Genomic DNA, 121,896 nt, shown 5'->3' with positions numbered 1-121,896 from the left:
CTTTAGACCTGTGAGAGAAGAGGGGAGAGGTTGGGAACCGAAGAGATGGCTCAGTGGGTAGAGTACAGTGGGCAAGTGTGAGGACCTGGGTTCTGATCTCTAAAACCTGCATAAAAGCCAGATGTGATGAGGCACAACTGGAATCCCAGGGCTTCTACATTGTGATAAGTGGGGACAAGAAAATCCCCCAAAAGCTCCAAAGCCAGCTAGTCTGCCATATACAGTAGCAAGGAACAGAAGACCCGTGTCAAACAAGACCAAAGGCAATGAGCATTGCCCAAGGTCATCCTCTGACCTCCACACATGCACAGTGGCAAGAGCCTGAACACACACACACACACACACACACACACACACACACACACACACACACACACGTCGAAGGAACATGTAAAGCTCAGAAGAGATGTGTGTTTAGCACAAGAATACAAATTAAATCCCAAATCATCAGGAACTTTTATTTTACTTCATGTCAAGCAGAAAAAAAAAAAAAAACAAGCAATAAAATTAAAATATTATTCTACACTCATGAAACACGTTTACATCAATTATGCTGATTGATAGAAAACAGTCATTGAGGACTTGCCAACAATAAATAATATACTTAAAAACAGAATTTTCTATGTGCAATAGACAATTTCCTGAGGCTTTCCAGTTTGGGGAAGTCAGAAACATGAGTTTCTCAAAAGGATGCCCGACTGGTGCAAATTTCCTGTCAAGACAAGCAGCTGTGGCAGCTGGGAGCATCTTATATTGAAAGAGGGGAAACCGTCCATCTTTTTATGGGGGAGGGGTTGAGATGGGTTCTCACTATGTCCCCAGGCCAATCTCAGACTCAAGTCTTCCTGTCTCAGCCTCCAGCATGCTGTGATCACAGGCAGGCACCCCCATGCCCAGCTTTCAATCTTAGTTTAATCAATTTGTCCAAATTCCCAGGGACTCTACTGTACGGAGGAAAGGAACTTGTTTGTCCTCTACAGTGACACAGGCGTTTATGACATGCCCGATAAGAAGCCATGCTAATGGGTTTTGTCATAACTGAAGTGTTCCACTTTCTCAGGTGTGAATACGACATAAACGGTGCGTGATCTTCCTGCCGTGTGTGGGTAACAAAGGGAGAGAGCTAAATAGAGAATGCCTCTTTAAGTGTTCCAGAGCACAGCAAGGGATGTGTGTGCACGCACGTCAGTCACAGCTGTGTGTGTGCTACAGCACATGTGGAGGCCTTCCACCCTTATGTGAGCTGCAGCGGTGGAGCTCAGGACCTCGGGCTTGCACAAGCACCTTTACTCTCTGATCCAACTTGCCCGCCCTTCTTTAGCTTGAGCACGAGCATGGCAGCCTCACGAAGGGCTAGAAGAATAGACTAGCGCTGTAGAACAAACTTATCGGCTAGGTCTGGTTCTGTCTCTTCTCATTGGCTGTCAGAATCGTAAGGAAACTGATCTCACCCTGCTGTGTCTTATTTCCCCATCTGTAAAATGAGCAAGTCCGATCGGACGTGGCGAAGTCCTTCAGCCGAAAACAACGGCGATGTTAAATATCGCACCACTGAGAGAGGCCGTCGCTGTTTTCATGCCCCTACTTCTCACCGCCCAAGGAGCATCTTTGGCAGCCCTGCCTGCTCAAGCCGACACTCAGAATCCAGAGTGGCCTTGCTTTCCAGACAGGAAACAACACTCATAACCTTAGTAACTAACCAGGAAATAATTCTTCCTTCTGGGGCAGTATGTAAACTTCCGGAGGAAAAAAAAAGAACTCTGCAGATCTCTACTTGGCTAGGTTGAGTCAAATGTCTACTATAAATTGAAAATACCAAAAAATGTTCCACAAGGGTTCACATCGAAGTCTTCATGATTGACATGATTTGGTTACGGATTGTGCTGCTCTCGGGGCATCTTTTCATGTCACAGAAGCAGTAACTGGGGAAAGCTTTCTTTTCTGAAAGAAAATAGCAAAGACATTTCATCTGAATGACCTGTTCATGCCAACTTAGGAGTGTGTTTGGTCAAGGAAACAAATGTTGAGGAGAGAGCTGCGGTCACCACAGAAGTTCTTCATGGTAATAACACCAGCACTGATATTTTTGATACACACATTTTTAATTCAAAAAATTATAATCTGTCTTTATTAAGCATGTTAGAATTAAAAACAGGAATAGCTGCCAGGCAGTGGTGGCGCACGCCTTTAATCCCAGCACTTGGGAGGCAAAGCCAGGCGGATCTCTGTGAGTTCGAGGCCAGTCTGGACTACCAAGTGAGTTCCAGGAAAGGCGCAAAGCTACACAGAGAAACCTTGTCTCGGGGAACAAAAACAAAACAGGAATAGCAGCTAAAATCAACAACTATTGAACAAGTCATTAATGCCTAAGGTCTCCTATGAAATTTCAACCCCTAAGGTACAGTTAAATAAATAAGTAGTGTAATACATGGCCTAACTGAATTAATTAAACTGGGTTCCTTTCCTTAAAATTCTCAGGAATTAAGGCTGTAGAGATGACCCCATGGGTAAGGGCACTTGTTGCTCTTCTAGAAGACCTAAATTCAATTCTCAGAACCTATCTCAGGCAGCTCATAGCAGCCTGAAACTCCAGCTTCAGCAGATCCAACACCCTCTCCTGGACCCTGCAGGAAAGTGCATGCAGGGAGAAAGGGGGCAGGGGCAGGGGCAGGGAGAACGAGCTTTTTAAATTCTCTGAAATTCAGCCAATTATATATGAACATGTTGAGCTCCTATTCATTAAGCTGATGCAGACATTAAAATTATACAGTTTGAGAGACTCTACTCATTAAATGTGTAGGCATTAGCATCTTGCATTCACACATCAGCTCCCTGGACCCTGGGGAACTAGAGTTCTATATCAAATGCTAGTCTTAAGCCTGTAGCATATATGCTTTATCCAGATAAGAGCAAGAAACAAAATAAAAATATGTATATTATATACATGTATAATATATAAATGTGTGTATTATATAACAGGTATATTTCATAAGCTCTTGGGACTGTCGATGCTTTGCCCCACAGCCATCATTTGCACCGTGGTCCAGACAGCAGATCTGCCTGATGAGTGATTCCCTTACCATGTCCCTGCTTTGTCTCTAATAGGGCTCTGAGAAAGAGGCAGTCTTCAGAAGAAGCAATTATGACAGGCTGTAAAGACTATTTATATTGTATTATATTATATTATATTATATTAATTATATTAATTATATTAATTATGTTATATTATATTATATTATATTATATTATATTATATTATATTATATTATATTATATTATATTATATTATATTATATTATATTATATTATATTATATTATATTATATTATTATATTATGTCTACCTAGCTAGAGAACAGAAAATTTTATGTCTTCAGTTTCTATTTCTTTTTATAGCACACTTACATCTTAAACATACTTACGAAGTAATTTAAGGTCTTCTATTTAATACGAATTGATACCAGCTAGTTATTTCTATTTAATTAAGACAACCTGGCTCCTGTCCTGTGTAGTTAGTTAGGGATAAGTCAGCAGGTAGGTGGCTTGGGGGCCTGACGCACAGTTTGAGATGCTCATCTCCTGGTGCTCTCTGGTGGGTAGAATGCAAGACTAACAAATCGCCAGAGAGCACTTCTGAAACCTGTCCTGCTTCATAACTGACAGCAAGTGTCATCAAGACCAGGAAGAGCAGAGGTGACACTTGTCTAGGTCGCTTCCTGCATCCATCCACCCGCTCTCCTGTTGAGAAACTAAGACAGACTGGAAATGGAAATAGTTACTTGGAAATAGATCCCTCCTTCTTCTTCGCTGCTGAAATCCCATACAGTTCCTTCGCAGGCTCACCCTGCCAGGCAAGCAGGACACTGTACAAGGAGTTTCATTTAGTATTGTTTTTGGCTTCCGAGGCACTTTTCACATTGTGAAAATGTGCCAACTGCCTGAACACCCAGAGAACCAGCCCCTGTGTGGTCCCCTTTGTAGCTCTGTCTGGTTAGCAGGGCTGAGTTCTCCTCCAAGAATCCTTGTGATGTGCTAGTTCAACTAATGACAACCTGTGGCCGGGTACAGGCTGACTCCCACGATCCTCCTGTGTTTGGTGAGTGTGATGGCGCTTACGTGGTTTCCACTGACCTCTCCTCTTTCAGGGAATAAGGAATTCATTAAGGAATGAGAGTCGTGTGTGTTTTGCTTCTGGGGATGCTGAAACGTGGGTGTATAAAAGCTGCAAGAAGAGCTAAGCGAATTCAGAGAGTCACAGACTAAAGAAAAGGGGAAATGTCCTCATTCCATCAAGTTTCCCGTCATCTTGAAGTGGTGGGCTCCAGAGGTGAGCCTGAAGGGACGGAGTCCACGCCCACCAGGATGCTGGCCCCAGGCCTCTCAGCAATGTTCAGAAAAAGATCCGAAGGCTTCAGAAATGCAAATCAACAGGATTAAAGGAAAGCTAAAGACTCTTACCACCACGGGTGCTACTGATAGAGCAAAGTGTAGTCCTCAACCAAGGAATAATCAGGGTCATCTGCAAAGAGAACACGGGACAGAATTAAGCTCATCGTTTTCCTTGATAAGATCTTAGCCCAGTGTTTTTCAACCTGTAGGTCACAACTCCTTTGTGGGGGGGTGTCAAACAATCCTTTTACAGGAGTCTCATATCAGTCAGATATACTTCATACCAGAATTTACATTACAATTCACAACAGTAGCAACATTACAGTTATGAAGTAGCAATAAAAATTTTTAATTTAATTTTAAAACATAACTTTATGGTTGGGGGTCATCACAACATGAGGAACTGTATTAAAGAGTCACAGCATTAGGAAGGTTGAGAACCACTTAATGACTCAGCCCTTCTCAAACTGAAGCAGTCCACTTCAAGATTCAGGCAACTGCCTTTTTGAAATGACTAAAAACATCAAAATACAAAATATGGGCACCAAAGCCCATAATTGATAGTCATGAGTACAACAAACAAGAGAACATTCTAGAAGCTATTTTTAGGACTTTGCTCTTTTTCATTCATGCCCACATTAGCATCCATGGTACAGTCATCATCAAGAATGGACAAAAATGAAGTCACTCATTATTAAATGGTAATTATAAGGCAACAAGAAGTAAAATAACTTATTATTTAAATACATGATTTTAATCACTATTTTTTAATTTTTTTTAGTATTTATTTATTGTGCATATCTGTGTACATGCTCAAGAGGTCAGCACACATACAGAAGTCCGAGGATAACTGGTGAGGGCCAGTTCTTTCCCTTCCACCAAGTGGGTTCTGGGTGTCCACCTTGATGGCAAGCACCTTTACCCTCTCAGCCATACTGTCGGCCCAAAATTTGTCTGTTTGTCATTAAACTTTTACTGAGATGCCAAATCAGCCTCAGTCAACTCTTCCCTCCGTCCCCACTGAAGACAGCTACTTAAACGGTTTCTGTCCAAAATGGTAAATTTTTAAGCACTGCTTATGCAGCTAGTACTATGCTAAGGGTTTGAGAGGACAGGAGAAGGCAAAATGCTTCTCTTCAAAAGTGTTGGAATTAACTAGAGAATATAACTGACAAAAATGTCACTCTGTGTGGCTCTCTCTGCAGTACTGCAGAGAAAAAAGGAGATCAGCAAAATCTGAAAACAATTCCTTTTTAGGCAGTGTGCGACATTTTAATTCAAGGCTACACAGTAAGACCCTACCTCAAAAAGAAAAGTCTTATAGTAAGATTCAAATACAGGCACAATCTCTTACTTAGGAACTCGATCCTATCAGACATGTCCAATCCACCATCCACGGGTCGCACGCAGCCCAGGATAGCTATGAATGTGGCCCAACACAAACTCAAAAACTTAACTAAAACACTTTTTTTTTTTTGGTAACTAAACTGCACTGTTCTCAAGTACAGAGTCTGTAGATGATGGAGCCATGTGATAATGTCAACAAGTCAGATATGCCTGGTTCTTATTCTCACATTCTAACTATTCAATCTTAAAGAAGATCTGCCCTAAAAATTCCAAGAGGCTTTTCCTGGCGACATACCTGGTAGACGTTTAGGAACTGGGAGAGGTCCTCTCCTATAAAAGATGAAAATCAAAGTCTTTCAGGTGAGTTCTTATTATTTTTATATCTTTCTCCTGCGTGCTGCAAACATACCACACTGGAATCAACTGGCTTCTAGCCTAGAGCGTCAAGAAGGCTCAGCTGAAGCCAATGATTGGCAGAAACCCAAAGTGCAGGCACGATTGAAGCCGACGGGGAGAACACACAATAACCAGGGGTGCGGAGTTCTGCCCGGGCCCACTGGCAGGACTGTCATCTTAGCGTTGGAACAAAATTTACTAATCTCCTGGTGCATCACAGAATCAGAAACACAAGCAGCTCTCCACTCTCTGTGAGAATCAAGTCAGCTCATTCATATTAACTGTTCTGAATGGTCCTTACTATGGACAGGATGCACTGATCTCTCTCCCACACACACACTCTCCACTTTTCCTAAAACTGGATGGAAAGCTCAGCGGATGAGAACTCACCCCCACCCCACCCCACTCCCACAGGGTTGGTGTGAAGTAAAAGTTTCTTTTCCCTCAAGATCCTTTATAGTAGAAGCAGCACATTTTCTGTGCAATGGGCTCAGTGGGAGCGGCTTTGCTGGCCACCGTGTCTCTGGTGCACCTCTGCTCAGGTCTAGTAGGAAAACAGCCAGATACAAAGAGTGACCCACTGGCTGGTGTGCTCCAATAGCTTTCTATATGAACACCAAAACCTGACTGTATAATTTCCACATCATTCAAGGGTATCCTTCTGTTTTCCAATTGTTTGAAAAGATAAGCCAGGGCTGGGGAGATGTGCTCGCCGCTCTTTTGGGAGACCCAAGGTCAGTTCCCAGTAACAACCACCTGTAACTCGAGCTCCAGGGAATCGGACGCCCTCTTGGCCTCCATGGGCATTCACAGACACACAGCATGCAATGACACAGACAGACACACATATGCATAGATAAAAATAAATTTTAAAAAAGTGTAAGTCCGGTGTAATGGCAACCCACAGATCCAGAGAGGCTACCTAGCAAGGGGGACCCTAGGATGACAGTGGCTTATAATAAGTTTTGGTTTTGCCCAATCACTGGGCAAGCTTTAGTGAAACATTTTACTATTAGAAGAAGAATTTGTACTGTATCAAGCTGATGAAAGAAAATGCTGACTGTACTTTCAGGAGGGGAGACTAAAATCTTTTTAGATTATAGATTAGCCTATAGAAAAATGTCTGCCATAAATCAAACAGTAAAGGGGAAGATGAATAGGAATCTCACTTACACAACTTAAGTAAAACATAGCTCTCTGAACAGATGAAGATAGGTTTCTTCTGTATCCCAGAATCTAATCAATATTTATATGTATAATTCAGCTATCATTTGGCTTAAAAGGGCTTATTGGGAAATGTTATCATTTTTACTATTTTCTACAGAGATAATATTTTACTGTTTAAAATAACCCCAGACTTTTGAATTATAACCTGTTTTTATGTTCAAGTTATCTGTGTATTATTTCTCCTGCAGTTGTACATAAAATGTTTTTACATTTAAAAAAAGGACAAATAGTATAGAATTGTATTACATGAAATATACAGAATATACAAATTCATAGAGACAGAAAGATTAGACGTTCTCTCAAGATAGAGAAGAAAGGAATATAGAGCAATGATTTCCTAAGTATAGAATCTCTGTTTTGTGTGATGGAAAAGCCCCACAAATGGACAGTTGTATCAGGACATAATATCATGAATTAATAAATCAATACAATTAATGTAATTAATGAATATCATAAATATAATTATTAAATGAATACTGTGAATGTAATCAATGAATACCACAAATGTAATTAATATCATGAGTGTAATTAAAAAAATAAATAAAGGAAAAAAATGTAAGTCCGGTGTAATGGCTCGTGACTGAAATCCTAGCCCTCAAAAGCTGGAGCAGGAAGATCTTTGTGAGTTTAAGGCTAGTCTGAGCTACAGAGTGAGATCCTGTCTCAAATACACACACACACACACACACACACACACACACACACACACACACACACACACACACTCACAGGGGGTGGGGGAGAAATCCTTCTTAAGTCATAGGCCCTGTGGAAACTAGTCAATCTTATCTGACTCATAAGGGGGACATAGTTTGCTTATTCCTGTTTTCTACCAGCCATAGAAAGGCACAGAATTCTTGAACAAGTAATAATAGTCATACTCAAGTGTGCTATAGCACCCCAGAAACTATAACTAATAAAAGCTATATAATTTTTCTAAAAATGCTATTTCAAAAAATTAAGTTTTCTTCTTACTAGGTAAATTACGCAAATTTGGTCAATTGAAAACAAAAGGTAATGTCTTAGATCATTAACAATATAAATATTTATTAAAATACTTTTCTTCCCATGAAAAGCAGCTGGTTATTACCTTGCTACATTGGGCCCTGTGGTCTTTCCCGGTGGGGCTGCATTCCGCTGAGGAGAGTAGAAATTCTCATACATGATGGGTGCTACAATTTTTAAGACATGAGACATCAGAAACAGGTAAAGGTTGGGGTTGGGTCACAGCTGGCAGAGCACTTGCCTAACACGCACAAAGCCCTGGGTTCGTCACCCAGGGCCACATAAGACAAGCCTGAGTGCACATGCCTGTCACCTCAGTGCCCAGGAGAGGGAGACAAAAAGATCTGAGTTCAATGTCATCCGAGGCTGCACAGTAAGATTAAGGTTGTCCTAGAATACATGAGACCCTGTCACACACACATTTAAAAAAAAAAAGGTGGAGAAACCCCGACTGCTCCCTAGAGCCTTTAGAGACTTTATCCCCCAGCTTAGCGCTAATGGAAGGTGATAGAACCTTTAAGAAGTATAACTCAGTAGGAACACAGCAAGTCAGGTCACTGGAGGCATGCCCTCGTCTCCTCCCCTTTCACATCCTGGCTGTAAGAGGAACAGTCCACTGGGCCACTCTCGATCATTGTGTGCTGCCTCGCTCCAGCCTCAAGAGCAATGGTATCAACTGGCTGGACTAAAGCCTTGAAAACTATAGCTAAAATAAACCTTCCTCTTATTGGCTGGTTTACAACAGGTATTTGCTACAGCAGCAGAAGCTGACTAATACAATATCTTACATCCTCTGTGACCTATGACAAGAAACACTAATCCTGTGGCTTAACTGTCCCTCCCACCATGCCACCCGGCTCACCTGGTGGGGTCTGTCCAGTTTTACGCTGGTTCACAAAATACTGGATGTCCTTCTCAATGCTGCACATTTCCAGACTCTTACGAACTTGTTCATACATCTGATAAACACGAGATAAAGCATTATATAGAAGTGTATTGATGATAATTACGGCACCACTCTATATGAAAGGAAAATTCTTGAGCAGCTGACTCTTTTGCAACTTTTGTTTTGAAAGTAGAAGACATTCCTAAGTCCAAGACTCACATAAGGGCAGCTTTCTAGTATATCTGTGCTATTGCCTTCTTTAAATAAATAAATAATTTTAAGATACAAGGAAGTATTTCTTTCAGGTCCAACCAAAACTCTGGTTATTTTTTTAAAAGTATTGATAGAATAAAGAAACTATATGCCAAGTCCAGTGATACAAGTCCCATGACCAAGTCTCAGTGCCACACGCAAATGCAAACACAAACTACTTCACTTGAGGATCAGTTCTTCCGTTCAATTCTATGGGTTCCCTGGACACCTGATCATTCTCTAAAGCCATGTCCCATCTGAGAGAGGGGCTATTTCTTAGCAAAGGCTGTGATAACCACATCTGGTTACTATTGCTGGGGACCCAGTTACTATTGCTGCACACAAATTAATTCGGGATAAGCACCATGAAGCAAACCTTCACCCTGGGGTGACCATCAACCTGCCATGGGTCAGTCTGCTAATACTTGGTGCAGGCAGTGATGGCATTTTATGCTGGAGCTGTCTTTGGGACTCACGTTCTTTGGTGACATCTCTGTCTTCCACACATTAAACTGTGTTTGGGTTTCCTTATCTGCTCTCCATCCCTAACTCTCGGTTTCTTAGAGAGTCATGACGGCAAAATGGACCAGAAGTCGGGCCGGTGACAGCAATGCTCAAGCCACTACCTCTCTGTCCCTCAAACGGAAGCAGGAAAGTGGGGAGAGGATAGACTAGTGAGCACCGAACTAGTGAGCACTGACGGTTCTTTCTACTCTGATGATTCTAACACGCAGGGCACAGTCCTCTGTTCATGCTTCGGACTTACTTCATCATTTGTGACACATTGCTGGGACAGCTGATTGACATGTAACCACAACGCGTTCCGGAAGAAGTTGATGCGCTCGCATTCTTGAGCCTCAAACACCTATAGAACGACAGTGACATGGACATGCATTTGTAAAGATGAGGGGTGGAGTTTAAAAACGAAAGCAGAAGAAAGTGCTTAGTGTACAGTATCAAATTGTAGAGAGTCATCAAATAAGATTTTTTTTTAAAAAAAATCACCAAAGTTGGTCTGGGGGTACAGCTCCGTGGACTGGTGCTTGCCTAGCATGTATAAAGCTCTGGGTTTGATCACCAGCATCACACAAAGGAAAAAGAAACCACAAAGGCCCACTGGACCTCACACCAAGGGCATCCCTGGTATCCATGAGCGAGGAGAAAGAGGTGTAGGCAGTAACCTTTAGGCTGAGACAGGCTGGAACTTGGAACTTGCAAACAACTTCAAAAAACGTAGCTGGTGCTGGAAACATATTTCAATGGTAGAACACATACAAATGTGAGGTCCTAGGCATGATACACACACACACACGTGCACACATCAGGAGAGACAGAGCCAGGGACAGAGCGAGAGAGTGCACCCGCAGCCAAAACGGAGGAGACAGTGCCAAATGGTGTAAAGAGGCCAGCTGGGCAGCCTAAGACCTTGACAGGGGAGGGAGCAGCTCCTTTCCAATTAAGGAAAGCTGTGCATCAGCGGTTCTAATTCTTGAATTCACAGAGACAGCCAGCTGCTGCCCTAAGTGTTTCTGACTCCAAAGGCCCGGGCTGGGCGGAGAGGCCTCAGATAATGCTGGTTCTGCCGGCCCAAGAACGCTGTTAAAAACCGGTATCAGAAAGCTGAGGAACTTTCCAGCTTGTGTCCTTCAAGTTTTCTCTTGAAAATTATGGAGTCCTGTGTATTCTCCTTAGAACCTAGCAAGTATAGGCCTGACTCTCAGAGTGATTAGTCTCAACCCACCACTAACTGATGCAGCTGCGTCATGCCTAAAGCTCTGGATTGAGCTGGACAGTGAGGTCAGGATTGGGGTGGGGCGGAAACAAAGATGAGCATTAGGAGGAAATTATTCCAGTCCCTTTGGTTCTTCACTTAAAGTCTCGATTTCTAACTCGCCCTTGTACTCTGAATGAAAGCAGATTCTCAGGTTCTAAGAGGAAGACGTGCTCCATCCCATGCTGCTTCCGGTCCCACACTGCTTCCGGTCCCACACTGCTTCGGGTCCCACACTGCTTCCCGTCCCACGCTGCTTCCGGCCCCAGGTACCTACCTCACAGGCCTTCACGTGCTCACTCTGCCAGTCTTCCCGGACCTTCTCTAGCATGTTGATATGCAGCATGTACGATTTATCTGCAATGGGCGGGGGTTTGATTTAGAAACTAGACAGGCTTATTGGATTGTAGCTGTTCCTCTTTAATGCCTGTTGATCCAACATATTCATAATAATGTGAACAGCCCCCAACCAATCCTCCCCATGTATCAGAGCATCCCGCCCCTCACCTGAATCCTCTACTGCGGTCTTTGAAGTTGCCAGTTTCACAAAAAGCTGTGAGGACCAAAACCAGAAAGTATTAGGAAAGCTGAACCAGGCTTCCACAGGCAAACATGGGTAAAAGTAATAACGATGGAGAAGTAAGGTCTGCTCCAAGTCCAACTTAGAAGCAGATCTTTCATCTTTACTCCTTCGTCTTCTCAGCATCGGAAAACAGCCATCCTATGTCTTCCTATAGACACATCTCTGTAGTGGGTACCTGTTCCACCTTGAGGTACCAGCCCCTAGGGCATGGCCTCAGGGCTAGCTTAAGGGGCACATAGGCCTTGCTCTCTTCTCTCCCTTATGGGCTTGGATGGTGTGGACTGACTCAGGTGGCAGAAGCCGCGTGGGACTGGCCATGAACCTTCCAGGACTCTGCGGTGATTTTGCCTCATCCCTTTTAGTGAGCTGTTCTCCCCAATTTATATCCTAATAAACTCTCTAATGCTCCTTAAGCAGACTTCCTTGGATTTATCGCTATATATCTCCCTGCCCTCAAGCTGTGGATAATATTATGTTCATATTATATATTATTTATTTATTTTATTTTATATTTTGTGTGTATGAGTGTTTTGCTTGAGTGTATGTCTGTGTACCACCTGCAGAGGCCAGAAGAGGGCGTTGTACACCCTAGGACTGGAGTTATAGATGGTTGTGAGCTGCCAAGTAGATTCTGAGAATTGAACTCAGGTCCCCTGGAAGAGCGGTCAGTGCTCTTAACTGCTGAGCCATTGCCCCAGCCATATTACTAAATATATTATTTTATTAATATTATTTCAGCCCATATGATTAAATGTCTCACCCACAAGAAGCATTCTGTCAACAAAGAATACAAGAGCTGAGTTTTGAAGACATTTTTAAAAAATACATCAAGACTCTTATTCCACCCACTGTTCTCCAATGGTGTGCTTCTCTGATGCTTTCCCCAACCTCAAAAATGTTACCAGGGCTTTTTTTTTTTTTCTGAAGATTAGAAGCTGAAGAAGTTATTGCCAGAGACTTGGGATACAAATCTTTTTTAAAAAATAATAAAGTAAGTTTTGTTTTGCAATCTTTAATTTTATTTTTTTGAGATGGGTTTCACTACATAGTCCAGTCTGGCATTAACCTCATGACCCTCCTGCTTCACCCTTCTGAGCACTAGAACACCAAGCCATGTGTATCATGCCCAACCCCTATAAACAGACATGAGTGCATCTCTGCCTCTTTAGGTTGTAGACCACACCACGCACCTTTTCCTGCTGCCTTGGGTTGGCCACATTGGCACTGCGGTGGACAGCCTGCTCCGCCTCATCCTTGTCCCGACATTTCTGCTCATAATTCTTCTTGGCCTTTGTTACAAACAGAGGGTGGAGACAGGTGAGCAGGGTATACGGTGTGAAAATCGGCTGACCCAGCCCTCCAGGCCAGGTCCAGGCCCAGCATAAGCTCTAGATGGTGCTGGAATCAACAGACAAGAGGTTCTCACTGCACTCTGAGAAGTCTCCCTAGTTCCAGCCTTTTCCCAAACTAGGCAAGAGTGGCCCCCAGCCCAAGGAAGTAATAACTGTCATTTGCTGGAACAAAGCTCCAGCTTTGTTTCAAGCTCCACATGAGCTCGAAAGACTAAGAAATGGGACTTAAAATGTATCTAGAGTCCCTGGCCGCTGCCACGCACCATGAGGGGCACAGCAGTGCCCCGTCTCTTCCACTCTAGCATAGTCATGCTTCGTAAAGACTTCAGCTCTACAGAGTTTAAAGTAGCCAACGGCCTATATCTTATACCACTCTTACTACCAGGATTATGGAATCATTTCACAAACTCTAATCATTGTTGAATCAAGGAAATTAGTTTGTTTCAGGTCTAGAAACAAAGCCTTAGCTTATTTAAGCAACACACACACACAAAAGCTATGAATCAAACAATTAGAGAATAAATCAATATGATAGTTATACTTGACTAAGAATGGAGGTGTTATTTCTTGGCTGGAGAGATGGCTCAGCCACCAAAGTACACAACCAAAAATACAACTCTTGGTTTATTTCTCTGCAGCTGCCTGTGAAACAGAGATCAAGTGCTGGAACTAGAGTGCAGAGGTTCAAATCCAGCCTCGCTTTTATCTATGTATCTTTTGTTTTTAATAAATTACTTTATGTCTCTGTGCCTTTGTTTCCCCATCTATAAAGCAAGGATTCTTATACATTTATCTCTAGAGGGATATGAAAACAAAATAAGATATAAACTGTACTTTTATAGCTTTTACACAAGGACATGCGAAATTGAATCCACAAAACCCATAAAATTCGATGTGTGATGATCCCCAAAGGATGGTGGAGAGGCGGTTTGGGTTTACTGTGACACATACTCCCCTATATTTCTCATAAGTAAGTTTCCATAATTCAACTACTGCTAGCCCTTCACAAGCTTTCCCTATATGCTGTATGTTATATACCTACCTGTATAGTATAGACCCCCTTGACCTGCCTGACCTTCCATAGTCAGGTCCCTTCCCTGCTGGAGTGGTAGCAGAGGAAGTGTAGTGGGAAATTAGAACTTCCCATGAGGACAGAGGGGAACCTGAACTCCTAACCCCAGATAGCAGTAATAAGGCAATTGCCCCAGCTCGTGTGGACGTACAGTCACAGGAAACCAGATGAAACATGGTTTAAATACCCTAAAGCTTTCTTGTAATACCCTAAATACCCAAATTGATGGAGTACCACCCAAACCAAGAGCTAGAAAAAAAAAACCATCGAACTGAATGGACAATGGCAATCAGCAGATGCCAGCATCAAGATGACAGATGTTAGAACTACCTGACAAAGACTGCAAAAGCATTCGGCAAACCACGACACACCGAAACAAACCAAAGCAAAACAGCATGGCAAAGATACAGAAAAGCTAAGCAAAGAAACAGAAGATAAAAGGAAATCTCGGAATGGAAAAGTAGTTTGAAAACAACAAAAGCTGCATGAAGAACCGAAGAGACAGAGGACTAAATCAACAGGAAGGATAAGTGTCGTCACCTCGTGTGACCAAGAGTGTATTTAGTATTTCCTCACCTCGGTGATCAAGAGGCGGCTTGTGGGAGGAAGGATTTACTTTAGTTCACAGTCCATCATGGCAGGGAAGGTATGGTGGAGTCCATGACAGCGGAAACCTGGGACTCCTCACTTCCGGGATTGGACCAGGAAGAAGAGAACGGGAAATGCTGGAGTTCACCTGGCCTTTTCCTTTTTCCCTTTTTAATTCAGACTCAGAGCCTAGGCTGGTGTCACCACATTCAGGGTGTGACTCTCATCCTTAATTAAGCCTCTAGGGAAAGAACCTCACAGAAAACCTCCCAGGTGAGCTTCATTAACGCCCCTGGTATTTTTAATCCAATCACATCAGCAAAAATCAAAATTAACCAACATTGAAGACAAAAAAACAGCTGAGAAAATTGAATAGAGCCCCGGGGACCTTTAGTACAAAAAGAAGCAAACCAATACCTCGTGGACTTGGAATACTCTCAGAGAAGACAGGCTAAAACTACATGTGAGGAAGTAACTGAGGCGACCCCAATTTTGGTAAAAGACATAACCTACAGGGGCTGGAGAGATGGCTAAGAGGTTAAGAGCACAGGCTGCTCTTCCAGAGTCCTGAGTTCAATTCCATGGTGGCTCACAACCATCTACAATGGGATCTGGTGCCCTCTTCCGGCATGCAGAACACTGTATACATAATAAATAAATAAATCTTTAAAAAAAAAAAAGATATAACCTACAGATTAAAACTAACTAAACTCCAAACAAGAGAATCCTAAGGGCACCCAAGGCATATCACGGAATGGCTACAACAAAGAAAATATCTTGAAGCAGTGGCAGTAATGACATTTTGTCTCAAAGAACAAACAACTGGTTTCTCTCTAGGAAGAACAAGAACCCAAAGGAAGAAACACAATAACTTCAAATGCTCCAAGGAAAGAACTGTCAACCGTAATCCCACAGTTGCTGATCAGTCAGTCAGCAAACGAGTGGATAAACAGAATGTAGACATGTACAACAGAGGAGCTTTCCTCAACTCTCAGGGAAGAATAAAACCATGTCATTGGCGGGAAACTGGGCGGGGCTGGAGAATTACAACAAGCAAAATAAGCCAGACTCAGACAAGCACGGTTTTCTCCCATGGAAGTCTCATGTCATGTGTATTTCACTGAAATAAACAAAGTAGAGAAAAGGGATTGTGGAGAGAGAGTTAAGGTTCTTACCGCCAAGGCTGCCAACCTGACCTGGATCCCTGAGACCCACACAACGGAAGGAGAGAATGAACTACCAAAAGCTGTTCTCTGACTTCCACAGGTGTGCCATGGTATGTGCTCTCCCACCCCCACCCTACATGCACACACATTTTTTTTTTAAGATTTATGGAGAAACGCTGGAGAGATGGCTCAGTGGTTAGGTGCACTGGTGCTCTTTCAGAGGACCTGGGTCTGATCCCCAGCACCTAAATAGCAGCTCACAGCCAACCACCTGTAACTCCAGCTTCTGGCCTCTCTGGCATGCTCATAGTGACATACATATGTATGGGAAAAATGCTCATACACAGCCAGCATGGTGGCTCACTCTTTTAATCCCAGCACTAGGGAGGAAGATCTCTGTAAGTTCGAGGCCAACCTAGTCTACAAATCGAGTTCCAGGACAGCCAAGGCAGTTACACAGAGAAACCCTGTCTTGAAAAGCAAAAACAAAAAACAGCCAGGCAGCGGTGGCGCATGCCTTTAACCCCAGCACTTGGGAGGCAGAGGCAGGTGGATCTCTGTGAGTTTGAGGCCAGCCTGGTCTACAGAGTGAGTTCCAGGACAGGCAACAAAACTACACAGAGAAACCCTGTCTCGAAAAACCAAACAAACAAACAAACAAGCTCATACACATAAAATAAAATAATTTAAACAAATATTTATGGAAAATTCAAAATGTTCTTTAATTTTATTTTTAAGGGCTGGAGAGATGGCTCAGTGGTTAAGAGTGCTGGCTGTTCTTCCTGAGGTCCTGAGTTCAATTCCCAGCAACCACATGGTGGCTCATAACCATCTATAATAGGGTCTGATGCCCTCTTCTGGCATGCAGACTTACATGCAGGCAGAGCACTCAGACCTCAAAAAAAAAAATTATTTTTAAGTATGAGCTGGAGTTACAGGTGGTTGCGAGCTGCTATGTAGGTCCAGGGAATGCATGCCATGGACATGGACAGAGGACAACCTATGGGAATCACTTCTCTCCTTCTTCCATGTGGGACCAGGGATCAAACTCAGGTGATCAGGCGTGGCAGGAGGCGCCTGACCCACTGAGCCCTTCTCTCCAGCCCTCAAAATAGTCTTAGATGAAAGAAAACTATGTATGACATGCGGGTGACAGGGAAGTTGAAGGAACAATTTGGGAAGAGGAAGAAATCTGACAGGGGGGCTTATAGGGGGTGAATGTGGTTTCTGCAGGATGTAAATATATGTGGTTCCCATTGGATAATAAATAAAGTTGTTTGGGCCTATGGCAATTAAGCTTATAGTCAAGCCAATTAAATCCAAGCAGAGATACAGAGAGAAGGAGGGCAGAGTCGGAAGAGATGTGTGTCAGTCAAAGGGGCAACAAGATGCCAGCAGACTGGGAATGCCACGGCCATGTGGCAACATATAGATTAGTAGGAATGGGTTAATTTAAGATGAAAGAGTTAGCTAGCCAGAAGCTGAAGCCATAGGCCATACAGTTTGTAATTAATATAAGCCTCAAAGTGATTATTTTGTAAGCGTCTGTGGGACCTCGGGCCGGGCAGGACTGAGAAACATTCTAGCTACAAAGTTCCTGGATATATTTAAATGAGAGCATCATTAGTGCCATGAATGTTCACTAATGAAAAGAAGAATGAAGAGAAGAGCAGTAGTAGAGTGGCCCCTGATGGGAGCTCAGGTGGGGGCACTGGTTACTTATAATTTCATGAGTTAGTTGAGGCTCACAGGATACAGAGTTTCAAAGATGAATGGTGATGGTGTTTGCACTACATTATAATATACTTAATATCACTGAGCTGGACATTCACAAATGGTTAAGATAGCCTTGATTCCCTGAACAAGGCCTGCCTAGGACTGGGCTCATTCCATCATGGAGTGGGGAGCAGTTCACAAGACCTCACCTTTTGAGGATCCATAAGCAGTTAGTGGTTGCTGCAGAGACAGACATGTTCTTCAGTGGTGTGGCCACTGCTCGGGTGCCCATGCTCCTGTGAATAACCCTTCACCCATGCTTCTGCAAACAACCCTAATAAGTGTTTTCAATAAAATGTTCACTGGAAGACATATTCTAAAGCTAAAAAGTTCTCTAAACAAAAGGAAACTATGCTAAAAGAAACCATGGAACATTATAAAAAGGAGGTAACATGGTTAGTGTGATGGTTAATCTCAACTGTCCATTTTATAAGATCCAGGCTTGCTGGGGAGATGGGCCTCTGGGCATGCCACTTGGGGATTATTTTCATCGGGTTAAGCGAGGCAGAAAGAGCCACCCACCCACTATGGGTGGCACCATTCCCTGGGTGGGTCTGGGATGCTATAGAAAGGAGAGAGCTCTGAGCACAGGCATTTGCTGCTCTTCCTCCTGACTGCACATGCTCTGTGACCAGCTATTCCAGGCTCCTCAGCTTTGACTTCCCTACCAGAATGGACTTATAAACTGACACAAAATAAACCTTCTTTTCCTTGGATTACCTTTGCCAAAGTGTTTTATCCTAGAGAGAATAGTAGAAACTATAACAGTGAGAGGGAAAAAGTCAAATACAAATTTTCAAAATTTTGAAATTTTCTCTTAAATTTCCTAAATTACTATATTAGTGGAAGCAAAATAATTAACGATAATATTTGCTTTGGTGCAGATCTTCATGCTTGATCCAAATTCACCAGTGGTCAGAGAGAACACTTAAATCATAGGTGCTCTGACCCCATCATCGGGTTAATCCATTGATGAGTTCGTTGATGGGCTATTGAAAGACAGTAGAAACTTAGGAGGTGGGGCCTGCTTAAAGGCGGTGGGTTCTCAGGGGCTGTATCTTGTCCCTAGACCCTTCCTCGTGGTCTCCTGCTTCCCAGGCAGCTCTGTTCTACCACCCAACCTGCACCATGATGCTCAGCCTCCCTTTAGGACCAAACAACCACACACAGAAGCCTCTGGAACTGTGAACCAAAACAAACCTTCCTGCCAAATTTTAAGTTGTTTTCTCTGACGTTTTTGCTGCAACACAAAGTGGGTTAACACCATCAACAGTCTGTGTATAGGTACAGGAAACAATCAAGACATGTAGATTTTCTTTAGAAGTCATTCACTTTAATGTGAGGAAACTTGCCCCAGATTTCTCCAAACGCACACACACACACACACACACACACACACACACACACACACACACACACACATGCATACACACACACACTTCCCGGCACTATTTCAGCACTCTACATCAACATTCCCTCCTGACCAAATGCTTTGATGCGGTTTCCTCCAAGAATCAGCGCAAGCAGAGGAATAGACTGCATGTGCTCTTCACAGAGTGATACTTTCAACACCATATTACAGTCACACACGCTACAGATGTAGCAGTGTGTATGTATCTAAAAGAAGATGTTGTATTGAGCACTAACAGACTCATGAAAAGCTAGGATGGAAACTGTAACAACTTCTTCCTAGCTTGCTAGGGATTGTTAATAAGTCACTTAAATGAAAGGGGGCTCTTATAATTTCCAGATATCTTAAAACACAAAAAGGTCATTCAGTAAAATGAACAACAATCAAGGTTCAGAATTGCTATGGGGTAGAAAGTTCAAATACAAGATAAATAGTATATGTATGTGTGTATTTGTATGTGTGTATATATGTACCTGTGTGTATGTATGTGTGTGTCTCCATGTGTCTCTATGTGTGTTTCTCTATGTGTACGTGTGTGTGCCTGTGTGTGTACACTTGTGTGAGTATGTGTGTGTGTGTGTGTGTGTGTGTGTGTACATTTGTGTGTGTGCATTTGTGTATCGCATGCTTTTGTATCACGTCCTAAAGTATTTCAGTGAGCTGGTTTTATTTTTCCAGGTGCCATGCTAACTATTTCAGCAAAGATGAACAAACACCTACTCACCCCCATCAGGGACCAACAGACCAAAGGTACCAAAAGACCACTCAAGTCCACCTTGGTGGACTAATGAGTTTGACTGTGGATATTTATAGGATCAAGGGTGAAGGGTCACGTAGAAGCATAGACAACTTATAGGTAGCTTCACCGCACAAGAGAAGTCTGCTCCTACCCAGAGCTGTTATCCACCCATGTCCTTGTTGAAGGCGTGGCCTTGGGAGGCCCCTTATCCTGCTTGTGACCACTATTTGCTGCCCTGTAGATCTCCCTCTCCTGCAGAACAGAATGTTACAGGGTCCAGTCTTGCTCGGGGTGTTGGTAGCCACAGATACTCTGACTTAGAAGGCAATAGCCACGCCATGCCCAGAGGACAGAGTTCTACACCAGCTCGCCAGCGAAAAGAGCACTGCTGCACCCACACTCTCCCATTTCAAGCATCCCCAGGCCTTCACAGGAAGGAAAGCCAAGTGTTTTCCTTAGCAGCGCACTGATAAATGACACCATTGAAACATCATTTGAGTAGGAGCATGTTCACGTGCAGAATTTCTGATAATGCCTCTATTACAAAAACAGCAGCAGCAAGTGTGACTTACATCCATGGTTTTCTTGAATTGAGAGTTCTTTTGTTTGTGGGCAGCATCCATTATAGTTTCTGTCTGTGGAGAGAATACAAACACTGTCAATAACTGTAAGTGACCACTAACAACAGCTTGTCTTGAGGACTAAGTGTTCAACGTGGGTTATCCGATTTAGTTTTCAGGTCACCCAGAAGCTAAATGAGTTATCACAAATGAGGACAGCACAGACAGAGACTAAACTCCTTGCTCAGGAAGTCACAACTGGTTAAACATGTTGCTTGTTATTTAGCCTGGGCACTCACACACCAGGTCCTGAAGGCTCAAAACATCACCAGGGACTCACTGATCACCATGGAGTGCTTTCTTTGGTGAATCGAGAATCAAAGGACTTTGGTTTCAAGGAGGAATTTTAAATTTTTGTTAAAAATACCATTTGTATTTTAAGAGCGACTTTATTCTGGAAGCTATGTCGGCACAGGCAAATGAGGAACTCCACTTCCACTTCTGTGGCCCATCGATGACATATGCTTTACAACAAGTTGCCAGGGAAAGAAGGATGTGTCTATAGCAGTGCTAACAGAAACTGCTCTAACCCAGCGAGGTAAACCGCGTAGTTCCCTTGAGCACAATGTCTCCATTGGAGTTGCGATGGTGGTACTTTTATTAGTCAAAACTATGCCGCTTATAATAAACACCTACCTCTTAGACACAATTTTTCTGGCTCCCATTAATCTAGCACTTCTGTGTGAAGCAGCTCCATGATCATAGCAGTATTTCTGTAAGTACTACATCTCCACTTTCGTGATGGCAATGAGCTTCATGAGCCCAAAGAAACAAAGTCAGTGTGGTGGGTTTGGATGAGGATGGCCCCCAGAGGCTCATATATTTGCTTGGTTTCTCATTGGTGGAACTGTTTGGGTAAGGATTAGGAAATGTGTGTGGCCTTGTTTGGAGGAGGCGTGTCACTGGGAGTGGCATTTGAACCCATGCCATTGCCAGCCAGCTTTCTCTCTGCCTCCTAGTTATTGTCTCAACACCAAGCACTCAGCTACTGCTCCAGGGCCATGCCTGTCGGCCTGTCGCCATGTTCCCTGCCATGAGGTCATGGATCACCCTCTACAACTGTAAACAACGATAAACTTTTTCTTCTATGAGTCGCTTAGTTCACCGTGTCTACACCGCAGCAGAAAAGCAACTAAGAGAGTCAGCAAATAAAGAAAGCTGAAACTTGCACCAATGAGCCTACTTATTTCTTACTGAAAGTGAAATTCAAATGCAGCTCCTACTGGATACATAAAGAATTTAAGTTTTTATGTATTACCATACAGAGAAGCATGGATAGATTTTCAGGATATGTGGATGAAATACTTATGGTGGTCTCACTTCAAGTGGGATAAATGAAATTCCCTCACAGGAGCGTCAAAGAACCCAGAATTTTCCTCCTAGCCTTCTCTAAAACAGAGATACCAGGAAGTAGCTGTTTGCCTGCTAATGAAGAAGATAAGGCAGACACAGTGACTGGGCTCCAACATGAGTCCCACACGGAAAGACACATGACAGATCCTGGCCACGGTTGCCAGAGAGTTGAAGCGCACATAAATGACTAGTTTTACTCCTTCAGTAATAACAGCTGATTTTCCTAGGCTACTTGACCAGCTCAATTAGCAGTGTTGGCTTTGCCATGGCCCTTTTAGTCCAAATATACACTTTGCTACTTATCCAGTTGATGGTTGCTACTAGTTTATAGTTGATAGCCAAGATGTCTCCTTATCTCCAAGTTCTGTGTAGCATCTACTTTAGGCCCTTCTCAGGTGCTGAGTGATTCACACTACCTCTTCACTTCCTGCCATTCCCCATCTGCCTTCACAGGGACACCAGCATTTGATAGTTGTCAAGATCCTAAAGAGCAGCCATTGACTCTAAGCAATCATGGGTAATTTCTGGACCCTGGGGTGACATGCAGTGCTCAAGCCCACTCAGGGAGTTAGTGGGGGCACATTGGGTCTATCTCTATCTGCTAAGTAGCTTTGACCTAAGTCTTCTTGTGTCCATGCTCACTCACAGGGTGACCCACTCAGGATGATCTCAGTGAGTTCAAATTCTCTTGCATGTGTTTTGGGGAGAGACGCTCTTTTAGCATTCAGGTTTTCTGCTCAGATGTGTTTTATTACTGGTAACACAAAGTATGCAAAAACTCAACCATCTCATCTATAGAGTGGAACAAAGAGAAGGAAGGGAAAAGGAGAAGAGATTGTGAAGGATCCAAGTAATTCTGGGGCAGATTACTGGGAATGAGATCCACACACCCTCCTCACCCTGCCTACCCCCAGGAATGCCAGGCTTGGTTCTCATTACCTCAGTAGTGGCCTCTAACAGTGGCTTTAGCATACAGATGTGCTGTGGAATAATCCTCCTGTACACTGAAAAGATTTGTCACTCGAATTGGTTTAATAAAACACTGATTGGCCAGTAACCAGAAAGGAAATATAGGCAGAGAGACAAAACTAAGAATGATGGGAAGTAGAAGGCCAGAGTCAGCAACCAGATGCAGAGGGAGCAGGAGATTAATGTGCCTTGCTAATAAAGAGCTCCGACATTAAAGGCTAGGCTCACAACGAAAAATATAAAATGTAAGAGCTAGTTAGTAATAAGCCTGAGCTATTGGCTGAGCATTTATATAATTTATATTAAGCCTCCGAGTCAATTATTTGGGAAGTGGCTTCTGGGTATTTGGGAATGGGTGGGACAGCAAACAGTTTATACAGGTGACTTCCTCCAGGAGGCTTCACCAGCTCCAGGTGAGGTTGTATGTCCCTACTAGGTGTTCAGATGAGACCTTCCTTTCCTTTCCTTTACTGTAGAGGACTCATCATATTTATCCTGATTCTATATCACATCGGACTGTCTGACTATGTTCTGTCATTAGTGGAAGGAGAATATATCCATCTTGGTGCTCATCCCCAAGAAAACACTACTTGCAGAGGTAAGCAGCTATAAACATCTGACCAGCCACCCTCCCACATTTCCCCTGCCCCAGTCTACTAAAGAAATCAATTATGGAACCAGTAAGATGTCTCAGTAGATAAGGACACTTGCTGCCAAGACTGATAACATGAATTCAATCCCTGGGACCAACACAGTGGGAGAAGAGAACCAGCTCTTACAAGTTGTCCTCTGATTTTCACATATACACCATGGCATGAACACATATACATGCACACGCTCACACACTCACACATGTAGAAAATAAAAATGTAATTTAAAATAAGAAAACAGGACTAGAGTGATGATTCATCAATTAAGAACACTTGTTGCTCCTGAAAAGGACCTGGGTTCAATTCTCAGTATCCACATGGTGGCTCATAACATCAGCAACCCTTGTTCAGGGGTATCTCTGACACCTCCTTCTAACCTCCACAGGCATCAGACATTCACATGATATGCACACATATGCAGACAAAACACTCATACATACAAGATAAAGTTTTGTTCATTTGTCTTTTGAGACAGGGTCTCACTATGTAGCCTTGGCTGTCCTGGATCTTACTATGTAGACCAGGCTGGCCTTGAACTCATAGAGATCTGCCTGCCTCTGCCTTCCAAGTGCTGGGATTAAAGTTTGTTAAATCTTAAAAAAAAAATTAAAGGCAGAAAACATTCTATTTAAGAATTAATTAGGCTTTTTTTTTAAGGTTTATTTATTTATTATGTATACAGTATGTATGACTGCAGGCCAGAAGAGGGCACCAGATCTCATTACAGATGGTTGTAAGCCACCATGTGGTTGATGGGAATTGAACTCAGGACCTCTGGAAGAGTAATCAGTGCTCTTACCCTCTGAGCCATCTCTCCAGCCCCCTATAGGCTTTTTTAAATAAATCAGTAACTTACATGTGGAGACACAGCTCAATACTGTGCTTGTACAGCACAACCAAGGTCCTGGGTTCACCCAGTTGTGTAACAGAAAAAGAAAGAGAAGAAAAACAAAAACAAGCAAGCAACTGGTCTTTTGATGAGTGTAAATAGCTCGATTTCCAAGAAGTGGAAGACCAGAGCATGCAGTGTGACAATTTTAAAAAGGGAAGTTAGCATTGACACATCTTTTTTTTTCCCCTAAAGCATGTTCTTTAAAAAAAAAAAATAGGTACTCAAAGTCACCCCAGAGTCCATTGTGAAACACATAACTACCACTTTCTAAATAAACTTCTGGCTTTTGGATGTTTTGAAAGTATCTCCTGCTGAGAAGGGAACTTGAATTGAGCATGTGCTGCTCTGCTGCTCCTCTGACCCTAAACCACTCACTGGGTGTGCATAATGTTAGCGGAAAAGTTTCAGAGCTAACAGCTCTCCCCGAAAGGGCCAGGGCTGCTAAAGACACCTGAGGATGTCAGAAAATGGCCCTTTTTAGTGGAGTCATAGATGCACAGCTCGGTTGACTAAGGTATTATGCTTCCTTTTATTTTTTTAACTATGCTACATGAGACACGATATCTCCTTAACTTTTTAATTATTCTTTTTTTTTGGAGACAAGGCCACATTAAGTAATTCCCACTGGCCTGGAACTCACTGTATAAGCCAGGCTTGGTCTTGAATTTGCAGAGATCTACCTGTCTCTGCCTCTGGGGTGTTAAAGGCATCTGCCACCTCACTCAGCTTACATTTTTTTAATTGTATGTCTGTGCCTGTCTGTGTGTGATCACATACATGTGAATACAGTGCCCATGAAGGCTGGAAGGACTGCATACTCCTGGAGCTGAGTTACAGGTGGTCATCAGCCATCTCACATGGTGCTGAGAACCGAACTCAGATCCTCTGCAAGGGCAGTACACACTCAACTGCGGAGCCACCTTTCCAACCTCCAAGTTCTTTTGCTGTCATTTCAGCTGGGTATGGTGGCGCACGCCTCTAATCCCAGCACTCAGGAAGCAGAAGCAAGTGGATCTCTGTGAGTTCCAGGCCAGTTGGCTCTATGTACTGAGTTCCAGGACAGCCAGGGTTATAGAGAGAGACCCTGCCTGAAGAAGTGGTGAGGGAGAGGGGGAGTGAGAAGAGAGAAGAGACAAGAAAATTGTCATTTCAGGGCTGGAGAGATAACTCAGCAGTTAAGAGAACCCAAGTTTGGTTCCCAGCACCCATGTCAGGTGGCTCAAACTCCTGTAACTCTAGTTCCAATGGATCCCGGGCCTCCATGGACACCCACACACACATACACAAATACACACACACACACACACACACATATTTAAAAATAAAAAAAATAACTCTTTGTGGAGGGGGAACATGGGAGGGACTGGAGGTGGGTAGCTAAGAGAGGCTAGACGGAGAGAGGGAGGTGATGCAATTTTATTTCAATTAAAAATAGATTGAAATAAAAGTAAGGGGCTGGAGAGATGGCTCAGTGGTCAAGAGCACTGGCTGCTCTCCCAGAAAACCAGGGTTCAAGTCCCAGAACCCACATGCAGCTCACAACTGTCTATAACTCCAGTTCCAGGGGATCCGACACCCTCACATAGGCATACATGTAGGCAAAACATCAGTGCTCATGAAAATAAATAAATTATTAGAAAAATGGATAAATAAAAGGTACTTTTAAAAAAAACCTGGTGTCAGGTACGGTGGTGCACACCTCTAATCCCAGCAATTGGGAGGCAGAGACAGGGGGATCTCTATGAGTTAGAGACCAGCCTAGAGATACAGAGTTACAGGGCTACATAGGGAGACCCTGTCTCAAAAACCAGAACAACCTGTAATTTCCTTAAAGAAGTGGCAGACTGGGCAATGTCAGACAAAAGAATCTGCCATCCAATGGGTTCAGTACGAACAATACTTCTGCTTGGAAAAGGGCTTTGGGATAGATAAACCTCAAGAATGACACACAAGCTTGAGAGAACAAGTGAAACCATTTGATACAGTGTTCTTTAACCATCAGCATCTGTCCTTCATGCTAAGAGACATTGATTGCACAGGAACCAGCTGAGAAATGGGAAGAGGCAGCAGTGTGCAAAAAGCAGCTCTTAGGCCAGGCACAGCAGCACACGTCTATGGTCCTAGTACTCAGAGGTGGAGGCAGAAGACTCAGCTATACATATGCTGAGCTGGAGGCCGGCCTGGGCTTCATAAGACCATGTCTCACACACACAAAGGGAAATGCAGCACATGAAATGATGGTGGATGTGAGACAAGGAGGTTTTTAAGATGCTGCAGGCAACTGGACACACCAGTGCCAACCCAGACTCCAACGTAAAACTGCAGGCAAAGTTGCTCCTCTTGAGAGGTTAGGATAGAATCAGCCTTAATACTGGCCATTGGTTGGATGCACAGACTATAGAAACAACATCAGATACCATCAAAAACTAGGATACAGGAAGGATTCCAAAGAGTCCTCCAGGAAGGATGACAGGTCCCCAAATGTCCACAGAGATCTGAATAGAAATCTTTGGTGTCAGCCTTCCAGTCTTGAAAGACATTCTTGAAGGGCTCTACTTGGCTAAAGCGTCAACTTACATATACAAGTTTTTCAGGAACAAAATAAAAAAGAACTAGAATTGTGCCTGCTTATTTCTTGATTCTTCTAAGTCCCCAAACACTGACTACATTTACCATAATAACTCTTACTCACTCCCATCACCTTTCATGTATGTGGAATAAACCCCGTCAAAGAAAAAGAGTCCTGTGGGTCCTGGAGAGACGGCTCAGCAGTTAACAGCACTGGCTACTCTTCCAGCAGACCTGGGTTCAGTTCCCAGCACCCACACAATGGTTCACAACAGTCTGTAACTCCGGTTTCAGGGACTCGATACCCTCTTCTGGCTCCACAGGCACCAGCACACATGTAGTGCACACACATGCATACAGGCAAACATGCATACACATAAAATGAAAATTAGTACATCTTTAAATAAAAAAGGGCCCCTCCAGAGCTGCTTTGAAAACAAAACAACTTGGATTTCCCAGGACCAGTTTCTCTAGTTATAAAATGGGATTATGCCATGGCATTATGAACTTCAAGGGAAGCGTGAGTCTTTCCCAGTTCTTCACCCTTCCCCTGTTGCCTGGCTTAGGAGGAGTGTGATCCGGAAGCTCACTAGCTAGGGTGTGCTAGATGCTGCTGATGGGAGTAAAGAGATCTCCAGCCACAGTCTTGTCTGACAAAAACAAGTCTGACAGGGGCAGCAGATCTGAAAAGAAGAGACATGCAGACAGAACCACTGAATCCTGTAAGAATTTTGCCCAGGTTCTTGGTGTCTAAAATCACAGGTTCATGCTTATATGGGAAGCATTTTACCATTCGAACTATTTCTCCAGCACTCTTGTAAGTTCTTTTAAAGAAAGACTGACCTGGGGTACAGGGTATATGTTTCTATATTGAGTCTCTACATGAAGACTCCAATATGTCATTTTTCAGGCCAGAAAATGGTTATGATTATATTAGGGGTGGGAACCAAGTTGTGCAGGGATTTTGTTGTTGTTGTTGTTGTTGTTGTTTTGGGTGTTGTTGTTGTTTTGGGTGTTATTGTTGTTTGAGACAGGGTCACACTATGTAGCTCTCGCTGTCTGGGAACTCACTATGTAGACCAGGCTGGCCTCTACCTCAGAGCTCCACCTGCCTCTGCCTCCTGAGTGCTGGGATTAAAAGTGTGCCACTATGCCCAGCACGTTGAGCAATTTAGTAACAGGCATGCCTGGGATTTCTCTGCAGAAGAAAGTGATACTGTAACATGCCTCTATGCCCAGCACATTGAGCAATTTAGTAACAGGCATGCCTGGGATTTCTCTGCAGAAGAAAGTGATACTGTAACACATCCACGAAACTAACCTTTTTCCGCTGCAGCTTTTGCTTTTCCCTGAATTCCTCCATCTTCCTGGCCTCTTCTCTCAGAGTATGCGCAAGCTGGATGTGACACTGGGCCACATTGTCTACTTCTGTAAAAAGAATGTGTTAATAAAACAAAGTCAAGGTCCATATGCGTCTAAATTCAAATATACACAATGATTCAAAACTAAACATCCAAATCTGGAGCAAGAAACAAAATTAAGAATAATTCTCTTGGTCACCAACACTTACTGAGGTCCTTCTTGTGCCCAACCAAGACCAAAGTTAAGTCGGGTTTTTTGTTTTCAGTTTTTTGGTCTTTTTTTTTTTGAGACAAGGTTTCTCTGTGTAGCCCTGGCTATCCTGAACTCTGTAGACCAGGCTGTCTTTAAACTCAGAGATTCACCTGCTTCTGTGTCTCAAGTGCTGTGATTAAAGGTGCTGGCCACCACTGCCCAGCTCAAAGCTAAGTCTTTAGCTTAGCCTCTAGCCACTGTTACTAACCCAGTTGTACACCCCAGGCTGGGGGGCGGGGAGGGCACAGTGAAGGTTACAGTCAACAACCTTATATCCTGAGAGGGATGTTAGCTTTGATTGTCAACTTGGCACAACCTTGTAAAGAAAGTCTCAATGAGGGTTGAGACCCTGTGGGCGTGTTGTCAAGTTCATTGATATGGGGGAGATCCAACCTACTGTGGGGCAGCACCATTCCCCAGTCAGGGGATCCTGAAAACTCAGTGGAAAAATCAGCTGAGCACAAGCAAACAAACCAGTGAGCATGCATGTAATAATAATCATCACTCTCTGGCCTTGCCCATGGGTGTGATGACTTCCCTCGAGTGATAGGCCGTGACTGGAACTATACGCTGAATATAAACTCTTTCTCCCTAATTTCTCTTGTCAATATTTTATCAGAGCAAGAGAAATAGAACTAGAGTGCTACTAAGATCATCAGAATTTCAAATTTGATTCTTGGGGCTGGAGAGATGGCTCAGAGGTTAATAACTGGCTGCTCTTCCAGAGGACTCGGGTTCAATTCCTAGCACCCACATGGCAGCTCACAATTGTCTATAACTCCAGTTCCGGGGGATCTGACACTCTCACACAGTCACACATGCAAGTTAAACACCAATGAATATAAGAAATAAAAAAGAATCATTAAGTTTGATTCTCTACCTCTTTTCATGATCTCTAGGTGCTTTCTATCTCTGGCCTCTCATGAGCATAAACATGTATCAAACATTTGTGCAATGTTTTGACCTCTGAAGGTTATTTGTCTTTATAATAGAAAGAAAAAAAACACTTGTATTTTGCTCAAATTAGGCTGGGTGTGGTTTGTGCACACCTTTAATCTTAGCACTTGGGAGGCAGAGGCAGAAGGGAGGCCAGCTTTATCTCCATAGTGAGTTCCAGGACTTCCAGGGCTACCTAGGGAGAAACTGTCTCAAATAATAATAATTATTATTATTATTATTATTATTATTATTATTATTATTATATGAAATATGCTGTTAAAACTAGAAAGGCTGACCTAAGAAACCTTTACTTTTTTTTAAATCTTGTGTGCAATATGTGCATTTTCCTGTGTGATTCAAGAACACATATGTCATGGTGCATGGTGCATTTTCCTGTATGAGTCAGGAACACACATGTCACAGTACATGTGTAGAGGTCAGAGGACACTTCTGAAGGGCAGCTCTCGCCTTCCACCTTCTTTGAGACAGGTTCTCCTTTCGGTTTTCCCACTCTGCACACCAAGCTAGTGAGTCTGAGAATTCTCCTGCTTCTGCCTGGGGTGACAGATGGGCACTACCGTGTCTGGTTTTAATGTGTGCTCCTGGGATGTGAACTCAGGTCCTGACACTTGCATGACAAGTACCCACTGAGCCAGTCCCCCAGCTCTTTAAGAAAACAATTTTAACTTGTTAATGGAACTCAGGATCCTCCTGTCTCTGCCTCCTGAGTGCTCCGATTACCAGCATGTGCAACCACGACAGAGACAATCGCACTGTTTTTTGAGGGAGATGGAAAACAAGTAAGAGTGAAAAAGTGGACTACTGGGGCGAGCCGAGCTATGCGGAAGCTCTTTGCTCCAGCACGCTTGGCTCCTCGGTGTATTGTAAATAAGGAACGTGGAAGGACACTGCATCTCCATGAGAAGCAGGTCCGTCACTGAACTCAAGAGAAAAGAAGACACTGTCAGTGGAGAAATTGAGAGGAGTATTTATTTATGTATCTTGTACACCTGTAGTGTGTAATACATATGAAACGTTGATTCATCTTGCTGCTTTTGTGACCCCTGCCCAAGGAAGACTGTGAAAACTGATCTCTCTCTGCCTTTAGTGGACCATAAAGAAATTCTTTTCATGTTTTGTTTTGTTTTGTTTTGTTTTTTGAGACAGGGTTTCTTTGTGTTCTTTATTTTGTCGGGTAGTGGGTCAAAGGACCCAGTTCCCTCCAGAGGAGTCTCACCCCATGTCCTGCAGGCAGACATGGTACTCCAGAGGCCAGAAAGTCTCTGAAGCTCCCAACTGGCTTTCCCACTCAGTCTGTTAACAAGCGTGCCTATCCAATGAGGTCTCCATAAAAATCAAAACAGACACAGCTTTGGGAGCTTCCTAATAGCTAAGCATGCGGTGATTACCGGGTGTTGCTCATCCCAACAGAACAGTGTGGCTGAAGCCTGCTGAACCCATTCCTGCACAGTGTGCTCAGAAAGGGCATAAAAGTTCCTCACACACACCCCACTTCTGCCCCCTCACCTTAACCCATTTCCTTTGCAATATCCTTCATTATAAACCAGCAAGGGTAATTCTTCCCCTAAGTTCTGGGAGCTATTGGGGTAAATGTATTGAACCAAATGGGGGTTGTGGGAACCTGATCTTCAGCCTGTTGGTGGGCACAGGTAGGAGCCTTGGGACAGGTAACTATATTGGGAACTGAGCCTTCGGAGTACAGGATCTGATTACCTCCAGGATGATAGTGTGACATCTGAGCAGGACTAGAGGACACTGGCTAGCTTCTATTGCGGAAGGGATTGCTTAGTTGTTGTGGGGGGAAATTCTCTCATGTGATGGGTCAGAAGTCTCCTGTGTTAGGACACAGTCATACTGTAGTATGACAGGAAGCAGATAACAGGGGTTCTGACGGAAGAGCACTCACCCAGCTACAGAAACACTTCAAGCATCAGTCATACACACTGTGCCCTTTGACACCCTTCACCTGGAAATCCCCTACAAGGAAGGACAGAAAGCCCCAGAAGCAGAAACCCTGAGGAACACTAAGCTGGGCAGGACTCCCTGAAGAGTAACGTGACAGGTCTCATCCCAGACCTCCCAGCTCCTGATTGTCTCCACGTTACTGTAACTAATAAAAATCTGCTGGTGTAATTCCAGGTCAGATTCACAACCAAACTAGGCCAACATCAATGAACATGCCAAAGTGGGTGAGAAAAGCCCATGATGCCTGACATACTCTGAACTAGAGAAAGATTGCTGGTGTCCATTAAAAGAGCAGGTCTGGGGAGGGGTAGGTGGGACCACGTGCCAGATTATAATAGGAGGAAAGAATGACCAGGTAATATATTTCTTTGAAGGCTGCCATAATTAAAATGTCTGGTAGAGCTGGGGCCATCCCATCAGGTAAAACCACTGGCCAAGCAAGTCTGACGACTTCAGTTAGATTCCTAGAACCATGAAAAAAGCCGGATGTGTGCCATACATCTAAGATCTAGTACTCCCAGAGAGATGGGAGGCACTGATTGGAGAAAGTCCCAGAATCTTGGGGGTCAGCTAGCCTGGAGTAGGCCGGCAGTGAAAACAAGAGAGATCCTGCTTCAACAAGGTTAAAGGTGAAGATCCCCCAAAGTGGTGCTCTGACCTCTACACTCACATACCCTTACACACACAAATACACACACTAAAAAATAAAGATTTCTTCTGCATAAAAATGATTTTTAAAATGTCTGAAAATTTAATGGCAAGACAGTTACAACATTGCCCCAGTGACTGAAGTCCGGCAGAATTATCTCTGGGAAGCGAAAAGCTACACAAAGATATATGAGAGGCTGGGTAAGTCTGTCAGAATCAAGTAAGGTACAGACAAGCACTCATGTAACGATATCTCTGAGTTAAAAACAACACAGGACAGAATGTTCTTGTGTGCTGTTATTCCTGTTTGGAACTTAAGAGCACACAGACTCTCAGGCCCTACTCCAAACTCCTGAGTCAGAACCTCAGATGAGCCCATGAATCTGTGCTAACCACACTATCCAAGTGACAGGTAGATGTGAAGAGTCTGGCTCATTTCTACTCTGCAGAGCTATTTCTCACCTTATGGTTGTGTTAAATCTTTTTACCCAATGTTAACTACTGTTCAAAATAGAACTAACCTTAGAAGAAAGAGACAGAGCCTACCAATGATTGCACTAGGGACTGGAGTGATGGCTGAGCAGTAAGAGTACTGGCTACTCTTCCAGAGGACCCATATTCAATTCCCAGCACCTACATGATATTGACAGCCACCGTAACTCCAGTTCAAGGGTTTCTGATGCCCTCTTCTGGCCTCTGTGGGCACCAGGCACACACATGGTACACAGGCATACATGCAGGCAAAACACCCATACATATAAAATAAAATAAAATTTTAAATAATTAACTTACGCTGCTTGAAGACCTCGAGGGCTCTCTTCAAGGTACTGAAAAACAAGCACACAATACAATTTCAACTCTGGAAATCATCTATCTAATTTTATCACAATGTTTTCACGTGCCTCTCTTTGCCACGTCTTCACCTGGGGACTCCAGATTCACGTTTACCCTTGAGCCTCAGAAAACAGTGAAAGACCAAAACCTCTTAAGACCGACCTCCTCAATCCCTGGCATAAACAGTTCTGCACTGTCTGCCCTGGGTACAGCAAAATGTAAAAACTCTGCATTTTATCTTCCCCAGTGATAATATAGGAATCTGATCCCTTTCTCATAAGAACATGTCATTTGAATATGAAAACGAAGCAAATAAAGAGAGAGCTCCAATCCTAGTGTGCACTTTCAGTGAGTGTCGGGGGGGGGGGGGGGGGGTGGTGTGCAAACTGAGACAGCATCTCACCTAGCCGGGCTTGCTATGCAGCTGAAGCCAGCCTTAAATTCCTAACTGTCCTGCCTCCACTTTCCAAGTGCTAGGATTACAGGCATTCCCCACCATGCCCCAGCTCAAACCCTGGTTCTCAACTGACTCCTTTTCAAGAAAGTCATCACATGCTTTTTTTTTTTTTTTTTCTGAGATTGAGTCTCTGTACCTCTGGCTGTCCTGGAACTCACCTTGTAGACCAGACTGACCTCGAACTCAGAGAGATCCACCTGCCTCTGATTCCCAAGTGCTGGGACTGAAGGCGTGGGTCACTACACTCAGCATATACTTACTGATCAGAAACTATAGGTCAAGCTTATTCCTTTTTTACAGCTTCCTTCTTTTAATTGCATCTTTACCATGTGCAACGTGATATTTTGAAATCTGTATGCATTGTGGAATGGCTCAATAAAGCAATTAGTATATCCATTACCTCACATCCTTACCACTGTTTTGGAGTGGTACACTTACAATCTACTTTCAATTCTTTTTAAGAATAATGCATTGCTATTAACTACAATCACAGTGCTGTATAATATTTCTCTTGAATTTATTTCTCCTAACTAAACCCTTAACTTTTTGTTTTGTTTTGTTTTGTTTTTCGAGACAGGCTCTCACTCTGTAGACCAGGCTGGCCTTGAACTCACAGAGATCCACCTGCCTCTGCCTCCCAAGTGCTGGGATTAAAGGTGTGTACCACCACCACCCAGCTCCTTAACATTTTTTTTCCTTTTCCGTTTTTATGTGTGTTGTACGTGTGTATGAACATGCATGTCTCCACATGTGTGGGCATGTATGTGAGCATACACACGTGTATGTAAGGGCTCAAGGTTGAAGTTGATACTAAGACTCATTCTCTATCAGTCTTCTACTCATTCTCTGAGGCAGGGTCTCTCAATCAAACCCAGAGCTCACTGATATGGCTAGCCATGCTATCTATCCAGTTAACTCTGGGGATCCCCTGACTCCACCTTCTAAGGTTGGAATTACAGGCTTCCACATCATCCAGCGTTGACATCAGTTCTGGGGAACTGAACTATGGCCATCACGCTTGTGCAGATAGTACTTCAACCACAGAGGCATCTCCCAGCTCTGAAATCGTCTTTTCCCTCTAGCCCAGAAGATTTCATTTTCCTATTTGATCCTTTTACAAAATTTCTAGGACATTTCTAAAAATCTCCCCACTTAAGCTTTTAATTCACTCTTTTATAAACATAGTCTGTATAATTGAGGGGGTTTTTTTAGATCTGTTCATCACTAAAAATCTATGTACATCTAATTCTGCAATCTATTGTATTGTTGAATTGTAGTCACAGTAACCTTTGTGTGTGTGTGTGTGCACATGCACATGTATGTGCCTGTGTATGTTCCTGTGTGTGTATGTGACTGTGTGTGTGTGTGTGTGTGTGTGTGTGTGTGTGTGTGTGTGTGTACGTGTGCATTATGAACTAAATGTTCAATTTCACTGTGTTTCTTCTGCAAGGGTCTGTACTGAAAAAATTGTGGTAACTTAGAACCACAAATTCTGTGTTCTGTTAAGATCTATGAAAAGACACAGACTTTTCACAATTGGAAAAAAGGAAAGAAATATTAATTCTTTTACTCTTATATACTGTGACTGCTACTCAATTGTACTTGCTGAAACAATGGGGCACTGGGCAGTGAGCCAGCCTAGGACTCAGAAAGACACTGACTGGTACCTACTTGATCTCGGACTGTCCACATGGCTTCTTCCTGGAGAGACTCAGCAGATCTTTGCCATATTTCTCTTCAATTGATGCCCTAGAGGGAACAGAAGAGAAGGTCATGGGTCCTGCATAGAGTTCTTAGCTAAGACACATAAGACAATGCCCCTGCAGGAAAGTTGTTCATTTATTGTAGAAGTTCAGATGTAAAGTCACTGTGTAAAATATAAGACTCAGTAATTTAAAATTAATTAATTAATTAATTAAAATAAAACTCAAAGCCAGGCATGGTGGTACACACCTATAGTCCCAGAGCCGGGAGGTAAAGCCAGGAAGGCCAGGAGTCAACATCAGCCTTAGCTACACAGAGATTGAGGCCAGTCTAGGATATATGAGACCTTGTTTCAAAAAACAAAAGGAAGGGGCTGGAGAGACAGCTCATGGCTAAGAGCACTTGTGGCTCTTCCAGAGGACCTGGGTTTAGTTCATAGCACACTCATCAGGCAGTTCAAAACCACTTGTAACTCCAAAGGATCAGACATTCACTTCTGGCCTCCTTGGCACCCATACTTAGACATGGCATACAGGCACATACACATAAATAAAAATAAGCCTTAAGAAAATATACACACACATGCATGCACACACACACACACACACCTCGATCACCAGAACCCAGGCCTTAAAGGCCAGGTATGTGAAACAAATGTGCAATTCCAGCCCCTGGAAGTGGGAGACAGGATTCCTGGGTGCACCGGCCAGGCAGCCTACCCTTCCCAGGAGGCCTCAGGACAGTGAGAGACACTGTCTCAAAGGAAAAGGAACATGGCAACAGCAGCATGGGGGTACACACCATTTAACCCCAGCACTCAGGAAACAGAAGCAGGCAGATCTCTGTTAATTCAAAGCTAGCATGATCTACACAGGCAAGTTTCAGCACAGCCAAGCTTACGCAGTGAGACTGTCTCCAAATAAATAAATAGATAAATAAATGGTGGATGGGGTCTGCTGTTGCTGGTCTCCACACACTCACATGGGCACAGGCACACATGCATACACTCCACAGACACACACACATACACATATTAAAAGAATCTCTACCAAATATGGGAAAAAATTAGAACTAGATGACAAAACAGAAAGTATGGTGTATAAAACGATTCCAGATCACACTAGAAATCAGAGAAATACAAAATTAAATGAATTTTGTAATAAAAATGAAATATTTTTAATCAGATTCCTGTTGTTTACATGTGTTTGTATATTATCGTATGTGTACAAGCATTTGAGCGCCTGCTGCAACCAAAGAGGATATCAGACCCTTCAAAGCTGAAGTCCCAGGCAGTCAGGAGCTTCCTGTGTGAACACAGGAAACCAAGTTCTGGCTGTCTACAGGAGCAACACACACTTTAACCACTGAACCATGTGGTGATATTTTATTTGTGCTTTAATAAATAGATCTTGCCTGGAGATCAGGGCACGGAGCTAGCCACTAGAGGCCAGGCAGTGGTGGCACACACCTTTAATCCCAGCACTTGGGAGGAGGAAACAGCAAGTGATATGGCTGGGCAGAGAGAGGAATATAGGGTGGGAGGAGACAGGAGCTCAGCCTCTTTTAGGCTGAAGATTTCGTAGAGGTAAGAACTAGTGGCTGGCTGCTCTGCTTCTCTGATCATTCCGCATTTACCCCAAATCTGACTCCAGGTTTTTATTATTAAGACCAATCAGGATTCATGCTACAGAGCCATCTCTCCTGCTCCAGACTGCTGGGGGATGTAAGCCAGTAGTGTGGTATTTACCTGGGAAGACTCTGGGCTTCATTGCCAGCACCAGAAAGTAACAGCTACTCACTCAGGTCAGCCCTTGGCCTTTTCATTCTGAGATAGAGTCATACTCTGTACCCCACGTCAACCTAAATCTTCATATTAACTTCCCAAAAACTATGACTATGGCCCTGAACCACCAGGCCCAGCTTTTATTATCCTAAAAAAATAAACAAAAAGAAAAGTTCCAGGGCTGGGGAGATGGCTCAGTGGCTAAGAGCACATACTGCTCTTCTTGAGGACCAGAGTTTGATTCCCTAGCACCCACATCAGGTGACTTACAACTACCTGTAACCCCAGCTCCAGGGGATCTCACACCCCTGACCTTTGTGGGCACTTACATCCATGTGTACATACTCCCCCCCACACACACATACATACACATAATTAAAATAATAAAAATAAATATTTAAATAAAAAGAGAAAAGCACAAAGAAAACAATAATAAGCTATTCAAATTACATCAACCAAAATTAATTCATTTGGGGACTGTGGTGGTACTATTAGGAGGTGTGGCTTTGTTGAAGGAAGTGTGTCACTGTGGGAGTGGGCTTTGAGGTCTTATATATGCTCAAGCTACTCCCAGTGAGACAGTCTACTTCTTGTTGCCTTCTGATCAAGATGTAGCCAGTACCATGTCTGTCTGCACACCACCATGCTCCCCGCCATGAAGATAATGGACTAAACTTCTAAAACTGTAAGCAAGCCCCAGTTAAATGTTTTCCTTATAAGAGTTGCCATGGTTCATGGTGTCTCTTCACAGCACTAGAAACCCTACCTAAGACAGGGTCTGAGAAGATGATTAGTGGGTAAAGCGCATCACACACAACACATAAAAAGCAGCACGTGGCCAGGTATGATGGTGCACACCTCTAATCCCCGCACTTGAGAGGCAGAGGCAGGAGGATCTCTATGAGCTCAAGGCCAGCCCGGTCTATATAGTGAGTTCCAGGCCAGCAAGGACTATACAGTGAGACCTTGTATGAGGTGGACGGTAGAACACAGTGGCACACATCCATAATTATATCCCTGGGGTGTATGGAGTTTCCTGGCCAACCAGCCTACTGAAGCTGATGAGTTCCAGGTTCAGAAAGAGACCTTGTCTCAAAAAGTAAGGTAAAGGGTCAGTAAAATGGCTCGGTGAGTAAAGGTGCTTGCTGCCAACCCTGACAAAAATGAGTATAACCCCCAAAACCCACATGGTTGAAGGAAATAATTGATTCTCCTTCTGACCTCCAACCACAGACACACACACACACACACACACACACACACACACACACACACACGAACAACAACAAATAAAATAAAAAATGCTGAAAAACAAGTAAGGAAGGCATGGACAGCAATCTGTGATCTGCACAATATACATTCACACACAGAGACATGCAGCCACACATATGTGCATGCACACACATGAACATGTATAGACAAATACACCACAAGCATATGAAAATTAGTTGTATCATTTGATAGTGATTGAAATCGGTATTTTTATTTTTTTTGTTGGTTTGTGAATATATATGTCTGCAGTGTGTGTGAACATGTGAGCATGTGCCTGTGTGCACACATGTGAAGACAAATGATGGCAGAGGGTGCTCTAGCTCACACTCCATCTTCTTCCCTTGAGACAGGGTCGCTAGCTAAGCTTGACATTCACATCGGCTGATTATCCGATTAAAAACAAAAAAGTGTAAAAAATATTCTAAAGATAGTCATTTTCACAATGTTACTTCTTCCCATCTATGAGCCTAGGAAGTCTTCCCATCTTTGTCTTTGATTTCTTTCATCAGTTCTAAAGTTTTCATTGGTGAGGTCTTTCTCTTCATTGGTTAGGTTTATTCCAAAGTATCTTTTGAGGCAGGTGTGAGTAGAACTGCTTTCCAGATTTCTTTCTTGTCATATGTGTGACTGGTACACAAGAGGCTGATGATTTGGTGTAAGAGTTTTTGCTGCAAGAGTTTCCCAGCTCTACAAGTTTTCTAGTAGAATCTTAGGGTCTCTTATGCATAGAATCATGTCATCTGGAAACTTTGACTTCTTTCTTTACTATTTATATCACTTTTATTTCTTTCTTTTGTCTCTTTTTCTCTAAGACTTCAAGCACTACATTGAATAAAAGTAGAGAAAGTGGACATGCTTGTCTTGTCCTTGATTTTAGTGGAAATGCCTGGAGGTATTTCCTATTTAGTATAATGTTAGATGTGGTGATACTTTGTTTGTGATCTAACAAATAAAGCTTGTCTGAAGATCAGAGTATGGAGCTAAGCCACTAGTTAGCCATAGAGGCAGACGATCTTTGTGAGTTCAAGGCTACACAAAATTTTGATCCAGTTTAAAAGAGAAACATAACCAGGCAATGGTGGCACACACCTTTAATTCCAGCACTAGGGAGGTTGAGACAGGAAGTGTTATGGCTGTGTGAAGAAAAGGAATAGAAGGCACAAGGAGATAGGAGTTCAGTTCCCTTTCAGGCTGAGGATTCAGTAGAGGTAAGAAGTCTCTCTAGTGGCTGTCTGCCCGACTTCTCTGATCTTTCAGCTTTCACCCTGATATCTGCCTCCAGGTTTTTATTATTAAGACCAGTTAGAATTCATGCTACAATTAATTAAATATATTTTTGTTATGTTGACAAATGTTCCTTCTATTGTAGCCTCTTCAGGATTTTATGATAAATGGATGTTAGATTTTGTCAAAAGCCTTTTCTGTATCTATTAAAATGATCATGTGATTTCTATTCTTGAGCCCATTTGTATTATGTGCTACATTTATTGATTCACATCTGTTGAACCATCCTTGAATCTCTAGAATGAAGCCACCTTGACCAGAGTGAATGATCTCTTTGATGTTTTCTTCTATTTAGTTTGTAGTTTGTAAGTACTTGATTGATATTTTTGCATGTATGCTCATTAAAGATATTGGCTTATGACTTCATTGTGTTGCTGCTATGTCTTTCTCTGAGTCTGAAACACTTCTTTTCTATTTTATGTAATAGTTCAAGCATTGGTGTTAAGTCTCCTTTAAAAGTCTGGTAGAAGCTGGGAATTGTGGATTTGGGGCCATCCTGATCTACATAGCAAGTTCCAGGCTCCTGGTCTACATAGCAGGTTCCAGGCTAGCCAGAGCTATGTAGTAAAACCCTGTCTAGAAAGGAAGGAAGGAAGGAAGGAAGGAAGGAAGGAAGGAAGGAAGGAAGGAAGGAAGAGACAGAGAGAGACAGAGAGAGACACACAGACAGACAGACACACAGAAAGAAAAACAAGAAACAAAGAAATCTGGGCCTAGACTTTTTCAGCCCCAATCTCAACAATTGTTGTAGATGTGTTATTTTATTTTATTTGTGTGTGTGTGCATGTGTGCACATGTGCAAATGTATGGATGCATGTGTGTTCAAGTGCCCAAAAAGCCCAGAAGAAGCCACTAGATCCCCTGAAGACAGAGTTACAGGTGGTTGTGAGCCACATGACATGGGTGCTGAGAACCAAACCTGGGACCTCTGGAAGAACAGCAAGCACTCTTAACCACTGAGCCATTACTCCAGCGCCCCCCCCCCCGCGTTTAAATTCTTTATCCCACCTTGGTTTAATTTGGGTAGATCATATGCAACAGAAATTCATCCACTACTTTTAGATTTTCCAACTTAAAGCATGTCCCAAGAATTTTCTGAATTTCCCCAGCATCTGTTGTAAAGTCTCCTTTCCATTTTTAGGTTTGATTTTTTTTTTTATTAATTTGAGTCTTCTTTTTCTTTTGGTTAGATTGGCTAGGGTTTGCCTATCCTATTTATCTCTTCAAAGAAATAGCTCTTTGCTTATTGATTCTTTATATTATTTCCATTTCTGTAATTTCTGGCTTGATATAATTTCTTCTCACACACTGATTTTGTGCTCAACTTGTTCTTGCCATAAGGGTGATCATTAAGTTATTTGAGAGCTCTTTAATTTTTAATGTAGCCAATGTAGCTATGAACCTTTCTCTCAGAACTACTTTCATTATATCCTAAAAGTTTTGATATGATGTGTTTATTTTCATTCAGTGTAGGAATTCTTTAATTTCCTCCTTGATGTCTTCAGTGATTCACTCATCGTATAACAGTGTGTGATTTAATCTCCATGAGTTTGTGTATATTGTATATTTTCTTTTGCTGTTGATTTAAAGTTTTATTCCATTGTAGTCAAAATACAAGGAATGATTTCCACATATGCTAAGAATTGCCATGTGTCCTATCATATGTTCTCTTTTAGGGAAAGTCCCAAAGACTACTGAGATAGATGTGCATTCTGCATGTTTGGGTGAAATGTTCTGTGCAGGTCTCACTTGGTCTATGATACTGTTTAACATGGATACATATTTTTTCCTTGGGATGGCCTATTTATTATGGAAGTGTGATATTGAAGTAGCCCAGTACTACTATGTTGAGGTTAATCTGTGACTTTACATCTAATAGTATTTATTTTATAAAATCGAGTGAACTCATATTTGGTGCATACATGTTTAAAATTACAATGTCCTCTTGATGGGCTTTTCTGTTTTACCAGCATAAAAAAATTCTTTGTCCCTTCCTACTAATTTGGAGTGAATTTTGTCAGATATTAAAACAGCAACACTTACTTGTTTACTAGGTCCATTTGCTTGGGACTTTTTTCTCCTTTTGCCCTAAGGTAGCATCTGTCTTTGATGCAACAAATACATGGGACCTGTTTTGGGTTTGTTTGTTTTTTGTTTTTTGTTTTTCTGAGCTGAGGATCGAACCCAGGGCCTTGCGCTTGCTAGGCAAGTGCTCTACCACTGAGCTAAATCCCCAACCCATGGGACCTGTTTTTTAATCCAATATGTTAGTCTGTGCTTTTTAATAGGGACTGGAGACCATTAATATTCAGAACTATTACCAAAAGGTTTGTATTAATTCATGACACTTTGTTGATTGTGTGGTGTTTGGCGTTTTCCTCGTCCTCATTTGGTTATCCATGTTTCAGTGTACCTTATTCTTCCTTGTAGCCTCGTACATGTGTTTAATTGTCTCAGTCTGAAAGATCCCTTCAAGGATTGTGATATTGTATTCACCCAAATATTGTGCATGCTAATAAACTTATCTGGGGTCAGAGACAGAACAGCCACAATATTAAACATAGAGGATAGGCAGTGGTAGCACATGCCTTTAATCCTAACATTCCAGAGGCAGAAATCCATGTGTTCAAGGATACAGCCAAGCATGGTGACTCACGCCTTTAATCCCAGAAAGCGAGTCTTTAACCCCAGGGAGTGAGGCAGAAAGCAGAAAGACATATAAGGCGTGGAGACCAGAAACTAGAAGCATTTGGCCTGGTTAAGCATTTGGCTGGTTAAGCATTCAGGCTTTTGAGCAGCAATTCAGCTAAGACCCATTCTGGATGAGGACTCAGAGGCCTCCAGTCTGAGGAGACAAGACCAGCTGAGGATCCGGCAAGGTGAGATAGCTGTGGCTTGTTCTGTCTCTCTGATCTACCAGCATTGACCCCAATAACTGGCCTCGGGTTTGATTTTATTAATAAGAACTTTTAAAATTCATGCTACAAAGGATCTTCTGCAGACCTCAATTAGGGGTCATAAATTTCTTAATCTCTTTATCACAGAAAGTTTTTCATTTTCCTTCAATTAGGTACATTAACGCCCTCCTGTCTTCTGAAGTTTCTGTTGAGAAATTGTAACATGAATCTTTTAATAAAAAAACCTGAGTCCTCTGACTGAAATCCTCTGTGTCCTCACCTGAAAGGCTCCAGCTGAAAAAGCCTCTAGCTGAAAGGGACGCTTCTGCTGAAAAGCCTTTAGTTCCTGTCTCCTCACACTTTATATGCCTTTCTCCACCCAGCCATTACTTCCTGGGATTAAAGGATGGTGCCACCACTGCCTGCCCTCTGTGTTTAATCTAGTGGCTTGTTCTGTTCTCTGATCTTCAGGCAGATTTTATTAGGGTACATAGTATATCACCACAGAAATCTCTTGTGTGAGCCTAGTTTTATATGTAAGCTGGTGTTTCTCTCATGCAGATTTCAATATGAATTCTTTGTTCTGTCTATTTACTGTTTTGACTACAATTTAACATGAGGAGTTTTTTGTTTTTTGTTTTGTTTTGTTTTTTTTCTGGTCTTTGGCCTTTTAACTGACACTTGTACCTAGGTGGGAACCTCTTTCCCTAGATTTGGGGAATTTCCTGCTATGACTTCATTGAAAATATTTTCTATGCTTTTAGTATGAACTTCTCTTTCTTCTATGCCCATAATTTGTAGATTTAGTCTTTTCAGAGTGTCCCATAGATTTCAAATGTTCTGTTCATACCTTCTTGTGAATTTATACTTTTTAACAGTGTGAATGATGAAATTCCTCTACCTTGTCTTTAAGCACTGATATTCTGTCCTCCCCATGATCCATTTCATTGGTGAGCCTTTCCATAGAGCTTTTTATTTGACTTACTGAATTTTTCATTTCCAATATTCCACTTGGCTTTCTTCAGCCTTTCTGTCTCTACGGACTTCTATTTTCATATCTTATACTGATGATGTTATTCTATTCAGTATTTGTGTTCTCTTGGAATTCATTCAGAAATTTATGGCCTCTTTGATCTGTTTGAACATACTTACAAGTATCCTTTTGAATTTTTTGTCTTTGATTTTGTCTAGTTCACTCTTACTAGAGGCCATTACTACTGGTATTACTAACTTTAGAGAAGTCACGTTGTCTTGGTTTTTACATTTCTTATACTTTTGCATTGGGACTTGTACATCTGTGTTTGGGTTATTTTCAATTTGGGTCTTTTCAAGTGTCCCTGATTCTTTCACGGGAAGTGTTTTTAACATTCAACAAGAACTAGATTTCAGTAAGGCTGAAGTGCCATTTTTGTCTGCTGGACTGGTGTCTAGGACCGCAGGCTCAATCTCCAGTGCTCCCCTGAAATTAGAATACTGTCTTCAAAAGGATCATTACCAAAGGGTATGCCTGCTATGAAAATCCAATAATAGTCAAATTAAAAAAAGAAACACAACACCCCTTAAATGCCAATCATTTTAGGAAGTAAAGGAGCACTGATAATACTGTGTAGAGTGATATGTTAACCACTTTGTAAAGTGGGGTCAAAAACAGAGTAAGACTAGTGATTAGTGATGGGGGGAAGAGGATAAATATGAATAAAAGAGGGAACAGCAGGAGGGATGAGTCAGTTTTGGCTAAAAGTAAAATGAAAAGACATCAATCAGTAAACTCATACACCCAGATAATCTACAACCATCCAGATCTCAGGAGACTGAGACACTGAATCCCTACAAACCAGGAAAAGTCTGTGCTCTTTGAAAAAGGAAAAGATGGAGGTTGAGGACAAAAGCAAAGGAGACCAGAGCTATCTGCTAATCCGACACTAGTGTTAAATAAGGAAGACTAAGGAAAGAGGAGAAAGCCAAGTACAGGATGGAGTCTGATGCAGTCCAGCCGGCTTGCTAGTCTACCTGTTTTTTCTCTGGCTCACAGAGGACTGTCACACCTCTAGACATCCCTTTGTAAGGTCACACCTATGGACAACCCTTCAGGAGTCCAGCTATCAGTGCTGGCCTATCCCAGTGTAGTCCATCTCAATGTCCAATTTGCTGCTTGGAACTTGGGTCCATCGACATTCCCCTGCAGACTCTGCTCCAACCAAGTTTCCATCTCACCAAAGACTGCATAGTTCTGATCGAAGTTTCCACCTACAGTCTAGAAGCATTCTGGCCAGGTTTCAGCATAAGGTCCCACGGCATTTGCTCTGAGTTTCCCAAGAGCATGGTTCAAAGAGGTCTCAGGCACCACAGCCACCAAGATTGCAGAGGTCTTTTTTAAATGGCATCCCACAGCTGCCCAATGCTGGAAAGAGACTTCTGGAATCTCTCCTCACTCTGACAATGTCACTCTGCATCCCTGGTCTGGCCTCTTCCTCTTTCTCTGCACCTTAAAATGCTTACCACTGAAAGTCCAAGTGCAAATCTTCTGAGCCTTTCTGTGTTAAGCCCTGGCCCTTATCTTTTTTTTCCTCTCACTAGAAGTGGAATCGCTCCTCAAACCAAACCAATCCCCCCAGGACTTCTTCTCCAGCTTTAGAAAGTACCCTATTTTACTTCGGTATTAAAACTAGCGATAACTAAACATCAGCACTTCCAGAGCCATCATCCAGCTTCCAGTGTTTTGCATGCAGAATCTAGCAGAGCATCCCTGTCTCTTGTCCTCCATCCTCCTTCCTGTCTGCTCCTGAAGGGCTCTTGAGAACCCCCCTGGCCTCCAGCAGGAGGCAGTCTAGCAGTAAGGCAACTGTGGGCAGAATCCCCACCCCCAGCAAGCACAGTGGTCTGCTCTCTGAAGAAAAGGGAGAGCTTTGCTGAAGTGAAACTCCAGAGTCACACTCTAAAACAGGGGAACCACCATTGACATACAGAGGAAGATCCCAAGCACAGGGGAAGTGCTGGGTTCTGAGGCCATGGCCACGGGAGGAACCTCCAGGACTTTGTAGAAATCCCCTTTGACTGGGGAAACATTTACCTAGATCATCACCCACTAACCACCCCAGTGTTCCTGCTCATGAATTTGTCTTCTTTTAAAGATTCATTTATTTTTTAATTGATATGTATGAGTGGCTTGCCTGTGTTTATGCCTGTGTATTATGTGTGTACAGAACACATACAGGCCAAAAAAAAAAAAGGCATTAGGTCCTCTGGAACTGGAGTTATGGATGTTTGTAAGCAGCCACGTGGATAGTGGGAATGAAACCTTGGTCCTCTGCAAGAGCTACAAGTGTTCTTAGCCTTTGAGCCATCCCTCCAGCCCCTAAGTTGTCATTTCTGGAACATCCGTTATATGCCAGGCATCCTTCTGGTGCTAGGAACGCCAAAAGACTGAAATGGAAGAGCAGCCTAGTGCAGCTGGTGGGTGTGTAAATCAGTACTCTAGTTACTACAACAGGGACATGTGAAAATGTAGAAAATAGAGCAAGACACAGAAGAGGGGTCCTACTCCTCTACTTTTAACGGCTAATTTATTTTTTACTACAGGAATTCATTCGTGTTGGCTGTAAAACATCCCAGGTTTCAGAACTGTGGTATCTCTGCAGTGTTTTCCCTCCCTTCTGGCTCTTCTTGCCCTTCCTCCTCCCTCCTCCCTATTGGTCCTTCTACTTCCTGGTCTTACTTGTTTCCGTGCACGAGAAGAAGCATGCTATATTTGTCTCTCGTTATTTCACTTCAACGTGACGGCGAGCTCCAGTTTCACTCGTTTCCTGAAAAGCCAATGCTTGACTAGAAACTCTTCTTCACAAAGCCCTTCGTGCTCACTTTGATCTCTCCCTCCAAATTTCCCAGACCAGGAATAATAATCCATGTGCCAGCTCTCCTTCAACAACTCATAGGCAGCATAATCAGACGCAGCCCTTTCCCTCAGGCCTGAAAACAGTCTCCACTGACTCCCTGCCCGGAGCTCGAGGGAGCCCAAAAGTCAGAGTAGGTAGTCAAAATGAAACCTTTTGTCCAAGTACCTGATATTACTATTTTGGCCCATTTTGCTACATATTCCCAAAATAGTGACTCCCTTGAGTTATTAATTTCTTTGGAAATTAAATTAAATTCTTTGCTCACAGATTTTACAGAACAAGAGTCCAATGGCTTCCTTTTACTGATGAGGAAAATGACATCTGGAAAGAATACGTGCCAATGATGCATGTCCCTAACAATGACCAAGGAAGCAGGATAAGAAGAGGAAGTAACTAGATGCTTCTCTCCTGTTCTTCCCTTTGTAGGTCTCAATTTCCTGCCTGTTCCACCTGCATGTCATGGGCTGTCTCCCTTTTAAAAATTGCCATGTCCAAGTCTAGTCCGCACTGTCTCAGACTGTCCTCTTCTTTGGAATAGGGTCACTACAGATGTAATTAGCTGAGATAAGAGCACCCTTGAGCAGGGTCAGCTCCTAATCCATCATCGCAGGTGTCCTCACAAGCCAAGAACTCCCTGTAGTAATGAAGAGGGTAAGGAGTACAGGGCTGAAACCCATCAAAGACTCCTAACAATGCCAGAAGCTACACAAACCATGAACCACGTTCTCCCAAGAGCCTCCAAGACAGCAAGGTCCTGCGCCCACCTCTCCCATGGCGTCACCTCATCTTCTGGTGTCTGAATGAGGTCCTGCCTTCCTCTTACCACCTGGGGCTGCTTGCTGCCACCTCCAAGACTGCCTGTCTCCCACACCTGTCAGAGCCACCTTTCCTGCCAGAGCCCTGCAAGGATCCCCTCTCACATGAAGCTACCCCAGAATTTGGTTGTTTCAGTTGTTTGTTTATTGATTCTTGCCGATTTCTAATTCCTTTTTTTTTTTTTCTTCCAAGACAGGGTCTCAACTATATAGCTCTTGGCTGTCCTGAAAAATCACTATGTAGAATAGGCTGGCCTCAAACTCACAGAGATCTGCTTGCCTCTGCCTCCTGAGTGTTGGATTAAAGGCGTGTATACCATCACCACTGCTGGACTATTTTGTCAATTCCTCTTCCTTTTGGTAGGGTGGGGGGAGGTTCGAGACAGGGTTTCACTGTGTAGCCTGGCTGTCCTGGAGCTCGCTCTGTAAACCAGGCTGGTCTTGAACTCAGAGACATCCTCCTGCCTCTAATGCTGGGATTAAAGGCATACACAGCCACCACTGGGTGTATTTTGCCGATTCTTAACCTGCCTCTTCAGTGTCACTGATATCACGCTTCTTAATAGAGTTTGTGTGCTTCCTGCATTCTATGTGCTGTCACATTTATAAATCTTATTTTTCAAATTGGCTCCTGGGAACTTTAGAACTGGCACTGATGTAGAAGAAACTTGAGTGTCAGAACTGATGCTTATAAAGGTTTACCGATAGATTTGCTTAAGTCACTAAAACATTAAGTCACCCAAAGTAGAATTTAGCTAAGGGGGCCACTGCCTCCAAAATACACCAAAGATAAGAAGAATGCTAACCAGGTCTGTTTGAGATCAGTGAAAGTTAGGATGCTAGGATGCTGATGTTTGTTTACCAAGACGGAGCCCCAATTAGGATCCATTCCCATAACAAAAGGAGAAAACTCTGAATTACAAATGGCCATGAGGCTCATCTCCATATCAAAGAGCATGACTTTAAGGGTGGCTCAAGGGGGCTGCACAGACTCACAACCATCATTAGGTCCTGGCCTGCCAGTAAGTCCCCTGTGCTCTTCTCCAGAAAAGCATAATTCTTCCCAGTGGGCAAGACAACCCCAGGTAACAACTATAAGTACAACACTGCTATACTTAAATAATTCTGGCAATATCTTTGCTGTGTAAATCTCCCATCTGCCCAAGCGGCCAGACTTGCAGTCTCGTGACTCTGTTTAAATCATTCAAAGTGTGACCTGGAACTGGACCTAAATGTAAGGATGACAGTGTGTGTGGAATGCACAAGCCTAAGGTGTGTGTGTTACTAAAACCATCTATTCATGGCCTGCTCCTCTATGAGCATTAGCCAGAGCTGGACACATGCTATGCTGAAAAAGCTTTTCCCCCTCTATTAATCTATTAAGTATGCAGAGTGATTTCTCACTGAGAAGGCATATTAATATTAATTCTAGAATAATATCAGTTACTTCTTGGGATCGATTCATACCCTGTAGCAGAGAGTCTTCAGAACTGGTAAACAAGGGAGAAGTGCTTGGGGGGCAAGCCCGCCAGCCAGAGTTCAATCCCCAGAAGCCATGTAAAGGTAGGTAGAAGGAGAAAGCCAACTGCACAAAGTTGTCCCCTGACTCCCCCGTACACACTGTAGCATGTGCATGGCCACATACTAACAAGAAATAACTTTCTAAAAAAGAAAGACAAGAGAAAATGAGTGATTCCCGGTCTGGGATGGGGGTGGGGCATGTTGAAGGCCTGAGCATCTTACCTTTCTTTTAAAAACTCTTCAAATTCTTTGCAGTTCTTGCGGCCATTGTTCAGATGCTGGATGATGCTGTCGTAGCCGACAGTGCTGAGAATGTCCGTGCTCTGGAGGAATGAACAGCATAGCATCAGACTAGGAATCAGCATGAAGAAGGCATGGGGCAGAAGGGGCAGGAAGCCCGCAATGGGACTTTCACTGAATCATTTTTACAAAGATGTGACCCAAGAGAAATCAGAAAAGAAGTAAAAATGAACAGCTGGGGAAAATAGTTAAAATGGTGAAACTGAAGAGCCACCAAACAGAAGGGACAAGACAGAGGAATGAGAGGCTTAAGGATGAGGGGTGAGGCAGACTCAAGTCCCTCTCTAGGCCTCCATTCACACCTAAATCAGGACAGGAGAGACAGGGTGTTGTGTGCTCCTTCAAATCGCTTGTCAGAAACTGCCTCGGGCTACCAGGTGGTGGTAGTGCATGCCTTTAATCCCAGCACTTGGGAGGCAGGTGGATCTCTGTGAGTTTGAGGCCAGCCTAGTCTACAGAGTAAATTCCAGCATAGCCAGGACTACACAGAGTATGGTAATTTGAATGTAATTAGCCCCCATAATCTCATAGGGAGTGGCATTCTTAAGAGGTATGGCTTTGTGGAGTAGGTGTGGCCTTGTTGGAAGAAATGTGTCACTGTGGGGATGGGCTTTGAGATTTCCTATGCTCAAGATACGGCCCAGTGTCTGAGTCTACTTCCTGTTTAATTTTTAATTGCATTAGTAAATACAATCTGAAGATCTGGCAATTACCCAACAAGAGCATGACATCGCAGGGAAAATCTGTGATGTGCCAATAGTCTCTTCCTGGTCCATGGCATTCCCTGGAGAATCTACCAAATTTGGCCCCTACTCTTGTCCCATAAGTCTGAGGAGGCAGTCAAGCACAGAGAAGCAGCTCCTCTCAAAACTAAAATGAAGTACCCATATGTAGGACCAAGTGGGGGGGGGGGGGAGAGAGAGAGAGAGAGAGAGAGAGAGAGAGAGAGAGAGAGAGAGAGGGAGAGAGAGAGAGGGAGAGAGAGAGAGAGGCTACAGGCCCATTTTAATCAGGGGCTAAACAACATTCAGTTTGTCCTTAATCCTGCCACCAAAGACCCTGACATCTCCTCCCACAGCCAGTTAGCCCTCTTGAAGAACTGTGGAATAGCCACAAGAGGGAAGCGGTCCTGAACCACAAGGAAGAGTGAGAAGGCAAGGCCCAGAGTGGAAGAAAGCGGTCACTGGCCCGACAGGATCATGAATGGAGTCTGGGCCAGCACTGCTGCACATGGTTCCTGACCCCAGTTTGGGGAAAAGAATATTCAATTTTTAATTAGCAACCTCACTACCCCCTCTTCAATACAGTATTTACATTATCCTTTGCAAAATCCAAAGCCAGTCTTTCAACTCTCACGTGTTCTGGGAGTCTTTTCTGGGTAGCCCAGTTCCCTCTTCTAAATTCTCAGAATTTGGTGCTCCCCACTGCTCACACAGATTTCTGTCCCAACTCTATTGAACGTGCCTAGAGCTTCATGCAACACTGTCACCACCCCTGCACCCCTCACAGATAAACCTCCCTTGATGTCATGCACCTCAGGGGCCTACAGCAGAAATGTGCAGGGTGAGATGTCTCCCACCCAAATACATAAGAACAGAACAAGGAAGCAAAGCCCCCAGGGAAGTGAACAAAGGCATGTAAAGGCTCATTGTCAAAGTCATTTTGTAGACAGATGTCTCCGTTCCTACGCATCAAGAATGCTAGACTTCTCTGTTCTATGACATCAGGGAGGTGGTTTCCCTCTTCTTAATTAACAACACAGATAGTTTAGGTCTGGTGGGGCAAGAAAGCTAGAACAGAGTTTCCTGAAAACACAGGCCTCCCAGCTGCCAGTCTCAAAAACAAAACAGAGCGGCCGCCCAGTCACTCTGAATCAGTGAAGAAAGGAATGCCAGTAAGAAATAACTAAGAAAAGAAATTCTCAGAAAAAGCAAAGCACCTAGCACCAGGTCCACAGTGGCGGAGGGCATGAGCACTAACCTGAAGGACGGAAATAAGAGCGGGAGGGCGAAGCCACACAGAGGAATGCACACTCAGCCCAAGATACAGCAAGACACCCGGCACCAAGGGAGAGAGCTCAGTGGGCAAAACCCCCGCTTCACACCAAAGTGTCAAGCACGGAGTTCGGTCCAGGCACCCACATAAAAGTTAGGGGTCGCAGCGCGTGCTCATAATCCCAGCCCTGGGGAGGCAGAGACAAGCAGCTCCCTGGTGGAGCTTGCTGGCTAGCAAGCCTAGACTACTCAGCAAGCTCCAGTGAGAGACCATCCAGCGAGAGATTGTCTCAAAAAACAAGGTAGACAGCTCCTGAGGGAGACCGCCAGAGGCTGGCCGCCGGCCTCTATACACACCTGCACCTGCGTGTCCACAAAGACAGAGACGGGGGAGGAGCGGAGGACAGAGAAGGGGGGAGGAGCGGAGGGACAGAGAAGGGGGAGGAGCGGAGGGACAGAGAAGGGGGGAGGAGCGGAGGGACAGAGAAGGGGGGAGGAGCGGAGGGACAGAGAAGGGGAGAGAAGGGAAGGAGGAGAAGGTTGGCAGAAATAAAAACATAGCTAGTGGGACTAGGGGGATAGCTCGGAGGTTACTTGCTTGCACACACACACACATTAAAAACAATTTTTAAAATAAATGTAAATATATAAATAGCAAAATAAAGGAGAAATTTTTAAGACAACATCGCTATCTGCCATTAGAAGTGGGAATGACAAACCCTTGACCCTAATCCTCAGAGTCAGAATCAGAGGCTTCTATGCAAATCCACACCTCCCCTCTCCTAGCCTCTCCCACAAGGGTCTCCTCTCCCATCTCCAGGAGGAACAATGCACATTGCTACCCCAAGACCTTTCTGAATACTATTCCTTTAGTGGGAAGGGTATGTCTTCCTTCTTCACTTAAATCCTACCTCTGCTTCAGAGCCCGTTCAAATCCCATTTCTTCTCTGAACGGCATCTTCCTGGAAGAATTTACTGTCCTCGGAGTGTTTACTGTCGCTCGGCTATCAGCATATACTGTTTTGTGTCATGAGCTATCTTTTTATTTTGTTTTGTTTTTTTGTTTTCTTTCTTTCTTTTGAGACCAGGTCTCATAAAACTGATTGATCTAATTTACTACATCATAGCCAAGTATGGCCCTCAACTTCTGATCTTTCTGCCTCAACCTCCCAAATGCTGGGATTACAGCCACCACACCAGGTTTATATGGTACTGGGATTCCAGTCACCACACCAGGTTTATATGGTACTGGGATTACAGTCATCACACCTGGTTTATACAGTACTGGGATTCCAGCCATCACACCTGGTTTATATAGTACTGGGATTCCAGCCATCACACCAGGTTTATATAGTACTGGGATTCCAGCCATCACACCAGGTTTATATAGTACTGGATTACAGTCATCACACCTGGTTTATACAGTACTGGGATTCCAGCCATCACACCTGGTTTATATAGTACTGGGATTACAGTCATCACACCAGGTTTATATAGTACTGGGATTCCAGCCATCACACCTGGTTTATATGGTACTGGGATTCCAGTCATCACACCAGGTTTATATAGTACTGGGTTACAGCCATCACACCCGGTTTATATGGTACTGGGATTCCAGTCATCACACCAGGTTTATATAGTACTGGGATTCCAGCCATCACACCTGGTTTATATGGTACTGGGATTCCAGTCATCACACCAGGTTTATATAGTACTGGGTTACAGCCATCACACCTGGTTTATATGGTACTGGGATTCCAGTCATCACACCTGGTTTATATAGTACTGGGATTCCAGTCATCACACCAGGTTTATATAGTACTGGGATTCCAGCCATCACACCTGGTTTATATGGTACTGGGATTCCAGTCATCACACCAGGTTTATATAGTACTGGGTTACAGCCATCACACCTGGTTTATATGGTACTGGGATTCCAGTCATCACACCAGGTTTATATAGTACTGGGATTCCAGCCATCACACCTGGTTTATATGGTACTGGGATTCCAGTCATCACACCAGGTTTATATAGTACTGGGTTACAGCCATCACACCTGGTTTATATGGTACTGGGATTCCAGTCATCACACCTGGTTTATATAGTACTGGGATTCCAGCCATCACACCAGGTTTATATAGTACTGGATTACAGCCACCACACCAGGTTTATATGGTACTGGGATTCCAGCCATCACACCAGGTTTATATAGTACTGGGATTCCAGCCATCACACCTGGTTTATATGGTACTGGGATTCCAGCCATCACACCAGGTTTATATAGTACTGGATTCCAGTCATCACACCTGGTTTATACAGTACTGGGATTCCAGCCATCACACCTGGTTTATATAGTACTGGATTCCAGCCATCACACCAGGTTTATATAGTACTGGGATTCCAGCCATCACACCAGGTTTATATAGTACTGGATTACAGCCATCACACCAGGTTTATATAGTACTGGGTTACAGCCATCACACCAGGTTTATATAGTACTGGGATTCCAGCCATCACACCTGGTTTATATAGTACTGGGATTCCAGCCATCACACCTGGTTTATATAGTACTGGATTACAGCCACCACACCAGGTTTATATAGTACTGGATTACAGCCACCACACCAGGTTTATATAGTACTGGATTACAGCCATCACACCAGGTTTATATAGTACTGGATTACAGTCATCACACCTGGTTTATATAGTACTGGATTACAGTCATCACACCTGGTTTATATAGTACTGGATTACAGTCATCACACCTGGTTTATATAGTACTGGGATTCCAGCCATCACACCTGGTTTATATAGTACTGGATTACAGTCATCACACCTGGTTTATACAGTACTGGGATTCCAGCCATCACACCTGGTTTATATAGTACTGGGATTCCAGCCATCACACCAGGTTTATATAGTACTGGGATTCCAGCCATCACACCTGGTTTATATAGTACTGGATTACAGTCATCACACCAGGTTTATATAGTACTGGATTACAGTCATCACACCTGGTTTATACAGTACTGGGATTCCAGCCATCACACCTGGTTTATATAGTACTGGGATTACAGTCATCACACCTGGTTTATATGGTACTGGGATTCCAGTCATCACACCAGGTTTATATAGTACTGGATTACAGTCATCACACCAGGTTTATATAGTACTGGATTACAGTCATCACACCTGGTTTATACAGTACTGGATTACAGTCATCACACCTGGTTTATATAGTACTGTATTACAGCCATCACACCAGGTTTATATAGTACTGGATTCCAGCCATCACACCAGGTTTATATAGTACTGTATTACAGCCATCACACCAGGTTTATATAGTACTGGATTACAGTCATCACACCAGGTTTATATAGTACTGGATTACAGCCATCACACCTGGTTTATATAGTACTGGGATTCCAGCCATCACACCTGGTTTATATAGTACTGGATTACAGCCATCACACCAGGTTTATATAGTACTGGATTACAGCCACCACACCAGGTTTATATGGTACTGGGATTCCAGTCATCACACCAGGTTTATATAGTACTGGATTACAGTCATCACACCAGGTTTATATAGTACTGGATTCCAGTCATCACACCAGGTTTATATAGTACTGGATTACAGTCATCACACCAGGTTTATATAGTACTGGATTACAGTCATCACACCAGGTTTATATAGTACTGGGTTACAGTCATCACACCTGGTTTATATAATACTGGATTACAGTCATCACACCTGGTTTATACAGTACTGGGATTACAGTCATCACACCAGGTTTATATAGTACTGGGATTCCAGCCATCACACCTGGTTTATATAGTACTGGATTACAGTCATCACACCAGGTTTATATAGTACTGGATTACAGTCATCACACCAGGTTTATATAGTACTGGATTACAGCCATCACACCAGGTTTATATAGTACTGTATTACAGCCATCACACCTGGTTTATATAGTACTGGATTACAGCCATCACACCAGGTTTATATAGTACTGGATTACAGCCATCACACCAGGTTTATATAGTACTGGATTACAGTCATCACACCGGTTTATATAGTACTGGATTACAGCCATCACACCAGGTTTATATAGTACTGGATTACAGCCACCACACCAGGTTTATATGGTACTGGGATTCCAGTCATCACACCAGGTTTATATAGGGATTACAGTCATCACACCAGGTTTATATAGTACTGGATTCCAGTCATCACACCAGGTTTATATAGTACTGGATTACAGTCATCACACCAGGGTTTATATAGTACTGGATTACAGTCATCACACACTGGGTTACCATCACACCTGGTTTATATAATACTGGTTTATATGGTACTGGGATTACAGTCATCACACCAGGTTTATATAGTACTGGGATTCCAGCCATCACAGGTTTATATAGTACTGGATTACAGTCATCACACCAGGTTTATATAGTACAGGGATTACAGTCATCACACCTGGTTTATATGGTACTGGGATTACAGCCATCACACCAGGTTTATATGGTACTGGGATTACAGTCATCACACCTGGTTTATATAGTACTGGGATTACAGTCATCACACCTGGTTTATATGGTACTGGGATTACAGCCATCACACCAGGTTTATATAGTACTGGGATTACAGTCATCACACCTGGTTTATATGGTACTGGGATTCCAGCCATCACACCAGGTTTATATAGTACTGGATTCCAGCCATCACACCAGGTTTATATAGTACTGGATTACAGTCATCACACCAGGTTTATATAGTACTGGATTACAGCCATCACACCAGGTTTATATAGTACTGGGATTCCAGCCATCACACCAGGTTTATATAGTACTGTATTACAGCCATCACACCAGGTTTATATAGTACAGGGATTACAGTCATCACACCAGGTTTATATAGTACTGGATTACAGTCATCACACCAGGTTTATATAGTACTGGATTACAGCCATCACACCAGGTTTATATAGTACTGGATTCCAGCCATCACACCAGGTTTATATAGTACTGGATTACAGTCATCACACCTGGTTTATATAGTACTGGATTCCAGTCATCACACCTGGTTTATATAGTACTGGATTACAGTCATCACACCTGGTTTATATAGTACTGGATTACAGCCATCACACCAGGTTTATATAGTACTGGATTACAGTCATCACACCAGGTTTATATAGTACTGGATTACAGTCATCACACCTGGTTTATACAGTACTGGGATTCCAGCCATCACACCTGGTTTATATAGTACTGTATTACAGTCATCACACCAGGTTTATATAGTACTGGATTACAGTCATCACACCAGGTTTATATAGTACTGGATTACAGTCATCACACCAGGTTTATATAGTACTGGATTACAGTCATCACACCTGGTTTATATAGTACTGGATTACAGTCATCACACCTGGTTTATATAGTACTGGATTACAGTCATCACACCTGGTTTATATGGTACTGGGATTCCAGCCATCACACCTGGTTTATATAGTACTGGATTACAGCCACCACACCAGGTTTATATAGTACTGGATTACAGCCACCACACCAGGTTTATATAGTACTGGATTACAGCCATCACACCAGGTTTATATAGTACTGGGATTCCAGTCATCACACCTGGTTTATATAGTACTGGGATTACAGTCATCACACCTGGTTTATATAGTACTGGATTACAGCCACCACACCAGGTTTATATAGTACTGGATTACAGCCATCACACCAGGTTTATATAGTACTGGATTACAGTCATCACACCTGGTTTATATAGTACTGGATTACAGTCATCACACCAGGTTTATATAGTACTGGGATTACAGTCATCACACCTGGTTTATATGGTACTGGGATTCCAGCCATCACACCAGGTTTATATAGTACTGGGATTACAGTCATCACACCTGGTTTATATAGTACTGGATTACAGTCATCACACCAGGTTTATATAGTACTGGATTACAGTCATCACACCTGGTTTATATGGTACTGGGATTCCAGTCATCACACCAGGTTTATATAGTACTGGATTCCAGCCATCACACCAGGTTTATATAGTACTGGGATTCCAGCCATCACACCTGGTTTTTATAGTACTGGATTCCAGCCATCACACCTGGTTTATATAGTACTGGATTACAGCCACCACACCAGGTTTATATAGTACGGAGGATCAAACCCAGGGCCAATGCATGCTAGAGAAGCAATATCAACTGAGCTACATCCCCCAACCCTAGTTATTATATTTTCTAACAAATCAGTTAACTCATCATAGGTAATTTGGATTAGGCACAAATTTTATCATTCATATCAATGGCTTTTGACATACATTTTAATTTCATACCAACTACACATAAAATACTAACAAATTTATAAAGCCAGCCTGAGGTTGAGTACTTGCAACCAGGGAACCTACCATTCATTCCAGGGAGTCAGTAAAAATCATACATAGGAAACAAACATGGATGTTCAAAGAAAGTTAGAGATGAGGACAGTATATAACATGGCCATATGAAGAACATGTGTAATTAATACGGTAGAAAAAGAAGGAAAGTTTAGCCCTAAGAGAAAAGAAGAAATGAAGAAATGGGAGGCAGGTGAGGTAGGGACTTGCCATGTTCCCCAGGCTGGCCTGAAGCTGACCACCCTCCTAACTCAGCCTCCCAGAGGTTAGAATTACAGGTATATGTCACCACTAATGGCCAAGAAATAAGATTTAAATAGAGTCCTTTAACATAACCAGGATTTACATAGAAAAATATAAAAGTATTTTAAATAAAATGCCAATGAAAATATCAGAATTTGCCTGGTGGGATGGCACATGCCTTTAATCCCAGAATTCAGGAGGCAGAGGCAAGTGGATCTCTGTGAGTTCAAGGTCAGCCTGGTCTACAGAGTGAGGTCCAGGATAGCTAGGGCTACACAGAGAAACCCTGTCTCACAAAACCAATACACACACACAAACGCAAACACACACACACACACACACACACACACACACACACACACACGTCAGAACTTAGATGAGGCTCAACCGGCCAGTTGATTGTCTAGCATGCACAAGCCTGATTTCAATTCCCAGCACTGCAGAAGCCAAGTACTGTAGCACATACTTACACTACCAGCACTCTGAAAGGAGGACCAAGAGTTCAAGGTCAGCTTTGGCTACATAGTGAGTTAGAAGCCAGCCCGGAGCATATCAGACCTGTCTCAAATAAATAATAAAAGTGAACAAAAGAAAAAGAGAGAGAGGTGATTTTTAAAGGTACTGACCTAAGCTTTTACTTTAAGTAGCTCAAGAAAAAGAACCAGTTAAACTTGTAGTAAATGGTAGAAAGATTTAAAATAGGGGAATGCGATAAAGAGGAACACACAACAGAGAAACACTGATAAAACCAAGAAGTCCCTTGAAGAGTTAAACAAAATTGATAAAATATGTCAATCAAAAATAAGAAGGGGGAATAAAATACAAACTGCCAATATCAGAATGAAAGTGGGAGCATCGATACAGATTTCAGTCAATGCAGATTCTACAGGTGTTATAAGCTAAAGTAGCAGGTGCGGTGGTACACACCTGTAACTCCAGCATGTCAGCATCAGAGGCACGGAGAATTCAAGTTCAAGACCAGCCTGCACAACATAGCGAAATCCTATCTCCAAACCCAAAAGACATCTCAGCAGTTAAGAGATCATGTTCTTCACAGAACAAAAGTTCAGTTCCCAGCACCCACACTGGGCAGCTCACAGGTCACACCTATAATTCCAAGTCCAAGGGGATCCAACCAGCCTATGGTCTCTGAAGACACCTACATTCATGTGCACATACCCACCCACAGACATGCATAGATACACATGCATAATTAAAAATAAAATAATTTTTTACTGGAAAAAAGAAGGAAATATCAGAAGGGCAGTGGTGGTGTACACCTTTAGTCCCAGCACTTGGGAGGCAGAGGCAGGTGAATCTCTGAGTTCAATGCCAGCCTGGTCTACAGAGTGAGATCCAGGACAACAAGGGCAACACAGAGAAACCCTGTTTTGAAAAAGAAAAAAAAAGAAAGAAAGAAAGAAAAAGAAAAAGGAAACATCATGAAGTCCACTAACAACACAAATGAGCATCAGAAGAAAGATAGGAGTAGCCCCACATCTTTAAAGAAACATACAACTTAAAGTTCTCTCACAATGAAAGAAAACTGACCCAAAGCAGGGCATGGTGGCTCATGCCTTTAATCCCAGCACTCAGGAGGCAGAGGCAGATGGATCTCTGTGAATTCAAGGCCAGCCTGGTCTACACAGCAAGTTCTAGGCCAGCCAGGGCTACATAGGGAGGGAAACACCTATCAAAAAAAAAGAAAGAAAGAAAAGAAAGAAGAAGGGAGGGAGAAAAAGAAGGAAGGAAAAAGGGAAGAAAGAAAAAGAAAAAGATTTTAAATATTTTTTAAAGGTGTATTTATTATGTACACAGTGTTCTGCCTGAGTGCCAGATCTCATTACAGATGGTTTTGAGCCACCATGTGGTTGCTGGGAATTGAACTCAGGACCTCTGGAAGAGCAGCCAGTGCTCTTAACAGCTGAGCCATCTCTCCAGGCCTCAAGATTTTAAATATTACAGTGACATAAAAAATACAAACTTTTCTGGAATAAACACTGAAGTTGGGAAATTTCTTTACTGGAAACCTCAAAAAAAAAAAAGCATTGCTGAAAGAAATGTAAGTTCTCGGTAAAGGCAGCCATACATCCCATTTGAAGGCATGAAAACTGCTACAAAGTTGATTTTCTCCCAATTGCTCTACAGATGCAACATAATTCCATCAGAATCCCCAAGTCCTCTTCTCTAAATAACTGCAATTTGGACCTAAAATTCATGAAGAGTTACAAAGGACCTGGACTAGGCACAAAATAAAATTTTGGTTGAACTATTCTGTTTGAAAAACATAGCCAGCACCATGCATGGTAACACAAAAGTGTAACCCAGCACTTGGGAAGTGGAGGCAGGAGGATCAGTTTAAGAACAGCTTTGACTACATAGCGAGTTCAAGGTCAGCTTGAACTCCCTGAGACCCTGACACAAAAGCTGGAAGATTGAGACCATCTGACTTGAGAACTTTCCATGAAGTTACAATAATCAGAACTGCAGGGTAGAGACCCACCCGAAGAAAAACAAGTAGGCAATGGAACAGAAAAAGATACAGAAATAGACTCATTTGTCTATAACCAACTGATGTTCAGCAAAGTGCCCAAAGCTGCTTGGTTCTTCTGAACAGATGTTCCTGGAACATCTGCGTAAAATGATGGACAAAGTCTCCATTCATCTTCTACCGTATGTGAAAGTCAAAATGAAATGAACACGAATTTAAATACAAAGGTAAAACATAATGTTTTTAGGAGAAAGCATAGGAAATTATCTTTAAGAACTTGAGGTCATCCAAAAGGAATCACAGTGGGCTTCGGAATGGCTCAGTCTATAAAGCGTCTGCCTTGAAAGCATGGGGAACTGAGTTCCATCCCTGGAAGCCACATAAAAAATACCAGGTATGGTAGCTCACCTGTAATGGGAAGGCAGAGACAGATGGATCCCTGAGGCTCATTGGCTTAAATAATGAGCTCCAGGCCAGAAAAACCCAAATCAAAGGGAGTGTGTGGCATCCCTAACAATGACATCTGAGGTTGTTCTTTGATCTCCATGTGTGCATACATGTGCACACTCACCCTCACATGCATGAGCATGCAAGCATATACACACACACTTTTTAAAGAAAAGAAACTATAGTGGTTTGGGGAACTTCGTAAATCTCTCAAGATCAGAGGAGAGTGGGCAGATTCAGGATCGTATAGCCGTAGACAGACTTAGCAAATCTTTAGGAGAAAAAAAATCTTAAAGCTAATGGCCAGAGATTTAGCTCAATCGGGGTGTACTTAGCATGCATAAGGCCCCAGGCTTGCCCTGTAAGAACCACCAAAAAATAAATAAATCAACCTGTGTCTGTTCACACTCCCTGTGAAGGTTTTCTCCCATCCTGTTCACTTGTTTCCAGCTGTTCTCCATTATTTAGAACACTGAGCAGACAGACTGGCAAGAGAGCTCAGGGGGTAAAGGCACTTGCCACCAAGCCTGATGACCTGCCCCATATACATAGCCATCATGTGCACACGTGCTGTGGGATGGTCTGTATGGCAAATGTGTTGCTGATTGGTCAATAAATAAAACACTGATTGGCCATTGGCTAGGCAGGAAGTATAGGCGGGACAAGGAGGACAATAAAGCTGGTAAGTGGAAGGCTGAGAGAGACACTGCCAGCCGCCACGATGAGAAACAGCATGTGAAGATGCCGGTAAGCCACGAGCCATGTGGCAAGATATAGATTTATAGAAATGAATTAATTTAAGCTGTAAGAACAGTTAGCAAGAAGCCTGCCACAGCCATACAGTTTGTAAGCAATATAAGTCTCTGTGTTTACTTGGTCGGGTCTGAGTGGCTGTGGGACTGGCAGGTGAGAGAGATTTATCCTGACTGTGGGCCAGGCAGGAAAACTTAGCTACACACACGTGCACAAAATAAATAAGTAAATAAATGATTTTTAAAATAAAGAAGAAATTAATTAATTTTTAAGTTAAAAAATACTGGGCTAGTAATGTGGCTTAGTTGGCAGAGCACTGACCTAGCATACAGACTTCTGGATTTGATAGAGATAGATATAGATAGATGATAGACAGATAAGCAGACAGATGATAGATAGATAGATAGATAGATAGATAGATGATAGATAGATGATAGATAGATGATAGATGATAGATAGATAGATAGATAGATAGATAGATAGATAGATAGATAGATAGATAGATAGATAGATAGATAGATAATGATGGTGAAGATAGATGAGAGAGAGAGAGAGAGAGAGAGAGCACGCGCTGGCTGGCTGAGGAGCACTGACAGTTCTTCCAGAAAACCCAGGTTCAATTCCCAGCACCCACATGGCAACTTACAACTGTAACTCCTGTTTCTGGGGACCTGATACCCTCTTCTGGCCTCCATGGGTACCAGGAATGCACACAGTGCACATACAGATATGCACACAAAACACTCATACATGTTAAGAGAAAAAAAAAACTTCTTTAAAGTGCTAGAGACTGAACCCAGGGCCTGACATATGCCAAGGAAGCATGCCATCACTATGCTACATCCATGGCCCTAAATACAGCACATATATAACATTTTTCTCAAGTCATGACTACTTAAGAGGGCATCTGCAGAGAACAGACTCCTTTATACCAGTTCCATCCTGTACCTTTGCCACCTATTACAGCTCTTGCTCACTAGTGACAAACTTCATTTTTGGTTTATTCTTTTGGTACTTTGTAGCATGAATCTTAAAAGTTCTTATTAACAAAATCAAACCTGAACCCAGTTATTGGGGTGAAGCTGGAAGATCAGAGATACAGAACAAGCCACAGCTACCTCACCTCGTCAGATCCTCAGCTGGTCTTGTTTCCTCAGACTGGAGGCCTCTGAGTCCTCATCCAGAATGGGTCTCAGCTGAACTGCTGCTCGAAAGCCTGAAGCTTAACTAGCTAAAAGCTTAACCAGCCAAATGCTGCTAGTTTCTGGTCCTCACGCCTTATAAACCTTTCTGCTTTCTACCACCACTCCCTGGGATTAAAGGCATGAGTCACCATGCCTGGCTGTTTCCAGTGTGGCCTTGAACTCACAGAGATCCAGAGGGATTTCTGTCTCTGGAATGCTAGGATTAAAGGTGTGAGTGCCACCATTTTCTAGCCTTTGTATCTAGTGGTTGTTCTGTCTCTGACCCCAGAGAAGTTTATTAGGGTGCACAATATTTTGGAGAACACAGTACTTTTTTTGTTTTGTTTTGTACAAATGAGCAGGATCATATATTTTTCCATTTGTTCATCTGTCTTAGGCCAAAGTAAGTACTACAGAGCTGGGAAAATGGCTCAGCAGTTGAGTGCTTACTGCTCTTCCAGAGGACCTGAGTTCTGTTCCCAGAACCCATGTTGGGTAGCTCACATCCACCTGTAACTCCAGCCCCAGGGGATCTGATGCCTCTGGCCTCCACAAGTACCCACACTCATGTGTACACACACACACACACACACACACACACACACACACACACACACACACACACACACTTAAAAATAATAAAAATAAATCCTGGTAGCCTGTGCTGTCTGTCCAGACTAGTTCCTTGAACACTTCTGAGTCACCTAAAGATGCACAGGGTAGACAGAAATGGTGCTCTGATGGTCTAACTAAGGACAACTGCCCATACCATATGTAATAGCCTTAAACATGCCATGTTCTATAACGTAACGGTAATAAATCATTTATTATGTCCAGGCTTCAGGACACTGTAGTCACTCTTAAAAACCGAACACCAGCCAGGCATGGTGGTGCTCACCTTTATTCCCAGCACTCAGCCAGAGGCAGGAGGATCTCTGTGAGTTTGAGGCCAATCTGGTCTATAAAGTGAGTTCCAGGATAGCCAAAGCTATAAAAAGAGACCCTGTCTCAAAGAAAATAAAAACCTGAACATCATTCCATATCAGCTCCTTTTCGACAGCTGCATAGACTTGATATATATGGATGTAACACAGTTTATGAAGTACTTTCCTATGTATGAACATAAATTGCTTCCAAAATTTTACAATAAAAACAGTTTTTAACGTTTTATAATTTACATAAAAAGGCTGATTCTTAGGTGTTCTGTTTATTTTTATTTCTGATTTATTTGAGGTGTGTGTGTGTGTGTACACTCACTTAAGTGTGGGGTGTGAGGGAGATGTGTGAGTATTGTCACACTCCTGCAATAATGTGTTTGTTGAAGTCAGAGAACAACTTCCAGGAATTGGTTCTCTCCTTCCACAGTCAGTGGGGTTTGGAGACTGAAATTGGGTTCACAGGTTTTGTAACAAGCACCTTCACCCGCTGACCCACTGTACTGGCCCTGCTTTGGTTTTTTGAAACAGGGTAGCCGGCTAGCTTTGAACCTTCCATCTCGAGAGTGCTGCATTTACAGATGTGCACCACTATACCTAGCCCTGGTCTTGGCATTGTATGAGTGTTGAATATATGTGTGTGTGTGTGTGTGTGTGTGTGTGTGTGTGTGTGTGTGTGTGTGTGTGTGTGTGTGTGAAGGTGCCCAGAATCCAGAGACAGATGAGAAAGCAGGAGTTTGCTCTGTCACTGTCTGACTTTTGTGTTGCTTTGTTTTGTTTTGAGACAGAGCCTCACAATGTAACCCTGGCTGTCTCAGAACTCTCTATGTAGACCAGGCTGGTCTTGAACTCACAGAAATCTGCCTGTCTCTGCCTCCCGAGTGTTAGGGGGATTAAAGGTGTGTGCCACTGCACCTGGCTTGCCTTATTGGTTTGAGACAGGGTTTCTCCCTGTACCCAGAGCTAGGCTGGTGGCCAGCAAACCCCAGTGATTCTCCTGTCTCTAGCCCTAACAGTTAGGCAGATCTCTGTGAGTTCAAGACCAGCCTAGTCTACATAGCAAGTTCCAGACCAGCTAGAGCTACACAGGGAGAGCACATCTCAAAAAATAGTTGGTCAGCTCACCACATTGCATGTGTGTGCATGCGTGTGCATGCGTGCTTTTGTGTGTGTGTGTGTGTGTGTGTGTGTGTGTGTGTGTGTGTGTGTGTGTTCGTGTGTGTTCTACTCCTGGGTATTTTGATAACCTCTTGGTACAATTTCTGATGTTTTTGCTTCTTCATGGAGTGAGATATGGTAGGAAAGGTGTTATCCTGGAGGAGAACATGCAGAAGCCCCAGAGCTGCACTGACCTTTTTCCTTGAAGACTGCCACAATCAAGCCCTGTTGCTGGAGGCTATCACGCTCATGTCAGGCACCTGCTTCAGGGTGTCATCAGCTGACGCTTTGGCAGAACTATCAGAATCAGCTGCTCCACGTTCACCCTGGCCGCATTCCCAGTGTCCTCCAACTGATCTCTCCATGGCTGCTCCCAGTTCAGTTGCCTCAGAGCTTGTTGCTAAGGTCCTAGGACTTGATGTAGAGAATCCATGTACTCTACTCTCTGTCTATCCTGGGTTGGAAACTTTCTTCCAACCTCTGTCCATCTAGTCCCATCTGCCTCTTACACTGCAGAATTTCCCACAATCAACGGCTCACCAGCAGGTCTTTCTCTGTTTTCTAACGCTGCCATGTCTCATTTGCTATTTTAGTACGGCTCGGAAACAGATGACTGATAGACAAGAGCATTTAATTTCCCATTCAGGGATGGAGGCAGGGAGAAAGGCCTCAGATTATAAAAGTAGCATATGTATATTGCAGGAAATTTAGACGGTACATAAAAATGCTAAGATGGCAATCACTCTCAACACTTGGGTGCATATTCATATCCTCCCCACCCCCTCTCTTTTGAGACAGTGTCTGATGCATGTAGTCTAGATTGGTTTCCAATTCTAGTCCCTCTTCCCGCCTCAACCTCTGGAATGCTAAGGAATGTGCCATCACACCTGGCTTCATCTGCTTTTCTTGCTTAATGTGTTCATGCATAACATAGTTATTTTCTTGCCTTCTGCTTTCGCTTATTTACAATCCATTGATGCTGCCTTTCCCATTGACCTGCTGACTTGAGAGGAGGGACGTTTAGACACGTGTGGACATCAAACACGGCTCTCACCTACCAAGAACTATCTGAGGGCTGTAGGGGCAAGATGAAAGAACAGCAGGGCTGTAAAATAATGCTGGTGCAGCAACTGGGGTGGTGTAGTGGGTAGCCATTCCAGCTTTGATCTGGAAGTTCCAACCCCCATTGAGGCTTTGGTAACTGTCAGGCCTACAAGGCAGGGCCAAGAGAGGACCCTGAAGACCCAAGATCCGGATGCGCTGGCTCTCTTGGTTCTGGACCCTGGACGCTGGAGGTAGACCGAACAGAGTTCTCCAGAGAACACCGCCGGACTGTGCTACACCTTTCCCAGACCCTGTTACCTATCCCTTCATTTGTGAGTTTCCCCACAAAATAAACCTCCCTTTTAACTACGTGGAGTTGCCTTAATAATTTCACCAATAGGGTGGGGTATCATTCTTGCCTTCATCTATTACTGTTTCATTAGAGGAAGCCGAAGGACACAATCACTCTATTGACTTTGACCTTGTGTTTAGGAGAACCTGGTAGGAGACAGACCGCAGTTTTCACATCTTCTAAGGCTTCTCTGATACTTCTATAGCTGATTATGACAAACAGTTCTGAATACGTAACAAGATATGTTTATTCCACCGGTATCTGCCTTTGGTGAAGAAATTCTTGTGTTCTAGACACGTTTCTTTGCCTATGTGGCTAGTCTTGAACTGCTTTTTGAATATGTCTTCAACTCATTTAATCTAAGAAGTACTTGAAAACTCAAAGCGCAGTATCTCTTTTAATCCTTCCAATATCTCCCACATTCCAACCTAGCCTATCAGTCAATTGACAGAACAATTTGCCCAAAGTCACATGGCTTGCAAATGGTAGACTTGGGGCTCCTATTCATGTTTCACTTCAGAACCACAAATAAAAGGACTAAGAGGGCAAAAGTTAGATAAGATCCTGTGCTCAAATAAGAAAAGCTAGGGCTGGGAAGGACTTTCCACACAAGCATGAGGACCAGAGTTCAGGTCCTAGCACCCACATAAAAGACAGGCATGGTGGCCTGCCTATAATCTGGGCTTGGGAGACAGAGACGGGGAGTCCCCAAAGCAAGCTAGTCAGCTAGACCATGCAAACCAACAAGCCAGGGTCAGTGAGACCCTCTGGCTCAGTATAAATAAAACAAAGACCAATCAATGAGGACATCTGACACCTATCTCTGTCCTTCATACACATACATGTGCATGCATACCCACCCACACACAAACACTGTACATATAGGCCTACAAACTACACAAATATACACAGAAAAATAAATAAATAAAAAGAGCTGTGTGGCTGGGCGGTGGTGGCACACTCCTTTAGTCCCGGCACTCAGGAGGCCGAGCCAGGAGGATCTGTTAGTTCAAGGCCAGCCTGGTCTACAGAGCGAGATCCAGGACAGGCACCAAAACTACACAGAGAAACCCTGTCTCAAAAAAAAAAAAAAAAAAAAAAAAAAAAAAAAGAGCTGTGTGGCCATGTGGCTTGAGCAGATTTCAGTCTGTTTCACAACACAGATTTTTGACCCTCAACTTTTTGTTCTACACAATGAAGATAAAGGGCAAGATGAAGATGAGCAAGACACCTCAACAGGAAAGGCACTTCTCCCCCAAGGATAGCAACCTCCGTTCTTTCCTGGTCCTCTGTGGTAGGAGGAGAGACATGGCTCCCATTAGTTGCCCTCTCATCCTCCATACGAGGGCTGTGACACTCTTGGAAACACACACACACACACCATGTATGTCTGCCTGCAGGCCAGAAGCGGGCACTGGGTCTCATTACAGATGGTTGTGAGCCACCATATGGTTGCTGGGAATTGAACTCAGGACCTCTGGTAGGACAGCCAGTGCTCTTAACCGCTGAGCCATCTCTCCAGCTCCACTACTTGTTAATATTAATCAACAATAGTTCATCCATATTTGCAGAGTTAGATCCACTGAGACAGTAAACAAATAGAAAAAATGATATCTCAGAGGCGTTTTGATTTGCATTTCCCTGATGACTAAGGACGCTGAGCAGTTCCTTAAACGTCTTTCAGCCATTTAAGATTCTTCTGTTGAGAATTCTCTGTTTAGCTCTATAGTCCATTTTTTAATTGCATTGTTTGTTATTTTGATGTCTAGTTTCTTGAGTTCTTTATATATTTTGGAGATCAGCGCTCTGTCAGATGTGGCGTTGGTGAAGATCTTTTCCTATTCTGTAGGCTGCTGTTTTGTCTTATTAACTATGTCCTTTGCCTTACAGGAGCTTCTCAGTTTCAGGAGGTCCCGTTTATTTATTGTTTCTCTCAGTGTCTGTGCTGCTAGTGTTATATTTAGGAAGTGGTCACCTGTGCCAATACATTCAAGACTTCTTCCTACTTTCTCCTCTATCAGGTCCAGTGTAGCTGGATTTACATTGAGGTCTTTGATCCACCTGAATTTGAGTTTAGTGCATGGCAATAGATATGGATCTATTTGCATTCTTCTACATGTTGACATCTAGTTATGCCAGTACCATTTGTTGTGAAGATGCTTTCGTTTTTTCATTGTACAGTTTTGGCTTCTTTGGCAAAAATCAGGTGTTCATAGGAGTGTGGATTAATGTCAGGGTCTTCAATTCGATTCCATTGGTCTGTATGTCAGTTTTTATGCCAATACCAAGCTACAGCTCTATTAGAGCTTGAAGTCAGGGATGGTGATGCCTCCAGAAGTTGCTTTATTGTAAAGGATTGTTTTAGATATCCTAGGTTTTCTGTTTTTCCATATGAAATTGAGTATTGTTCTCTCGAGGTCTGTAAAGAATTGTGTTGGGATTTTGATGGGGATTACATTGAATCTGTAGATTGCTTTTGGTAACATTGCCATTTTTATTATGTTGGTTCTACAATCCATGAGCATGGGAGATCTTTCCATTTTCTGATATCTTCTTCAATTTCTTTCTTCAAGGACTTAAGTTCCTATCATACAGGTCTTTCACTTGTTTGGTTAGAGTTACCCCAAGGTATTTTATATTATTTGTGGCTATTGTAAAGGATGATGTTTCTCTGATTTCTTTCTCAGCCCTTTTATCATTTACGTATGTTGTAGGAGTTCCTTGGTAGAATTTTTGGGGTCACTTATGTAGACTATCTTTTTTGTTTGTTTGTTTGTTTGTTTTTCAAGACAGGGTTTCTCTGTGTAGTTTTGGAGCCTGTCCTGGATCTTGCTCTGTAACCAGGCTGGCCTCGAACTCACAGAGATCCACCTGCCTCTGCCTCCCAGGTGCTAGGATTAAAGGCATGCACCACTGCCACCCAGCTATGTAGACCATCATATCATCTGCAAATAGCGAAAGTTTAACACCTGTCAGAATGGCTAAGATCAAAAACACTGATGACAGTTTATTTTGGAGAGGATGTGAAACAAAGGGAACACTTCTCCACTGTATAGCCACTTTGGAAATCAGTATGGTGGTTTCTCAGAAAATTAGGAATCAATTTACCTCAAGACCCAAAGATGATACTACTCTTGGGCATATTCCCAAGGGATGGCCAATCATACAAGGACACTTGCTCAACTATGTTCATAGCAGCATTATTCATCATAGTCAGAACCTGTAAACAACCTAGATGCCCCTCAACCAAAGAATGGATAAAGAAAATGTGGTACATATACACAATGGAGTACTACTCAGCAGAGAAAAAACAATAACATCATGAAATTTGCAGACAAATGGATGGAATGAGAAAATGTCATCCTGAGTGAGGTAACCCAGACTCAGAAAGACAAACATGGTATGTACTCACTCATAAGTGGATACTAGAGGTAAAGCAAAGGATAATCAGACTACAACCCACAGCTCCAGAGAAGCTAGGAAACAAGGAGGACCCTAAGAGGGATGTACAGATCGCCTTGGGAAAGGGAAACAGAGGAGATCCTATTGAATAAACCTGGGGGGGGGAATAGAAGAGGAGGGGATGGAGGATAAGAACATGAGGGAACAAGATGGTCAGTCGAGCTGGGGGAGGGACAGAGTGGGAGAGCAATGAAAGAGATATCTTGATAGAGGGAGACATTATGGGGTAAGGGTGCTAGGGAAATTCCTAAGAATCCACAAGGATGACCTCATCTTAGACTACTAGCAATAGTGGAGAGGGTGCCTGAACTGGCCTACCCTAGTGATCAGATTAGTGAACACCCTGACTATCATCATCGAGCCTTCATCCAGTAACTGATAGAAGCAGGTGCAGAGATCCACAACCAAGCACCAGGCCAAGCTCCAGAAGACCAATCAAAGAGAGGGAAAAGGGATTATATGAGCAAGGCGGGGTCAAGATCATAATGGGGAAATCTACAGAGACAACTGAACCAAGTTCAAATGAACTCACGAACTTTAGACCAACAGCTGTGGAACCTGCATGGGACCAGACTAGACCCTCTGCATACGGGAGACAGTTGTGTAGCTGGGTCTGTTTGATTGGCCCCTGGCATTGCGATCAGGATCTATCCCTGGTGCCTGAGCTGGCTTTCTGGATCCCATTACCTATGGTCGGACACCTTGCTCACCCTTGATGCAGCAGGGAGGGGCTTGGTCCTGCCTCAACTGAATGTACCAGGCTTAGCTGTCCCCCATGGGAGAACTCACCCTGTTGGAGGAGGGAATGAGGGGTGGGTCAGAGGTGGAGGGAAGGGGGGGCAGGAGGAGGGATGAGAAGGGAATCGGTGGTTGGTATGTAAAATGAATTAAAAAAATTTAAAACAAAAAACAAATAGAAAAAGAAAGTCAAAGCTGAAAGCACAGGGAAGTAAGTGAACTCCACAGTTTTTATCCCAAGTCTACGGTTGTCTTTTAGTAGTTAATAAGTAACTGAAGGATTTTGATGACACTCTTGGTGGACAGTTACAGTCTTTGTGACTGGAGGCAGCAATAAAAATGTTGCTTCCTGTGTCTCATTTTCTCCCCCTATGAAGCATGGAAATGGCTCCATCACACTCTGTTTATGGAGCATGCTGTGGTCTTTGATGCAAAGCACTGCACATCTGTGCCCTCTATGCCCAGGCCTCACACAAATGCAGCCTTTGTATGAGGCGCCAAGCACCTGGCCTCCCTGTTCCGGGGGCGGTCTCTAGGCTTCCAAAAGGCACCAATGCCAATTTGCATGTTTTACTCAAAACTGGAGGTTTTAAAATGAAATGCAAACCATGGAGAGCCTTGTCTGGTCTCTTCCCTTTTCTGGCATCCTTCTCCCATCTCCCCATCCTACTATGCATGTTTCTAGTTTCTTCTTGATATCTCCTCCAGGCAGGACCCATTATGATCCGTTTGTTTTCTGTTTCTTGTGGTAGCAGATCTCAATGCACTCTGGCCTCTTGAAGGAGTAAACAGGCCCACAGCAGCTTAGAATTAGCAGGTCTGGACTGGGGCTGAGGAATCTACACGGTTAACAGCTGCCTGGGTGGTGGTGACCTAAGAGGTTCTGGGAGCTTGTGCCTGGAGATCCCGTGTGTGGTAGACATGACAGCCGTGGACTTGAGATGCAGCACAGAACCAAATGTGAGGATGCTCGATGCAGTGCTCATAGCCCTGAGGGTGGTTCCACGAGTGGCAGGCTCCGTTTGCCTCTAGCTTGTTCTCTATGCCTTCTGCCCACAGGCCACACACCAGGTGGACAAGGTGGGAAGGGGCACAGAAAAAAAGTCCTTAGAAATCCTTGCAGCACAGTGCACAGGTTGAGCAGCAACTAGGGGCACAACGCATGTGCCTCAAAGACTGAGTGAAAGCCGGGCTGAAAGACAGAGCTGGGGTGGGAGCGGAGAATGGCGAAAGCCGCCTCCCCTAAATGGGTGGGGAACACACTGAGTGCCCTGTGGTCTGTGCACAGCCAGACTGTTTCCATTATTCTTTGGCTCGCACGTCTGCTTCATGTGGCACACATGAGCTCACTGCTGGTTCTGGAGAGGTTTTTGTCTTAAAAGTCTTTAAGTGGCTTCATGGTAAAAGCATTAATCCACCCAGCAAAATTAGAATGCCATGTACTTCTCTTCTGTCATACATTACTAAATCTTGCCTTCCGGGTCTTTGTGAGGGTTGAAAGGCGCACGGGTCTTCTCTGAGAGGATCACTTACACCACAGACCTGGCTCCTCAGCTTTCCGACTTCCCCTGCTCTTCCTCCCCCTCCTCATCCAGGACTCAAGGCCAGACTCATTCCTACAGTCTAACGCTCTCTCTGATAACTGCTTGCTCCCATTATCCCTCTGAATCCTCATTTGGTTTTGTCTTTTTATTTTTTAAGGCAGGATCTCCATTTTTTTTTTTTTCAAGACAGGGTTTCCCTGGCTGTCCTCGAACTCACAGAGATCGGCCTGGCTCTGCCTCCCGAGTGCTGGGATTAAAGGCGTGCACCACCACCGCCCCGTCGTCGTCTTTTAATTTCTTGAAGTGTCACGTATATAAAATGAAAAGTACAGATGTAACTTTTTGAAAAATCACAATCATACAACTTACATGCTCACGTCTCTTCATCTCTGACATACCTACAGGACATTCCCTTTGTTCCAGAATGTTCTTTCCTGGCCCCACCACCCCCACCACCACCACCACCCAGTTCTATCAGTCTCTCCCCAGTTCTTACACCATCACTGTTCTTATACATGTTTCTTTTATAATAGAGTCATTAGCTTTTTTTTTTTTCCTTTTTATTGTTGAGTTGTATTCCATTGTACGACTATAGCACAAAATAGTTATCCATTAATGAGCTGTTACATGTTTGAGTTGTTTTCAGTTTGGGACTTCGTAAATAAAATCCCCACAAATATGCTTATACTCGTCTTGTATGTTTTTCTGCTTGGGTGTCTTCACTCCCCTTGGGTAAAGGCTTAGGAGTCGCACTCTGGGTTATCAGCTATGAGTGCAGTCAGCTTGCTGAGACACTGATGGACCTTTCCCAAAACGACTGCACCTTTTTACACTCTCTCACGGAACACACGGGAGTCCTGGTGGTCTCCCATCCTTGCTTGTGTCAATACTGACTTATTCTTTCTAATTTTTCATCTGTGTTTGGTTGGTTTTGAGGGGAGAGTTGATACAGGGCCGTGTGGTGTAACCAAGACTGGCCTCAAAATGCAATTCACCATCCTCTCTTGCCTCGGCCTTCCAAGTGCCGGAGCTACAGGCACGTACCTCTGTGCTTAGTTTTTGTAATTCCAGCCAAATTCGTTGTGACTTAAATTTGAATTCTCCAGATGACTGTGATGTTGAGGAACTTTTCAAGGGCTTTTTGGCGAAAGAAATCTTTTTGTTCGTTTGTTTGTCTTTTTTGTATATATGTGTTTGTGGTGTGTGTGCTTACATGGGTGCATGTTTGCGTGTGTGAAAGTGCATGTGTGTGTACCTATGTGCTCACACATGTGGAGGCGCAAGGTTGACCTCGGGAGTCTTCCTCAATCACTTTCCGGCTTATTCATTGAGGCAGGACCTCTCAACTGATCTCAGAGCTCATTGATCTACTAATCTCCCCTCTCTCTGCCTTCTGAGTGCTGAAAATACAGGTGAGCAGGCACATCCAGCTGACATTTGTGTGTTTCTGAGGATCTGAACTCTTGTCTTTATGCTTACATATTTTAGCCCCTGAACCATCCTCCCAGCCTGAAAGAAATATCTTTTACAAAGTGTATTTCTATAATGTTCAAGTATTCTTCCCAGTTTTCACTGGATTGCTCAATGTTTTGTTAATTTTAGAGATGTTTATACATTCTGTTTATGAGTCCTTTGACAGACAAATGTTTTTGAACACTTTTCTTCCTGCCTGTGACTTCCATGCTGTTTCTTGATAAGCTGTTTTAGTAAGAAAAGGGTTTATGTTTGTTTGTTTGGGGACAGGTTCTTACAACGAGCAGGCTGGTCTCGGACTTGTCAGCCTTCAGAGTCAGTCTTCTGAATGCTGGGGTTACAGATACTTACCCCAACACCTAGTTTTCCTAACTACATTTCATATGACTATGGAGAAAGGGAAGAAAATTAATATAAATGACATTGGACACAGAATTCTTTAATTATATTGTCTTACCCAAGACAAAAAAAGTACAAATATTAAACTCCAGCTTGTTTCACAATTACATCATAAACAATTCTGAAAGTGCTTTCTATGGATCTTAGAATTGAGAGTCATCGAAAATGGAAACCAGAATTTTCATAGAAAATGGAAAAGTGGCATGCTGAAGCTGGAACACGCTAGCTGGTAATACCAATCTTATTGCCCAGTAGGTAATGCCATGTTGGCAGACTGAAACCAGTCATGAAAGGGGTTTTCACACTACAGATACATGGCAAATGCCACGTGTCAGATTGGGATGGGGGAGGGCTGGGACATCCACGTGAGTGTGCCGACGCGGTGCCCACGCACACACATGCAGAAGGCAGAGGAAGCGGCTGGCTCTCTTCCACTATGGCTCCCTGCTTTACTGCCCTCAGACAGGCTCTCTCTCTAAACTAAAAGCTTGCTCTTTCCAATGGGGTTAGCAAGACAGGAAGCTCCCAGGATCTGTCTGTCTCCGCCCCACAGTGCCAGGTTTACAAGTATGTGAACGTCGTCGAGAACTCAACTCAGGCTCTCAGGCTTGCATGCCAAGCAGTCTAACCCACCGGGCCATATGCTCATCCGAATCAGATATGTTCTACACGGGTGGGCTTGTCATTAAACACTCAGCAGATGTCACTGGGAGGGAACAGAGGCTACAGCAAGCGAAGGAAGCTAGAGTCATCTCTGAGGAGGTGGGACAGACGCGGAGACAACTTCCACATATTTCCTGGCTCTGTCTGCTTAAAGAACCTAGAAACAGTGAAAACCAAATGGCAATAATCATGCTTGAGCTTAAGTCTTAGTTTCTAAACACTATTCTTTACTCAAAGGAACCAGGACTTGAAGAAATGGCAGCTCCCTGGACGAGGGCAAGGGTTAAGCCTGTAAGAGAAGGGGAGAAAAGGCATGGAAGTGTCCAGAGAATGGTGGGGTACAGCAAGGGGAAAGGATCCACTTTAAAGGAACCCCTCAAACGTGAGACAACTTGAACATCAAAATGAGTAGTGGAGGTAACATAATTCACTGAATAAATCCATGAATCCCATACAGAGAGAGACAGAAAGACTCTTCCCTAAAGCCTCTGGAAGGAACCAGTCTTGCTGGCACCTTGATTCTAGCCCAAGGAACCCCATTTTGGGCTTTCTAACCTCCAGACAATGGAAGTGTGCTATCTCAATTCACTTGGTGATAATTTGCTACAGTAGCAACAGGTTGCTAACAAAGGAACTTTAGCCAAAGGACCTAAGTCCCTACACCAACAACTCATATGGCAGGCCTCCTGCTGCTGAGAAGAACTCACCATTACCTCTGCAATATTCCTGCCAGAAATGCACTGTCTGGAAACTGAGGGCCATTCTGCAAGGTAACTGTCCTGTATTCTTCAAAAGTCTCAGTCATATATGGCACAGGCTTGGGAACTGCTCCAGATTAAAGGCGACTACAGCAACTTAACTAAAGGCAATGCTAAGTCCTGGGGGGCGGGCGCGGGGGAATATTTTCGTCCTTTGTTATAAAGGACATTATTTATTTGGACAGTTGGGGAAATTTTTAAATGGCATATATATATTAGCTAATAATACTGTTTTATATTATTTCCTTTTATTTATTGGTTTTTTTAGGTAGGGTCTCACAATATAGCCCAGGCTGACCTCAAACTCCAGATCTTTCAGTCTCAGCCCCTCAAGTGCTGAAATTGTAAGTATGCAACACCACACCTGCCCTTCCAGATTTTTTATCAATCATAGTACTGTGGTTATGTGAGAAAACATCTTTCTATTTAGAAAGCGCTATAGACAAAAGAAAACTGTGACTGATCTTTTCTTTTAGTGGTTTGGGGGATGGGGAAAATGTACAGGTAGCCACCAGGGTGTGCACATTCAGTCCCAGCTACTTGGGAAGCTGAGACAGGGGGATGGCTTAGAGCTGGGAGTTTGAGGCCAGCCAAGAAGCGCAGGACCACTTCTCCAAAAGGAGGGTAGAGGGAATTAAGGCTGTAGCTCAGTGACAGAGCACAGGCATAGAAGGGGAGGACTTGGGCTGGGGGGTAGCACAGTTAATAGAATGCTTGCCTAGCAATGCACAAAGCCCCAAGTTCACTCCCCAGCTGAGTTCGATTCCCGGCACACTATGAAACTAGACATGGAGGTATACTCCTGAAATCCCAGCAGAGCTGAATGCAGGAGGTTCATAAGTTGAAAGTCATCCTGAGCTACATAGCAAGTTTGAGGCCAACAGCAGTGACATGAGACCCTGTCTCAAAAGAAAAAGGAAAGAGAAAGAGTGAAGAGAGGGGAAAAATACGAGGAATACTGGTAAAGAGTATCTGGGAATTCTCGGTGCTGTTTTTGCAACTTTTTGGAAATCTAAAATTATTTTTAAGATTAAAATGAGCTATAACAAAATATTTCCTATGCAAAATAAAAAGACAAGTGATAAACTGATGAGAACAACCATATCTAGGGAGGAAACGATGTGGGTGACAAGAACCTAAAATCACTCTTTAGAGGACCAGCCAATTTTCTTCAGACGACTAAAAGACAGAAACAGGCCGCACTCTGAAGAAGGAAGCCGAATGAACAATGAGCAAACGTGTGTGCTTGCTTGTTTGTGACAGGGTTTCCCACTGTACCCAGGCTGGCCTCCCACTCAGGACCCTCCCACCTCAACCTCCCACGTGCTGGGATTACAGATGTGTGTCACCATGCTCACCACCAATAAGCATTTTTAAAGTAAGACAATCACTAATAAGCAAAAGGCTGCTCACAAACAAGATACAATTTTTCACACATTGGATTGAGAACAGTTGAGCATCTCTAACATCAGGGAGAAAGTATAGAAGAATAGTCACTGTCATTTGCTACTGGCACAATCTTTGAGGAAAAAAAAACTAACAATACCCATCAGAATTTTAACTCCCTATGGCCTTTGACTACTAAGAATTCATACTATACAAGAGTAACAGCCTAATGTGAGAAGACGCACACAGGTGTTCACTGCAACATCCTAACGACAAGCACCCACTCAGCCTAACCCTCAGCAATGAAGAATTTTAAATTTAATCACAAGTGGGAGACTGAACAAGTCTAAGAGGATGTGCATTGTCATAAAGGTGTTCGATTCACAGATAGCATTATAAGGAAAAGGAAAGGGGCGTATATGTAAGCCCACCTTGGCATACATTGTGTGTCATTGAAAGACAGTCTGGAAACACACACACCAGCAGCAGCCCAGCTTTCAAACTGGATTCCAAGACCAAAACTGGACAGGATCGTAGAAAGCACTCCACGTTTTACTAAGCACCAATCAGCTTACATATGGTGAGTGCCTGGCTCACTGTTCATAGAATAGTCACAGGATTTAGATTCAGATTGTAGATTCAGAAAGTCAGCTAATGGTCCGTGTTACCTATCTAATCTCCAAATTTCAGGAAAGCATGTATTAATCCACTGGAGAGAGAATCTAAGACCTGAATGAGAATGTCTTGATTCCTAAGGAACATTAAACCTGCTGGTGTTGGTACTGACACTCTTCAGTTGACAGGAACAGGCTGGGCTAGCCATGGTGACTTATGATTATAATCTCAGCGTTTGGAGGCTGAAGCAGGAGGATTGCCACAAGTGTGAGACCAATCAGCCTGGGCTACATAAGAATTGAAACCCTATCTCAAATGATTAACTTTTATTATACAATTTATTTTATATTCATTGGTGGTTTGCCTGCATATATGTCCATGTAGGGGTGTCAGAAGCCCCGGAACTGGAGTTACAGACAGGTGTGAGCTGCCATGTGGGTGCTGGGAATTGAGCATAGGTCCTCTGTGCTCTCAACCACTGAGCCGTCTCTCCAGTCCCCTGATTAATTTTTAAATGCATTAGTAAATACAATCTGAAGATCTGGCGATTACCCAACAAGAGCATGACATCACAGGGAAAATCTGTGATGTGCCAATAGTCTCTTCCTGGTCCATGGCATTCCCTGGAGAATCTACCCAAATTTGTCCCCTACTCTTGTCCCATAAGTCTGAGGAGGCAGTCAAGCATAGAGAAGCAGCTCCTCTCAAAACTAGAATGAAGTACCCATATCTAGGGAGAGAGAGAGAGAGAGAGAGAGAGAGAGAGAGAGAGAGAGAGAGAGCAAATCTCAGCTGTCCAGACACCAAACCAAGAGAGGAAGTCAGAGCACACAGTCAATGTGCTGGCACTACACCCAAAAGCAAATATAGAGTGGGAGCCAGTGGGGGAGGGGCAGGCCATGGAGGAGCATATCGGAACCAAGTGTGACAATAGGTATGAACGATTATTTGTATGAGGACAATATCACAGTGAAACGTACTACTGTGTATGCTAACTAGAAACTGGGTAAATTTAAAAAAAAAAAAAAAACTGGGGCCCAGGAATCTGGAGTAGTTCAAAGCCAGGACAATGTCCAGAGTTGCTGAACCCAGGTGAGAGCCCAGTCCACAGAAACTCCAACCAGTTCTGCAGCCCTCCATGTCCCGTCCCCTCCGCAGCACGACATTACAGTTCTGAAGACCTTCAATGCATCATGCTACTGATAAAGAGAATAAATGTCTTAGTCTTTCCTCTTCCTGCCTCCGCCCCCCACACTTTGAGACAAGATCTCACAACATAGCCCTGGGTAGCCTGAACTCTATGGAACCAGGGTGGATAGACTTGAACTCATAGAGATCCACCTGCCTCTGCCTCCTAAGTGCTGGAATTAAGCCTTTTTAAAAAAAGATTTAATTATATTTCAAGTGTCTGTATGAAGTGCCCTCAAAAACCAAAACCGGATGGATCTTTTGGATCCCTTGAAGCTAGAGTACACAGGCCATTGTGAGCTGCCTAGGATGAGTACTGAGATCCCAACCTCAGCCTCGAATAGAATAGTAAATGCGCCGGGCGGTGGTGGCGCACGCCTTTAATCCCAGCACTCGGGAGGCAGAGCCAGGCGGATCTCTGTGAGTTCGAGGCCAGCCCGGGCTACCAAGTGAGTCCCAGGAAAGGCGCAAAGCTACACAGAGAAACCCTGTCTCGAAAAACCAAAAAAAAAAAAAAAAAAAAAAAAAAAAAAAAAAAAAAAAAGAATAGTAAATGCTTTTAATGGGCAGGCCGTTTCTCCAGCCCCTTTTCTGATTTTTTGAAGCTAAGTCTCATGAAGCTCAGGCTGACCTCAAACTCATGATGTAGGGGAAGATGACCTTGAACTTCTGATCCTCCTCAGCCTCTTAACCATGAGGACAAGCAACCACACACCATGGAAGAAACAGCATCCGCCATACACCGCACAGCTGCTAACTAGAAAACCTTTGCCAACTCTCTACTCAGAAACTGTAAGTTAACGGAAAATATTTCATGCTCATGAAGACAAGCTCTGTCCTAAGGTAAAACCAGGCCCAAATGTACTGATTTTCCTTCCTATTCTGTCTTAGGGAACTCCACCCCCAGAATCAGCAGGGGAATTCCCTGATGGTCTGGACTTGAGATTCCCAGGCAAAGGTGGATTTATAATCTTCTGAACCAGAAGTTAATCAGCGCTACTTATCAACCAATCACAAAGTACAACTAATCAAAATATCTCATTTCCTAAACATTCTAGAATCAAAGGGTCTGTGTGGTTTCCTATAGTCCTGTGGTCTTAGTGTTCTATGTAACTAAAACTTCACAGAGAGAAGCCGCATAATGCATTTCTATCTTGCCAGTGAACTGAGGCCTAGGCTACAACTTGACCAAAGACAGACTGGCTGTGATAGCACACGCCTGTTAAACCCCAGTGGTCAGGAGGCCAAGGCAGAGGATCTGCTACCTCAAAACAAAGTCTTAATTTTTTTTAATTTCACTTTTTTTTTTTTTTCGAGGTATGCTTTTGTAAACCTAGGCTAGCCTCAAACTCTGCATAGTTTCTTCATACGTGTTTTCTGTTTGGTTTGGTCTGCTTTTGCTGGCTGTTTTTTGTTTTGTTTTGTTTGTTTTCTTTTTGAAACAGGGTCTCCTATATCCCCAGACTGTCCCCTAAGACCAAGTTAGTCTTTCCCCAAACCCCAAAAACATATGACTCTTGTTTCTACTTATTCCTACTAACCCTTTATAAAGTTTGCAATATCTGGGCTGGGGAGACAATTCTGTGGTGCAGAGTGTATACTGTCCTTGCAAAGGACCAGGGTTCAGGTCCCAGCATCCACATTTGGTGGTTCACACCCCTTGTAACCCCAACTGCAGGGGGATCTGATGACTCTGGTCTCCAAGGGCACCTGCATTCACATGCACATTCCCACACACAGGCACATCATTCAAAATAATAAAAATAAATCTCTTTTAAATTTACAATGTCTGGCCCGAACTGACCTACTCTGGTGATGGGATGACCAAACACCCTAATTGTCGTGCTAGAAACCTCATCCAATTACTGAGGGATCTGGATGCAGAGATCCGTGGCTAGTCCCCGGGTGGATCTCTGGGAGTCCAGTTAGCGAGAATGAGGAGGGTTTATATGAGCGAGAATTGTTGAGACCAAGGTTGGATAAAGCACAGGGACAAATAGCCAAATGAATGGAAACACATGAACTATGAACCAATGGCTGAGGGGTCCCCACTGGATCAGGCCCTCTGAATGGGTGAGACAGTTGATTGGCTTGATCTGTTTGGGAGGCATCCAGGCAGTGGGACCAGAGCTTGTGCTCATTGCATGAGTTGGCTGTTTGAAACCTGGGGCCTATGCAGGATCGTGGCTCGGCCTGGGAGGAATGGACTGGACCTACCTGGACTGAGTCTACCAGGTTGATCTCAGTCCGCGGGGAAGGCTTTGCCCTGGAGGAGGTGGGAATGGGGGGTGGGCTGGGGGGAAGGTGAGGGGGGCGGGAGGGGGGAGAACAAGGGAATCCGTGGCTGATATGTAGAACAGAATTGTATTGCAAAATAAAAATTAAAAAAAATTTAAAAAAAAGAAAGAAACTGCCACAAATATAAAATTATAGTAATAAATATAACATATTGTGAAAAAAAATTTACAATGTCTGTCATCCTGGAGTATTTTTGGTTAAGATGTAGTTTAGTTTTAGCGTTTGGTGGTCCTTCCACTGCCTACTGTGGCGCCCAGGGCTTTGTGTATGCTCAGCAAGGCCATCTACCACGGGCTACATCCCCAGCCCCGGTCTATTCTCAGTCTCACAGTTACCATTTTGCTGAGTCCATCTAAAACTCAGTGCACTTGGGGCTTTCCATACTTCAGGCCCACAACTACAGGAATAGGATGTTTTTGTATATTCAAATTTCAGACTTGGGCCTGTATTAAACGTCGGGATTTTAAAAGGAAGTTACAGGAAGTATTCTGTCATTACTTTGTCAAAGTCCACTGCCTTGTCTCCTCTAGCTCACTGATTTCTTATCTGGATGGATCCAATAAGCAGCTCACATGACCCCTGAGCACAGACAACCCAGGCATCTAAACGTTAATCGCATAAAAATGACATTCAGCTGACCTACACCGGCTGACTTGTTGACCCTAAATCAGAAGCTATTCCCACATAAATCTGCACACTTGTTTATAAAGCTGCATTCGTAATTACCCAAATGTTCAACAGGTGAAGAGATAGACAGACCGTGGTACATCCGTACAATGAGACACTGTTCATTGTAGAGACCAAGAGAGATGTGTTATCAAGCCACACATGTGAGGAGGGCTTCCCCACATGCCCCCCCCACCCCCACTTTCAGCCTGTGACATGAAGCCTATCGACATGGAAGAATTTTACACACCCTACTGGATAAAAGAAGCCAGGGTCTGAATAGGTGGCACACCGCATGATTCCAATTATGTGATGTTCTAGGAAAGGCAAAACTATAAAGATGGGGAAATGAATGAATGGCAGAACAGGGATTTACAGGTAGTGAAACTATCGTGGGTGCTTCAGTGGTGGAGATGTCATTATTCCGTCATCTAAACCCACAAAACACAGAAAGGGAAATCTATCATAGGCTATAGACCTCAGACAACAATGCGTATCCAAATTACTGTGCCCCTCGAAACACATGCACCCCACTAAAGTAAGATGCTAACGATGGTGGGGAGGACACATGGGAAATCTCTTTTTTAAACAAAACTCCTAAACCAGTAGATCTATAGGTTTTTTTGTTTTGTTTTGTTTTGTTTAAGACAGAGTCCATTATGTAGTCTGTCTGGTCTAGAGCTTTCTCTGTAGACCAGGCTGGCTGAAAACTCACAGAAAGCCAAGGCTTCCATTGGAATTAAAGGCATGAGCAACCACACTTACCACCCACCACACTCCTATTAACATTAAAATCTGCTGAAAATGTGGGGTGTGCATGGTGGTACACACCCAAAGTCTCAGCACTGGGGAATGGAAGCTACCCAGAAAGTTTGATGCCAGCCTGGGCTACAGGAGACTAAAGTAATTATTAATCAAATTGTTGGAAATGACTTAATGGCATGCTGTAACTTTCTAGGTCATGACTGGAAACAAGGCTTGAGTGACTTGATCATTTTGGCGAATTAGATTTTCTGAAATGGGTGGTCAACACTTTGGCCTACCTATGAAAGTACCAGTCACTTCCAGCCCTACCATCCTCCCTACCTACCCCCAGCCCCTCACAGGGCTGCTCTCCTTCACCCCTCACCTCTCAGCCACCTGTCACCATCTCAGGAACACCCCCTGTCATCAGACTGTCATACATGTCAGTAAGTCTCCTACCAGTTACTCAGTGTGGCAGGCAAAAAGGTACACCCACCCTGAAACAGAAGTGTCAATCTCCAGGATCACTTAATAACAGGTGAAGTGGAATTTGAAATTATGATTAAATGGAGGACTTTGAGATGGGAGATTATTCTAAATTATCCTGGTGGACCCAGATGTAATTACAGAGATCCTTAAGAATAGGGTAATGTGATTGCTGGGGGTTTGGGGTTGTTCTTCTGTTTGCTTTTAATTTTTTTTCAGTCAAGGTCTCACACTATAACCAAGCCTCAACCTTCCATATGCTAGGATTACAGGCATGCTCCACCATGCCTGAACCTGACTGCCTTTGAAAATGAAAGTCATGGACTGGGGAGATGATCCACTGTGCAAAGTGCTTGTTTCAGAAGCCTGGAGGTCTGAGTTCACCACAGCATGCCCAGGGGAGCTGGGTTTGCCTGTAACCCTAAGACTGGGAGCTGAAATAGGATGGTCCTGGGGCTCGCTGGCTAATCAGTCCATCCAATAAAGCATAGGGTGTGCAGGGTGAGGGGTGAGGGGAAGAGGAAACAGTTTGGGTCCCATTCAGCAAGGCGGTTTTGAATGAGAAGTCCTTGGGAGCAAACTTCCCCCGGTGCGGAGCACCAGGCAAATGGCTCTTTACAACACTTTTGTTCTTTTTATGGTGGTTGGCAAGGGTGCGTGCAATTCTTGATCCTCTGCCATCGGCTGCACACCTCATCACACTTTTGTGTTTCTTTCTTTTGTTTTAATGACAAGGCCTTGCTGTGTAGCTCAGGTTGGCTGCCAACCCAAGCCCTCCTGCCTCAGCCAGAATTACAAGCATGTGCCACCAACCCAGCTGCGCTTGACCGTTTACCTCGGATGATTCTAAGCTTTCTGTTGAGAGAAATAATGCTGAAATGTACACACTAAATCCTTTCCTAAACATGCTCAACAGTTTCCCCTGCCATTGCAAGGACCAACACCTTCTCCCACAGGAGGCGATGGCAGTGAGGTTTTTCCTAATTTGCTGAATTTGATAAGCAAAAATCCATCCATAGTAGAATTACAATTTTTACTTATCAATTCCCCAGTTAGGGTGAACTATTGGAGGTCTTTTGTTTTGTTTTGTTTTTTTTAGGCAGGGTTTCTCTGTAGCCTGGCTGTCCTAGAACTCACTCTGTAGACCAGGCTGGCCTCACACTGGCCTCTGCCTGCTTCTGCTTCCTGAGTGCTGGGATTATAGGCACATGCCACCACCACCCAGTGGAAATCTTCTGAAAAGGGTTTGGTTATACACTGACTTACTTTGTTGTTGTTGTTTTCGTAATTACATTAACTCGTGGAAGGTGGTACACTGTACCACAGACTGCACAGAGCTCAGACGACAACTTCCAGGAGTCAGTTCACTCTTTCCACTACATGGGTCCTGGAGACTAAACTCAGGTCATCAGGCTTGGCAGCAAGCACCTTATTTGCTGAGCCATTTACCTCTATTTAGGTTTTTCTGAGGCAGGGTTTGGACTTACTGTGTAGCCCAGGTGAGCTCTGAATTCACAGACGCCCTCCCTCTTCCTCAGCCTCCGGAGTGCAGGATTGCAGGCATAAACTGCCACACTACTTTTGTTTTCATTTGAATTTTATGAGTGAGGCCAAACATTTTTCCCTGTTCTTACAATTCACTCTCATTCTCTTTTGTGAATTAGGGAGATCGATTTTAAATCAGGATAAGGAAATGGGTAGGGAGAGCAAATGAGCTTCTACTCCAAGGAAACACCCAACACCCTCATGCCATATCTGTCTGTTCCCTAAGGACCTGCCTGAGATTTAGGTGAGCGTCACTTGCTCACCCAGCTTCTAGAGCAGCTCACCAAGCTTCTAGAGCAGCCCCATGCACATGCACCACCTCCACTTTCTCTGACTGGTGAAGGCAAGTGCCAGTCAGACACTGCTGTTGCTGTTGCTTTAATTTTGATGTTTGTTCATCATGAGCTACTTCCTACAGTGTTAACGGATTATTTATAATGACTACTGAAGGACTTTTTGCACCCATTTAAACCTTATACCAATCCCAGTTCCTCTCACCCTAATCCTGGCCCTGCCCCTTCCTCCCATTCACAAGACCCCTCTTTCCACAGGGCTTCCTAGAACAGCCATCACTGAATAACATCAAGCTGCACATGACGGCCTCGGGAGCAATCTGGCTATAACATCTGCCATGCCATTGATCTCCAGGGCTCATTCAGTTGATCTGACTGACTGGGTGGCCTTCCCCTTTCCTCCCTCACCACTCTGGGTGCCTCTCCTGAAGATGCAGAGCCAGTGGAAGAGGACGACCTTCCCCATAGAGGAGAACCAGTCTTCAGTCAAGGGCACTCAAGTAGCTGCTTTCCTCCACTAGACCCTCCCCACAAGCTCTCCAGGTGCACATGACTTCACCACCACACTTCTTGGGGTGCACTTAGAAGCTTTTTTTTTTAACTTACAGAACATATTTTTCTGCAATGAACATGTAGGTAAAAGAAAGAGAGAGAGAGAGAAAGAAAGAGAGAAAGAGATAGAAATAAACAAACCCATAAGGTCGGAAAACATAAATGCTGGGTTGCTCAAAGGACAGACTTTTATAGCATGCTATTTCTTACCACAATAATAAATATATTTCTCCAAAAATCTCACATTGAGCTAGGTGTAGTGTAGGGGTGTACACGTATAAACAGCATCTGGGAGGCTGAGGCAGGAGGACCGTAAGTTCCAGAACAAGGCCAATGAGATGGCGGCTCAGTAGCTGCCTGCAGCCAAGCCTAAGGACCTGAGTTTGACCCCCAGACCCACATGATGGAAAGAGATTAGGACTAAATTTCACTTGCTCTAACCATTCCTTAAATTTTAAAAGTAATTCGCTTTCATGTATCATCTCAATTTTTTTCCACTACTCTAACTCAAGGACATTACACTCCATGGGCCCATACCTCATTATCTTCACAGTACAACAGACAGCTCAAGCCCAGAGTGGCTTCCAGAATGGTTCCAGGCAATCCCTCACACACTGAGCAAAGCAGCTTACAGATCTCAAGTCACCCCCGGCCAGGTGGGCTGCCACTGCCCTCGGCAAGCAGCCTTGCCTTCCCTGGGTTCTGTTCTTTCCGAAGAAGTCCCTCCGGGACGGCAGCAGCCTTTGCACACCCAGACTCTCTAAGGCCCAAGTCCTTTCAGGCTTTCAGCTTCCCCATCTGAAACTTCACCCATAGGACGCATTTCCTGGCCCTCAGAGAGCAGACAGGCTTCCCGTGGATGGGGCCCTTTGGAGGGCTTTCTGCAGAGAAGGGCAATCAGCAAGTGTTTTGAAAGCAGGGGAGTGTAGCTACTCAGGTACCCTTGACCAAAGACACACCCTCCTCTAGTCCAGGAAGGTCGTCTTGTCTTCGTTGACTGACTGAGCGTGCAGCTTCAGAAGGGATGCACATGGAATGATGAGGAAGGATGGGGACACCCACCTAGCCAGCCAGTCAGGCAAATCAACCCTGGAGATCAATAGGGGAACAGCTGCCTCGGCCAGATCGGCCTCACACCCTACACAAGTGTTTTGAATCTGCAGCACACCCATGCCTCTTGGCTTGGTTCGGACAGGTCCAGTGAGCTGGCTCCATGGGTAAAAGTGCGTCTCCCACAAGCCTGAGGAATTCCTGGTAGGTGGAAAGAGCCCATGCCACAAAGTTGTTCTGTGACTTCCATGCACACATGCCTGCACTCGTATATACACAGAGACACACAAAATGAAAAAGTAAGGGAAAAAATAAAGTGGCATAGAGGTCCCTTCATCCACAGACGGTAAGGGCATCTGTGTCATCCAGAGAAGCCTGTCAGCCTGACAGTGACCCTAAGTTGGACTGTTCCTTCAAGGTCAACAACTCTCATGGCCAGGAGTCAGATGGGAATCCTACCTGAAAAGAAAGCCTTGATAGGACAGACAGACAGACAAGGAAGCCTAAGCTGGGGCCAGACAATACACAGAACTGACCCACAAAGCTCAGACCTGGCCACCTCAAATTATTACCAAAGACCTGCTAAAAACTGACTTCACTCCTCAGAGAGGAGCTCCTTCTAAATCACTAACTCAGGTCCCACAGGGCAAGATCTGCTGTGTTTGCTAAACAGGTATATATCCTCACAGCAGGTTCCCAGAGGTCATCAATATTTTCAGCATTGAAGGGACTTAAACCCGTATTGCTGGGCGTTGGGGCCACTTAAGAACCTGTCACTTCTTAAAGCTGTTCTTTAGCTAACTAAGTGGTCGCCTCTATCCCTGGGGGATATGTTCTAAGACCTGCAGTTAATGCTGGAAATCACAGACAGTACCGAACTGTCTACATACTGTTTTTCCCTATACATACATGCATACCTGTGATAAAGTTCAATTTATAACTTAGGCATGGAAGCTGGGCATGGTGGTGCATACCACCTTTAATCCCAGCACTGGAGAGACAGAGACAGGCACATCTCTGAGTTTGAAGTCAGCCTGGTCTACAGAGTGAGTTCCAGGACAGCCAGAGCTACACAGAAAAACCCTGTCTCAACCAGCCGAACTAGTGGAAACATATGAACCGTGGACCAATAGATGAGGAGCCCCCATGGTACTAGACTAGACCCTCTAGATAGGCAAGACAGTTGTTTAGCTTGAACTGTTTAGGGGGCCTCCAGGCAGTGGGATCGGGACCCATCCCTGGTGCATGAGCCGGCTTTTTGGAGCCTAGTGCCTATAGTGAGACACTTTGTGCAGCTTTGGTGCAGGAAGGAGGGGCCTGGACCTGCCTCAACTGAATGTACCAGGCTCTGCAGACTCCCCATGGGACACCTTGCCTTGGAGTAGGTGGGAATGGGGGGTGGGTTGCGGGGGAGAAGGCTGGGGAGCAGGAGGAGGGAGGAAAAGGGAATCTGTGTTTGGTATGTAAAATGAATAGAAAATCTTCTAATAATTAAAAAAATGGAAAAAAAAAAAGAAAAGAAAAACCCAGTCTCAAAAAGCAAATAGATAGATAGATAGGTGATAGATAGATAGGTAGATAGATAGATAGATAGATAGATAGATACATACATACATACATACATACATACATACATACATACATACATATATACATAGAGGCATGGGAAGAGAGTAACAAGAATAAATAGAAAAATTAGGACTAGGGATACAGCTCAGTGGCATAGCACTTGCCTAGCATATGTTGGCACTTACCTATAATCCCAGCACTTGTAAAGCTGATACAGAAGGATCTTGAGTTCAAGACCAGCCTGGGGTACATAGTGAGTCTGAGGACAGCTCAGGCTATACAGCTAGAGCCTATCTTAAAAAAAGGAAAAGAAAAGAATAATAGTCATACATATTGTAACAAAAGCTATATGAGGGCCTGGCAGTGGTGGCCCACATCTTTAATTCCAGCACTCTGGAGGCAGAGGCAGGTGGATCTCTGTGAGTTCCAGGACAGCCAGAGTTGTTACACAGAGAAACTCTGTCTCAAAACCAAAACAACAACAACGAAAGCTATACTAAGAGATGTCTCAGTGGATCAGAGTGCACTCTGCTCTGATGGAGGACCTGAGATTGGTCACCAGCAGCTCACAACTGCCTATAAAACCAGCTCCAAGTGGGTGGGGGGTGGGGTGGGGGTGGTCAGATGCCTCTGGTCTCTGAAGGTACCTGCACTCATGGGCATATACCACACATAGACACACACAATTAAACTTAATTTAAATATATATTTTTATATGCAAGTGGTCTCCTTAAAAAAATATTTTATTTTGCTTTTACTTTCTTTTTCTTTTAAAGATTTATTTATTTATTATGTATACAGAAGAGGGCGTCAGATCTCATTACAGATGGTTGTGAGCCACCATGTGGTTGCTGGGAATTGAACTCAGGACCTCTGGAAGATCAGTCAGTGCTCTTAACCTCTGAGCCAACTCTCCAGCCCTTGCTTTTACTTTCAATTAAAGGAAACAGGACTTCTCTTTTTTTATGTTGACATTACCAACATTACAATCTCGTGCTCCAAATCTATTTTAACTAAAATAGAGTAGTGCCTCCAGAGGGTATACTGGACCAAGGGATGGTTCATATGCAAGGCCGAACAGAGTGAGAAATCCTGAAATTTCAACTTTGCTCAGAATGGTGTGCCATTTAAAATGTGAATTACCTGCTTCTGGAATTTTCCATTCAATATATTTCAGCACAACTCATCGTAAGTAAGTGAAAATTGAAAAAAGAGAAACCTCCAGGCGGTGGTGGTGCACGCCTTTAGTCCCAGCACTCGGGAGGCAGAGGCAGGCGGATCTGAGTGAGTTCGAGGCCAGCCTGGTCTACAGAGTGAGATCCAGGACAGCCGAAACTGCTACACAGAGAAACCCTGTCTCCAAAAATCAGAGAGAGAGGGGAGAGAGAGAGAGAGAGAGAGAGAGAGAGAGACCATGGCTAAAGAAGGACTTCTGTGGTGCTCAAATACAAGAGAGCAGGCACCAGCAAGAGAGAGGAAACTGTTGCTGTGGTGTTTTGTATTCACTGGACAGCAAAACCAAGCTGGGCTCGTTCATGAGATGCTGGCCTAGGCACTACAGGCATAACCACATAGGAACATGGGTCCGTGCTTAGCCCCGCAATGGCCAGTTAGGAACTAGCCTTGAGAGAAACAACATGATCCTTATCTGGGCCGCTGCTGTGTGAAGTTCCCTGGTTCTCAGCTGAGCCTAATCCTATTTATACAAACAGTGAGTGAGACGTCACTGGCTGGTGTTCAGTTTCTTAATGGAGTAGACTCAAGCAAACACATCTGACCTGTGTGTGGCCCAGGGCTGCATGTATCCCAGGATACCTATGAAATCAGCCCAACACATTTGTAAGTAACAATATCATATTTCAATGTCAAAAGGATGGACGATCAGCACAGTGAGAATGCGTAGGGAATTAGAGGTTCCAGGGGGAAAGGTATGAAATTATCACAGTGAAAAGAAAGAGAGATCTTATTGAAGGACACAGCAACAGGGCTGGACAGGCTCTGTCTGTCATGTGTTTTCAGAATTAAACACCAAACACCTTGTGCATCTGAATGTTATTTATTATAGAAAGCTCTAGAAATGACACACCTGTTAAACAAGAAGATAATGGTATCTCTTATGTTTTAAATAGTTATTAGGGGCTGGGGATGTAGCTCAGTATTAGCTATTGGGAGACAAAGCTATGATTATGGTATTTTAATTGAAATACTGAAACACTAAACAGAATCTACACAATGGTTATAATTACATGGATGTACCTTACTGAGGGGAGCACAGGCTGTCATGAGGACAGGTGACGTGGCTAGAGGAAACATTATCTAACAAGTAACGAAGGACACTGTGGTCTGGCTGGCGGAAGGAGATCTGTTCAAAGAGGCAGTGGCTGAGGTGAGAGACTGCTAGAAGAATTTATACAAAGAATGACAGGACTTGGTTTATGTTTTAAGAGCTCTCTCAGTGACTTGGAAAACAGCAACGTCAAGCGGAAGAACATAGAAGGGAAGCCCGGGATGGCAGCGGAAAATAACCAGAGGAGGTGGGAAGAGGACCAAGGGCTCCTGGGGAAGGTCTCCACAGAAAGATGTGAGGAGAAAGGGTTGTGTGTGTTTGTTTTTGGAACACACTCTTCACTATGCAGCCCAGGCTGGCCTGCAGCCTAAGAGCCTGAACCTCAGCCTCCCAAGTACCGGGATTCCAGGTGCACCGCATGTGGCTTGGAAAGGACTTTTCAAAGCACCCACACACTGGAGCATTTTAAAAGGGAAAGGGGTGAGGTGGGGCTCCAGACAAATAAGGAAATAAGATAAATAAGGGAAAAAATGACAAGATAATATCCAGGAAAACCAAGAACAAAGAAGTGGTCACAGTGTACACATAGCTCTGAGTAAACTGCCCTCTTACGGCCTAAGAGTATGGGCAGTGATGGTGATTCCTTTTCCCTCTCTTTCTTCCTTATGGAGACAATGTGGTCCTGGCTGGCCTCAAACTCACAGAGATCCATCTGCCTCCTGAGTGCCAGAAATATATATATATATATATGATATATATAGATATGTGTGTGTGAAATGGTATTTAACAACAAAGAATCTAAGTGAAGGAAATATTATATGTTTATTATTTATAACCTTGAAATTTCTGGAACTTTGAATTTTTTTCTAAATAAAAAGTTAAGCCGGGGGCAGTGGCACATACCTTTAATCCCAGCATTTGGAAGGCAGAGCCAGGCAGATCTCTGTGAGTTCAAGGCCAGCCTGGTCAACAGAGCGAGATCCAGGACAGGCACCAAAACTACACAGAGAAACCATGTCTCAAAAAATCAAAACAAAAAAAAGTTAAAAATAGTGGCATAGTTTGTTTTTTGGGGGGTGGCTGGGGTGGGGGGGTTGGAGGGAACAGGAAGAAGGGGTATCAGTAACTACCAAGAGAAAGAGCTAAGAGTTTTAATGGTGAGGAAAGACTATGGGGTTAGATTAGGCTCATATGAGAAAAATACTGTTTCTATTTTAAGTCATGAGGAAGTATATAGATTTCTCAAAACATGCACTTTTGTTATTACATTTTTTGTTGTTGTTGTTGTTAAGTATTCACCTTTATACTTTCCAAGTATCCAAATTTTGTCGTGGATTTCTTTTTTTCTTTTTTCTTTTTTTTCTTTTTTTTTTTTTTTTGGTTTTTCGAGACATGGTTTCTCTGTGTAGCTTTGCACCTTTCCTGGAACTCACTCTGTAGCCCAGGTTGGTCTCAAACTCACAGAGATCTGCCTGCCTCTGCCTCCCGAGTGCTGGGATTAAAGGCGTGCACCACCACCACCACCACCACCACCACCACCACCACCACCACCACCACCACCACCTGTCTATCGTGGATTTCTTAAGTTTGTTTTTTTTTTTCCTCTGGGGGTGGGGGGGGTGGGGGGTGGGGGGGCAGGGGAGAAAGAAAAAAGAAAGAAAGAAAGGTGGCCCACCTAGCCTCTGCCTTAAGCAAAACAAAACACAGATGGCTCTCACAGTCTCTCCAGGAGCCAAGAGAGAATATTTACAACTGGGAGGGTGGGGGCAGAGATGCAGCTCAGAGTTAGGACACCTGCTGCCCTTGCAAAGGTTCCAGCATCCACAGGACACACCACAACCATCAGTAACTGCAGTTTCAGGGCTTTCAATACCCTCTACCGACCTCTGAGGACACCAAGCATGCACATTGTACATGCACATACATTTAGGCAACACATAAAAACTTCTTTTAAAAAACTTAAACAAGGGCGGTGGTGGCGCACGCCTTTAATCCCAGCACTCAGGAGGCAGAGCCAGGCGGATCTCTGTGAGTTCGAGGCCAGCCTGGGCTACCAAGTGAGTTCCAGGAGAGGCGCAAAGCTACACAGAGAAACCCTGTCTCGAAAAACCAAAAAAAAAAAAAAAACTTAAACAAAAAATTTTATTAGAGCTGCGTGTGATAGAGCTAGAGTTTGAGACTCTAGGAGCTCAAAAACAAAAAAAAAAATTAGAGAAGCATCCTAAATGTGCAAAATACCACATGGAGTCAGTATGCAGCGGCTGGTATAGCTTTTTTCCCCTCTGTATTCAAAACAAAAGAAGGAGGAGGAGGAGGAGGAGGAGGAGGAGGAGGAGGAGGAAGAGGAGGAAGGAAAAAAGGAAGGAAAGGCAGACTCCCACATGCTCCAAAGCACACAGTATTGAGGAAAGCCTTGAGCAAGGCAGACACTGTACAGGCCCCACTCTAGGGCCAAAGGTTTGGAGCAGAGGAACAGCTCTGTGGGCTGGCAGCTGGGTAATTAGGAAGGCACCCAAACTTCCTCTGGACAATCTCCAGGTAGACAGAAGGGTCTCACCCAGGGCAGGTGTACAGTGCTGACAGTGACTGGGAAGCTATTCTGGATCCAGAGCATTGGGTCCAGGAAAGTCATTTAGGCACAGGCTAGACCTCATGCTCAAATGAGGCTCCTGGAAACCCCCTGGGGTGGGAGGACATTGCTTTCATCTGGCTCTCCTGGAACCAGTTCTACAGTCGCCTATGCACACCCACAGTGGAAAGACACTTTTGTCTGAGTACACCCACATCTGAAGAGCACCATCTCTCATCTATACTGAAGACTCCCCCCCCACACACACCCCAGGCTCAGCTCTTCCCCCTGAGCTCTGAAAAACACATCACTGCTTATTGTCTTATTCTGGTGAGGAACCATCAAAGTTGACCAAGATTAATCGCATAGCACTGCCTACTCAACTGACCACTAGAAGTGATGCATACGGATGAGTGTGCACAGATAATAAGGCACACTATATCAGGGCTGATCCCCCGTATTTTTACTGTGCTTCTTGGATCTCATTCTGTAGCCCAAAATGGCCCAGAATTCATGATACAGCCTACATATGACCTGAAATTCAAAGTAATTCTCCTGCCTCAGCCTCCTAACTGCTTGAGATTATAGGCATGAGCCACTATGGTTGAGTTCTTGTTTTTTGAAATTACTGATTATGGGGCTGAAGAGATGGCTCAGCTTTTAAGAACAATTGCTGCTCTTAAAAGGTCCCAGAGGACCCAGGTTCAGTTCCCAGCACTCACAACCATCCATAATTCCAATTCCAGAGACTCCAATGCCCTCTTCTCTCCTTCTGGGAAATTGCATTCACATGGTGCTTATACATACATACAGGGAGAACACTCATACACATAAAATTTACCTTAAAATATACTTCTTGAATACTGATTACTTCCTTGTAAAGCAGACCCACCAAAAGGTTCCCTTATGTATTTAGCTGTTTATTTTGCATTTTAAATCTATTTGTTTAATGGGAGATGGGGGGTGCTGCAATACACATGTGGAAACCAGAGGACAACTTGTGAGCTGCCATGTGGGTGCTGGGAATTGAACCCAGGTCCTCTGGAAGACCAGACAGTGTTCTTAACCACTGGGCCACCTCTCCAGCCTACAGAGGACAACTTGTAAGAGTTGGTTCTCTCCTCCCACCATGTGTGTTCTGGGAATCAGACTCAGGTTATCAGGCTTGATGTCAAGTACCTTTCCCACTGAACATCTCACTAGCTCAAAAGGTCCCTTTAAATAAATATTTACATAGGACATTTAATCAAATAAGTGGAGTGTGTTGGCTAAACTTTCAGGAGCAGTACTTAATTTGATCATGAACCTCTCAACTTTGGCATGTTCCTCTCTGAAGTCTGTGACAGTTCTTCCCTGGTTGTCTCCTTTGGTCCCTACCTCTTCCTCTGTTCCCTCCCTCCTTCCTAAATCAGGCATCCGTCAAATGCTGCTGCTGCTGCTGATGATGATGATGATGATCATCATCATCCTTTCCTTTTTCTTCTTCTTTTTATTTTTCATGTGTTTGTTTGCTTGTTTGTTCTTTCCAGACAGGGTTTCTCTGTGTAGCCCTGGCTGTCCTACAACTTGCTCTGAGGACCAGGTTGACCTCGAATTTACAGAGATCTACCTGCCTCTGCCTCCCAAGTGCTGGGATTAAAAGCGTGAGGTGCCACGTCTGGCTAGTGCTTCTTTTGTTTAACTTTATTTTTTTTTTCCTGGAGACCAGGTGAGCATTCCACAGCACACATGTGGAGGTCAGAGGTCAACTTGTGAGAGTCGGTTCTGTCTTTCCATCATGTGGGTCCTTGGGCTTCACAGCAGGTGCTTTACCCTCTGAGCCATCTTGACAGCCCCCCCAAAGTGCTTCCTCTCAGATGTCTCTCTTCATCCTTTCTCCTAGCTGTCCCTAACTCCCTTTGTCACTTGTGCCAATAGGAACAATAGCTAACAGTGACAAGGTACCAGTCACTACGCTCATCTCTATAATTCAGTTTCACGAGAGTCTCATGGAAGAGACCAGCATTATCTCCACTATTATACACAGAAAAAACAGAAGCTTCAGGGCTTAAGCAATCTGCACAAAATCACCAAGTCAGCAAAGGCAAGTTCACCTCAGAGGTCCTGCTGACAACGACACTCTTGTATTTCATGCTGTTCCACGAAATCTCCCAGAACGCCCAAAGAAGCGGCGGCATCTCCACCAGCCATTAGAAGCTGACCATCACACATTGGAGTACTCACTGACATGTTTGCACTGGCCAAAATGTTAAGATACTTCCAAAGCCTGCTGCCTGACACCCTGTCCTCTTTCCCGGAAAACTCTCCTCTGGCAGGAAGTCCTCAATACTCATCAACCTAGCCTGGGGCTGCAGGGTGAGCCTGGAGCTGCGGGGTGAGGTCTGGGGCAGAGGGAGCCTAGTACTCAGGCCGCACAGGTGCTACACCTGACTAAATATTGTCCATTGTCACTTCTCCCTCCTCCTTCTGCCTCCACAAACCAGTTCCTCCTGCTGACTTCCTCCTTCAGGACACCCCCACACACACACACACACTTCATTCTCCAGTTCCCCTTCCATGAAGCTAGCTCTAGGCCCCTTTGCTCCCTCTGCTGCTGACCCTCCGTTGGCTGACCTAGCCTGTGGCTTTAATGATCTCTATCTATGTGGTTTCTATATCTGCCTCCTTTCCCACTCCGGCCAGACCCTCCTCTATATTCTTGAGGCCAAAACCTTGCCTCTCAGCCAAAAAAAAAAAAAAAAAAGCCAGTGGTGGCACACACCTTTAATCCCAGGACTTAGAAGGCAGGGGCAGGCAGATCTCTGTGAGTTCGAGGCCAGCCTGGTCTACAGAGCAAGTTCCAGGACAGCCAAGGCTAAACAGAGAAACCCTGCCACGAAAAACAAAAATAAACAAACAAAAATTCCTTCTCTCTCTACCTCCCTTCCTCAGGAGATATCTGTGTTCCAGCGAAGCTTGCAACAAATTTAGCCTCAGCAAATGTCACACCTACTAGAGAGCACTGTATAGAGAGTAACTATTTCATACACATTTATGAAACCCAGGAAGTCGGTGCCTGCTTATGTTTTCTTAAGTGCTCTGCCTTGTCCATTCACAACTTTCTCATCCATGAAACAAAGTCACTGTTACAGCCTCAACTTGGTCAAGACTTTTTTCCTGTTCCCTAGAAGCATGACTACTTGGCAAGGGGTCTCTCTTCTCTAACATCTCCCTCTGGGCCCTTTCTCCCAGGTCCTGATGCCCCAGTCAGTCCATCTGCCTCATAGCTGATGCCAAGGCCTCAGCTGATGGTAAAATGGTGCCTACCCTCCAAGAACTCCTGACCCAGCTGAAGGAGGAAGGAAGACTCTCGTGAACTGTCCTAGGACGGCCCGATATGTCCCACACCCACTGCAGGCAGACATTTACTCTGGGGCATACTTACTCCATGCCACCCTCTTGGAGACACTTGGGAGAGCAGTTAGTTCATGCAGAGCCCTGGGTCACTCACTATTCATCAGCTCCAGGGCCTTGAGAATGTTGCTTAACCTCCCTGTCACTCAATTTCCTCACCAGTAAAATACCATGGTGAGTCAGTTCCCTCCAAGGGTAACTGGGAGGTTTAATGGAATAATGTGTGTAAAGCATTTAAAGGACCTAATAATCTGCACAGTAAACAATGCAGTCCTTTTCATTATTTGAATGAAACAGCCCCTGGAACTAGAGATGGACAACACCTTTGCACACGGTTACTGGGATAGCAGGTAGCTTTTGAAAGCAGACCAGAAACTCGCCCCCCTCCCCCACCCACCATCACCACTCCTAGACCTTCACCCTAGGTCTCAACTGGGACTGCACTCTGCCCCTCCTCCTGACCATTCCTGCCAGAGTATACACGGGACAGCTGGGGGCTGCCAACGGCTTCTTAGGATGCTAGCACAGCCTCCCCGGTGCTGGGATTTCAGGTGTGAGGCAACACTTCCGGCTCTGGGTTTTTTTTAGGTTAGTAGGAAAGAAAGGAAAGAAACCGCGGCTCTTACTGCTGGAACTGGTGGAGTAGGGTCCTGGATCCTTAACTGGACTCGAGTGAAGATTTCCAGAGTCGAAGGGCAACAGCAGTCCTTTCCTTGACACTTTTGACTAAGCATGCTCCAGGGCCAGATGTGCTGCCGGCACCACGGGACTGTGCGAACATACCATCCGCTTAAGCCTCTGTACCTCAACTGTTAGCCAAAAAGTAACCACTCTACGGTGAACTGTATACAGGTCTGTCCTTTTTTTCACAGTATAAAAAGTCTGAAGATTCCGCAGGCCTCCTAAGAAGACCAGTAGAAGGTTGCTAACTCTTGCTGTAATGCTACCCCAGACCTTTGTCTTCCTGTCAGTGCCCCCAGAAGGACCCCAAAACCTCAAACAAATGGGACGTGATAGGCTCTGTCTCTGGGGTCACAGCAGAAGAGTGGTGTGGTAGGCAACTCTGAGGCTAACGGGGAAACAGGCAGGGTCCTAGAAAAAGGCTATGCGTAGCTATGGGTCAGCTCTCAGGTGGACGCTTCTTGCTCTGCCTTAAAGAACGAGGGTGCCTCCTCCGAGTTATGGGGAAAATGGACCCTTGGAGGGTAGGTAGCCATAGGGTAACGGAATGAGAAAAGGATGTCTAAGTGAAGCGGGGAGAAGACCTAGGAACCACCAGCTCTTGGGTCTCACACACACGCGATGACCTTCCCGGGGTGCTTGCACTGGGGGGCTGGGAGGGAAATCAGAAAGCGAGAGTGTCAGGCAGGGCAAAACTCCGGGTCAAGAACCCCACAGTGATTGCTCACACGCCCCATCCCGGTTCTCCCAGGTCTGCGGGACTCGGCTCCCGGCACCCGCCGGGCCCGACGACGCTCCTCCTTTCGGGCTTCAGTTTTCAAGCGTGAGAACGAGGGGTGACGTCAGGGCCCAGGTGTTCGGGGGAGTGCGCGCTCCTGGCGCAGCGCGGCCCCGGGAGCGGACTCGCACGGCGGAGGCGCACAGCCAGGGCTCGCTCCCGCGTGCGCTCCGGGCCGCTCGCCCTGCGCCGCGCTCACTTACCCAGAAGTTTGCCTTGAACAGCGAGCCCGTCATGCTGGCGCAGAGGGCTGGACGCGGAGGACAGCGGGTGGCGGCGGAGGAGACGGACAGCGGGTGGCGGCGGAGACGGACAGCGGGAGGGATCGCGCCGGGAGCTCCGACTGTCAGGGCCAAGGTCCGGCGCAACTTCGGAGTTCCACTGTCGCTCCGGGAAGCCGCCCCGGGTCCTAAACCACGCCCGATTGCGCCCGCCCCGCGCCCCGCCCGCGCCGCGCACCTGCAGAGGGCAGCCCGCCCCGGCCCTAGGGTGCGGCTGCTCCGGCAGCTCCGAGGGGGACGGCCAGTCCGAGCCCCATCCTGAAGGACACCTGAACGACTGACAGAACCGGTCCTTCTCCCTCCGGAAGCCCACTCCAGGCTCTTCCCACCAGGCTCTCTCGCCCTAGTAGTATTCCGGACTATGGATCCGCTGAAACTTCAGATCCTGAAAGTCAAGGACAGCGCCAGCCTTCGCTTAAGGCACCAATGCTACAACGAATAGAGTGCCCGGGGGGGGGGGGGGGGTGACTGCAGGTTTTAGTCTAAAATGCCAAGAAAATGCCTTACTGATGTTTCCCGTCAACTCTGCATATTTTAACCTGAACTTAGTCAAGGACCCTTCTCCACCAGCAGACTGACCCTTCAGTAAGAGCTTTCCTTGCCCTCTGGACTCCAAGACAAAAACCAAGAGAGGGAAAAGGAGGCTCACACCTGTACTCCCAGTACTGAGCAAACTGAGGCTGGAGAGTGTGAGTTTCAAGCCCATCCTGGGCTACAGTGTGAGGCCTTGCCTCATAAACCAACCAACCAAATAGGACCCCAGGGCAAGTCAGACCCTTCCTTGCCTGGTAGTAGACAAAGTATTTCTCTGTTCTGTGTGTCTAGCGCCCAGCCTAAAACTCAGAGAGGCTGAAAGAGTTGCCCAAATTCACACTTATTTAGGGGGTGAAGAGACCAAAGTTAGAAGTCTGTCCTTCCTAACAGGGCACAAGACTTGGCGCAACATCGCCCTGGGTAAGAAGTAAGTGCTCAGGGGAGAGAGAATGAAGCTAAAGCTACTGAGGGTGAGGACGTTGAGCCCATTATCCGTCAGGCCAAAGCAAGCATTTGCCACTGCAGCAGGTTCTAGCTAGATCTAGGCACAGTTCCAGGCAACTGTGGACGGATTAGAAAAAGCTCCCAAAGGTTGTGCTCACGTCATCTGCCATGCTAGGGATGAGAGAGGGCTAGCCTCCAGCCCCGGTACTCTCCAAGGACATGCATTCGTTTACCTGGCTCTTCACTAGCATTCACAACACTGAGGTTAGGGGTACTTGCTGCTTTTCCAGAGGACTTGGTTCAATTCCCAGCATCCATGTGCCCGGCTAACAATAGTCCCTAACTCCAGATCCAGGGACTCTAACACCCAGTAAGTTTCTGCTAGCAAAGGCATGCAGGTGGTCACAGACATACATGCCGGTGAAAGACTCATAAATTAATAAGCTGAGGTAGAGCCAAGGCAGGGAAGCCTAACTACACCTGCAAGGAGCCGCAGAGGCCAGGTGTACGTCAGGAGGGTAAAGATAAGCTGGACTGCAGGGGCAAGTGGACCACACATGACACTGAGGGGGACAGGAGGCTGGAGAGCTGAAGACAGTACCAAGGCTTTTCCTGGGAGGTTTTTATTTTTAATTTGGGTCTCTCTCTCTCTCTCTCTCTCTCTCTCTCTCTCTCTCTCTCTCTCTCTCTCTCTCTCTCCCTCTCCCTCTCCCTCTCCCTCTCCCTCTCTCTCTCTCCCTTCCTCCTTCCATTTCCCTCCCCCATCTCTCCCTCTCTCTCCCCCCTCTCTGTCTTTGTCTCTGTCTCTGTCTCTCTCTCTTTCTCTCCCCCCTCCTCCCCCAGCATTGAATCCAGGTCCCCATCCTAGCATCGTTTTAAAATTTTTTGTTGCTTGTTTTTGAGACACTATCTTACTAAATTACCCATGATGGCCTTGAACTCACTCTGTAGCCCAAGCAGGTCTTGCATTAACAACTCTCCTACCTCAGCCTCCCAAGTTGCTGGAATTACAGGCATGCGCCACTATAGCCATCAGGAAGCTTGTGACAAATATCTTACATGCAATTCTCGTTATCTATATTTTAATTTTCTCCTGGTTTAGATTTTTTGTTTGGTTTTTTGTTTTGTTTTGTTTTTTTTTGTTTTTGTTTTTTTTTGGTTTTTCGAGACAGGGTTTCTCTGTGCAGCTTTGCGCCTTTCCTGGGACTCACTTGGTAGCCCAGGCTGGCCTCGAACTCACAGAGATCCGCCTGGCTCTGCCTCCCGAGTGCTGGGATTAAAGGCGTGCGCCACCACCGCCCGGCTGTTTTTTGTTTTTTGAGACGAGGTTTCTCTGTGTAGCTTTGGTGCCTGTCCTGGATCTCACTCTACAGACCAGGCTGGCCTCGAGCTCACAGAGATCCACCTGGCTCTGCCTCCTGAGTGCTGGGATTAAAGATGTGCCCCACCACTGCCTGGCCTGGTTTTGATTTTTTTAAGACAGAGTCTCTCTATGTAGCTCTGGCTGTCCTAGAACTCAGGACTATGTAGACCAGGCTCGCTTTGAACCCACAGGGATATACCTGCCTCTGCCTCCCCAGTGCTGGGACTAAAGGATTGTACCACTATGCCTGGCTTATATTTTAATTTGTAATGTGTATATTACTTTAAAGTCAATTTCAAATCTTAAGTCAGGCCCCATGCAGCAATGCCCTTGGTTTCCCTGACACAGGCTTCTAAAATCGCTGAATTTTAACTCTCTTCCACCCCCTGGTGGTACAATTGAAAATTGAAAGTGTTTGTTCAGGTTGCCAGAAAAATACACTCTTCAACTGTGTTGTTATTGTTGTTTACTGCATTTGTTTATTTATTTATCTATTAAATGTGTGTTTGGTAAAGGTGGAGACCTAGTATGCCCGTGTAATGTGGAGGACATCTGAGGATCAAACTTAATTCTTCGTTGTTGGCAAAAAGCACTTTACCCACAGGCTAGCTTTTGTGTTTTGTGGGTCTTAAAAAATAGTCATTTTTATTTTTGATGTGTATGTGCAGAGGATACTCATGGAGGCCAGAAGAGGGTGTAGGAACCCCTGGAGCTGGAGTTACAGGCAGTTGTGAGCCACACCACGTGGGTGCTGGGAAGTGAGCTTGGGTCCTCTGGGAGAGTTAGCAATACTGGCTCTTAACCACTGAGCCTCTCCAAGCCCTCCTCAAAGGTCTTTAAACTCATCACCCGGGCAAGCATTGTGTTTAAATGACAGGTTAAGTGTGTGCTGTGTCTATGGGTCTATGAGAAACTTAGTATATTTTTGCTAACAGAGTTAAATAATACTACCACAGAAATTATGTAATAATGAAACCGTGACTAAACTGTTTATTATAACTGCTGTGAATATTTTGGCATAATCTCTTTCAATAATATATATTTCATGGCTAAGTCCATTCTGTATACAAAATTTTGAGTTTTTCTTTTTAACTTACCACTGTCTCATAAAGGCTTCTGAAGTTATGAAGTATATTTTTTTTCTAACAAAAAGTTTGGTGCCATACAGTGCTGGTTGCTGTGTGAGCCAATAACCCTCTTGCATGTAAAAATTGAAAATCTTTTTAAAGAGACAGGTGGCTGTATCCCTCAAACATAACATGTGCTTGTCTTTTCAAAACTCTTCAGTAACATTTAAGTTCTTATATGATTTCCAGTCTTGCAAATACCCAGCATCTCTCTATTTGGGAAATATTACTGTGATAAACATCTTTTATATAAGGCTTTTCAAGATGTATTAATAAAGGAATTGCAAGTCAAAGAAATAAATGTTGTTAAGGTTCTTGAAGCATTGAGTCCAGTTGTTTTCCAGAAGAGGCTTTGAAGTCTGTACTGCCAGAGAGGTGCCAGGAGCCTCTGCCTCAGCCCTTTCACAAACATTGGGTGGTATCATTTATCACCCTTGAGAATTTGAGAATTATTCCACCTATGTGGTTTTAATCATCCGAGCTTTATTCGTGACTTTCTAAGTGATTGATCAGGTTTTACAAATCTGTTTCTCACTCTCTTGGATATTGTCAGTACCCTTTGCCCTTGGTTAAAAAAAGAAAAAAAGGAAAAGGAAAAAAAAAGCCTAATTTTCTAATCAATTTGCCATCTGTTCTGCACACATCTAGCCCTCCATTTCATGGCCTAGCACTACCTATCACATTATGAACACTCAGTATTTATTATTGATTCAATTGAATTGAGTTTCATTTCATTAGAATTTTTTGGAGCCCATTTGTCACATTTATGAAACATCTCTCTGTGTCCTCTGTAACCTGTTTCTGGCAAAAGTCCTTTTCCTTGTGGATTGTCTATGAAATATAAACATGATTTGAAAAGACCTTGGAGCAGTCTAATCTATCTTCTAGTACCAAGCATTAGATGACTTCAAAACCAAATCCCCCTTCCCGCCTCTATCAGTTTGCCTGTTGCTGCAAAATAGGTGACTTGGATTTTTAAAAAGCAAGGAGGTATGCTGGGTGGCGGTGGCACACACCTTTAGTCCCAGCACTCGGGAGGCAGAGTCAGGCGGATCTCTGTAAGTTCGAGACCAACCTGGTCTACAGAGTGAGATCCAGGACAGGCACCAAAACTACACAGAGAAACCCTGTCTTGGAAAAAAACAAAAACAAAAACAAAAAAGCAAAACAAAACAAAATGCAAGGAGGTATGACAGCACATGTCTGTAATCTCAGCTGAGGTAGGAGGATTGCTGAAAGTTCAAGGCCAACCTGGGCTACATAATGGTTTTAAGGCCAGCCTGGACTACACTGTTCCCAAATAATTGTTTAACTATGTAAAGATGTGTTGCTGTTTTACCTTGCCTGCCTAAGGCACTTGATTGGTCTAATAAACTGAATGGCCAATAGCGAGAGAGAAGTATAAGCAGAACTTTTGGGTAGGGAGAGTGAGGAGGAGGAGGAGGAATTTAGGCTTGAGGAAGAAAGAAAGAGAGACACCAGGGGCCAGACAGACAGAAACAGAGAAAGCAGGAAAGTAGTACAAACAAAATGAAAGAAAGGTAAAAAGCCCTGAGGCAAAACAAAGATGAATAGAAACAGGTTAAATTAAGTTAAAAGAGCTACTGGGACAATCCTAAGCTAAGCATTCATAATTAATAAGTCTCCATGTCTTTATTTGAGGGCTAGTTGGTGGCCCAAAGAAAGTGCTAACTACACTATGCAGCAATACTTAGCCTCACACACACACAAAAAAATTAAAAATAAAAATAAAAAGTCAGTAACTTAAAACAATAAACATTTACTGTTTTGCATAGTTCCTCTGGGTAGGAATTTAAGAGCTGTGTGGTATGGACTCTGTCTCATCAGACTGCAGGCAACTGTCTACTCCAGGCTCACAAGCAGCTGGAAAGTCTCCTTTTCTGATTCCTTTCATGCTTATTGGCAAGATATTAGGTGGCTATTTTCCCGAGATTCACTTAATATTCAATAGATCTGTGTCCAAAGCTTCTCCCAGCACTGAAGCCTGCTTTCCTTGGAGCCAGTGATCTAAGAAGGACAGAGGAGAAAGAGAGAGAGAAATTCACAAGGAAGCCACATTTTTATAAACTAATCTCAAGTCCTATTTCAAGACATGTCTCCAGCAAGTGCCAGGAGTTTCTACCTAGTGCAGAACCCAGTCCAGACCCTGACCCACCTGTCACTCTGAGTCCAAATGGAGGCCTCTAGGCAAGCAGATCCCATTGGGTCTGCGTCTTCTCCCAGCCACCTCTAGTCATCCCTGCATGTATTAACACTTCTGAGCAGTTTCCTGGGACCTGCTCAACAGAGCGAGGCACTTGGGAATTTAAGGTGAGGAATAATCCTAGTTGCCCTCAGTGCTGGCTTGTGACATTTTTTTTTTAATAATTTAACTTTATGTGCATTGGTGTGAAGGTGTCAGATCCCCTGGAACTGGAGTTACAGACAGTTGTGAGCTACCATGTGGGTGCCGGGAATTGAACTCAGGACCTCTGGAAGAGCAACCAGTGCTCTTAACTACTGAGCCATCTCTCCAGCCCCGGGTTTGTAACATTTCTATTGGGAAACACAAGACCAAATCAAATCTGCTTGAGCAAAATTGGGAATAACAGTTCTCCTAGTTGAAAAGTCTCTAGCTAGGCTGGGCGTGGTGTGCATGCTTATAGTCCTGGCACTTGAGAGGCTGACACCAGAGGTCATGAGAGACAGGGTAAGAAGAAAGAGGAAGAAAGAAGGGGGAAGAAGGAGAGAAGAGATCAAGGAAAGTGGGAGGGGAAAGAAGGGAGAGAATTTGTAGAGGCACCCTGGCCAGTACTGGCTTCATGCACTGCTGGATTCAAAGCTCAAGCATGTCACCCGAGACCTGTGAGTTCTGCCCGCTCTGGGCCTGCCTAAGCTGTGTTGATTTCAACTCCAGCTCCATAAGGCAGCTCCTGGCAACTCTGTGCTGGTCTCATGGGAGGGAGTCTCCCTCCTCATCAACATTCCAACTAAACCTTGAATCAGCATCCCTCTAAGGGTCACACTGTCACCTCTCTGGGCCTAATTAGTGTCAGCCAAAGACAGTTGCTGCACTCCTGGAATGGAAAGCCCACCAGCAGCACACAGACCAAGAATGGAAGAACGGCAGGTATTGTCGCACTAAAGTTGGATAAAGGGATCTAGCTGTATATCTAACTAATTACAGGGTTACTCTCAAGTTTTCAGTTGCAAAACACCGCTTTCCCAGTCTGTCTGCTCACACAGCCACCAAGTTTCCCTGTTGCTCACCCTAACTAAATCCCAATGGCCTTACCTGGTGTCACACCTTTACCCAGTTAAAGTAATATTCTGGAGCATAAACAAATGTAACACATCTTTGCCTAGTTAAATAATATTCCACAATAGAGGCCCTGGTCCTCAAGCATTGGAGGCAAAGGGTAAGTCATGTATGTATCAGCTCCACCAAATCAGCATCAAAATCTGAGAAGCTGGACATGGTCACTAGTCTCAGAACTAGGATATCTGAAGAAGAGAATGGAGGATAAACACAGTTCAGGAACAGTATCCAAGCAACAAGTACCCAGAAAGACCTCAAAAGGGTTAGCTGCATGGTGGGCTTTGTCTGAAAACAAATACCTTGGTTTTCAATCCTGGGTAGTTGGAAATGGGAGAATCCCTGGGGCTTGGAGGCCAGCCAGCCTAGCTGAATCAAAGAGCTCAGTGAAAGACTACTTCAAAAACTAAGGTGGAGAACAATTGAAAGACACTCAACATTGATCCCTGGCCTCTACACCCACCCACATACATTTGCACATTCACAATATAAACACACATGAATATGTATGGGAGAGGAGGGGAAGGGGGAGGAAAGGAGAGAGAGAGAGAAAGAGAAGGGTTAAGCTGGTGTGATTTTTGCTGCCTGTAATCTCCACACTGGGAAGGCTGAAGGAGGACTCCTATTATGTTGAGACCAGCCTAGGCTACACACTCCTGGCGGGTCTTGGCTACAAAGCAAGACCCTTTCTCAGAAATAAGCAAATAAAGGGCTGGAGGATGGCTCAGCAGTTAAGAGTACTTGCTGTTCTTACTGAGGGTCAGAGTTTGCCTCCCAGTACCCACATGAGGCAGTTCACAACTGCTGCTAACTCCAGTTCCACGGGACCTGATGCCCTCTTCTGGCCTCTATGGACACTGCTGGAACTGAACTCTAGTCCTCCACAAGAGCAGTTTGAGCTCTAACATGAACCATCTCTCTAGACCCCTTGACTTTTCTTTATTGGGGGCATAGTGGCACACGCCTTTAATCCCAGCACTTGGGAGGCAAAGGCAAGATCTCTGTGAGTACAAGGCCAGCCTGGTCTACATAATGTGTTACAGGACAGTCAGACTGTTGATCTCCTTCCCAATTAGACCCTCTTCTGTTTACTGTGTGTGTGTGTGTGTGTGTGTGTGTGTGTGTGTGTGTGTGTGTGTGTGTGTGTTTCATTAGGGTTGCTTAGAAAAGAATGCTGGTTAGTTTTTGTCAACTTGACACAAACTAGTTATCTGGGAAGAGGGAACCTCAATTGAGGAAATTTCTTATCAGATTGCCCTGTGGGTGCATCTGTGGGACATTTTCTTGATCAGTGACTGATGTGAGAGGGCCCAAGGCCACTGTAAGTGGTGCCAGGCCTGGCAGTTGGTCCTGAGTTGTATAATATGGCATCCTACACACCTCAGGAACCCTGACTAGGGGCACCTAGGAAATGAAGAAAAGGCAGACCCACCCACATCCGGAAGAGGTGGGGTCAGTTGGGCTGTTCTCTTGGGCTGCACCTACCCCGGGAACCTCTGCATTTATTATGTACAGCACAGGGGAAGGGGTTGGCCAGTCTTGTAGGAAGGAGCTCTCTATAGGAGAGCAGTCTCAGTAAACATCCAAAGGAACTAGCTGCAGTTGCTAGTTCTTGTACACATTGGTCAATCACTTGTACTCAGACCCTGGAAGAATAAGCCTCACGCTTTGCCACTCCCATGCGGCTGAGGCACCGGGGTTCTTGACATGGTTGTGCCCACGGCAACAATACCCATTCACTGAAGACTTCACTCACTCAGGTCTCCCCCTGCTCCCTACAGCATACGAATCGTAGTTTTGCAAGTCAGTGATCAAGTTTCTGCGAAGGCGCCCAATTCTGTTGAGTTCCTGCCCTGACTTTCCTCAAGGATAGACTGAGTGTAAGCCAATAAACTCCTGCCCAAGCTGCTTTTGGTTATGGTGTTCATCACAGCAACAGGATGCAACTAGTACAAGCACAGGAGAAAGGTCATTCACAGGGGCGTGGGCACCTTGTTTGTGGGTACACCACCATAAAAAGATGTCTCCCCCTGCCATCTACTATGAATTGCCTCTAAATCCTCAGGGAGAGGTGGAACTCTGTGACTTCTCTCCACTATGGGACATTGACAGGCCCAGCAGATAATCGCAGCTACTTGAATTCAAGAGTACCATGGCAGCCAGGCGGTTGTGGTGGCACACACCTTTAATCCCTGCACTTGGGAGGCAGAGGCAGGTGGATCTCTGGGAGTTCGAGGCCAGCATGCATAGTCTACAGAGTGAGTTAAAGGACAGGCACCACAGATAGAGAAACCCTCTCAAAAAACCAAAAAAAGACAAAAACAACCTAGGAAGTTGCTTCCAGAACACAACTGTACACACAAGCTGCTACAGCCGTGGTCCAAAGGTCCATCCCAAGCTGGCAGCTAAACTTGGCAGTGGCATCCACATGGTACTGGTTTGGGAGACAACGCTAAAGATTGAGGGGTTTGTGATTCTCCCTCCATGGTTTTAGAGCTGTTAAGACCAGAAACTGTGTGGCAGGGAAAGTCTCTTCAAGGAGACCTTGAGCGAAGCTGAAGACTAGAATGCAACACTCATTGATGATGGATATAACTGGACCCTGAGACATCTTCTGAAAACTGCATATAGGGAGTGGAGCCAGCTCAAGAAAGAAATTGTTATGGACAGAACATTAAGAAATTAAGGGCAGAGTTGAGCTAAGCCCTTCGAAATTGAAACTTCAGCTGCAGAACATAGAGCTACAGGACTTGGGGTCTGCCCCGCTGGCTTTGGGTCTTCCTTTGGTCCAATCTTCCTCACTGCGACACCACTCCTCCCTTTTGGATAGGAATGTACATTGTGTCACTGTATGTTGAAAGTATGTAAACTTTACAGGTCAATTAGGAGATTGCCTTGAGACCCAAGAGGTTTTAAACTTTTTAAGTGTTCAGCCTGTTAGGATTATAGACTTTTGAAGTTGGACTAAATGCATTTTGCAACATGAGATAGCCATGAGACTATTGGGGTACAGGGGCAGATTGTAGCTTGAATGAGAAATGTTCCCATAGGCTCATGTATTTGAACATCTGGTCCTAACAGAAAAGTAACTACATTAGTCTGTCATTATAGTCTAGTTCCATACAAAATACTTGTTTAATGTCCTTCAAATCTATTCCCTTCCCTTGTCCACCCCAAGCACTAAGGTTTTCCTGTTTTCTTAAGGAGCACTTCAACAAACCATATCCCTAGTCATCAGCTCATTACTGAAGATGAATGCTTTACTGGTATTCAAAGTCCTCTAAGAAGGCCCCAGTGCATAAATAATCTCAGTATGCAAACTGCTACAAACTGAACTAGCCTACAGGGAGACCCTGCCTCAAGGGGAGAGAAAAAAGATTGACATAAAACCAGGCATGATGGCACATACCTATAATTTACCAAACAAGAGGCTGGAGGATCAAGAGTTCAAGGTCAGCCTCAGCTACCTTTTAACCAACCTGTGTTATGAAACCCAGTCTCAAAAACAAAAACTGAAGACCTATGGTAACACTCTTTCAAAGGTGTGAGGCCAAGTTTAATCTCCAATACCACATAACAGCAGAAAGAAAATGACGGTTACCAAGGACAAAACTTTGAGAAAGGGGTCTCAAGTATCTCAGGCTGGCCTTAAATTCACTATGTAACCAGTAATGACCTTAAACTTCTGACCCTCCTGCCTCAATTCTTAAGTGATGGGATTGTAGGTCTGCACCTTCCCAAGCAGTTTATGTGATTCTGGGATTCAAACCTAGAGCTTTATGGACGCTAGGTACTTACAAACTGAGACAAATCTCCAGCAGATTTCTCTTTAATCAATCACAAAGGACTTTAGAATCTGTACCAACATTTAAGTAGAATGGGTTAAGAGAGCAATTTGCCAGCTCTGGCAAGAGCAGTCTGGGCTACTCAAGGGAGTTCTGGGGCCAGCCATGGCTGATGGAAACACAGTAAGCTCTCGTCTTACAAAAATGAATTTATGAACTCACCATGAAGACAGGCAAGATGGCTCAGCAAGTGAGGCACTTGCCATCACTCCCGATGAGTCACAGTCCCAGAACCCATACAGTGGAAGGGGTGCACCGACTCCTACAGGCTGTCCTTGGACCCCCACACACAAGCCACAGTATACACCTGCACCTGCCCCCACACAAACTCGCACACAACATGGAACCTTTATTTAGGTGATTTCTGTACACGAGGAGTACGGAGCAATCCTTTACAAATGGAGCTGATTTTACCGAATAAATGACAAAACCAAAGCAGTGTCTGACACACACGGATTCATGGGGCTTTATGGTTCAAACCCAGCCAAGAAGTTTGTTACGACTTCTTTCAGCTTTGCATCTGATTGTTCTGAGATTTTCCCATCAGCCCTGTTTGGAAATAAAAGCAAGATTCAATGACTAGTGCAAATGACCTGGGCACGGACTCAATGACAAGGCTAACCTAGAGAGCTGAAAGGTAACTGTTAGGTGCACACCTGAGATCCCAGCACTTGCAAGACTGTCAAATGCTGAGAACCACCCAGGTACATAGTGAGCACCAAGGCCAGGCAGGGCTAGTGTACAGCAAGACCCGATCCCAGCCCCCAAACCCCAGGGAAGGAAAGACTGTATAAAAACTGCACCAGTCACAACAGAGGCCACTAACTCCACTCATACCTGATATTGCCCAAGAGGGTCTGGTGCTGGCTGATAACGTGAGACAAGAAAGCATTCTCAAACTTGGTGATCTTACTGGGCTCCAGCTTATCGAGATAGCCCCTCACGCCTGCATAGATAACAGCCACCTGTTCTTCAATAGCCATGGGGGCTGAAAACAGACACATTATCCAATGAATTACTCTAATGCCGTTTTACCGAAGTCACAGTCCCACGGCCCACCCACTCTGACGTTCTGTACCTGTAACTCCACTTATTCCTCTTTCCCACCCTCCTCTCAAAACCCAGGAGAATAACCTTTGGGTATAACCTTTACAAGCATTGCTTATAACCTGATAGTGTTTACACAGTATTTGTGGTATAATTTGCTGGGCCTTTTAGGCAAGATAAAAACACACTACTATTCTTCTAAATCTGCTAAGTTCCATATTCGTACAACAGGAAGATGTATTAAATATATTTGATTTTTCTGGTTACTAATCTCGTAATACTACATTTGAATGGTAATAAGGACTACATCAGTGAAATAAAACAAGTGGCTCTTCTTTGTCAGATTTTGTGGTACAACACAGCCCTGTAGACCGGGCAAGACCCATAATTACAATAGGAACCTGACCAAATGAAAAGAACTCACAGTACTGTCCTTGCTTTAACAACTCGGTCAGACGCACACCACGACTCAAGAGCTGTTGAGTGGCAGCATCAAGATCAGAACCAAACTGGGCAAAAGCAGCAACCTCCCGATATTGAGCCAACTCCAGCTTCATGGTACCGGCCACCTGAGCAGACAAGTTGACGTTAACATGACTCAATGTCACACACAACAGTATATAAATAGTTAATACACTTTTTAAGATTTTAACCTAGTAACAGACTCCTCCCTAACAAAGTGAGGTAAAATCACCTGCTTCATGGCCCTGGTCTGGGCAGCAGATCCGACACGGGACACAGACAAACCCACGTTAATGGCAGGGCGGATGCCTTTATAGAACAACTCTGTTTCCAAGAAGATCTGCAATTCAGGAATACAGACATGAATAAGCTTTAATTTTTTTTTTTCAAATTTAAGCCACTGTGCCAAAAGCTGAAACCCAAAATCTGAGTAAGATTGCTAAGTGACCTTTCTACATACCCACTGTTGAGAAAGGTGATATGGGGGGGGGGGGGGGGGGGGGGGAGAGGGGGGACGGGTGGGAATGAGAAGGTACTTATGTTGAAAAAGTACATGCAGGTTGCACGTGCCTGTAATCCTGGCACTGAGGGGCAGAGGCAGAAGGATCACTGCTAATTCAAAGCCAGTCTGGGCTACATGCAATTCTAGGCCAGTCTAGACTACATAATGGCCCAGTCTCAACAAACTAAAACAAGGGCAGTAACGGAAATTCTCAAACACACTTTAAAATTTTCTAGGGCTAGAAAATAATGAACCAAAACATGCCCAGCCAGGTGGGGTGGCCCATGCTTTTAACCCTGACACTAGGAGGACTGCAGGTGAAAGTCACTCTCAGCTACATAGATAGCTAGGACCAGCCAGGCACCCAGGAAGTAGAGTTACAGATGGTTATGAGCAGTCAAAGGGGTGCTGGGATTCAATTCTCTGCAAAAGCTGCAAGTGCTCTTAACCACTGAGGCATCTCTTCAGTCCCTACTCTCCTTAGTTTTGTTTACAGTATTCCATAAAAAAAGCAAAAGGTGCCAGGGCTACACAGAGAAACCCTGCCTCGAAAAACAAAACAAAACAAAAGCAAAAGCAATTTACTAATTCATGCTTACTTGCCCCAACCAGTGCCTTAATAATCAAACACCTTAGCCATTAATCTGATACCTGTCCGTCAGTGATGGAAATAACGTTTGTTGGAATGTAAGCGGACACATCACCAGCCTGGGTTTCTATGACCGGCAGGGCAGTCAAAGAGCCACCACCAAAAGAGTCGTTCATCTTGGCTGCTCTCTCCAGCAGCCGGGAGTGCAGGTAGAACACATCTCCAGGGTAGGCTTCACGCCCAGGGGGGCGGCGCAGCAACAGAGACATCTGGCGGTAAGCCACAGCCTGCGGTACAGAAGGAGGCGGTGAAATTCAACTGCTAAACAGCTGCAACTGTTAATGTCCACTAATGCAAACATCCAAGTTCTAAAGACATTCTGACCTGTTTGGATAAATCGTCATAGATGATCAAAGCATGCTTGCCATTATCTCTGAAATACTCTCCCATGGAGCAGCCAGAGTAAGGAGCCAAATACTGAAGTGGGGCAGCATCAGAAGCAGTAGCCGACACCACAATGGTGTACTTCATGGCATCTGAGGAGAAAAAAGGTTTCCATTTTACAAAGCTGTGAATTTTAAACCAGAGGCATGAAACAAAACCACCCAGTACCTGCATTCTGTTTAATTAATGGGTTGGGGGAGGGGGGTCCTAGGGGCAATGGTGCTTGCTATGCAAGCCTGAAACACAATTCAATTCCCAGACCCCACATAAAGGGGAAAGAAAGGAAAGAACTCAATTTGTAGAGCCCACCTTTAACAGGCTCCAAGTCAGAGCACACCTATAATCCCAGGAGGTGGAGACAAAAGAGCAGAGTTCCACATCCTCCTGGCTATGACAAGCCCAAAGCCACCCAGGGACAGAGGAGCTACAGTACACTCCTCCTCACCCCCAGTGAAGTAACCCCACCACAAGGCTCTAGTCCCTGACCCTCGGAGGTAGAAGCAAGGTGACTGTTTAAGGTTAGTCAGAACTGCATGAGACCCCATCTTAGAAAAACCAAATCAAGCCCAGCAATGGTGGTACACGCCTTTAATACCACACTTGGGAGGCAGAAGCAGAGGCAGGAGGATCTCTGTGAGTTTGAGGCCAACCTGGTCTACACAGGGATAGTCAGGCTTTGTATCAATGTTCTCCCACCCACCCCGAAAAATTAAAACATTAAAAAAACAAAAAAAAAAAACAAAAAAATCCCCCCAAACTCACCAACCAAAACAGTAATCTAAAGTAATATACAAAGCAGCACTCCAGTTAAGCGGTGCCTCACAGTATTTCCTTGTTTCTGTTTTGATCTATATTAGACCCTCAGTTCACTGGAGTAAAATCGGCCTTGGGTACACAGAGACTCCAAGATCAGCAGATAGAACAGCCCTAAGACTCAAGGTCTTCAATACCTGCGTCTGTCAGTCTCTTCACCAACTGGGCGACAGTGGACCGTTTCTGACCAATAGCAACGTAGATACAGTACAGCTTCTTCTTTTCGTCAGTCCCATCATTGAAGCGTTTCTGGTTGATGATTGTGTCGATAGCAATCGATGTTTTCCTTTTAAGAGAGTGGCATGAGTGTCACTAAATACAGAACTTCCAGGCAATATCCTGTGACCACTGCTAACTGCCAGTATCACCTGCCACTGCCCCATTACAGCCAAGGCATTTACCACTCAAAATAAACACATAAATGATTTACTTAGGATCAACACCAGTTAGAATGTTTGATTTGAGTTAGAATGTTAGGATTTGAGTCTTTACCCAGTCTGTCTGTCACCGATAATCAGCTCACGCTGACCACGACCAATGGGCACCAGACTATCCACAGCCTTAATGCCAGTCTGCATTGGTTCCCGCACTGAGATTCGAGGAATGATTCCAGGGGCTTTCAGGCCCACTCGTCTACGGGTCTTAGAACCAACTGGACCCTGTAAAAATATTAAAACATTAAAGTAAATAAAAAGGACCCCTCAAAATTAGTTTTGATGTTTGCCACACCGGCCTCCAATCAGCATTAACCCACCTTTCCATCAATGGCATTACCAAGGGCGTCGACTACCCGGCCCAACAATTCCTCGCCAACTGGAACGTCCACAATGGCTCCTGTTCTCTTCACAATATCACCTTCTTTAATTAGCTTATCATTTCCAAACACGACAACTCCAACATTGTCAGGTTCCAAGTTCAGGGACATACCCTGCACAAAGGGACAAGTGAATAATGAAGCCAGGGGAGGCCGCCCCACCACAGCAATAAGTAATCCCAACAACAGCAGTTGACAAACGGCAGGAAGGGCAGGGTTCCCTTTCCACCTGCTGTACCTAATCTTTCAACTAATGTTCTCTGGTGAGGACTTCATCTAACAGCTAGGTGGGAAAACCTCCCAAAGGCTGTCCTCACCTCCATACTGCACGCCAACCTCCAATAACGAAGTATCAGCAGAGCTTCGGACAGCTACACTCTGACTCAGCTTTAGTAATGGATCTACTCTTACGGGGAAGAATTTAGTTCAAGTAACCAAATGCTTTTGCATAAAACAATCTTAACAGCTACAAAAGAACTGACATGAACTCACTGAAATTTGTGTGAACCTTCACTAAAATTTTAATTTTGGTGCCAGTGACCACAACTTATTTATCAGCACTTAAACCAAAACATTTCCAGTTTATTCTCTTTATAACCTATAATAGGGGGTAAATGAGGCAAACTGAGACTTAAACCCCCACTTTGTAATTTACCTTTAAGCCTGAAGAAAATTCGACCATTTCCTCTGCTTGAACATTCCTCAGCCCATGCACTCGGGCAATACCATCACCGATGCTTAAGACACGCCCAGTCTCTTCGAGGTCAACAGATGTGTCAGCCCCAAGGATCCGCTCTTCAAGAATGGAGGACATCTCAGCAGTGCCTGAGAGAGAACAACTCAATTAAATAACCTGGTCCAAACAGCTTTTCAAAATCCATTTCCCAACAACTGCTTCATGGTAATAAAAATCTTTCTAAAACATAATACAAATTCTATTTTAAAAGCAGGTATCTGGAGCTGGAGAGAAGATGATTCAGTGGCTGAAAGTACTTGCTGCTCTTCCCGAGGATCTGGGTTCAGTTTATCATCCACACGGCAACTCTCAACTGTATCTAACTCCAGTTCCAGGGAATCTGAAGGTCCGTGTGGGTACCAGACATGCACACACATGCATACACCCAGGCAAAACACTCATACATGTAAGTAAAAATACATAGACCTTTTTTATAAAATTGGACATCCATCACTGTCAAAATTATTGAAAACTCCAAGTGACTGAAAGGAAAACCTTCTTCACAAGGCAGACAACAATCTAGACAAAAAGCTGATAAAATTAAATATTTCCCTTCCAAATGTGTTATATTCTTTTCTCATTTTATTTCTAAAGAATCTGTATATATGTTAAAATCCAAATTTTTGGCTAAACTCTAATACTCTAAAATTAGGTACATTAAAAAAAAAAAAGGAAAGTGCTGGCTGACAAACCCAAGAACCCAACCCTGACCCCCAAGACAGAAGAACAGACTCTCAAAATGCTGTCCTCTGATCTCAACAAATGCCTCACGGCATGCAGTGCCCCGACTCGCCACAGCTAATAAAATGTAATAATAAAGTGGCAGCTAGTGAGAGGGCTCACTGGGCAAAGGCACCAGCAAGCCTGATACACAGGGTTCCAGCCCAGACCCACAAGGTAGGAGACTTGGCTCCTGAAAGCTGTCCTCGGACCTCCACACATACAGCATGGCTCACATACATGTGCTGTTCAATAAACAAATGCAAAAAAACAAAACAAGAAGTTACGAAATTTCCCCTTTAAAGCACCTAAGCGCTAGTGCTCATCTTACACCATATACATACATACATGTATACACTAATGTATATATTTCACCTTTATTTTAAAATTACCAATATATGGCCAGGGATGTTGACCAGTAGTATTTGCCTACAAAGCTCTGGGTTCCATCCCCAGCACCTCCAAGACAAAAAGAGGAAAAGCCCTCCAGCACATCTCCAAAAAAAATCCCCAACCATACTGTCTTTTTATGTATCTTTGCCTAGCACTTCCCTAATGTACCTGCAGGTATAAAACAGAAGCAACTGTATCTGAAAAAGTCTATCAATTTGGGGGGAAAAAAATGTTCATTTTCTTACACCTCTCTTTCACTCTCTCTCTTTTTTTTTTTTTTTTTTTTGAGACAGGGTTTCTCTGTGAAATAGTCCTAGCTATCCTGGAACTCACTCTGTAGACCAGGCTGGCCTTGAACTCACAGAGATCTTCATGCCTCTGCCTCCTGAGTGCTGGGATTAAAGGCATGTATCACCACTGCCCGGCTTTCTTATACTTTTAACATGAGGATAAAAAAAAAAAAACTTTCACAGTTCAGAGAGGGTGCCTATTACATATGTATATTGTTTTCATCCAAAAGAAATTATCAGAAGTCATACAGCATAAGAGAAATACATAGTTTTATTAGACAAAGAAAATCTATCAAGACAAGGCATTTTAAATGGCACATTATGGTTTAAAAGTTTTAAAAGTTTCTGTAGCACGTTTTAAAAGAGAAAAAATTTAATGAAGAAAAAAAAAATCTCCACAATGTAGATTTAAAAAACAGACTTACCAGTCTTCTGAAGTCGAGTGTTAGAGGCATGGAGATTTCTTGCACCAATGAAGGATGACCCCAGAACATTTTTGGAGACCTAGTACAAAACATTCTTTAAGCAACTTGATTCTAGAAAAACCACCACACATAAGCTGTACTCACATACTTGTACACGAATGTATACACAAACACACACACACACACACACACACACACACACACACACACACACACACACAGGCACACGCACAGCTTTCACAAGCTGGTTGTGATGGTGGTACATGCCTGTGATCCCAGCATTCATGAGGCATAGGCAGGAGGATCACATGGAGTTTGAAGCCACACTGGTTTATATAGCAAGTTCCAGGCCAGCCAAAACTGGACAGCAAGACCTTGACTCAAAAAACAACAAAACAAGCAGCAAAGCCTCCGTAAAACTGGCAAGCTTACATAGGCGCTTTGGCTGATCAAATGGTAAATTTTGCTTAAAAGTCAAAGAATTACACGGGAAAGCCCATTGTGATACGAGCCTCTATTGTGCAAACTGCTGGTACACAAGTCGATGGAAGGCTTATTTTCAAAAACAGATGTTAAGAAAATCCTTCCCTTAAAGGCATCAAGGTGTTACTATTTTGCTGTTAGATTTCAATTGAGTTGTGGAAATCTCAGTAAGATAACCACTATCGAAATAGGGGGAGCCTCAGTGTGCTTCCTACTTTTCTTCTTTAAAGGGCACATAAAGATTGGGTGAGCGAACCAATGCTGCAGGTAGATTAGAAAATAAGATAACTGTTTCACTGTCTTGAACAAAACCAGCAGCAATGTGGAACCTGGACCCCTGCATGTTTCCTTCTACCTGCAATACTGTGATCGACCACGGTGAACTCTGAATCAGCTAGCTTGTAATAGGAACCAACACAAATCTTTTCTTAAAATGCCTCTTTTTTCTGCTAAGAGAAACTAAGATGCTACCAGTGTTTTCTTAGGGAAGCAGAATAGCTAGTCTATTTATTTCGTCTTTTGGATTCATACTGCTTTTATAATGAAAAGGTAAATGTATTATATAGGACTTAAAGGTCATACATTTTTTAAGAGTTATTCTCAATGTCATAGACCATTCTTAGTGATGGGCACTGACTTAACATTTCCCAACCCTTTGTTCTATTTTACAACTCTTTAAACATGAGGTGGGCAACTCAAGGACAAAAATCTTTTAACGTGTCAAAAAAAAAAAACCAAAACCCCCCACTAAGTCTTCTACCTAATTCTAGCCCATTTACAAAAACCCCATCGTCGCTGACAGTGCAAACCACATCAACTGCTTCTGTACCTAGCGATTTTTTTCACGATCCTTTCCGTTTTCAGCACCAAGTGACAACCACCCAACTACTCAAAAAATCACTTTCATTTATTCCTTTCCCTTGAATTGACCTCTGAGCAGAGGCGAAAGGATTGGGCCTGTTGACCTTCAGACAATGTCAGGCTCTCCCCATTCACCCGCACAAAGCTGCTGACAGCTCCGTTGACCTTCAACAGAGCCAGACCCCAGGAACAAGCCTCAGCAGGCCAGGTAAGCAGCGCACAAACCCTGACCTTCACCCTGGGCCGGCCCTCACCCCGAGAACGGAATCCTCCTAAAACCCCTTTGCCCGGAAACGCCGAGGTCACCGATCCCCAGCACCACCATGCACCGAAGGCCTGCAAAGGCGACCGTCCGCGCCGCCGAGCAACCACGGTGCAAGATGGCGCCGTCCGCCCCAGCCCCGCATTGCACTGCACAGCCCCGCAGCGCTCCGCAGAGGCCTGCAGCCGCGCCCACGCCCGCCTGCCCAGGCCTCGGAGCTCACCAGTCCCGCCCGTCGAGGGAGGGTACGGGCCACGGCCGCGGCGACGCGCACGGTCAGCATCCTCGCAGCTTCTCGGGGAGATCCTCTGCAGCCGCAGCCTCCGGACGACTGGCACAAAATGGCCGAGCGCGAAGGAAGGTCAAGGCAGCCAGCCCACCTGACCCGGAAGTACCGCCCCTCTCCTTCACCTCCGGACGTATATCTTTTTTTTCTTCTTCTTCTTTTTTTTTTCCTATTAGTATAGTTTGTTTTAACATTTGAAACTAAAGATGAATGAATCAATTGTTTCCAGCCTCCCTGGCATTCATCATACTTTTTTTTTTCTCTTTTGAATCGACCTTGTGGTTGCCCCGGGCGACCACGTGAGTAACGAAGCTTCCCTAAAGTGGGTGTCATCCTAACTGGGGCGGACTGCGCAGACTGCGGGCAGGATTCCCCGTGCTGAGTGTAACTCCTGCACCGTGCCCGCACCCAGAGGGTTTAGACCTCAGGTCCTTGGCCTCGCCCCAGACTTGGAAATAATCTGACGTTATTTTAAGTGTCCATTCTTACTAGTGTGTGGTGTATATGTTCATGTGCCAAGGCGTGCAGGTGAAGCCCAAAGGGCAATCCTCTCCTTCCACCTGATGTGGATGCTGAGAATCAAACTCAGGCTTGGAGTGCAAGCACTTTACCACTGGGCCATTATGCTAGCCCCCAGTTTGGGTTTATAATAAATACTCAAATACTTTTTAATTAAAAGTTTTTTTCTTTTTTTAAAAGATGTATCATTGCCTTTAATTCTCACACATGCAAAGGGCAGGGAACACCAATTTTAAAAAAATCAAAGAAAAGTCAGCTATCAGCACTGTGGATGCTGTTCTTAGATGAACAGTCCTGCTGAACTATTTTAACCTCAGAAAAAGCCTGCTTTTTGCCTCTGAGCATGCTGCCTCAGAGGAAGGCCACAGTTGCTTCCGTAAAGGACAAGAAGGACTTCATTTTACTAGCACTTCCTGTTGTCTGTCTCAGGGCTCTGACATCCCTGTAGAGAATTCCATTCTTTTTAAGATGTATTTATTTATTATGCACACAATGTTCTGCCTGCTTGTATGTCTACACGTCAGAAGGGGTCACCACATGTCATTATAGATGGTTGTGAGCAACCATGTGGTTCCTGGGAATTGAACTCAGGACCTCTGAAAGAGCAGCCAGTGCTCTTAACCGATGATCTATCTCTGCAGGCCCCAAGAATTCCAATTCTCTTTTTGACATTGTTACCCTCATATTTATTGTACCACTGTACATGACAGCCAAGAAATAGAAAGCACTCAAGTATCCATGGAACAAAGTAAAATCTTGTCATTTGTGACAACATAGATGGAGCTGGAAATCATTGTTAAGTGAAATAAGGCACAGAAAGGCAATCACCACATGTTCACGATCATATGTGGAACTGGAAATGGTTATATGAAATAGATATATAGTAATTATACATATTTATGGAGTCCACTGTGATATATGGATAATGTAATAATCATGTCAGGGTAAATGTCATATCTGTCACCTCATATATGCATTCTTTCTTAAAAAGTTTTATTTTATTATGTATATGAATGCTTTGTCTGCATGTATGTCTGTGCACGTGTGTCTGGTGACCTCACAGGCCAGACGAGCCTGTAAAATACCTTGGAAATGGAATTACAGATGGCTGTTAACCACCATGTGGGTGCTGGGCATCAGACCTGGGTCCTCCAGAAGGACAGCTAGTGCTCATTTCTCCGGCCCAAATACCCAAATCTTATAGGGGATCTGATAGCACAAATGAAAGAACTGAAATCCCTTAAGGTTCCATCTAAAAGAATCTTTTCAGGGAAGCTAGACCTGAAGACTCAGTCCTCTAATTCCAGCTACCTTGTTGGGGAAGTTAAAGGATAAAGATTAACAAATTTGCTGGGTGGTGGTGGCGCATGCCTTTAATCCCGCCACTCGGGAGGCAGAGCCAGGCGGATCTCTGTGAGTTCGAGGCCAGCCTGGGCTACCAAGTGAGTCCCAGGAAAGGCGCAAAGCTACACAGAGAAACCCTGTCTCAAAAAACCAAAAAAAAAAAAAATTAACAAATTCAAGGCCAGCCTGGGCACAGCAAGACCTTGTCAATCAATCAATTAATCAATCAATCAATCAGTAAAGGGGCTAAGAACAAATCTCAAAAGTAGCTGCTTAGGGTGTAGAAGGCTTTGGGTTCAATGCCCAGTTAGGGAGGGGAGTGGGAAGAATCCTGTCTAAATTAGATAGGTTCAAAACTTCTAATAATCACGAGGAGTTTGAGTAGAGTGGTTGACAGTCCTACTGCAAATGGTCCAGCTAACTCCATAAGTCCCTAACTGTTCGTCGCTTTCAGGCTGTACTGGCTGCTTTGAACAAAAGGAATGTCAATCAAAAAAAAAAAAAAAAAAAAGGCATCCAGACTGCCTTATGCCAGCACCAGCAGTCTTGGAAAAAAATCCTACACAACAGCCACCTGTGGTGCAGACAGTCGTAATCCCTATACTTGGGAGTTAGAAGTAAGGGATCAGAAGTAGAAGGTCATCCTTGACTACAGAGTGAAATTCAGAAGAAATATACATAGAAGAAATATCAGATGTTCAAAGTCATTCTCTGATAGATGGCAACTTTTCGGCCAGCTTGAGCTACGTGAGAAAGCCCCCAATCAATATAAATAGATAAAAAGGCTATGGAGCTTTCCCAATAAGTAAAGGTGCTTGCTGTCAAGCCTCGGTCCCAAGTGTGATCTTCAAGGTTGACCCCAGGGACCCACATGTTGGAAGGAGAGACTCTGTAGGCAGGGTTTCCCTGTGTTCCAGCAGTCCCTCCCAAACAACCACACAGAGACTTCTTATTAATTATAAATGCTCAGCCCATAGCTTAGGCCTGTCTCCAGCCAACTCTTACAACTCAATTTAACCCATTTCTTTTCATCTATGTGCTGTCCTGAGGCCCGTTTACATCATCTATGTACTTTTCATGCTGTTTCTGCCTCGTCTGGTTGGTGATTCCTGTGACTCTGCTCTTCTCCCCAGCATTCTCTTTGCCCCCAAATTCCTGCCTAGCCATGGGCCAATCAGCTTTTTATTAACAATGAGAGCAACATCTTCACAGTGTACAGTAGAATCTATTTCTTCCCGAAAGTTGTGCTTTGACCCCCCATTCGTGCCCCCCAAACAAATTTTGAAATGTAATAAAAAATTTAAATAAATCAATCTTAAGGACATTTAGATCCTTGATAGCAAAAACTGATGTTAACATTACTGCAGCTCCTATGCCAGAGTACAGTAAAAAGTTAATTTTGTTTTGATTTTTTTGAGATAGGGTTTTGTGGTGGTTTGAAAGAAAATGGCCCCCAAAGGGAGTGGCACTATTAGGATGTGTGGCCTTGTTGGAGGAAGTGTGTCACTGTGGGGGTGGGCTTTGAGGTCTCTTTTGCTCAAGCTTCCCTCAGTGTGACGGTCAGTTGACTTCCTGTGGCCTTCAAGATGTAGCACTCTCAGCTCCAGCACCACATCTGCCTGCACATCACCATGCTCCCCATCATGATGATGATGATGGACTGAACCTCTGAAACTGTAAGCAAGCCACCCCAGTTAAATGTTTTCTTTATAATATTTGCGGTGGTCATGGTGTCTCTTCACAGCAAAAAAAAAACCCTAAGACAGGTTTCATATAACTAGGTTTGGCCTTGAACTTTCTATGTAGTTGAAGATGGCTTTAAACTTCTGATCACCCTTCTCCCCGCTCCCAAATGCTAGAATTACAAGTGTATACTACCAATACAGTATATGATCTGCTGGGGATCCAACCCAGCCTTTCCTGCACTTCAGACAAGCACTCTGTTAACTCCCAGTTATGGACCTCAACCACTGAGAGCCTTTGGAGTATGTTTGTTTGTTTGAGACAGTCTCACACTATAGCTCAGGCTGACATGGAACTTACAATATCACTGTGAAATGGAGGCTGACCTTGAACTATTGGCAATCCTTCTGCCTCAGCCTTCCTAGTGCTGGGATTACAGGAATGTGCCACTATGTCCGAAAAATTATTTATTAGGTTTATGCAATCAGCAACAGTATCTGCTGACTAAAAACTGGAAGTGACAGGTACTTTTAAAGACAACTTGATTCAAGTGATAAATATAAGAAATAAAAAAAAAACTTGATTCTAGCAGCTCTTCTCATTTTTATGATTATAACACAGCGTGCTCAGAGTCACGGATGTTGCAAAGCCTGCTGAAGCCTTCGGTCATCCTAGTCCCGGGTTCATGGGCCTGGACTCAATAAAAACCACAACTCCCAGAATTCCCGGGGCCGAGGGGGCGGACCCAACGGTGAGGGGGTGGAGCCTGGGGGCGTTCCCCGCGAGGTTTTGAGAGTGAGGTGGCGGGAGCGGCGGCCATGGCGGCGCCGGAGGAGAGAGACTCGCAGGTGACATCCGGAGCTGGGTCGGGAACCTGCTAACCCTTCTGGGGCCGCTCGTCAGCCGGGCTCCGCGCTCGCCGCCACCGCTGGTTTTGTCCCCACCCCCACGGTGCCATCGCGACCCCGGAGGCCCCTTGTGGGCCCGGAGGCCCCGGAGGAGGCCGTGCCCTCCCTTTCCCGGCGACCCACCCAGCCGCTGCTGTTTCGAGCCCCTGGCTTCAGGCTGGAGTGGGATTCCGAACACAAACCCGCCCTGCAGCCCAGCCTCTGCTGCTTCAGTCTAGAAGTTAAACGCCTGAGCCGCAGCCCAACTCCGGGAGCCGCCTGGCACTGCGGGGG

General features: G+C 44.2%; 3 protein-coding genes across 4 annotated transcripts in view; 1 reads left to right on the top strand and 2 right to left on the bottom strand.

The window, feature by feature from the left end:
* Positions 1 to 439: 439 nt before the first annotated feature.
* Pstpip2 (proline-serine-threonine phosphatase interacting protein 2) lies at positions 440 to 97,583 on the bottom strand. 2 transcript variants are annotated; one of them, XM_052742626.1, is made up of 15 exons: positions 97,336 to 97,583; positions 48,881 to 48,981; positions 35,161 to 35,238; positions 32,991 to 33,025; positions 28,333 to 28,439; positions 20,532 to 20,594; positions 13,046 to 13,144; positions 11,780 to 11,825; positions 11,550 to 11,629; positions 10,268 to 10,366; positions 9,226 to 9,322; positions 8,449 to 8,530; positions 6,031 to 6,065; positions 4,458 to 4,518; positions 440 to 1,941 (listed from the first exon to the last, which is right to left on the bottom strand). In XM_052742626.1, the coding sequence occupies exons 1-14, from the start codon at positions 97,366 to 97,368 to the stop codon at positions 4,469 to 4,471; spliced, it is 1,005 nt and encodes a 334-aa protein (XP_052598586.1). In that variant the 5' UTR covers positions 97,369 to 97,583; the 3' UTR covers positions 440 to 1,941; positions 4,458 to 4,468. The 2 variants fall into 2 exon arrangements, with proteins under 2 accessions (XP_052598586.1, XP_052598585.1); XM_052742625.1 differs by lacking the exon at positions 97,336 to 97,583 and adding an exon at positions 96,300 to 97,143.
* Positions 97,584 to 108,371: 10,788 nt separating this feature from the next.
* Atp5f1a (ATP synthase F1 subunit alpha) lies at positions 108,372 to 117,238 on the bottom strand. Its single transcript, XM_052742624.1, has 12 exons — positions 117,107 to 117,238; positions 115,278 to 115,356; positions 113,369 to 113,538; positions 112,654 to 112,827; positions 112,392 to 112,558; positions 112,037 to 112,185; positions 111,027 to 111,178; positions 110,705 to 110,929; positions 109,784 to 109,891; positions 109,514 to 109,658; positions 108,880 to 109,030; positions 108,372 to 108,591 (listed from the first exon to the last, which is right to left on the bottom strand). Exons 1-12 carry the CDS (start codon positions 117,164 to 117,166, stop codon positions 108,510 to 108,512), a joined length of 1,662 nt encoding a protein of 553 aa, XP_052598584.1. The 5' UTR covers positions 117,167 to 117,238; the 3' UTR covers positions 108,372 to 108,509.
* A 4,228-nt stretch (positions 117,239 to 121,466) lies between these two features.
* Haus1 (HAUS augmin like complex subunit 1) overlaps positions 121,467 to 121,896 on the top strand; it is an 11,278-nt gene continuing 10,848 nt past the window's right edge. The window contains exon 1 of the mRNA XM_052742623.1: positions 121,467 to 121,563. Coding sequence (XP_052598583.1) covers positions 121,534 to 121,563 — 30 coding nt within the window. The 5' untranslated portion in view covers positions 121,467 to 121,533. The remainder of the gene's footprint in view (positions 121,564 to 121,896) is intronic.

This window comes from Peromyscus californicus, unplaced genomic scaffold (assembly GCF_007827085.1).
Source record: "Peromyscus californicus insignis strain IS unplaced genomic scaffold, ASM782708v3 Scaffold_17__1_contigs__length_78620276, whole genome shotgun sequence".
Lineage (NCBI taxonomy): Eukaryota > Metazoa > Chordata > Mammalia > Rodentia > Cricetidae > Peromyscus > Peromyscus californicus.
The sequence above is the reverse complement of the archived record's forward strand: the minus strand, read 5'-3'. Positions and strand labels throughout refer to the sequence as shown.

Bases quoted from the DNA above. Each gene is read 5' to 3' on its own strand.
- Pstpip2 (XM_052742625.1), bottom strand. From the start codon at position 96,407: ATGCTTAGTCAAAAGTGTCAAGGAAAGGACTGCTGTTGCCCTTCGACT. The intron at 35,239-48,880 runs GTAAGATGCTCA...TGTTCCCTCTAG, and splicing joins GAAGAGTTTTTAAAAGAAAG to GGCATCAATTGAAGAGAAAT. The intron at 33,026-35,160 runs GTAGGTACCAGT...CTTGTTTTTCAG, and splicing joins TGTGGACAGTCCGAGATCAA to TACCTTGAAGAGAGCCCTCG.
- Atp5f1a (XM_052742624.1), bottom strand. From the start codon at position 117,166: ATGCTGACCGTGCGCGTCGCCGCGGCCGTGGCCCGTACCCTCCCTCGA. The intron at 113,539-115,277 runs GTAAGTCTGTTT...GTTCTCTCTCAG, and splicing joins CACTCGACTTCAGAAGACTG to GCACTGCTGAGATGTCCTCC. The intron at 112,186-112,391 runs GTAAAGACTCAA...CTCTCTTAAAAG, and splicing joins ATCGGTGACAGACAGACTGG to GAAAACATCGATTGCTATCG.